General features: G+C 40.4%; 6 protein-coding genes and 1 non-coding gene across 13 annotated transcripts; 2 read left to right on the forward strand and 5 right to left on the reverse strand.

The window, feature by feature from the left end:
* Positions 1-38524: 38524 nt before the first annotated feature.
* RPS29 (ribosomal protein S29) lies at positions 38525-40357 on the reverse strand. Its single transcript, XM_015083309.3, has 3 exons — positions 40197-40357; positions 39863-39962; positions 38525-38660 (listed from the first exon to the last, which is right to left on the reverse strand). The coding sequence occupies exons 1-3, from the start codon at positions 40256-40258 to the stop codon at positions 38652-38654; spliced, it is 171 nt and encodes a 56-aa protein (XP_014938795.1). The 5' UTR covers positions 40259-40357; the 3' UTR covers positions 38525-38651.
* A 7955-nt stretch (positions 40358-48312) lies between these two features.
* LRR1 (leucine rich repeat protein 1) lies at positions 48313-59311 on the forward strand. 3 transcript variants are annotated; one of them, XM_053224439.1, is made up of 4 exons: positions 48313-48948; positions 52261-52362; positions 54791-55512; positions 57269-59309. In XM_053224439.1, the coding sequence occupies exons 1-4, from the start codon at positions 48646-48648 to the stop codon at positions 57507-57509; spliced, it is 1368 nt and encodes a 455-aa protein (XP_053080414.1). In that variant the 5' UTR covers positions 48313-48645; the 3' UTR covers positions 57510-59309. The 3 variants fall into 3 exon arrangements, with proteins under 3 accessions (XP_053080414.1, XP_014938793.2, XP_026921463.1); XM_015083307.3 differs by having other exon boundaries at positions 52264-52362; positions 57269-59305; XM_027065662.2 differs by lacking the exon at positions 52261-52362 and having other exon boundaries at positions 57269-59311.
* Positions 59312-60635: 1324 nt separating this feature from the next.
* RPL36AL (ribosomal protein L36a like) lies at positions 60636-61954 on the reverse strand. The gene is made up of 2 exons (XM_015083302.3): positions 61802-61954; positions 60636-61067 (listed from the first exon to the last, which is right to left on the reverse strand). The coding sequence occupies exon 2, from the start codon at positions 61034-61036 to the stop codon at positions 60716-60718; it is 321 nt and encodes a 106-aa protein (XP_014938788.2). The 5' UTR covers positions 61037-61067; positions 61802-61954; the 3' UTR covers positions 60636-60715.
* A 67-nt stretch (positions 61955-62021) lies between these two features.
* Positions 62022-63943, forward strand: MGAT2 (alpha-1,6-mannosyl-glycoprotein 2-beta-N-acetylglucosaminyltransferase). The gene is made up of 2 exons (XM_027065667.2): positions 62022-62163; positions 62454-63943. Exon 2 carries the CDS (start codon positions 62508-62510, stop codon positions 63846-63848), a length of 1341 nt encoding a protein of 446 aa, XP_026921468.1. The 5' UTR covers positions 62022-62163; positions 62454-62507; the 3' UTR covers positions 63849-63943.
* Positions 63944-66164: 2221 nt separating this feature from the next.
* DNAAF2 (dynein axonemal assembly factor 2) lies at positions 66165-73524 on the reverse strand. Of its 3 annotated transcripts, none has more exons than XM_053224437.1 (3): positions 71335-73524; positions 68249-68392; positions 66165-67009 (listed from the first exon to the last, which is right to left on the reverse strand). In XM_053224437.1, exons 1-3 carry the CDS (start codon positions 73228-73230, stop codon positions 66506-66508), a joined length of 2544 nt encoding a protein of 847 aa, XP_053080412.1. In that variant the 5' UTR covers positions 73231-73524; the 3' UTR covers positions 66165-66505. The 3 variants fall into 3 exon arrangements, with proteins under 3 accessions (XP_053080412.1, XP_026921464.2, XP_053080413.1); XM_027065663.2 differs by having other exon boundaries at positions 71230-73499; XM_053224438.1 differs by having other exon boundaries at positions 72497-72628.
* A 2608-nt stretch (positions 73525-76132) lies between these two features.
* On the reverse strand, positions 76133-109746 carry POLE2 (DNA polymerase epsilon 2, accessory subunit). 3 transcript variants are annotated; one of them, XM_027065664.2, is made up of 19 exons: positions 109607-109746; positions 105701-105801; positions 104718-104793; positions 101791-101868; positions 101569-101662; positions 98006-98080; positions 95052-95135; positions 94396-94452; positions 93686-93734; positions 92982-93054; positions 89868-90040; positions 88914-89003; positions 88684-88738; positions 87838-87894; positions 87673-87750; positions 85774-85882; positions 84544-84720; positions 82774-82841; positions 76133-79027 (listed from the first exon to the last, which is right to left on the reverse strand). In XM_027065664.2, exons 1-19 carry the CDS (start codon positions 109672-109674, stop codon positions 79009-79011), a joined length of 1581 nt encoding a protein of 526 aa, XP_026921465.2. In that variant the 5' UTR covers positions 109675-109746; the 3' UTR covers positions 76133-79008. The 3 variants fall into 3 exon arrangements, with proteins under 3 accessions (XP_026921465.2, XP_014938786.3, XP_026921466.2); XM_015083300.3 differs by having other exon boundaries at positions 87838-87897; XM_027065665.2 differs by lacking the exon at positions 109607-109746 and adding an exon at positions 109107-109247 and having other exon boundaries at positions 87838-87897.
* Positions 81887-82049, reverse strand: LOC113601644 (U1 spliceosomal RNA). The gene has a single exon (XR_003422935.2). It is a non-coding gene; the product is annotated as a U1 spliceosomal RNA (small nuclear RNA).
* Positions 109747-121876: the final 12130 nt, after the last annotated feature.

A 121876-nucleotide genomic window follows, 5' to 3' on the forward strand; every position in this document is an offset into this window, starting at 1 on the left:
CCAAAAGGCCAAATGTCCCATAAAGTTCAAATAAAATGTCAACCGAAACGCGTCTATTGGATTTAACAACTGTGAAATCATTGGTAACCTTTTCAAGATGGGAACAGAAAGCAGATTACTGAGGGTTGAAGAGTAAATGAAGGAGAGGCGGTGTAGACAGCTCTTCATAAGCCTTGACTGTGATGTGAAGGAGAGAGCTGGGGATGGGGAGGGGACTGACTATCTTGAAGAGTTATCTGTTTTTTTGAGTGGGAAAATTTTAAAAGTGTTTTTGTTCTGTGGGGAAGGAGCCAATGGAAAGAAAGAGAAAGCCAACGACAACTAGACATATAGGCTGGTGCTGACATAGACAAATGTGTATAGGGGAGCAATTACTGCTTGTCTTCTTCCTTGGAAATATTAAATAAGATTTTCCACAGAAAGTGAGGAAGCTGGTGTGGAGATGAGAGCCTGGGAAGAATGGGAGAGGGTTGGAGGAAACGTTAAAGGATCACCACACAGAGTTGTTTACTCTGTTGACATGGGGCACCATAAACCTACATCTACACCAGTACATGGCGGAGAACGAGCACCTCTCATGTGAAGAAGATATGATTTAGGGGCTTCCAGGACAGGTGTAGAAGATGGACATGGGGACAAACAAATTAAAGATGCCAACAAGAGAGAGATTGAAGGATGAGTACACCATAAAATGTCATCTGGAACAATAAAGAAATGAAAAGAAGGGACCTGATAGACTCAAGAGAAGAATAAGGGAAAAGAGCCTGGGTGGCTTAGTTAGTTGAGCATCTGACTCTTATCTTCAGCCCAGGTCTTGATCTCGGGGTCATGAGTTCAAGCACTGGGCTCCACACTAGACTCCATGTTAGGAGTGAAGCCTACTTCAAAAAAGAGTGAGAGAGAAGAATAGGGGAGACTGGAGATTAGCACAAAGATGGAAAGTAGGTGGAGATTTCAAATCCATATTAAAGGAAATATCAAAGGGTGGATCTTATGTTTGATAATAATGGGATATTACCAAAGCTATCTCATTGTGATTATCCTACATTGGGACATGAGGAGCTAAGTGTGTTTATTAATTGCAAATATTACTTTTATTTTTTTTAATGTTTATTTATTTTTGAGACAGAGAGAGACAGAGCATGAAGGGGGAGGGGCAGAGAGAGAGGGAGACACAGAACCAGAAGCAGGCTCCATGCTCTGAGCCATCAGCCCAGAGCCTGACGCGGGGCTCCAACTCACGGTCCGTGAGATCGCGACCTGAGCTGAAGTCGGCCGCTTAACCGACTGAGCCACCCAGGCGCCCCGCAAATATTACTTTTAAAAGAAAAAGCAGTCTTCTAGTCATCTAAAATGTCTAACTGTAGAAAATGTGCCAATTATGAGGATTGCTATATAAAAAGCTGGAGGCGATGAAACCAATGGGAAATAAGGTCCTGCTCCTGATGTCACAATCAAGAGAAGACAGATCAATGAAAAGCAAACACCTGTTTCTGACAATAGTTGCAACTAAAATATTCTATACCAAGACTGATCAAGGACCGTGGCTGCAGAAGTGTAAATCTAGCATTTTGGGATAGCAGGTTGAATTCATAATCTCCTAGTGATAGCCAAAGTCATGTTCCAAGAGAAGTGATCTTCACTGCCCAGCCATGAGTGTCATCTACTTTGTGACCCCACACTCTTCCCTTCTTCCCATCTCCTACCTTTGCCTCTCACTGGCTGAACCCAGTGGGAAGCCAGATAGAAAGGCCACTGATGCAGGACATACCAGTCAGCCCCCCAGGACAAAGATTAGGAAAAAGAAGGGTGAATAGTGGATGAGGAGGAAGAAACAACAAATATCCAGCAGAGTTAGCAAGGATTGAGAAAAACTGTGGCAATACCCTAAGATGTATCTTTAGCTCAAAGACACTGGTTTAAAGAAATACATGAGGGGGCGCCTGGGTGGCTCAGTCGGTTAAGCGGCCGACTTCGGTTCAGGTCATGATCTCGCGGTCCGTGAGTTCGAGCCCTGCATCAGGCTCTGTGTTGACAGCTCAGAGCCTAGAGCCTGTTTCAGAATCTGTGTCTCCCTCTCTCTGACCTTCGCCTGTTCATGCTCTGTCTCTCCCTGTCTCAAAAATAAATAAAATGTTAAAAAAAAAAAAAAGAAATACATGAGGCTTAGCATGCAGACTAGGACTAAATGAGAAGCCACAAAACAAATCCACAGGAAACTCAGCATGTAGACATGTAGCATGTAGGTTTTGTTTGATCCATAGAACATATGTGTATATATTTTTTCAAATAAAAGATTGCACATATTTTCAAGTGTTTTCAAATCAGGAGATATCACATGAAAAGATTTCTTACTTTTCTTTAATAATTGGATCATCTAGAAACACCAGATCCATTTCCTATAGGGCAACAACCATCTTGACCTAACTACAGCCCCTTTAGAGAGGATATGCCTTCTCCAACTTTCCTCAGGCCCGACCACCTTCTCTCACATGCCTAACATTGAGGTCAAGGGTCAGTTTTCACCTTGAAGTTGTCAATCAGCATCAGGCTTGCAGGGGTACTTTCTCATAGTAGAAAAGCATTTTTCTATATTTATGTCTCTACCAAAGTGGGAACACAGAAGATAGACCAAGAAGGCAGAATTTTTCCTGAAAAATGGAAGAGGACATTTTCCTTATGGAAGGAAGGGAAGAGTATTCCTAACATGTTTTTAATATGCACACAAAGCATTTATGTATCAAAAGACCATAAATCAAGAGACCATTTGTCTTTTACCTAACCCACTTTAATCAATTATGTTACCTGCATGGAACTCTGTAGGCATTGCAGTTCAAGATCCTGGACTAGAACACCGCAGGTGGAAAGTAGGAAAATCATCCAAATTTCAAGTCACCTAGCCACAATATTCTTTATGCTTTTTGCCATTCCCTACAACTGATTTAAAATCTCCAAATATATCTGAATGAAGCAGCTCCCAACCATCACCTTTGTCCTTTAAGTAACTTGGAGTGTGTAGATCTCAAAGGTTGTAAAGCATTGCCAGATGTGGACATCCTCTGGTCAGGTTGAAAAATGGTACTAGAGAAAAGGATGCATGAGGCAGAGGTAATGGTTGAAGATGTGGGAGTAGATGAGTTCACTTAGTTAAGGGAGTGTGGAGAGAAAAATGCAAAGGGCAAGAACAGAGCTATAGGAGGCACAAGTAAAAATTAAGGAGAGGCAACTCAAGTGGAGGAAATTTAATACAGGAAATTGGTTACCCAAGTGATGAAAGTGCTGAGATGCAAAATGGACAATGGGGCCACACAGGGATTAACAATACCAGGAAGTTTTTGATACTCCTAAGGCTAATGGAACACAAGAAGGAAATGGTGATACCAGAGCCCAGAAATCAGGACTGCTGGTCAGAACCAGAACTAGGGTGGGGACTGCCCATGAGCTGGCACCACAGGAAAAGGTCACAGTCTACAGAAGCTGGAAATGACAGAGGAAACTGAACCACTACAGGAGAAACCATTTGGAGTCTTCTGCTAGTTCCTCCCATTGACCAAACCTACTCAAAAATGTGAGTTTGGTACAGACAGAACAGGGAAAGAGTAGAGAAAGAATCTGGGAGCAACCACAAATAACTGGTTGGAAATCAGATTTTAGAGGATTTAAAAGGAATTGAGGCATAAGAAACAGAAACAATAAAGGGGAGCCTGGATGGCTCAGTCTGTTAAGCACCCGCCTCTTGATCTCAGCTCAGGTCAGGATCTCATGGTTCGTGAGACGGAGGCCGTCATCAAGCTCAGTGCTGAGCATGGAGCCTGCTTGGGATTCTCTCCTTCTCACTCTCTGCCCCTCCCCCACTTGCACTTTCTCTCTCTGTCTCTCTCTCTCAAAGTAAATAAATAAACATTAACCAAGAAAAAACGGAAACAGTAAATGTGCTGTCATTCATGTTGTTTTGGTGTTTCAGTGCAAACTTTGTCCTGTTGGCATTCTTATAGTCCTGAGATTTTGAGGAAGCTAATTCCAAAAAGCTGACTGTTAAAAAGTTCCATTCCATGCTATTTTTCTTCAAATGAAATAGCTTTTTCCCAAGTTATTCCTTTCTCCTTTTCTGCTGAAATTTATAATCTCCTTGCTAACTTATAATTCCTTTTCTCCCAGAATACTGATGAAGATAATAAATAATTGCATGATTCTCCCCAATAATATCCTAAGTTCCTTCCATGTGTAATTTCTTTTTATACAATTTTTAATTCTTATGCAATCAGGAGTTCAGTAGCAGGATGCTACTCTTGTTGTTACTTTGCAATTACAAAGCAGTAAAACCATTCCGTTGACATATAGCCAGGCTGTGATTTAAAATAACATCTAAGTTAAAGTGAGGGCTACTCCCCTACTGACTAGATAAGGTTTTCCACTCCAATCAAAGCTTAAGGTAAAGATACTCTGTACTCTCCAGGTTATATTCTCCTAAATCAGGTGATTAAAACTACTGTTTAATCATATGGTCAGAAAAACAAACTCTGGTTGATTTAAGACAGAAAAGCTTTACAGGGAGAAAGAACAAGACCAGGACCTGGATGAAAGAAAGAGAGAAAGAAAGAATGACAAACTAGATCTGACCTACAATTTCCTCATCTGAAAAAATCAGAATACCTTATAGAGCACTTGGAAGATCATTTTTTTCTTTTTTTTATATGAAATTTATTGGCAAATTGGTTTTCATACAACAGCCAGTGCTCATCCCAACAGGTGCCCTCCTCAATGCCCATCACCCATTTCCCCTCTCCCCCCATCAACCCTCAGTTTATTCTCAGTTTTTGAGGGTCTCTTATGGTTTGCCTCCTTCCCTCTCTGTAACTTTTTTTTTTGGCCCCCTTCATCTCCCCCCTGGTCTTCTGAAAAGTTTCTCAGGATCCACCTATGAGTGAAAACATATGGTATCTGTCTTTCTCTGTATGACTTATTTCACTTTGCATAACAATCTCCAGTTCCATCCAGGTTGCTACAAAAGGCCATATTTCATTCTTTCTCATTGCCAAGTAGTATTCCATTGTATATATAAACCACAATTTCTTTATGCATTCATCAGTTGATGGACATTTAGGCTCTTTCCGTAATTTGACTATTGTTGAAAGTGCTGCTATAAACATTGGGGTACAAGTGCTCCTATGCATCAGCACTCCTGTATCCCTTGGGTAAATTCCTAGCAGTGCTATTGCTGGGTCATAGGGTAGATCTATTTTTAATTTTTTGAGGAACCTCCACACTGTTTTCCAGAGTGCACCAGTTTGCATTCCCACCAACAGTGCAAGAGGGTTCCCATTTCTCCACATCCTTTCTTAATAAAAGCCCTCAAGAGCATTTGGAAGATCAAATGAGACCAGAGCATGGTATATAGTAATTGCTCAGTAAGTCTGAGCAGAAAATGGGCCAGAAAAAATGGTGATATGATAATGTTATAAAACCACTGGCTCACAGTCAGCACATGAGATTGGAAGTTGTCACATCCTAACAACAAATAAAAAGGTAAAAAGGTAAACAAACTGAAAAACCAACAACTCTTCTTATATTTGTGAGAAGCAAGGTCACAGGAAAAACACTGCCCCCAAAGCAGATTCAGAGAATTATCACTTATCACAGCAGAGACCCACAAGCAGAAACCTCTGTGGGAAGCAGTGCTGGGGTAAGAAACTGCAATTGATGAATTGCTATAGGCTTGGTGTGGATAAGTCTGAAAGAAAAAAACTCCAGGGTAACCCAGTCACTAACATGTGTTGGGGTTAGGATGGGGAGAGAAATTTTGTGAGTTTTACACCCAGGAGCTCTACCAGGTTTTCACAATAAACATAAGAGAAAAATGTCCTGGTGCTTTTGGCAGGGAGAGGAAGAAAATAAACCATTTTGAAAAAATGCCAGAGCATTCTGTTCTTCCTGCCCTCACAAAAAATTACTTCACTAGAGCCTAGCCTATTGGGACATTTTCAGAGCCTAAGTGACCTAGAGGAAGAGAAATAACCAACTCCAGCCCCCTCTACCCATCTCGTCCCACCTACGGTCAGGAGGCTCTGAGAAGTACTGGTGAAGTTCACTGTCCCATGCACAGACTCACTGGAAGACTGATATCTCAGGGCACCTGTGTGGCTCCGTCTGTTAAGCATCTGACTCTAAGTTTCAGCTCAGGTCATGATCTCATAGTTTCATGAGTTCAAGCCCTGTGTCAGGCTCTGCACTGGCAGTATGGAGCCTGCTTGGGATTCTCTGTCTTCTTTCTCTCTGCCCCTCCCCAACTTGCACTGTCTCTGTCTTTCTCAAAATAAATACATAAACTTAAAAAAAAAAAAAAGACTGATACCTCATCATAAGACTATAGAACACTCCCCCTCCCTCACACCTTACCACCACATCACCTAAGGATTATTTACTGGAGTTCCTTTCACCCAGTACATCATACCCTCCTTGCAACAAAAAAATTACAAGGCATACTAAAAGGCAAAAACACAGTTTGAAGAGACAGAGCAAGCAACAGAATGAAACTCAAGATATGGCAAAAATGTTGCATTTATCAAACTATGGTTGATAGAGTAAAAGCTTTAATGGAAGAAAGTAGACAGTGTGAAAAAACAAATGGGCAATGTTAACAGAGGGATGGAAAAATCTAAGAAACAGCCAAAAAGAAATACTAGAGATCAAAAACACTAACAGAAATGAAAAATGCCTTTGATGGGGTCATTAGGAGATTGGACACAGCAGAGGAAATACTCTCTGCATTTGAGAGTGTGTCAATAGAAATTTCTAAAACTGAAAAGTAAAGAGAGAAAAAAAAAACTTGAAAAAAAAAAAAAAAAGAACAGAACAGAATATCCAAGAACTAAGGGACAACTACAAAATCCCTGGTTTCCAAGGATGTAGACACGTTTTTTTATTTCAAATAAGGATTTCCATTTTCCTCCAGCCCTGGTGCTCCAGATTGAATGAAAATTGTCAGGCACTGTGTCAGGCTGCCATCTGCCATTAGCAGAGAATTAGAAAAGAGGTGAGTTTCTGAGATTGAGTCTCAGTGGTGCACTCTTGGACAAAAGGGAGTAGAAAGGGCATAGAAGGAAAGAGCTTGGACTCTAGGCTAAAATTATGCAGTCAGGGACCTTATTAAAACCCCAAAGCCAAGCATGGTGTCTGGCACATAGTTGTAACACCATCAACAATTATCTAGTGTGATGGCTTGAAAGATATGTCCACAAATTCTTTAGTATTTCCTCCTTTGAGAAGTAGAACTTAATTTCCCTCTGGATCAGTGTGGGATTGGACTTACTGAATCACATCTATTGAATAGAATAGAACCAAAATTATAGGATGTCACTTCCAAGAGTAGGTTATAAAAAGACTAGGGTTTCTCTCTGGGGAAAACACCACCTTCTCTCTCCTGGATCACTTACTATGGGGGAAGCCCTATGAAAAGGCTCACATGACAAAGAACTGAAGCCTCCTGCCAACAGCCCCATGAGAAAGAGCTTGAAAATGGAGGAGCCCTTCAGATGGCTGCAGCCATCTGGTTAAGTGGTTAAGCACCACTTAACCACAAGCTCATGAGAGACTGAGCCAATGTCTGGATTCCTGATCCACAAAAGCTGTGAGATAATAGACATTTGTTGTTTTAAGCTGCCAAATCTGGGGTAATTTGTTACACAGCAGCAAATAACTAACAATGGGGAAACAATAAAATTCCAGACGTCAGTGGTTTGGTTGAAGAACAAGGGAGAAACACAAAGACCGTGAATGAGAAAGATGAACTGACAGGCAATGGAGTCCCTATGTGTATATGGAGAGTCAAGAGAAAGAAATTGGAGACCATATGGCCAATATGGAAAAAAGCAGAAATAAATATATTTTTTAATTATTTTTTTAAGAGAGAGAGGGCACAAGTGAGGGCAGAGAGAGAGAGAGAGAGGGAGGGAGGGAGAAAGAGAGAGAAGCAGGGCTCACCCAAAGCAGCACTCAAACTCATGAACTGTGAGATCGATCGTGACCTGAGCCGAAGTCAGATGCGTAACGGACTGAGCTACCCAGGTGCCCCCAGAAATAAATAATTAACTACAAGAAGATCAATAGTGAAACTGGACCCTTAAACTGACTGAGGTGGCTCTGTTATTGCCGGGAGCCCTTCCAGGAGGAACTCAGTCACTTTGAACAAATGCAAAATGCTATTATTAAAGAGAGAGAAAAAACAGAAAAGTCTTTTCCCTAGGGAAAAAGAGCAAAGGCAAATCATCCGACTCCTTATTTTTAAATCAAGAATGAATGCTTTACTCTTCTGCTGCTACAACAAGGGGTATTAGATAATTCAAACTCTTTGTATTCAGAGTTGCTTCTTCTGGTCACCTGAATATAAATCAATAAGATGCTCCTGTGAATTCAGTCTTAACTGGAAGGATTTCAAGAAACTTTCCAAAGTCATTATACACTAATAGACTCCCCAGAAATTCCCCAGGGAGTTCATCTTTTCCAAGGCAGCTCTGCAGCCTGTTTCCCAAAGTTTTCATTACTTTGTCGTGACCCTGCATGCCCTCCCGGTGTTTTGATGAGGCCAAAAGCCAGCAGTGCTAACTGTTGAGTCCTGATCTTGGCTTGTCTAACCAGTCAGAGGACATCTAATAAGACCTTTCCCTTTTGAAACATACTTCCGTACTTGTCACACCGTGTTGATAATGACATATTTCACAGCACTGATGGCAACTAGATTATACATGAAAAAGCAGTTGCAAACTGTAAAGTACTGCCCAAATAGAAAAGGGGAATTCCTTTCAGCAGCCATGCTTTTCAAGGAAGACCCCTGTCTTCAAGTACTGTTTTCAAGTTGACTACTGTCAACTCTTCAGTCATTTCAGATCTTTTATTAGTGGGAAATGCTTCTCTCCAACATTTGCTCTGTCTTCACTTACAGCAACAGTATCCCTGGGCTTTGAACGCTCCGCCCACCTCCCTCCTTTCCTCTCCTGTAGTTTGCATTATTATTTCTGCCTTCTCGGGGGCTGCTTTCAGATTTTCCTTTTACTCCCTCTCTGCCTCCCTTTACCTGATATCCCACTCCCACTCTGCCCCACGCCCACATATATGCTCAGCCCCGCCCTTGAGGAAACCACAGTGGAATCATTCTGTTTTCATTTTCCAGAAAAAAAACTACCTGTGATTGAGGGCTCACTCTTCACTGTACCACAGCCCAAAATGTTGGCTCTGAAGTATCAGGGCTAGTGCAGTCCAGGACTCTATATGAATCAGGGATGCTTCAATCCTGAACAACACCTCATTTTCCTACGCCATCAAATTCCCCAGTGTTCTCAATTTCAGGATGCCTTTTCTCCCGCCAACCTGGCCCACACCCTTTTTCCACAGGGACACAATTGGTGGTTAAGAATACAGGCTTCCAAAACAGTCGAGTCACCCTGAGCAAGTGGCTTAACCTCTCTGAACTTTATGTCTCACAAGGATAAGGTTAACTGCCTCCCAAGGTCACTGATAGTCGTTAAATGAGACAATATACACGGAGGGCTTTAAAATGTACCAGACACAGAGAAAGGCTCCATAAATGTAAACTACTAAGCTATCATTACTCCTCACAAAGTTTTAATCCATCTGCCAAGCTACCGTGGCCTTCTGTCCCTATACCACCTTCCTCTTTTCACCCCTATTCCCTTCCTTCCTACTGATCCCTGTAAGTCCCAGCAGACCCTCCTGGCTACATTGGTCTACAATGCTGTCTTCCCCATGAGAGCTCTCCCAGCCCAGTCTCTGCCACTCACTGAGAGGCTGTCCTATGCTTCCTGTGTTATTATCTCTCTGTGTGTGGTATCATTTAGCCCAAGCAGGCTTTATTTGCTGACATTGTGATTTGCTATAATAAGTATTTTACCAACAGACCTACATCCAGGCCCAGTAGTGGGGATGCTGAATTTTAAAATAATGCAAACAGATGCCAATAAAAAATATTGAATAGGAAAATGCTGGCCACAGTTAGGGTCCAGCTAGGGTGAGCCTGATTTTCCTTGCAACTTCTCTTATACATTCTAGAGGTGTCCCTATTACTGAAGAGGATAAAGTTCCAACACAGTTTTATCAGTATAATTATCAGAAATGGAAATAACATAAGAGATACAGCCTTGTGTTCTGGACAGGTGGCAAGAGGAGAGGATTTTACAGTGAAACAGTCATTAGATAACAGTCATTTGCTTCTAATTATGAACTCTTCTGGAACAACTGGCTGGAAATTGCAAAATGTGCACCGGGGAGTCCTGATCTTTAAAAGCAGAGAGAAAGGTTGGGGTAAGGTTTAGCAAAAGTGTAAAAGAGAGCTGGTTATAGACAGCAAGGAGGCATAGCCAAGAGAGAGTGATAGGCCCTGCCACTTAATCAGTGCCAGGGTAGGGTTCCCCAGGATCCCGGAACAAATTTCTATCAGCTCTCACAAACTGGAGCACCCCCAGAGGGGACACACATCCCTTGGCCTCTCTTCCTGGCTCTGTCTGAAGAGACTAAAAAGGGGTATTCTCAAGGCCAATATTAAAAGGAGGTGTAGGGTGACTTCAGGTCTCCTATATGAAGAATTCTCTTCCCACTAGCCTGATGATTCCTGACAAGTCTTTTTTCTGTAATTAGAAATTGAGGCTTAAGATATGAACACAGTTCCATACATTGAGTAAACGATCCAGAAATGCAAACAGGCCTAAGCCATCCTTTCTGGGTTTTATTGGGTAGGAAGGAATAAGAAAGATGACTGAGTATTAAAAATCAAAATGTGAGACCTGAAACTATAAAAATCCTAGAAGAGAACACAGGCAGTAACCTCTGTGACATAGGCCATGGCAACTTTTTTCTAGATAGGTTTCTGAGGCATGGGAGACCAAAGCAAAAATTAACTATTGGGATTCCATCAAAATAAAAACCTTCCGCACAGCAAAGGAAATAATCAACAAAACTAAAAGGCAACCTACGGAACGGGAGATTATATTTGCAAATGACATATCTGATAAAGGGTTAGTAACCAAAACATATAAAGAACGTATAAAGTTCAACACCCAAAAAACAAATAATCTACTTTTAAAATGAGCAGAAGACATGAACAGACATTTCTTCATGAAGACACACAGATGGCCAACAGACACATGAAAAGATGCTCAACATCACCGATCATCAGGGAAATGAAAATCACAACTATAATAAGGTATCACTGCACGCCTGTCAGAATGGCTGAATCAACAACAGAAGAAACAACAGGTGTTGGTGAGGAGGTGGGGAAAGAACTCTCTTACCCTGTTGGTAGGAATGCAAACTTGTGCAGCCACTCTGGAAACAGTATGGAAGTTCCTCAAAAAGTTAAAAATAGAGCTACTCTATGATACAGCAATCACACTACTGAGTATTTACCCAAAGAATACAAAACCACTAATTCAAAGGGATACATGCATCTTTATGTTTATAGCAGTATTATTTACAATAGCCAAGATATGGAAGTAGCCCAAAGGGCCATCGGATGATAAATGGATAAAGAAGAGGTGGTATGTATATACAATGGAACATTATTCAGCCACCAAAAAAAAAGAAAAAGAAAAAGCAATGAAATCTTGCCATTTGTAACAACATGGATGGAGCTAGAAAGCATAATGCTAAGTGAAATAAGTCAGTCAGAGAAAGGCAAATACTATATGATTTCACTCATGTGGACTTTAAGAAACAAAACAAATGATCAACGGAAAGAAAAAAGAGAAAGACAAACCAAGAAACAGACTCTTAACTATAAACAACAAATGGTTACCAGACAGGAGGTACATCAGGGTATGGGTAAAATAGGTGATGGGGATTAAGGAATGCACTTGCGAGGAGCATCTGGCGTTATATGAATTGTTGGATCACTATATTGTACACCTGGAATGTATATGTATATGTATAACATATACATATATGTTAACATATGTATATGTTAACATATATGTTATGTTAACTAACTAGAATTATTATGTTAACCAACATATGTATATGTTAATGTATGTATGTTAACGAACTAGAATTAAAATAATAACTTAAAAAAAAAGATAAGTGAGCAATAAGACCCCAGAAGTGAGCCAACTAACTTTGAACTTCAAACAAAGCCAAAGAGAATTTGTGATCCAGGATAGCTTCCTCCAGCTATGTTAGACTGTCTACAGGTAGTTAGGATACTTTGTGACTCTACTAAAGTTGTGGACCCCTGTGGACCAGTCCTGGAACTACGCCACAGGCAAAGAAGTACAACGTATAGTAGTAAAACTGTTTTTAAAGGGATTTCTTCTGCATTCCTCAATTAATATTAAAGAAGGCTGTTATGAACTGAAGTGTATCCCCTGATCCCAAAAGAAATATGTTGAAGCCCTAATGCTCAGTGTGACTGAATTTGGAGACAGGGCCTTTAAAGACACAATTAAGGTTGAATAAGGTCTTAAAGGTGGGACTCCAATCCAAAAGGACTCATATCCTCATAGGAAGAGGGAGAGCAGGTATGCACGCACAGAGAAGAGGCCATGTGAGGACACAGTAAAAAGGCAGGTGTCTGCAAGCCTGGAAGAGAGACTGCACCCAAGCAGACTGATGTAGGAGTATAATTTAGAGACAGAAAGTGAGAAAGAGAGAGAGACAGAGAAAGAGAACATCTCCCAGTAGAGAGGGGGATAGAGAACTCAGGCTAATTCTTTAGATAGGCTCCAGGCTAAACAGAAGTCCATGAATACCCTCACATTGATAACTTTTATCCCATCCCAACATAGAAATTATAGTAGAAAGAAGATTTCTTCCTAGGGTTTGGTACATACAAGGTCAACAAACACTTATTATGCACCTACTGCACCACACACTAGGAAAGGGGGTACAAAAATGAAGAAGATGTTTGCCTTCAAGGATCTCAAAGCAACCTCACCAACCCCCAGGACTGAGGGCACTGGAACTAGCCGCTCTTTCCTAGTCAACTTCTGCCCCCCGCCCCCACCAGGAGGATATTCACTAGACACCTGAATTCTGGGTGTGCCCTAGTCCTATCGGCCCCCAGCTCTCTGGATGCATTGGGCCTGAGTAGCTCTTCTGTCTCTCCCACCCTGAAGATGTTTTACCCTCCGGGAGTGTTTAGATTTGCCTACATTTCAAAGGGATCCCAAGACTCCTCCTTTGTAGTTGCTTTAATTTTTAGAAAACAAAATGGTGAGACTGAGAAGAGCCCTGAACACGGAATCAGGTCTGGGTCAGTTCCAGGCTCCCCACTTCAAACTGCTGACCCTGTCTGGCCCAGTCACCACTGTAAGTAAAGAAATGGAGACAGTAATGTCTACCTCACAGAATGTCATAAGGATTTAAGGAAGTGTGTGCATTCAAGGGCAAATCTATATAAAGAAAAGGCGGTAGTAATAATAACCACCATGTATGAACTGTTTGCTGCGCACCAGAGACTGTGCTCAATCCTCACAACGACCATCATCGCAAGTCTGGGATGTGGGCACTGTTATAATCTCCATTCTTACCAACAAGAAAAATGAGACTTCAAGAAGCTGTGCAAGTTGGCCAAGATCATAGGAGTGAGGATTTGAAGGTTGGTAACTGCACAGAGTTCTGGGAATCTCTTACTCTATTATCTTCTCCCATGGTAGCATAACCTTTTGACCAACTGTCTTATGTACGTTCAAGTCATTTGAACTTGTTACTTAGCATCATAACTTAAAGAAGTATAATGCACACTTTACAGAAGAGAGTCAGAAGGAGGAGAAAGAAATACAGAGGATAAAAGCTTAACTAACAGGCTAATCATTAAAAGGGCTTGGAAGACTCTCTTCATCCAGGTTTCTGCCAGCTCCTTGCCTCCAATATACCCCCTACCACTCTTTAAAGAACCCCAGTGCATGATGTTGGTTTCAATGATCAAACCTCTGGCATAGGGGAGATTTTCCTGATTTTTTTTAAATCTTTTTTAAGTTTCTGTATTTATTTTTTGAAAGAGAGAACAGGGGATGGAGGAGGGGCAGAGAGAGAGAGGCAGAGAGAGAATCCCAAGCAGGCTCTGCACTGTCAGCACAGAGCCTGATGTGGGGCTTAAACCCACGAACCGTGAGGTCATGACCCAAGCCAAATCAAGAGTCAGATGTTCAACCAACTGAGCCACCCAGGTGCCCCTCCTGACTTTTTTTAACCTTAAAAACTGTTCCTCTTGGAGCGCCTGGGTGACTCAGTCAGTTAAGCAACCAACTTTGTCTCAGGTCATGATCTCATGGTTCGTGAGTTCAAGCCCTGCATCAGGCTCTGTGCTGACAGCCCAAAGCCTGGAGCCTGCTTCAGAATCTGCGATTCCCTCTCTCTCTCTCTCTGCCCCTTCCCTCCTCATGCACTCTCTTTCTCTCTCAAAAAGAAACAAACATTAAAAAAAAATTTTTTTTAACTGTTCCTCTTGGGAACAGAGAGTAGAGTGGCAGATACCAGGGTGTGGGGCAGGGGAGGTGGGAAATGGAGAGATACTGGTCAAAGGGTACATAATATATAATCTTTGTTATAAGATTAACAAATTTTGGGGATCTAATGTAGGGCATGGTGATTATAGTTAATAATACTGTATCATATATTGAATGTTGCTAAGAGAATAGATCTTAAATTGTCTCACCACAAAAAAAGAAATGGTAATTATGTGACGGAATGGAGGTGTTAGCTAATGCTATGCTGATAATCCTTTTGCAATATATGAATGTATCACATCAACCCATTGCAAACCTTAAACACACATGTGTCATATGTTAATTATATCTCAATAAAGCTGGAAAAGAACTTGTTCTTCTGAAACCATTACATTAGATTACCTGTTTTCTACCACCATTCACATAGGTAAGCAGGAATTCATTTTTTTTAATTGAAGACAGGATTTAGCTTCTCTCTGCAACTCCATATAAAGCCTTTTAACTGTGTGTTCACTCTGCCATCTAGCTTCTTAAGCCTATATAACTGTTCATGAGACTCTTCTGAGGTATATTAGGGCTATGCACTGCTTTGGCTTAAAATGCATTGTTTTCAGTCACTTAACAAATGTTCAATGATGCTACACGCACATGCACATGCACACACATGTTTGCTCACACACACCCCCTACAGGAATACCATGAGGCATGATGTCTCCTCCTCAAGGGGAAGAAGTCCTTGTATGACAGGTCAACCTACAATTTTGTGAGAGACCCCTGAGCCAGTTGAGATTTCTGCTTGTTTAAAAAAAAAAAAATCAATGGAGTAGCGTTCATTTTTTTCAAGAATCTGGAATGCAGATTTTAGACTTAAAGTGAGTAAGGTTAACATGAAAGACCAAAAACACTGAGCATCCATCTGTTGTTTGATTAAATGTTATAAATTTAGTTGAAGAGAAAGCTTTTTCTAATAGTCTGTGCATGTTTTGTAACAGCAGTTTCTTTAACCCTGCTGCCCCTCACTCACCAAGAATAGTATTTATTGTAGAAATATTATTGTTCCTAGAAAATGCTGGCCTACACCTGAGGAAATGAGGAGAAATCTGGGACTGAACCCGGGTTTGAGATCATATTAAAACACTGTGCTTTAGTAAAGTCACCAACCTCAGGAAATAAATGTCCTCATTTCCTTCAGGCTAGAGGACCCTGTGGCCAGCAGACTGTGAACACATGAAAACAAGACTATTCTCGCCCAGAATGGGACCTGAATATATTCCTATGAATTTGCTCCTTTGTTATGCATGGATTTGTGCTTGGTTACAATGAAGGTCCTAACGATCTGTGTTTTGCCAGAGTGGCCCTACCACACACACACACACACACACACACACGTGCATTTAAACAAATTTCTCTCTACTAAGGCATTTAGTTCTAAAATGCTTTCAGTTGAGAATGAATACAGGAAAAATAAAAAGTGCGCTTCTCATTCCATAGTTGACTTTTGATGATCAACTATAATTAGAAGAGATAGGTAAGTATAAAGTGATCAGATACGCAATGTGGCCTATCAAGAAAAATTGTGGAAAAACCCTGAAATAGAACAAAAGGATTTCTGGGTGCTTCCAGTGGAAAATATGTGCTGTTTACAGCACTCCTGTTCTGGGTTATCTGACTCTATTGGGTTTATTGTCTTTGATCTATTTATAAATCTGTGAATAACTAATAGCAATATAAGGAATTCTTGTCTACGGACATGCAAATGGATTTTGCCTACAGGAGGTGCACTTGATTTCCTTCCACCCTCAGAAAAAACAGGTATGCATCCATTTGTAAGTTTATTTCATGGCTTATTTTTGCCTCTGTTCTTTGAACTCCCCCTTTGAACTGGTTTCAACATCTTACTTTTCTCTCATTAATTAATTAGTTATATCTGTACAACTACTTGTCAATTATCTTTTTTTAACCCTCTAAGAGAACTTATTTTCTTTCCAGGCAGTTTGGGAGAAGAGTGGAAGTCAGGTAGCAGGGAGAAAAAGAGATATATGTCCCTTTGAATTTCTCTAAAGTCCTCAGTCTATAAGACAAAGAGCAACACAGCTATCCAGCCAGAGTTTCAACCTCAGGCCTGAGCCCCATAGCCTGAGCGTCACTGAAGGGGTCACCTGTAGGCCCAGAGAGCCCTGTGATCTTCCAGTTCCCTGATTAAACCAGCTTGAATGAATCATACTTTTTCCCCCAGTATGGTCAGGAACCATAGATACCATTGTTACGGAACCTGGTCTGGATCACGCGGTGGAAGAACCAAGCAGTGCTTGGAGATCTTAGTGAATTGAAGGTTTATTTTACACCGGCAGGCTCAGAGGAGATATTTCTCCAGAGATCTGAGCCCCGAGCACAAGCATGGGGGACAACTTATCATCTGTTACTTCTGCATTCTGCAATAGTAGTAATTTGGCACCCGTGGCAAGCGGGGCAGGAAGAAGAACTCAGAAAGGGAGTCTTCGGTCTTCGGTCAGAGACTGGAATTTCCCTATCAGTCCTGTCGGCATCTTATAACAGATTTTTCCCTATCATTCCCCCCTCTGATGCCCCTTTAAACAGATCTAAGCTGTATTAGAGGGCATCATCCTCATTTATTATGGGTTGGTTCTTTCCCTTCGTTCCCTGACTTTGGTTGTGACTATTCCTGACTGGTTTACAAGGTAACAGCATTCTTTTCCGAGGAAGATGCAGGTGCCCCCTTTCTCGGCAGTGAGGAGGTTTAGTGCCCGTCTGTTCTGGAGAGCAGCTCCTGCCAGGGAACTTATTTGGCTCTGCAGGGACACTAGGGAGTCGGCCACTCGTTAGTCCCACAGAAGAACCTATGCCTCCTATGCCAGTCCCTGTCCCCGTGGCTATTCCTGCCCCTGGGAGGAATGGGTAGCAACACCGCTCATTTAGCCTGGGCCTTAGGGCTGAAGGTTTACAAATGGGGCCCAGATTAGAGGCAACCAATAACAACAAAACAACCTCCCATATATTAGTTTAAAAGGGGAGAAACCTTGAGTTCCTGGTGTGCAACCGACATGCAGGAGGGCCAGGGGCAACAGGTCCAGCCACAGGTGGTCTGTTTCCTGACAGAACTTGGCTAAGGTTCCCTTGGAGGTGCAATTCATCCACTCTTTCCCCGAGCTTTGAGGCCGGTAAGCAGGCCACTACAAACGCAGTCCCGTTATCTCTGTGGATTGTGGCCGGTAAGCCGAACCGGGGGACAATTTCTTTGAACTCGTGGTGGGGTACGTGGCACAGATAAGGGAGGGAGCTAGGTCTATCTCCTTATTGGCTGCTATCTTGGCCACTTTGTCTGTGAGAGGATTCCCTCGTGCTATAGGGTCATCTCCCTTCTGGCGTCCTTTGCAGTGTAGAACTGCAACCTCTTTTGGAAGCCAGACGTTCTCGAGGAGCTTTAGTATTTCCTCCCTGTTTTGGATGGTCTTCCCTGCCTCAGTGAAGAGACCCCTCTCCTTGTAGATTGAGATCGTTTGCCCTCACTGGTGGTGATGGCCTGCACTAGAACATGTAATTTAGCCCAGTGTGCTGACCATCTATCCCACAGGTAGGACATTGGCCTCTAGGACTTCATCTGTGGTTGTAACTGCATACCCTGCCTTTTGAACACCCTCTGTGATGAAACTGCTACTATCACTGAACAAGGTGAGGTCTGGGTTCTGTAGGGCCTGATCACGCAGATCTGGGCAGCTTGCAAGTACTTTATCAGTCACCTCAGAACAGTCATGATCTGGTTTTCCTTCCTCAGAAGGTAGGAAAGTTGTGGGGTTCAGCATGACCCATGGATTCTTGCAGAGGAGCCCCTGGTATTGAGCTAAGCGAGAGTTGGAGAGGAAGTGTTGTTCCTGAGTGTTCATGAGAGATACAATGGCGTAGGGGACTTTAACATGCAGTTTTTGTCCCAGGGTGAGCTTTTATCTGCCTCTTTAATGAGTAGAATTGTTGTCTCTGATGACCTAAGACATGGCGGCCATCCTGTCACAGCTGGGTCCAGCTTCTTCCACAGGTATGCTACTGGCCATTGCCAAGGGCCAACGGTCTGTGTGAGAACCCTGAGGGTGACCTTTTCCTTCTCATGCACAAAAAGATTAAAAGGCTTTTCTATATTTGGCAGGTCAAGAGCTGGTGCCTGCCCCAAAGTAGCCTTTATCTCTAGGAAGGTGGCTTTGGCCTCCTCTGTCCGACAGAGGGTTCTCAATCCAGCCCTACCAAGAGATTATAGAGGGGCCTTGCTGTTGCCAAGAATCCAGGAATCCAGATTCGGCAGAATACTGCAGCCCAAGGAATTTTCATAACCCCCTATTAGTTTGGGGCTGGGATAGGGAGGTGATGACCTTTCTTCTCTCCGGCCCTAGTGCTCTTTTTCCTTGGGTGAGGAGGAAGCCTAAGTATAGGACTTACTCTTGGCAGATCTGTGTCTTTCTACCCTGAGTCCAACAGGAGTTGGAGGAGGGCCCTTGCACCCTCTGTACTATTCTCTCGGGTATTGCTGGCAAGGAGGAGGTCATCCACATACTGGAGAAGGGTGTATCATGTGGCCTCCCTGGGAAAGCTGGCGAGGTCTCAGCCAGTGCCTCCCCAAAGAGGGCAGGGGAGTTTTTAAACCCCTGTGGGAGGTGCGTGCAAGTCAGTTGCTTCCGACGCCCTGTGTCCAGTTTGGTCCATTCGAAGGCAAACAAAGGTTGGCTCTGGGGAGCCAAGTGGAGGCAGAAGTCTAAGCAGGTAAACCAGCTGGCAGAGCCTGGGATCTGGCTGAGGAGGGCGTACTGGTCCAGGAGCGCAGGAGGCAGTCCTGCAAGGAGGCAGTCACTTTGCAAGGAGGAGACTGCCTACAAGGAGGCAGTCACTTTGTTGATAGCTCGTAGGTCGTGAACTGGTTGGTACCCTCCTCCCAGCTTCTTGACTGGCAAGAGCAGGGTGTTCCAGGGTGATTGGTATTCAACCAGAATGCCTGCTTCTTTGAGTCTGGTCAGGTGTTCTTAGATGCCTGCCCTTGCCTCTTGTGAGTGGGTATTGCCACTGTCTCTGCAGTTGAGCCCCTAGGATTAACTCTACAATGACAGGGACCCAGTTGTGAGCAAGTCCAGAGTGGGGTTGTCCTCATCCCATACAGTGGGGAAGGCAGTCCTGAAATCAGGCAGTCCGCTCAGTTGGGCCTGGGCACAGAATAGCCTCCATTCTTTATCCAATCAGAGGCTGGTGCATCACATTGGATCAAAGGTTATTTGGGCCCCCAGCTTTGAGAGTATATCCCAGTCAAGGAGAGGAATAGGGCACTTAGGTAGGTAGAGGAATTCATGCCATACCGTGTAGCCCCCGAGTTCACATTGACAGGTCTGGCAGAAGGGCTGTTGCATTGCCCGTTTCCCTGTGGCCCTGAGGATGGTTGCAGTCTTTTCGCTAAAGGGGGCCATGGGAAAGGTGACGACAGAATGTTCAGCCCCAGTGCCAACCATAAAAGTCATGGTTTGGCCCCCTACTTTTATTTTGACCATGGGTTCATGGGGGCCAAAAAGAAGTGAGCCCAGTCCCCCTCAATCTGAATCTATTCCTGCTAGGCCTATGAGGTCTTTTCTGCAGGGTTCTTCTGCATATCGGCTGGGTTTCTGGAACTTTCCCCGGGACACTTATTCTTCCAATGTCCTTCTTCCTTGCAGTAGGTGCATTGATCCCTTGCTAAGGTGGTTCTGGGTCTCCCCCTTTTTGGGAGCTGGAACTTCCCCATCCTTTTGTCGTGGCTCTCTTGTGCCTCAGGATCAAACAGGGTGTAAATGCGGTAAGCCTTGCATAGCCTCTCATAATAATCCCGGGGGGATTCCCCTGGCTGCCGGGCAAATTCATGGGCTTCTTAGCCCCTGCTCGGATCCCCCAGAGGAGAGCCTCTTGGTGCTGGCGGATGTGGACCAGCATCTGGAGAGCGCCTGTGCTTGGCCAAGGGCACAATCTGGCCACTGGTCTGGTAGAGAGAGGATCTGCCAAGTCCGGAGGTAGTGGGGAAATCAAAGGTGGCAGAGTATCAGGAACCTGGGGGTTCACATGGCCGGGTCAGACTGGTTCTTCCTCCAGATCACCGGGAGAATTTGTGGAGGTCAGAACTTCTGTTGCCCTTCCTTGGGACGCTGTGTTGAGGCGACTAAGACCCTAGCCTGTCCCTGTTTGTTGCAGGTAAATTGTACCCAAGGGGGAAAGGTTTGGGCAATCTGTAACCAGGAGTCGATATATGAGAACTGATCAGGGTGACCTGGGTCCCCCGTAACAACATGCCAGATGCAGCAGACCATTGGGACATCTAAGGTTCCCTCCAAGGGCCATCCTACACCAAAAGTGGGCCATTCTAGCTCACATAGTGTCCTTAACTTGCGGGGCCGGGGGGGGTCATCTTAATTCCATAGTCTCCCAAAAACCCCTTTTTTGCTCTGTCCTTATCCCATAATGTTCCCATGAGATGGAGTCACAAAGAGAGGTAGGGGTGCCACCTCTAATGAGAGCAGACAGATGCCCGTCTGGCCATGTCCCAAAGGAACTTAGGTGACACTTAGCTGTAGCAGTCTCAGCTTTGTAACTTATGATCAGAAACTATCCCAATGCCGCCGTAGACTATATGCAGTTCAGCATGGAATCGCAGACGGGCCCACTCAGACTCCATGAGCTTTGGGGGACCTTAAGAGTGCCCACCCATGGAGCCACAGAATCGAACTCAGCAGGCAAGCTAGACTGAGTCACACATTCACACCCACATACACACCAGAGGTTATTACATTCCCTCCCACAGAATTCCTACCTGTGAGACTTCTGAGGTCTCCGGGGAATGATCAGGTCCCCCTTCCATCCCTATGGGTGGGCCGGACTGAATTGGGGCCCCATACTTTACTTGTATCCGAGGTCGGGTCCAGGTCCTCACCTTCCAAGTCTCCTCGAGTCCGGCGGGAAAGGCGGAGCAGGGCCAGCCTGAGGCGACCGGGCAGGAGACTGCCGACATTCAGGTAGGTCACACCTTTTCCTTCAGGATTCCTCCTTCATCACCGCCTCGCCATTTTCCCAAACGGGTGGCAACAATGGGCCAGCATGGTTGGGTTCTGGGTCAGGGAATCAAATGTTACGGAATCTGGTCTGGATCAGCCGGTGGAAAACCAAGCGGCGCTTGGAGATCTTGGAAGGCAGGAGGTTTATTTCACACTAGCAGGGTCAGAAGAGATCACCCTCCAGAGGTCTGAGCCCCAAGAGCATAAGCAGAGGGAACGATTTATAGTGTTACTCCCGCATTCCGCATTAATAGTAATTTGGCCTGCGCGGCAAGCAGGGCAGGAAGAAGAACCCGGAAGGAGAGTCTTCGGTCTTCGGTCCGGACTGGAATTTCCCTATCAGTCCTGTTGGCCATCTTATGACAGGTTTTTCCCTTTCACCACATTATAGACAAATTGCTTAGCACAGTGATAACTTCTCTTTTCCTTAAATAAAGATATTCCAAAAACATACTCTTCCATACCATGCAAGTAGAAACTCATACAATCAAACCATACCCAGAGTTTCCCTAAAACTAAGACATCACTGGGAGTGGGAGTGGGGAACACCACGATTTATTTAACATCCCCATGTGCTTAGTCAGCAGGGCAGCATAATTAAGACCTTACACTTTGAAGTCAGACAGCCTGAATTCAAATCCCAGCTCTACTTTTGAGCAATTGACCTGTCTTCTCTGAGCCTCAAATTTGCTCGTGTGTAAAATGAGAATTTAAGTTCTTCCCTCTCAGAGCATTTGTGAAGACTTAAAAGTCTCTGGCAGAGACAGATGGCTACAAAATCCTCAACAAATGATGATGATGATATTATTATTCTAAACTTTTCTTTTATATAAAACATATAACTAGACTATGTCACAATAATAAATAGGGTAGGAATTGAACCTAAAGACTTTATGATCAAAAACAAAAGGAAAACGCTTTTGTTACATTTGAGACCCACCTCTCCCCCATTCCTAAGTTCTCCTCCAAAGTCTAAGCATCACTTCTTATTGTTGATATTCTCAAGAGCACTGCAACCTTATTGTCTCCACAGAAAGAACAAATTAAGAATACCAGTGTTCCAGCTCCATTTCCCACCGACACTGAACTCATGAGGACTACTGGCTCCCAAAGCAACTCTGGAGGAACTCCAAAAGGAAAACATCAAAACACAGATAATATTTTGAGAAACCCTTGGGGAGGGTTTGAACTGAGGATGGGGGGATGGGCAGGAACAGCTTATCCTGAGGCAGGAATTAGTCCCATTCAGCTGAAGGAAGAATAAAGAGAGGAGATGTTGGAGTTTTGTAGGAGAGGGCAAAACAACTCTTCCTTACTCTCCAAGGTTCAGTGGCTGGAGACCGCAAATCAAACTGATAAAGGATGTATAAACAAGAGGAAAAAACAGGGTTCATGACATACGTACACACAGGAGCTCACAAAGAAAAGTGTGGCTCAAGAAATAAACCATCTTCATCCAAACAAAGGAAAGGTGTCTTTTGACTTGAGGAGAAGTTGGGATGAAGAAATGTTGTAGGAAAGTGACAAGGAAATATATTTAACATTAAACAAGGTTTTTTAGTAAGGTTTGTTATGCAGATTTAAGTCAGTGCCTTCTCCATTTGTAGGAGTTATTAAGAGTCTTCCTCTTATGTGGCAAGAGAAATGGAAACTTTTTTACAAATAGAAATTTCCTTTATAAACGTAAACTTCCCTTATGAAAAGGAAACTCATGCTCTCCTTTCACAGCTTCTCAAGTATCTGTTGTTTCTCAAGATAATCAGCTCTAAGCAATCCTTTGCCAAAGACGTATATTCTGGGGTAGCATATTCTAGTCCCCTTTGAGTGCTATTCTTATTTATCTCTCCCCATAGCCTTGGGACATTCCATACCTGCCTCCATGAAATTAAGATTATTTTATGTTAGGGCACAAAACAAGTCTTAATAAATTTAAGAACATTGAAACCATATCAAGTATCTTTTTAACTATAGTGATATGAAATTAGAAATCAATAGGAGGAAAGTTATAAATTTCACAAATATGTGGAAATTAACACACTCTTGAAAAACCAATGCAGGGGCGCCTGGGTGGCTTGGTCGGTTAAGCGTCCGACTTCGGCTCAGGTCATGATCTCACGGTCCGTGAGTTCGAGCCCCGCGTCGGACTCTGTGCTGACAGCTCAGAGCCTGGAGCCTGCTTCAGATTCTGTGTCTCCCTCTCTCTCTGCCCCTCCCCTGTTCATACTCTGTCTCTCTCTGTCTCAAAAATAAACATTTTAAAAAAATTTAAAAAAAAAGAAAAACCAATGCAGCAGATAAGAAATGAAAGAATATCCTGAAATAAACAAAAATGGAAACATAATATACCTAAACCTATGGGATGCTGTAAAAATAGTTCTAAGAGGGAAGTTATTAGTGATAAACACATCAAGAAACAAGAAGGATCTTAAATAAACAGATAAACCTACCTTTATCTGGAATTAGAAAAAAAAAGAAGAATAAACTAACCCAAAGTTAGGAGAAACAAAATAATAAAGATCATACCAGAAAAACAATAGATCAAGAAAACTAAGAGCTGATCTTTTGGAAAGATTTTCTAAAAATTGACCAATCCTTAGCTGAACTAAGAAAAAAAGAGAGAAGACTCAAATACATAAAATCAGAAATGAAAGAGGAGAAATTACAACTAGTACCACAGAATGTATTCTTTTTTAACTTTATTTTTTATTTTTTAAAATTTACATCCAAATTAGTTAGCATACAGTGCAACAATGATTTCAGGAGTAGATTCCTTAGTGCCCCTTACCCATTTAGCCCATCCCCCCTCCCAAAACCCCTCCAGCAACCCTCAGTTTGTTCTCCATATTCATGAGTCTCTTCTGTTTTGTCCCCTCCCTGTTTTTATATTATTTTTGTTTCCCTTCCCTATGTTCATCTGTTTTGTTTCTTCAAGTCCTCAGATGAGTGAAGTCATATGACTTTTGTCTTTCTCTGACTAATTTCACTTAGCATAATACCCTCCAGTTCCATCCAATGGTGCCACAGAATTTAAATACAAAGGATCATGAAAGACTTCTATGAACAATTATATACCAACAAATTGGATAACCATGAAAAAATGGACAAATTCCTAGAAACATATACTTACCAAGACTGAGTCGTAAAGAAATAGAAAATCTGAACAAACCAATAAAAAAGATTTAAGCAGTAATCAAAAACCCCCAATGAAGAAAAGTCCAGGACCAGATGTCTTCCCAGGTAAATTCTACATTTAAAGAAAATTAATGCCAATCCTTTTCAAACTCCTTCAAAAAATTGAGGAGGGAACACTCCCAAACACACTTTGTAAAGCCAGCAATACCCTCACACCAAACTCAAATAAGGACACTACAAGAAAAGAAAATTATAGGCAATATCCATGGTAAACAGAAATGCAAAAATCTTCAACAACATACTAGCAAACCAAATGCAACAGTGCATTAAGAAGATCATACATCATGATCAATGGAGTTTATTCCTGGGTTTCAAGAATGGTTCAACATATGCAAATCAATCAATATGCTACACCACATTGACAGAATGAAGGATAAAAAAATCATAAGATCATCTCAATAGATGCAGAAAAAGCATTTGATAAAATTAAACATTCTTTCATGATTAGAACTCCCAACAAATTAGATATAGAAGGAACATACCTCAACATAATAAAGGCCATGTATGACAAACCCACAGGTCTCATATGCAATGGTAAAAAGCTGAAAACTTTTCTCTAAGACCAAGAGCAAGACAAATGTATACACTCTCTCACTTATGTTCAACATATTGCTGGAAGTCCTAGCTAGAGCAATTAGGCAAGAAAAAGAAATAAAAGGAAGGAATCAGAAAGGAAGAAGTTGTCTGTTTGTAAATAATAGGATATTATATATGGAAAGCCCTAAAGACCACACACGCAAACACACACAAACCTGTTAGAACTAGAACTAATAAATGAATTCAGTAAAGTTGCAGGATACAAAATCAACGTAAAAAGTCACTTGTGTTTCTATACACTAACAACAAATTGAAAAAAATATTAAGTAAACAATCCCATTTGCAATAGCATTGATAAGATAAAACACTTATGTATAGATTTAACCAAGGAGGAAATAGATTATACACTGAAAACTATAAAATATTAGTGGAAGAAATTAGACACAAATAAATGGAATGATATCCCGTATTCATGGAATAGAAGAATTAATATTGTTAAAATGCCTATACTACCCAAAGTGTTCTATAGATCACCACAATCCCTATCAAAATTCCAATAACGTTTTTCATAGAAATAGAACAAACAATCCTAAAATTTGTATGAAACCACAAAAGACCCCAAATAGTGAAAGCAATCCTGCAAAAGAATAAAGCTGGAAACATTACATTTCCTGATTTCAAGCTAAAAAGTGAGAGTAATCAAAACAGTATGGTACTGACATAAAAAGAGACACATAGACCAATGGACCAGAATCAAGAGCACAAAAATAAGCTCCTGCATGTACAGTAAACTGTATATGTTTACTGTATATTTAACAAGGGAGCCAAGAATATTGAATGGGGAAAGGGTAGTTTCTAAAATAAATGGTGCTGGGAAAACTGGATAACTACCTGCAGAGAAATAAAATTGGACCTCTGTCTTACACCACTCACAAAAATTAACTCAAGTGGATTAAAGACAAATATAAGATTTGAAACCATCAAATTCCTGGAAGAAAACACAGAGGAAGAGTTCCTTGATATTGGTATTGGTCTTGGTAATGATTTTTCAGATATGACACCAAAAAAAAAACACAATCAAAGGGTCACCTATGTGGTTCTGGTTAAGCATCTGACTCTTGATTTCAGCTTAGGTCATGATCTCATGGTTCATGAGATCCAGCCCCACGTAAAGCTCTGCGCTGACAGCACAGAGCCTGCTTGAAATTCTCTCTCTCCATCTCTGTCTCTGCCCCCTCCTCTGCTCATGTGTGCATATTCTCTCTCTCTCTCTCTCTCTCTCTCTCTCAAAATAAATAAACTTTAAGAAAAAACACACAATAAATAAAAGCAAAAATCCGCTAGTAGGAGTATATCAAAAAGCTTCACCACAGCAAAAAAAATATCAACAAAATAAAAAGGCAACCTAAAGAATGGGAGAAAATATTTGCAATTCATATATTTGATAAGGAGCAATATCTAAAATATATAAAGAACTCCTACAACTCAATAACAAAACAAAACCCAATTAAAAATGAGAGGATGAACTAAATAGACATTGCTCAAAAAAAGACATAAAATGGCCAGCAAATACATGAAAAGGTGCTCAACATTACTAATCATAAGTGAAAATCAAAACCACAATGAGATATCACCTCACCCCTGTTAAAATGGCTATCATCAAAGACAAGAGGTGACAAGTGTTGGCAAAGATGTGGAAAAAGGGAACCGTTGTGCACTGTTGGTGAGAATGCAAACTAGTGCAGCTGCTATGGCAAGCAGTATGAAGGCTACTCAAAAAATTAAAAATAGAAGTACCCTATGATGCAGACATCCCACTTCTAGATATATATCCAATGGAAGTGAAAAGATATCAGAATAGATCTGCATCCCAATGTTTTGCAGCATTATTCACAATAGCCAGAATATAGAAACAACCTAGGTGAAAATTGAAAAGCCAACCTGATAGAGAATAGAACGGTGGTCACCAGGAGCTAGGGATAGGAGGATTGAGGAGAAGTTGGCCAAAGGGTACAAACTTGCAGTCAGAAGATGAATAAGTTCTGAGGACCTCATGCGCAGCATTGTGATTACAACAGTACTATATTATATATTTCAAAGTTGTTAAGAAACTAGATCATAAATGTTCTCACCACAGAGTGAAATGATAATTATGGGAAATGCTGTAGCTGTTAGCTAATGCTATGGTAATCATATTGTAATATATAAATGTATCAATTAACATGTGGTACACCTTAAGCTTACACAGTATTATATGTCAGTTGTATATCAATTAAAAAAATTTTTTAACACACAGATCAATTAAACAAAATAGAAAGCCCAGAAATAAGCCCACACTTACATGGTCAATTAATCTATGACAAGGGAGGCAAGAATACTCAATGAGAAAATATAGTCTTTTCAGTAAATGGTGCTGGGAAAACTGGACAGCTACATGTACAGGAATGAAACTGAACCACTTTCTTACACTATACGCAAAAATAAACTTCAAATAGATTAAACACCTAAAGCAATACCTGAAGCCATAAAAATTCTAGAAGAAAACACAGGCAGTAATTTCTCTGACATTGGCCATAGCAGCATTCTTCTAGATATATCTCCTGAGGCAAAGAAACAAAAGCAAAAATAAACTATTGTGACTACATCAAAATAAAAGGTTTTCATACAGCAAAGGAAACCATAAAAAAAAAAAAAACAGAGAGGCAACCTAGTGAATGGGAGAAGAAATCTGCAATAATATATCTGCTAAGGGGTTAATATCCAAAATATAGAAAGAATTTAAACAACTCAACACACACACACACACACACACACACACACACACACACACACACCAATCTGCTTTACAAATGGACAGAGGGGGACCTGGGTGGCTCAGTCGGTTAAGCGTCCGACTTCAACTCAGGTCACAATCTCGCGGTCCGTGAGTTCGAGCCCCGCGTCTGGCTCTGGGCTGATGGCTCTGGGCTGATGGCTCTGGGCTGATGGCTCTGGCTGATGGCTCTGGGCTGATGGCTCTGGGCTGATGGCTCGGAGCCTGGAGCCTGCTTCCTGCTTCCGATTCTGTGTCTCCCTCTCTCTCTACCCCTCCCCCGTTCATGCTCTGTCTCTCTCTGTCTCAAAAATAAATAAACGTTAAAAAAAATTTTTTTAAATAAATAAATAAAAATGGACAGAGGACCTGAATAGACATTTACCCAAAGAATACATACAGATGGCCAACAAACACATGAAAATATATTCAACATTATTCACCATCAGGGAAATGAAAATCAAAACCACAGTGAGATATTAACTTACACCTATCAGAATGGCTAGTATCAGAAAGACAAGAAATAGCAAGTGTTGGCGTGGAGAAAAAGGAACTCTCATGCTCTGTTGGTGGGAATGTAAATTGGTGCAGCCACTGTGGAAAACAGTATGGAGGTTCCTCAAAGTATTAAAAATAGAACTATGTATGATACAATAATTCAACTTCTAGGTATTTACCCAAAGAAAGGAAAACACTAAGTTGAAAAGATATATTCACCTCCTATGTTTATTGCAGCTTTATTTACAATAGCCGAGATATGGAAGCAATCTAGTGTCCACTGATAGACAAATGGATAAGGAAGATGCATGCATGTGCGCGCGCGCGTACACACACACACACACACACACACACACACACACACACACTGGAATATTACTCGTCCATAAAAAAGGATGAGATCTTGCCATTTGCGACAACATGGATGGACCTAGAGGGTATTATACTAAGTGAAATAAGTCAGACTGAGATAAATACCATATGATATCACTTGTATATAGAATCTAACAAAAGAAATGAATGAACAAGCAAAAAGCAGAATAAGGCCTGTAAATACAGAGAATAAACTTACGGTTATCAGATAAATGTGAAGTGGGGGAGGGGAGGGATGGAGAAAAATAGGTGAAGGGAAGTAGAAGATACGGGCTTCCAGTTATAAAATAAGTAAGTCACAATAATAAAGTCACAGCATAGAGAATATGGCCAATGATATTGTAAGAGTGCTGTATGGTAACCGATGGTAGCTACCCTGTGGTAAACATAGCACAATGTTTAGAGAAGTTGAATCACTATATTGTACACCTGAAAATAATGTAACATTGTGTGTCAACTATACTCAAAAATTTTTTTTTATCTTAAAGAGACATACCATTTTGAAAAAGTTTAGAATGAATTAAAAGGATAAATGTCAATAAAAGGTAATATGTGACAAACACATACACAAAAGATATTCTTTTTGAGTTTCTCAATGCTGACCCCTTGATAATTTGGTTTTACTCACTTTTTTCCTTCCTCAGTGTGATGTCCTGAGATTCAAAGTTCAGCCATCTCAGTGTTTTTGTCTAAGCAATGCCACAAACCTTTACCTACAGACCCAGCACCTTTGTTTAGATCAAGAGCCTGAATGTTGCAAGGACACTGGAGCAAGGAAAGCAGCAATGAAAATAAGACACTGGTCTCCAGAAAAAGTGAGACCCCTTGGGACGCTCAAGGCATTCATTCCATAATGCTTTGAGATTGCACTTCCTAGAACAGCAGTACCCAGAAGGACCAATACACTCTTCAGGCCCTTGGGGCCATCATCATTCCAAGTCTGGGTTACTATTTGATGGTTAGATGGACCAACAAAAATGAGTGTGTGCTCCTAGTGTGTCCAGCCTCCTCTTGGATCCTCAGATGCCTGAAGGATGATTCTAGCATCAGGTCCCCACCCTTTAAGGCCTTGCACCACCCAAAACCATCCATAGTCAACTATCTGTGCACTTTTACCCATTAACTTATTGGGTACTTGCAACCCTTCAGTGGGTACATAAAATCAATACACTTATTTTATAGATGAAGTTATTCCCTTCTGGAATGACCCACATTTCAATAACATTTGATTAGTAAGACAAATATCCAATTATTGTGTTTAAATCTAAGAGTGGGGATTTTTCATTAGAAGAGTAAGGATTTAGAAAACAGTGTAAATCAATTATTTTCCATGTACATATAAATTAAAGAAAGAGAAGTTTAACCTTGAATACCAAAAAAGGAGAAATTTTGAGGGATATTCTTTTTTTTTTTAGTTTTCTTTTTCTCTTTTTCTTTTTCTTTTTATTTTTTTCTATTTTTTATTTTAATTTTTTAAAATTTACATCCAAATTAGTTAGCATCTAGTGCAACAATGATTTCAGGAGTAGATTCCTTAATGCCCCTTACCCATTTAGCCCATCCCCCCTCCCAAAACCCCTCCAGCAACCCTCAGTTTGTTCTTCATATTCATGAATCTCTTCTGTTTTGTCCCCTCCCTGTTTTTATATTATTTTTGTTTCCCTTCCCTTATGTTCATCTGTTTTGTCTCTTAAAGTCCTCAGATGAGTGAAGTCATATGATTTTTGTCTTTCTCTGGGGCATAATACACTCCAGTTCCATCCACGTAGTTGCAAATGGCAAGATTTCATTCTTTTTGATTGCCAAGTAGTACTCCATTGTGTATATATACCCCATCTTCTTTACCCATTCATCCATTGATGGACATTTGAGCTCTTTCCATACTTTGGCTATTGTTGATAGTGCTGCTATAAACATGGGGGTGCAGGTGTCCCTTCGAAACAGCACACCTGTATCCCTTGGATAAATGCCTAGTAGTGCAATTGCTGGGTCATAGGGTAGTTCTATTTTTAGTTTTTTGAAGAACCTCCATACAGTTTTCCAGAGTGACTGCACCAGCTTGCATTCCCATTGAGGAATATCCTTGCCTGGCGGTTGTCACTGCTAGATTAGATGCTGAGCTATCCTACTTTTTAGGCTCTCAAGAAAACAAGCTTCACAAATTATACCCCCCAACTCCTCCATCTCCATCTCTCTCTCCCTCATTTCCAGGGAGGGTTTAGCTTCAGTCTTGCCCAAAAGGAGAGGAATTACATTACCTACTAACTTTTCTCTTGGCCCAGGTATCCACATGGTACAATCAGGCTTAAATGAAGCCTCAAAACCCACAGATCTGTGCAATTATAGCAAGACAGAGGCTATGAACTTAAAAGCCCATTTCTCTCAAGAAATTTTACATTGTCTCATTTTCCCACTTTAGCATTGCATTGAGAGAGGTAGGAAGTAAACATTACCCTGCAGGTGACCTGAGGACTCCCAAGGTGTGGCTAGTATCTGAAATGAGGGCAGTCTCATTCAGGACCATGCTCTTTAACTTGGGGAATCTGTGCCAGAATTGAATTTCAGTATACCAGTTGGTGTCAGCATACTTTCAAATTGTTATTACTTTTATAAGCTTCCTTTTATTGCTTAATTGGTATACTTTTCTATTTGTGAAAATTACTTGAGTATCTTGTGGTGCAATGGAACACATCATAATTTTTTTCCAATAAAATTAATGGAATTGTAAAAAATCTAACAGCTTTTAACTTAGTGGGAGGGTTTTTAGGAACAAATTAAAGTCATTAACAAGGGATAAGATTATTTAGAAAACCCATAATGAAGGACCCAAATGAGAAGCACTCATTGTCATGATTTGCTCCCTTGGTAATAAAGAAGCTAGAATACTCTGAAATCAGATAACAAACACTCCCGACTATGTAGAAAACTTTCAAGGAAATTGTGTTTAAGGAGATTATCTACAAAAAAAGTTCTGTGTATGAATTCATTTTCACAAACCCTTTCCTGTGGTGATTGGCTGAATACGTATCAGTGCTAGATGTCCACACTTAATCTTCATGAATAGTCATAGAAGTTAATTAGCATCCAAGGAAGAACAGATGCACAATTGTCATCATAAAATGGAATTGTGGGTATGTAAAAAGAGAACACAAGGTAAACCAGACCCAGTCTATGAAATTCAGCTAATGAGATTGCCAAGAAACAGGTTCCATTTCTTATTTTGTGCTTTGATTGATTTGTCTATACCACCATGAATTTTATCACTTTGTCAACTAGTCCTTTGGTGTGTAATTTCTTTATTATTTAGGAAATAAAACAAAGCCTCCTTCAGCATTAATGTAATGAAATCTTATTATTTATAGGTAACTGTTAGGAGTTTTAGTAACCTACATATCTTTGGTTCCCTGGGTGAAGGCTTATTGATTTTTGTAGCGCCTGCTGTTAATGTTTGATGTTTGGTGATGGAGGCTCAGCTAATCTACACAGGGGAGCTGTTTACACGATCAGCGTAATTATTATCGGGTTGTATAATGTGCATGAGGCTACTGGTACTTACATTCTTACAACTTTATTAAACAAAATGGTTCTTTCCTTTCATTGCTACAACATCTGAAACCATAAGCACACCTACAGGGATCCTTTTCTGAAACCCAGATGATACAGAGTAAGAGGTTACAAAGTTAGCTCCTGAATTTGGACCTGTCCTAAACTGTGTTCAGAGAAACCAATGAGGCCCTGTATTACTGGGCCCAGAACCATGGTAATATACAAGCAGAAAGTAGGCATGATTTTTCTAAGATTGTCTGAATTAACAAAGATTTTACAATAAAACAGCTGAGTGGCAACCTGCTGCCTGTCCAAGAGAGCTGATCAAGGATATCAAAAGCACTGGTCAGGAGGAGTCACCCAGAGAGAGATGGGACGGTGAGGGTCTGAGGAAAGGAGTCCAGGGAAGTCACCAATGACATACATCCAAAAGTGAAGGCAATGTTGGTCATTTTGGCCCAGAGCACAGCTTCCTTAAATGTGTCCTTTGAACTCTAGGGCTGGAGTCCACTTGATGTCCACACAAGCCACTTCCAAGGCCAGCGATGTTTTAGTCCTTGCTCCAAGATCAGCGGTTCTCAAACATACAGGCAGGCAGGGATCTCTTTCTAAGTAGATAGAAAGGTGTCCAGAGCAAAGGGCTAGTATCCAAAATCTATAAAGAGCTCACCAAACTCCACACTGAAAAACAAATAACCCAGTGAAGAAATGGGCAGAAAACATGAATAGACACTTCTCTAAAGAAGACATCCGGATGGCCAACAGGCACATGAAAAGATGCTCAACGTCGCTCCTTATCAGGGAAATACAAATTAAAACCACACTCAGATATCACCTCACGCCAGTCAGAGTGGCAAAAATGAACAAATCAGGAGACTATAGATGCTGGAGAGGATGTGGAGAAAAGGGAACCCTCTTGCACTGTTGGTGGGAATGCAAATTGGTGCAGCCACTATGGAAAACAGTGTGGAGGTTCCTCAGAAAATTAAAAATAGACCTACCCTATGACCCAGCAATAGCACTGCTAGGAATTTACCCAAGGGATACAGGAGTACTGATGCATAGGGGCACTTGTACCCCAATGTTTATAGCAGCACTCTCAACAATAGCCAAATTGTGGAAAGAGCCTAAATGTCCATCAACTGATGAATGGATAAAGAAATTGTGGTTTATATACACAATGGAGTACTACATGGCAATGAGAAAGAATGAAATATGGCCCTTTGTAGCAACGTGGATGGAACTGGAGAGTGTGATGCTAAGTGAAATAAGCCGTACAGAGAAAGACACATACCATATGTTTTCACTCTTATGTGGATCCTGAGAAACTTAACAGAAACCCATGGGGGAGGGGAAGGAAAAAAAAAAAAAAAGAGGTTAGAGTAGGAGAGAGCCAAAGCATAAGAGACTCTTAAAAACTGAGAACAAACTGAGGGTTGATGGGGGGGTGGGAGGGAGGGGAGGGTGGGTGATGGGTATTGAGGAGGGTACCTTTTGGGATGAGGACTGGGTGTTGTATGGAAACCAATTTGACAATAAATTTCATATATTGGAAAAAAAAAAAAAAAGGTGTCCAGAGGCTAAGGGGACAATGAGAACAATGGGGGCTGTGAGGGTGGGGGGGGAGTGATGAACAGAAAAGGAGGGCACTGTGGTCCTACAGGCCTTCAATACGTCTGTCAGGGAATCCAGCATTTGTTTATAGGAATCAGAAGGTCCAGTCTGGAAGCAGCTCAAGGGAATGGTCACCATTGACATACATAATGGGCTAAATGTAACAAAGGATTTTCAGTAAACACAAAAGTCAGTCCTGGTTTCTTTAAATTGTTTTCTAATTAACCAAATGACTCTAAATTGAGATACCAAATGATAGTTAGCCCATCTAGATTAAGCTTGTCACTTCCAATCTGAATTCTTTTAAAGCTTTGAAAGACAAAGGACACCTAGCACTAGCACAGGTAATAATCTAGTCCAATCTTTGGCTCCTATATAGCTTTGATTCCCATATACACATATATTCAGTGATATCAACAAACTGAGCCTTTAATTTTCTAAATTAACCCTTGAGAAACACCTAGTAGCTCAGCCTTCTCTTCCTTTTTCCTGTTTTCAACTTCTGTGGATATTAAAGAAATTCAAACACCTTGTTAAGCCCTTCTTAATTATACCACTAGAAGGGTACCTGGGTGGCTCAGTTGGTTGAGTGTACGACTTCAGCTCAGGTCACGGTCTTGTGGTCTATGAGTTCGAGCCCCGTGTTGGGCTCTGGGCTGATGGCTCAGAGCCTGGAGCCTACTTCCGATTCTTTGTCTCCCTCTCTCTCTGCCCCTCCCCTGTTCATGCTCTGTCTCTCTCTGTCTCAAAAATAAATAAATGTTAAAAAAAAATTTAATTATACCACTAGAAGAGCTTTGTTTTGCCCACCTAAAAGTCCAAATCTCTAAGGCGCTAAGGCTTAAGGATAGTTTTCAAAAAGAACTATGTCCTAGGCAGAAGTTATGCAAAGCAGACCATTTTAAAACTGTCAGGGGCATTAGCCATGCACGTAGTTGTCCAAGAATATGGTTTCTGGTCTCTCTGTAATGGTAAAAAAAAAAAAAAAAGCGCCCATAAAAAGTAAAGACACACTGATACCCAACCAAATTACAATCGTTACCAAACCTGCTCATTCACTGAATCATTCAACAAATTTTTACTGCATGCCTGCCCTGTGAAATGTGCCATGTCAGGCACTGTCAGGATCTAGAGGGAGTGCAATTAATTCAGAGAAAACCAGAGATGGCTTAAATCATGTCCTATGAGGGACAGTTGAAATAATCACAAATTAACCTAAAATAAAAAGATTCTGGGAGAACATAAGAGCTCCCATGCTGAACTTTTTTTTTCTTGCAGAAAAGAGATTAGACTTGTTTTGCACAGCACCACATAGAATTAATATCAATGGGTGGAAATCAATGGAACCAATCATAGCAAAGCTAAGAAAGAACTTGCCACCACAGCAATCTAAAAATAGAATGAACTGTTTGGGAAGGGGCAGGAGCCTCACTGGCAATATTGGTACCTGGGGCACTATATACTGCAGTAGTGACTGGATTCTCCCCCCTTAAATAAATCTTAAATCTGAATGCTTCAAATCAAATCACCCAAAGGCAATCACTGCTAATATGCTGGTATGTTTCCTTCCTTTTTTTCTGTGCATTTTTTAACATATTGAAATCGTACCACATATAATTTCCCACTTTGTATTGAAAATTATTTCTCTAGGCTATTTTGTAAACTAAAATTTACCAAAGCTTTTCATAATTGTTGGGACATTTACAATTTAATGATAAGAGCAGTTCTGGAGATACTCTACTTGGTTTGAACCTCACTTACTGACTATACTATCTTGGTAAATTTACTTATTCTTTTTGCCTCAGTTGCCTTATTTGCAAAATAGGGATTATACCTCACATTGTATTAAAGCAGCTAATTCCAATAAAGCACTAAGAACAGAGCCTGGCACAAAACATGAACTTGAAAATTTTACCAATTATAGGTAAAAATCTGTAGAGAAAAACTGTGAAAGATTTTGACATGGACCAAAAGTTTGTTGGGTGTCTTTCAAGGAAATTAAAGCTTTTGTCTAGCACAGTCTTGGAGTGAGGGATTCTGAGCCTTTGTGTTCAAGCTATTCCACAACTTTGAAAGTTGTATATAAATTATACTTGCCCATAGACAAGTTCTAATATTGTTTGATGGATAGTTGACTTCCTCTCATTAAAAAAGCCAGTTTTACATTTTTTTGTAAGTTTATTTCAACACCCACTAGTGATGTTTTGAATTCTTTGAATGTGCTCAAACAGTTTACTGGTTTCAGTAATGAGCTAAGTAAAATCCTTGACAGGTTCTTTGACAGGTCCCATTTAGATCTAAATTAGTAAGTCAAGGGACTCAAACCTAAAAATACATTCTATACGCTCCATTGGTTGTTTGGACCTCTCTCATAGGATCTATATTTTGCCATTGACATTATTGAGCTTTTACTAGGTTATTTCTTCAGTTAAAGACCTACTATTAATATATAAGGCACCTGTTACATGCTGTGGTAAATATGGAAATAGTCCCTGCCTTTCTGTAATGGTCTCTGGGGAAGAGTATGTAGTAGGCATTGAGAGAATTAGCTTTGACATCAAACAGCCTCAAGTTCTAGTCCAGTTCTCATCCCTTTCTTACTTCGGGAGACTTAGGGAAAATTACTTTCCTAAGCCGGCTTCCTCAGCTGTGTAATGGGCACGTGCATGAAAAAGTAGACATTTGAGAAAAATAGCACACATAAGGCACTTCACACGTCTGGCACATACATTTAAATCTTAAAACAGTAAGTTATCCAACCTCTAGCAGAGGAACCAGACTACCTGTTCACACCAAGCCTTCCCACTCACTCCCACCACATACACATGGCCAGGAACGTCTAGGGTATGTTCCCTTAGCCAATGCTACGTACATGAGAATTTACACAGCGCCATCCTACTAGACTGGAGTTTAGTTCACCCAGGAGTCTCATAATCAAACTCTTCTCACCACCTCATTTGCCTAAATCACTAGATGTAGGAGCCTATCTCATCTTCACCTCAAATTTTTACATTTGCTCAGCTAACACAGGTCCTCACCCACCGTCGTTAACACCAGCTCCATTCCATTACCAGAAACTTTCCTACATCTCAAGCTCTTCTCCCAATATTCTACCTCCTTGATGTTTAACATCTGGCTCTTCCCTAGACATTTGATCTGCAGTAACTGCAGTTTAGCTCATACTTCTAGGCCTCAAAGGTTAGGGGTAGAGATGGATTTCCTATAAAGTTCATGAAAGTTAAGCTTCAGTTGTCCCCAGCTTCCATGCCCTACAACAGCATGGCTGTCATATTTTGAAAATCAATTAAGATGCTTTTTCCACTCATTTCTAGTCACATTTCCCCTCCTGTGAGATGATCTGTTAACCAGTTAATCAGAAGCACTTAGCTGATCACTCCCTCCTTGTCTTCTAGTATGCCACTATCTAGGTTCTCCTTCAGTCTGCTTTACTCATCTTCCCACCGGTCCCTAGAGTAACCCAGAACAGTCCTCTTCACTTATTCCCTCGATCTTAGGAATTGATCTTTCACTAAAAAAGATCCCAAAATAGTAGCTATTATTCACACTCTGGGGACAACAGAAGCTGTATTACCAGTCCCAAGTAGTCATGGATTCCAGAGGAATGTGTACAAATAAATGCCTACCTCCTTGGGAGCTCCATATGGATATCTAAGAAGCACTCAACTTACCATGCCCCAAACTTAACTTTCCCAAACTTGTTTTTTCAGTCCTTGCCTAGTAGCAACTATAACCTTCCAGTTGCTCAGGCCGAAGCTCTTGGAGTCATTCTTTATTTTGTATCCCCCACATCCATTCCTTCAACAAATCCTGTCATCTTCCTCTTCAGAGGCCATTTGTTTGTAGACTACCTCGACCACACTCCCTTTTATCCTAGCCATAGCTAAGATCCTTGCCTAAACTATTCCAACAGACAGGCTTCCCTCCTTCCACCCTTGCCCCACTAAAGTATTTTGCTCACAAGACCCATTCGGTGAACTTTTAAACACTGGTCCCTTCCACATACAAATATTTGAGAAATTTACAAACTTTTATCCGTGAAATTACTCCAAAAGCTAAGATTGCCACCTCTCCACCTCCAGGAAATTCCTAGAACAGGGTTTTCCTCAAAAACATATTTCAACACTTTTACTTCTACTGCCCTAGCTCACTATAGCAAATCAATTACTTCTGAGACAGTTGCCCAGGTTACATGTTGAATGCTCCTACATATAGAAGTCGCTTTATGTAACAAAAAGTTTTCTGAAGTGTAAAAACAACACTGGAATTTTTTCCCAGATTTCAGCATGGGTACTTTTACATAACTGAGGGAAATTAAGCCACATATTTTGAAGATGAACACATTGAGATACATTTTAAAATAGGGCATTTTAAATAGCACACTTTAAAAAGACTTCTATAATCAATTGACCATTCCGTTCACATTAAAACACTCATAATTGAAGTATTTTTATTTTATGTACAATGAGTTGGCATTAAGATAGGTTATCTTGGATATCTTCAGTTAAGGTAGGGATCTTGGATGACCCATTCAAGGAAGTTCACTTAATCCAACTGAAAAAAAAAAAAGGAAATTAATTCAAAATGTTTAAGTATCCTATTTTATTCTCGCAAACACCAGCTCATTTTAGAAAAATGAGGTTTAAGCTGGATATGACCCACCCAAACTAGTTACCAAGATCGCAGTATTTACTGAATGCCCACAAGCCGTTCCACAAACCACAACAATTATATATTTTAGACTGTAAACTTCAGTATTGGTATTCTCACTTCTTCCCTCAGTTTCCCACTAGGAAAATACTAATACATAAAATGATCTTTACCAAAACCTCTCGATGGTTATTAAGTAGGGAATTAATTACACAGCTAACGTTTTGGTACTGTGTGCCAGAAACTACTGTAGGAGGCATTCATACACTCATTTAATCTTAACCTGAGAAACTGAGGACACAGAGTTAGCTTCAAGGTCTGAGTCCATTCTCATCAGGGACACACTCACCACCTCCCACTAAGTAAGACATATAAACTTCCACACTGTAACAGCAAGCATATACTTGCTCTTTGGTCAAAATTAAAAGTCTAAGCTTAAGATACTTTGTGTCTGCCAGAGATCACACATTAATGCCAATGACTGTTAACGTATCCCAGAGACAATGAAGTAGTTTTCCCCATGGGAGGGGAGGGGGACACTAGCACGAACAATCAAGACAGCTCCATATAAACATATACAAATTTTGCAACAACCTTGCCGTTTATTTTTCTCAGGGAGACACTGAACTTCATGACCCTGGACCAATGTCATAGGACTATTAAAAAGCAGCCTTCTGTCTGAATCCTAACAAAATTTATCTGGCCCCAATCCTCAAGCTCATTCCAGTACATGATACTATTCAACATTTCAGGGCAGGAGGCAACACATGTATTTTGCTGGGAAAAAATGTCTGGGTAAGACTAAAGAGATCTAAAACTAAAGAGAACTAAAACCACTTTCAGTGGTTTCTGAAAAAGCAAGTAATTTCATCCACTATAATGCATGGCACTGGTCAATCGGAGTCAGACCGTTTATAAAGTCTACATGGTCCTATCCCATTGACCTAACTACTACAACTATTTTAGCAGGGTCATCCGTCACCAAAAAAAGCCCGGCTCACAGCCAAGACAAAGAGGAAAACGGTGTTGATCGCAAGCTCACTGTAAGGAAATATGTGAACGTTCTCCGCTCACAAAACACCAGTATGGCATCCGCGGCCGCGTACCTTAATGAAGCCTATATCCTTCGCGTATTGACGGAAACACTGGCGGCACATGTTGAGGCCGTATTTCCGGATCAGACCGTGCCGGTTTGAGCAGACGCGGCTGTAAGAAAAGAGATGGCGCTACTGGAGGCCACAGAAATAAAAGGATTCCGCACTCTGGGGCCACCACCCGCACAGCCCGTCTTCCCCGACCCGTCAGAGGCCCGTAATGGCGGCAGGCACAGCTCTAGAGTCGCTCTGCCCTCACGCGCCGCCTGCAGGCTCCTCTACATTAGAGTTCTGGCCGCGTGACATGCCAGCGCAACCCTTCCTAACATCACATTCTGTTTCTCACCAAGAACGAGAACCCTGGCCAAATTTCCTCGGATGGCTCCAGTAGAGCTGCTGGTGACCCATCTTACTCTCCCGGACGCAACGAGGCAAAAGGAAAGAGCTCGCAAACGCATGCGCTCTTCAAATGTTTGAGACAGTTTACCCAGAATGCAGTGCTGACAAATGACGCGAATGCTATGCGGCCACGCTGTTAACAGAAAGGTCTTGGAAACAATCCAAGCCGGCACAGCTGATGACGTCACCGCACCGCAACCTCTAGTATCATTTTGCGCTGCCTCTGAGCGCCGGGCGCGGTGGCGCGCGCCTGTAGTCCCAGCTACTCGGGAGGCTGAGGCAGGAGGATCGCTTGAGCCCAGGAGTTCTGGGCTGTAGTGCGCTATGCCGATCGGGTGTCCGCACTAAGTTCGGCATCAATATGGTGACCTCCCGGGAGCGGGGGACCACCAGGTTGCCTAAGGAGGGGTGAACCGGCCCAGGTCGGAAACGGAGCAGGTCAAAACTCCCGTGCTGATCAGTAGTGGGATCGCGCCTGTGAATAGCCACTGCACTCCAGCCTGGGCAACATAGCGAGACCCCGTCTCTTTTGAGGCCCCTGAGGAATGAATTTTAAACTCTTAAAAATGTGGACAGTTTCATAATCTAAACATCTTTTCATCGCCCGAGCCACTTACATCTCTAAAATTAAAATTTTACCCTTGGAAACACGATTTTTGCCTCAACTCAGCACTGACACCTGCTGGGACAAATTAATAAAATAACTTAAAGTCAGCTGTAATAATTAAGAGTCAACAGTAGGAGTTTCTGTTTTGTTGAACAGAATACATTTTCAAAGCGATTTCTTATTTTTTAATTGACACACCCTAGTTTTTTAATGGACACATCTACACCAGCTCAGAAAAATGATGAAAGCCTTGGTGTGTTTGATATTTAAATGTAGTTAAATTTAAAGTGAGAAGTAAATGCACAATGTATGTTACTTTGACCAGATGATTTGGTTACAACTACAAAAAAAAAAAAAATGCCCTCTGAAAATCTACTGGAAGATGTCTAAATTCCACAGGGACATTTATAATGTCTCTAGATAAAACTTAACTGTATATGGCTCTGAAAGCTTTGATTTATAAAATGTACCACAGGGTGAAATAATCTAACAACATTTTACACATGAACTTTTATACTGAAAGTGAAAAATACAATGCTTCTCCAAGGCATGGTATGTCAAGATTCTGGTAGGGCACCCCTCCCAATCATTAAATTAGGTACTTTGGTACATGATGAAGGAAGAGACAAATCCAAAATTTAAAAACCAGATGTGACTTGATTCCTGCCCTTAAAACTTGCAGATGTAGGGAGGAAAACAGGATTATCTCAAAGAGCCCTTCCTTACATTTTCAGATTGTGTGACTCAGTGACCTGCGTACAACTAAGTAAGCAGAACTTTCTGTATCCAATGGTGGGTATGCTTGTGGTGTACAAGAGGAGCAAAGAAGAGAGAAATTAATTCTAGCTTGAGGTATATTTAAGAGGCCTTTGATGTAAGCCTTGAAGAGTGGGATTTATACAGGCAGCACTAGATGGAAGGGAATGCCTAGTGAGAAGAGTTTGAGCCAAAGAATGGAGTTGGGGAAGGTAAACAACTTTGTGTAACTGGAGTTGAGGATGCACAAAAAACCTAGTGATAGGTAACATAGAAAAGGTATTTTGTCATAAAGCCTGATTGAAAAGGGCCCAATGTCAAACTTCTATGATTTTCCTAGAGTTTATATTAATCACTGATGTGTAGTTTCCAAAATCACGGGCTTCTCGAAAATTAATCGAACATTGCCCCAACTATAGCTTTCCCAGACATTTCCTAGCTGGTCTACATAATTTTTAAATGATTAAAATGCCTCAGAGATCAATTCCATAAATATTCAACACTTTGGTATAGAATCCTTTGGGCCTAAGGAAGTGTGAACTCATTTAAAAGCAAAAAGGAAAGGATAAATAAGCAAGAAACAATTAGTTACACTTGAACAGTCTGCTATACTATCTTGATATTCAAGTAGTTCTTAATGTTGAAGCCGGTGCTCACTGGCCACTCCAAAAATCATAGAGCCCTCAAGAATTATGCTAAATCTACCCTGCCTGCGCTCTACAAATGGCATGACAAAGGCTGTATGACAGCACAACAATTTATAACATGGCTTACTGAATATTTTAAGCCCACAATTGAGACCTCTGCTCAGAAAAAAGGATTCCTTTCAAAACATGACTGCTCATTGACAATGCCCCTGTTCATCCAAGAGCTCTGATGGAGATGTACAATGAGATTAATAGTTGTTTTCATGGCTGATAACACAGCATTCATCCTGCAGCCGTGGATCAAGGAATCATTCCAAATTTCAAGTCTTTTTATTTAAGAAATCCATTTTGTAAGGTATGGCTACCATACATAATGATTCCTCCATTGGATCTGGAGAAAGTGAATTGAAACCTCTTGGAAAGGTTCGCCATTCTAGACGCCATTAAGAACATTTGTGATTCATGGGAAGAGGTCAAAATATCAACATGAACAGGAGTTTGGAAGAAGTTGATTCCAACCTTCATGGATGATTTTGAGGGTCCAAGACTTGAGTGGAGGATGTTACTGCAGATGTGCTTGAAATAACAAGAGAGCTAGAATTAGAAGTGGAGCCTGAATATGGGACTGAATTGCTGCAATCTCATGAGAAAACTTGAACAGATGAGGAATTGCTTCTTATAGATGAGCAAAGAAAGTGGTTCCTTAGGATGGAATCTACTCCTATTAGAAATGCTGTGAAGAAACAAAACAAGAGAATATATGGCAAAGGGAGGGGGTAGAGAAGAGAGGGAAATAAACCACAAGAGACTCTTAATGATAGAAAACAAACTATAGATTGATGGAGGGAGGTGGGTGGGAGATGGGCTAGATATGTGTTGGATATTAAGGAGGGCACTTTTGATGAGCACTGGGTGTTGTATGTAAATGATGAGTCACTTAAACCAATATTGCACTATATGTTAAGCAAAATTTAAATTTAAAAAAATTTTTAAAAGATACTGTGAAGATTGTGTAAATTACAACAAAGGATTTAGAATGTTATATAACCTAAGTTAACAAAGCAGCAGGAGGGTTTGAGAGGATTGACTCCAGTTTTGGAAGAAGTTCTACCGTGGGTAAGACTCTATCAAACGGTATCACATGCCACAGAGAAATTTTTCATGAAAAAAAGAATCAAATGATGTGGTAGATTTCACTGTGGTCTTATTTTAAAAAATTGCCACAGTCACCCCAACCTTTAGCAGCCACCAACCATCCTGATCAGTCAGCAACCACCAACACTGAGGTAAAAACTTCTAAAAGCAAGTGTCCCTGAGTGGCTCAGTCTGTTAAGTGCCTGACCTTGGCTTGGGTTATGATCTCACAGTTTGTGGGTTTGAGCCCTGCATCAGGCTCTGTGCTGACAACTTGGAGCCTGCTTTGGAGTCTGTGTCTCCTTCTCTCTCTGCCCCTCCCCCAATTGTGCTCTGTCTGTCAAAAATAAATAAATGTAAAAAAAGAAATTTTTTTAAAAAGGAACTTCCAAAAGCAAAAAGATTACAACTCACTGAAAGCTCAGGTGATGGGTAGCAGTTTTTCTTTGCTATAAAGTATTTTTTTAATTATGTACATTTTTTGGACATAATGCCTTTGCACACTTAATAGACTACAGGATAGTGTAAACATGACTTTTATATGCACTGGGAAACCAAAAAATTCCTTTGACTCTCTTTATTGTGGTATTTGCTTTATGTCAGTGGTCTGGAACTTAACCCTCAATATTAACAAGGAATACCTCTATCTGTTTCCCCACAATCTTCCTACAATGTATATTAGCAAACTTCTTTATGTTTGTCCTTCTGCTAGCCTAAAAATGGTAAGTATTGCTTCAGTCTGAATTTTGATGAGGCAGAGCATGTTTTCCTATGTTTATAAGCCAGTTATGTGTATTTGGGAATTTCTCCTTTGAGCCCACAGGCCACTTTCTTAAAGTATTGCTGATCTGTAGTTTATATATATTAGTAAAGCTTATGCAGAAGAAAATGAGCACTTTGACCTTCGTATTAGTTGCAAAGTTATTTTATATTGACCATAACCCCAGATTCTTAGTAATTACTTTGTTTCTGGTATATCCTTCCATGCAGAACATGTACATTTTATGTATTAAAATTTGTCAACTTGGGGTTATGTGGGTGGCTCAGTCAGTTGAGTGTCTGACTTCGGCTGATGTCATGATTTCGTGGTTTGTGAAAGCCCGCGTCGGGCCCTGTGCTGACAGCTCAGAGCCTGAAGCCGGTTTCAGATTCTGTGTCTCCCTCTCTCTCTGCCCCTCCCCCTTTCACGCTCTCTGAAAAATAAATAAATGTTAAAAAAAACTGTTTTAATTTGTCAACTTGTTACATTACTTTTTTTAGGTAGTGTCAAAATTCTAAAAGACTTCTGTGTTTTCATGTAGCACTTTTACATTTTCAGTGTTTAAGTCTTGGATCCACCTAAAATTTATTTCACTGTTCTCTAGGAGTGAAAGAGAAAGCAAGCTTCCTTCCCTTCCAAATGGCTAGTTCCTTTCTCTAACACAAACAATGGTAATTGAATGCACATTAGTCTGTGAGCTTGCTCTATTTTAGCACAATGCCAGCTCTCATAAATATTTGTTACATGAATAAGTGAATAGCATATATTCATTTACATATTCATTCTTTCTACAAATATGCACTGAGTACTTACTATATGTGAACACTATGCTAGGTCTTGCATGTAACAGTAATGACTCAGAACCCAAGGAGCTTGTAGTCTAGAGGTGAGGATAGGCATTAAATAAGTAATCATATAGCAATATTTTGGACAAGATAATCTAAGATTCTTCTTGAACTGAACACCCAAAAGTGCTAGATGAAATATCATGTATTCCAAAATGCTGAGTTGAGCTTCCAGGAATCCCAAAGAGCTGGTGCTAAGCAGGAACTGAAAACCACAGAAACTGCCCTGGGGAGATTTGTCCAGCTAAGTAATAGGGACTAGATTCCAAAGGGAACAAGAAACAAGCCTTTGCACAACTGTATTTAATTAAATTGCAAAGAGTGGAAATCCATGAAGGTTTGCGGGGAGAATTAAGTACAGGATAGGCGACAAGTCCTAGCACTAACACTCTCTAGAGGTAGTGAGCAAATCCCTTTACTCTTTTCAGCCTCTATTCCTTTTGTGTAAAATAAGAGAATTGAATTAGAATATGTGTAAAGTATGTCTCAGCTGTAAAAGTTTAGGATTCTGTGATAGGAGACCCCCTAAAATAATTTAATTTGGCAGTAGTGTAGATGGTGGATTATTGCATTAGCCTTTCAACTGATCCCTGCCTCTAGGCTTACTCTACCTCCTAAGTAATCTCTTTAGTGACCACAGTAATCTTTTCTAAACGGTGTGAATTTTATCCCCTGTTGAAAATTTTCAAGTTTCCCAGAACCTTCAGGCTAAAGTTCAAAAGTCTTGGTTTAGCAAACAAATTCTTTTCATCATCTGGCTACTTTATACTCCTCTAATGTCTTACATGTATCCAATTGTGGTACAATTGTTGGTTTGCTTGTCTCTCCTAAACACTGTAAAATCATCTCTGCCTTCTAAACATCTAACATAGGTACTGGCATACAGCAAGAACACCATAAATATTAAATAAAGGAATACATTTTGAAGCCAGAAGACCTGGTAAGTTTAGGAATATCTCTGGAGGGAAGTAATGCAGCTTTCAACTGACATGGTACCACTAACAAGGGAAAAATGGGTAGTAATTAGGAAATCATAGTGGAAACACAACTTATAAGATGTAATTACAGAGCATCAACAGGGACAAGGTAGCACTATACAGGTCTAATGCTTAAGTGTATATTTGTTAACTATTTAGCTTTATTTAATTTAGTTGAAGTTTATGGTTAAAAAACCAACTCGAAGATCTGGTCCCAATGTGCCAGCACAGCCAAGTCTACACTGTCCACAGTGACCTCATTGTTTAATAGTATGATACGACTATGATTTACCAGTTTGAACCTAAATGAGCCATAAACCTAAGGGAGTAAAGTTTACTACGGGTACAAATGAAGGGGAAAGTCCGAGATTCAATTAATTAACTGTTGAATGCTTGTTATGCACTGGAAACTCAGTGAAATAAAAGAAATGAAACGTAAGTTTAAGTGCAATTGAATTTTCAGACTCCAAAAAAGGAGAGCAAGATGTTAGAGACAGCCAGTGGAAACTGAACAGGGTTTTGAAAGATTAATAGGGTTAATTAGTATGAACAAAACAAAAAGGAGAGAATGAGTGTAGTATGTAGGCCAGGCAGAAAAGGAATCAATTTCACAGAAGAAAATTGATCTAGATGTTATTTCTCTGATTCCTTTTGTCAAAAACTGTAGCCCACTTTAAAATGCCTTGTATTTCCATGTTCAGTCAGTCTGCAATTCAAACGAGCTTGAGCTAATTAAAGGTAGAGGAGGTCAACAGGCAGATTCTATTTGTATGGTGGTAAAGACAGAAGTGTGGATGGGTAATCAAAGAATCTTTTCTATTTTTTTTAAGACTTTAAGTAATCTCTACACCCAACATAGAGTTCAAACTTACAACGCTGAGATCAAGAGTCACTCGCTCCACGAACCGAGCCGGCCAGGCACCCCTAAAGAATATTTTGCTTGGTAAACAGTCCAAGAAGACCAAAATAAACACCAGATCCGAGTATTTCAGCCATTAAAAATGAGGGAACTAAGGTGAAGATGTTGGGGGGAGGTGGAGGTGGGAGTTAAGATCCCAAAAACTGATATATGTTTATTTTACTTTCAAGCCACTATTATTTTATGTAATCTTATTTAATAAGATAATCTTATTTAAATATTTAGGGAAGCACACGCCATATTTGAGAATCTGGCAATTAGGAAGATACGTTTTTGGCAATACAAACCGTTGTCCTACTTTGAAATCACCTTGGAACTGTTAAGTAACTTTCATATATTTAGATTATTTAACATTTACTGAATTCACTGAATCCGTGTTTCAACAACCCAGGTAACACCAAATAGAGGGTTGAGGCTTTGTTGTTGTAGTCTTGTTTTTTGTACATTTCTATTCTAATCAAAATTACATTGGTTTATACATGTAAGATTTCCCCACCTCCCAACTGTTCTTGGAAGTTCAGAGTATATTTATCGTACGTGTAATGCTTTAGGCTGGCGTTTTATTATTTTCTTCTATCTTATTACCCGCTCAAAGAACAAAAGTGGGTAATTCTTGAAGTCTGTCTTTGAAAACTCTAAGGTGTGTTTGGCTTATTGTATGTTTTCACTGGCCACATGATTAACTGTTGCTAAATGAGGAGCCGTGTTTTCATGCTCTCCATGCAAGAATACTAAATAGAAAAAAAAGAAACGTAATGTTTTATTCATTACTAATTTTTAGGAACCAGTTACGTTTTTCAGAATGAGAATCAACAAATAACACTTCAGGTTCAGCACCTTGTAAACAGGGACTCACAGCTAATTAGGGATAAATCATTATATTGTCATAATTGAATTGAAAATCCGTATTTCTGTAAGCCATTTCACATTTGCAAAAGTACCGCTCAAACAAAATCAATGTTTTATAAAAGACTGGGATTAGGATGAGGCGAGAGAGGCGTCGAGGGCACAAAATTTAAGGAGAAAGGACTGTGCTCTCAGGGAAGCACACGCCATTTTTGAGAGCGCCTCCTTAAATAAGATGTGCGCCCCGGGCGCCTCCCTCCACCAAGAAATGTAGAGCCGGAGGTATTTATAGGGTCTGGATAGTCTCTCCCAGTGTCAGATGTTAAACCAGTCACTCTATCCAACCTAATAGCGGTTACAAAGCGGGAACCTGTTCAACAGAAATTGCCAAGTCAAATATTGTCCTATCAAATTCCGTTCTGACGTGGCAGGTGTTGCCTCCGGGGGGGAGCCACCCAAACCAAAACAAACACCAGCCCATCAGCACCGGGACATGCTGGCCCCGGCTGGCATTGGGCAACTCCCCAGTTCCGAAGCTATATAGGTAAGCGGACTTTCCCTTTTAACACAGGAATACCGGTTTAGCGACCCAACAGGTGCAGGAAACGCGTTAAGTTGAACCGCGGAAAACAGAGCTCCGCCCCCAACAATAACCACCTGTGCCTCCAGCCGCAAGCGTTCCCGGGAAAGGACGTTGCGGCCTCGCCAGTCGCCGGCTCGGGAGATGCGAGCCAAGTCCTCAAGGGGCTGGTATCCGCGCTCCACCGACCCGCAACCACAGTGAGGACTCGGCCCTGCAAGTGAAAGGGGAGGCCGTCCTCCCCGCAGACCCGTAGAGCCACTGTACTGAGAAAACCCGAGCTGTTGGCACTCCGAGCAGGCAGGCATATCCGGGGACAGCCCGCATGCTCGAGGACCCCGGCGGCGGCGCTGCGCGGCGGGAAGGGGGCAATTTCAAAGCCGAGTTGTGGAGCTCTTGCCGCGGCTGGCTCAAAATGAAGCTGCACTGCGAGGTCGAGGTAGTCAGTCGGCACTTGCCGGCTTTGGGAATGAGGAACCGGGGCAAGGGCATCCGGGCGGTGTTGAGCCTCTGTCAGCAGACGCCCGGGAGTCGGCCGCGGCCTCAGGCTGGAGGCGAGCGAGGCGGCCCGCTCCCTACCTGCCTGGTCATCTGCACCCTGAGGGACAAGCGCGGGACCCGCTATGAGGTGCGTGGACCGAACAGGCCCTGCCTCGGGAGTCAGCCCCGAGCTCTTCCCCTTCGAGCCTCGCGCGTTCCAGAGGCTGGAGCCTGTCTGTGGGGTACCAGCGCCCCATCACCACGCCCAGTCCTGGGCGTCTCCCTGTGGACCCGAAAGAGGAAAGCTTTTGAGAGCGCACCTTCTCCTTATTTTTCTTTCCCGTTTCTTTGGCTTCAAATTGACAGCGTTTCTGTTTAGCAGTAGGTGGCATCCCTGCTGTCTTAAAGCCTCTGGAAATTCGGCCTGCATGAAACTAATCTTTAAATGGAATAGCAATCCACTTTGGGGGAACAGTAAAATAATTGCACTTTTGTTCAATAAATTATTTTCTTCCATGGTATATTCGCTAGCTTTTTTTTTTTTTTAAGGCTTTAAGTGATGAAGGATAGTATCCAGGATCGCTAGACCAGATTAGTACAGTAGTAAAGCAGTAGTGCTTTGGGTTGCATCTTGATATTTATACTAATGTTATTGCTCACTGCATCTTTCTTTTCCTTTCCTTTTCCTTCCTTCCTTCAAATGTTTTATTTCCTAAGACTTGACTTTCTAGGACCAGGGCTTTTTCTCATCTGTCTAGCAGTAGTAAACTCTAGAAGCTGTTGAAAGTTGAAATAGAATTTCCAAAGCACAGGTTTTATAAGATCCTTTTTCCCTCATTTCACCAGGTACTATGTTATTTTGTCAGAATGACTGAAATACCCTTGTGTCTACTGTAAATAAAGTCGAGGGGGCAAGTCATCTCCCACCCTTGCATCTGACTCTTCACTGGACTTTATACAGTTTCTAGAATTATTTCCCTTAGTGTTGTATTCCACAGTGTATACTCAGAGGTTGAGGAGAGGGGGCATTACCATCTCATTCAGAGACACTTAACATTTGATATAAGCAGTTGAAAGTGTAATTTCCCCCTCTTCGTGGAATCAACTCCTATAAAATTTTCAACTTGAAAGGACTTTAGCAATTACCCAATATTCTATAGGTTAGAAAACTGTAAGGTGACAAGCAAGCTCATAGCAAGAATTGGGTCTCCCTTTTTTTTTCTTCCATTATCTTCCCCAAACCCTCTTTCATGATCAGTTCAGGTTCTATTTTAAGTCTGTAATGATCGCCCTTAAAACTTCTGCATTAATAATTGCAGGTGGTAACCTTAATCAGAATTTTATTGTGAACAGTGAGTTGAAGACTTGATTTGGTCACTGTCCTTCCAACACTAGAAAGGAAATAGAAACCAGTGCTTACATTACAAGGTGGACTATGTAAGTGCTATAATAAAGGTAGAAGTAGAGCAGAATCAAAAAACGAAATGAATTCTGATTATAGGGGCTTGAGAAAGTTTTGTAGAAGAGGTGGTGCCACAGGGTTTGGGACATAGTAGGTGCCCAATAAACATTTCTTGGATGAATTAAAGTGGTGTTGGTCCTGGGCCTTGAAGACTAGGTATTAGTGCTAAGTGTGGGAAGTACCTTGGGGATCTTTCTTATACCAACTTTTCTGCCCCATGATTCAGCTGCTGCCTATCTCACTGTGATTTGCAAATCTGTATCTTTAGCTAGTCCTCTCCCTTAACTTGCAACTTGAATCTTAGTTGGAAATCTTCACTTGGATGTGTTGTAGCATTTCAAACTCAAAATATCTAAAAGTTAATTTTCTTTGCCACCCCGAAACCTACTTTTCTGATCATGTTCTGCAACTCATTAAATATTCTGCTCTATCCAGAAACCTTAAGGTTTTTGCATCCCCATGTAATATATTTTTGAATCCTTAAAATTCTACCTCCTAGGACCCTTTCAGATTTTCATACCTCCTTCCATCCCAGCTGCAGTCTAAACCACCAGAATCCCTTGTCTGGCTAGTCTCTTAAAAGATGCATCCTCACATGTAATATATTATTGAATCCTTACAATTCTACTTCCTAGGATTCTTTCAGATTTTCATACCTCCTTCCATCCCAGCTGCAGTCGAAACCACCAGAATCCCTTGTCTGGCTAGGTCTCTTAAAAGATATCCCTATGTCTCTACCAACCTCATCCCATTCTCCCCTCTCCCAAAGTTCATTCTTACACTGTGGTTAAAGGGAACTTCCCAAATCCCAGGTCTAGGATGCCTGGGTGGCCCACTAGGTTAAGCATCCAACTCTTGATTTTGGCTCAGGGGATGATCTCATGGTTTGTGAGACCAAGCCCCACCAAGCTGATAGCACAGAGCCAGCTTGGGATTTCCCCCCACCCCTCTCTCTCAAAGTAAATAAAGATTTTTTTTTTTTTTTTAACGTAGGTGTAACTATGTTCCCAGCTTCAAGTCACTCAGTAGATATCATTTTCAGAATAAAATCCAAAATTCTTGACATGGTCTGCAAAATTTTTCACCATGCAATCCCTGTTTGCCTTTCCTGACTCACCTGCCTCTTTTTCCTGGATCCTTCAGCCATACTTCTTTCACCTCCTTGGAGCTGCCAAGCCCTCTTGCCTTGAAGGCTTTGCACACATTTTTCTTTATTGGTATGCTATTCTCTCTCTCTTCTCCCACTATCTTCATTTGCCCACATCTCCTAATCCTTCAGTTCTCATCTTTAAGGTCACTTTCATATTCCTTTGCTACATAAGATCTTAGAGCAGTCTATACTTCCCTTATCTTAATATTTGTTATGCTTGTAACTACCTACTTAATAATTGTCTCTCATTAGACTGACAACTTTATAAACATAATTACTATGTTGGTCTTATTCAAAACTGTTGTTTCAGCCCCCACCATAGTACATGGTACAGAGTGGCTTCTCAATAATACATTGTTGTTGAAGTCTAAAACAGAAACATCAGTCATTAAAAATTTTTGAGCACCTATTATGTGTCAGTCACTGTTGTAGCTCCGTGATTACAATAGTGAACAAAGGAGACATGATTCCTGCTTTCATGGCGTTTATAGTCTTGTGGGAGGTGTGTCCACCTAAGACTAATGGACTGAAGTTAAGAAGGCAAGTAACTACTGACAACTTCTACAGCCACATAGTTAGAATGGGAGAAGAGGAGTATTCTCCCAAATGGGAGTCACAGGAAAGAGTTACTGGACTGATCTAACAGCAGTATCTACCAGAAGCTAGATAAGAAATGTAGCTACCCAAATGCTAAAAAAGCCCACAGAAATAAAAACTAAAACTTAAAGCAACAAAACATGCAGACTTAAGGAGTAAAAGCCTGGGAAAGTGACTGGCATATTCTAATTGTAATAAATATTACTTAATAACAATACCAGATTTTGTCCTTTTTTCTCATTGGTTTTAAGCAGCTAAAGGAGAACATTGAGCAATTCTTCACCAAATTTATGGATGAGGGGAAAGCTACTGTTCGGTTAAAGGAGCCTCCTGTGGATATCTGTTTAAGTAAGGTATGGTATTACAAACACGATTAAAGGGGCAACTGGGCAGCTCAGTTAAGCATCTGACTCTTGATTTCAGTTCAGTCTTGATCTCACAGTTTGTGAGTTTGAGCCCCTGATTGGGCTCTGTGCTGAAAGTGAAGAGGCTACTTGGGATTCTGTCTCCCTCTCTCTCTGTCCCTCCCCTAATTGCTCTCTATCTCTCTCTAAATAAATAAATGTAAATAAGTATAATAATAAATGAAAATAAACTTAAAAGATTGTTTAAAAAACATAGCAATTAGGTTGGTTGGCTGTATTTTCTTTAAAGAAGAGACTATTTGAGGATCCTCAATATCCCACACAACTGAATAGGGATGTACACTTGGCAGGTGTGTTTGAAGAAGCCGTGGCAGGTCTGTGGTGGAATTCAAAAACTCACCAGACACATACACAGTTTCTCTGGTATGCTGGCATGGCTCTAACAGTGTAGAGTCAGCCTGCTAAGGCGACAGGATTAGGAGGAAGGAAAATGGCTTACTTCCGTGCTCCAGATGGACCCTTAGGGTGTTCCTAGAATAGAATTCTATAAAGCCAGTGGCACACGGCTACATTTGCCAGCAAAGTCACCCATTACAGATCAAATTTGGTGTAAAAAAAAAAAATGCAATTAGAACCATTTGAGGGGTATTTTTTTTTTTTAATGTTTATTTATTTTGAGAGAGACAAACAATCTGAAGCAGGCTCTTTGCTGTCAGTGCAGAGCATGAGGTGGGGCTCGAACTCAAAACCATGAGACTGCGACCTGAGCCAGTTAGACGCACAACTGACTAAGCCATTCAGGCCCCTCCATTCTGGGGGTATTTTATTTATTATAATTTTTAAAAATACTTAAACCATTAAAATAAAACTTTACTGTGCCCTATCCCCTTTTCCTCTCCCCACCCCCTCACAGAGAGTAGAAGCAATGTCTTATTCAGCCTTTCATTATCCTTAATCCAAAGCAAAGTGGTTTGTAAACAATAGAGTTTAATGACTATTTAAGGTATTTGTATTGAATGGAAACATTTTGTTCTACTTCTCCTGTTCTTACAGTTTTTCATTTTCTCTTGATATTCAGCTTCTCCTACTAACTTTTCCTTCTACCTAAAAAAAGCTGAGGTCTAACCAATCAAAATAGAATAGACAAATTTCCCAAAGACAAGGTTAAATCCATTGCCTCCACATACTGCCTTTTGACCTTTGTTTTCAGTGGTTTATCAAAACTGTCTCAGAGATCACTGGTCTCCTTCCTTTTTTTCAATCACATTGCCATTATTTTGAGGTCTGTAGATTTCGACACTGATGACCACTCCCTTAATAAAACTTTCCTTTCTTGGCATCTGGCAGGACACTATCCTGGTTACTCTTGGTTTTCTTAGCCACTCCTTTGTTTCCTATCTCTGGTATCTTTTTTTTCTATCCCCAATTAAAGGCTTTATTCTAATCTTCTGCCTATTCTTTACCATACCTGCTTTCCATTCTCGTAACTCAGTCTTTATTTATATAAACTCCCAAATCCTTAAGCTGGTACCCTGTACCAGACCTACTTGACCCAGGTCTCCAGACTTCACTCACACTACTTCACTGTGTATATTGCTGCTGAAATAATATTTAGCTTTTCTCATGTAATTCTCCTGTTCCAAGTTCTTAAAAGATTTCCACAGTCTGATCATTCCATCCTCCTCATCATGGTATCAGGTTCATCTATACCATCTCCACACTGCATTTCTAGTTTTTTACACCTCTACAAAGCTCCCACATTCCAACTAAATAGGATCACGTACTATTCCTCAAACTTGCTGCAAGTTACCAGTCCTTCACATGTAAACTTTAGGAAACTTCTGAAATGTCCTGCAAACATTAGATATTTCTGTTGAGAACTTAGTTCCCATACCACTTTAATAGTGATTTTTCTGTCCAGCTGGAAGCAATCTGTCTTGCTCTTGTTGTTTTCCAGCACTTCTTACAGTGCCATTTGGCCCTGCTTTTGAGAGGACCATTGCTTTTCATAATTCCAAGTCTTTGTGAATGGCAGCCTTGGGTATTTTGCAGTGCACAGCACCATCTCAATCTATGTCAGAGGCACTGGAGATTTGCCTCAGTTCATGATAAACCCAAGTCTTAAGTGGAATCTTTTCATGTATTCCTGTCTTATTTTATACTCTTTTGATTCCCTTTTGAATGGTTTAAATTTAGAGTATGTCTCTCAACATATTTTTTCAAAAGCTTTCAAATTGTTTTGTGTCTATATTGAAATTTATCAAAATAGTAAAAAATTTATTTTTACGGCCATTTTCAAGAAATGAGTCCATCATTTGCATGTATCACTTTATAGAATTTGTTATAGGGTAAATTAGCATGCATGTATTATCTAAAATGGAATTTATAATTGTACAACTTATTTTTATTTATTCAGGCCAATTCCAGCAGCTTAAAGAGTTTCCTGTCAGCTGTGAGACTCGCTCACAGAGGTTGTAATATTGAGGTACCACTTTCAACCTTCACACCAGTGAAGACTTCAGAATTTGAAAAATTTAAAACTAAAATGGTTATCACATCCAAAAAGGACTATCCTCTAAGCAAGAACTTCCCATATTCTCTGGAACATCTTCAGACTTCTTACTGTGGGCTTGTCCGAGTTGATATGCGTATGCTTTGCTTAAAAAACCTTAGGAAATTAGACTTGAGTCACAACCATATAAAAAAGCTTCCAGCTACAGTTGGAGACCTCATCCATCTTCAAGAACTTAACTTGAGTGACAATCACTTGGAATCATTTAGTGTAGCTTTGTGTCAGTCTACACTCCAGAAGTCACTTCGTAGTTTGGATCTCAGCAAGAACAAAATTAAGGCGCTCCCTGTGCAGTTTTGTCAGCTCCGAGAACTTACAGATTTAAAACTTGATGATAATGAATTGATTCGATTTCCTTTCAAGATGGGACAATTGACAAACCTGCGTTTTTTGTCAGCTGCTCGAAATAAGCTTCCATTTTTGCCTAGTGAATTTCAAAATTTATCCCTTGAGTACTTGGATCTTTTTGGAAATACTTTTGAACAACCAAAAGCCCTTCCAGTTATAATGCTGCAAACGCCATTAACTTTATTGGAATCCTCTGCACGAGCCATGTTATATAATAGGTAAGACTTTTTAATAGTCATAAAATGCAGTACCTCTGATAAGAGTCTGGTATTCTCATCATCCTCATTGTAATAGTCATAGGCTTTAACATAGTTTACAGTGCTGTGCACAGTCTGACATCTTGCTCCAGTGGCCTTCTTGCTGCTCCTTAACTCTACTTGGAATGCCTTTCTTCCAGAAAGTTCCATAGCTCACTTTCTCACTTCATTTAGTTCTTTAACCAAGTGACACCCAGAAAGGCCTTTCCTGACCGCCCTATCTAAAGTTTTATCGCCACCCCCTTTCATTGCTTGACTTTTTGGTTATAGGATTTATTATCTGGCATTAATTTTTTTTTAATGTTTATTTTTGAGACAGACAGAGTGTGAGTGCAGGAGGGGCAGAGAGAGGGAGACACAGGATCTGAAACAGGCTGGAGGCTCTGAGTTGTCAGCACAGACAGAGCCTGACATGGGGCTCGAACCCATGAACCGTGAGATCATGACCTGAGCCAAAGTCGAGCACTTAACCGACTGAGCCACCCAGGCGCCCCTTTACTTCTTTCTATCTATCCCGTCACTTGTATTTATCAAGTGTTTTCAGCCCACTTGTTATAAAAAGGATACAGATCCAAAGCTATGAGAATAATGCCTATTATCTAGCCTTTGGTAACTTGTCTTCACTACTGGTTACAAACATAAACTTATGGTCTATTAGAAAAATATGTGGGAATTTAAATTATGTTAGATAGAAAATACAGTTCTTAACAGTATTACACTATTACCTCTTTCCTTAGGGTATAACTAGTAGCTTGAAACAGGTTAATATACACATGTGGTAGACACTTCTTAGTTTTTTAAAAAATTGTTATTTATAGAAGGAACAAACTGGTACATGTGAAAAAAAATGAATTGCCAACAAGACCAGTCCCAAATCCCTATGAAATGCAAACTTTTTAATTTGATATGTATCTTTTCAGACTTTTCCTGATAGGGTTTTGAACTCCAGTTTAAATTATAGAGTAGGTTTTATTTATTTGTTGAAAAAATATGAACACCTATTATGTGCCAGCCTAGGCTAGGGACTAGAGAACAAAGAAAAGACTGGAAGACAGACAAAGTGACTTGGGGCATGGTTGAGTCAGGAGTTGGGCAGTGGGCAGGCAAAACAGTGTCTCGGAGATGAGGGTAAAAGAGTTTGACTTTTTCGGGTTTTTGAGTTTGACTTGATTTTAATAGCAAGTAAGTGATTTAAGCAAGGTGAGGTCAGCACTTGCTCAACCAGTAAAGTAAAAATACCTGAAACAATATATGTTTTAAATCTGTTTCACAGTTTAAAATTCCCTTTTAAACAGTTGATGCCTAGGAGAGTATTTGGATTTATTTAAATAAATGTTTCTTCACAGATAGAACTCAATAATTCTCCCATTGCCATAATGAGAATTGTATACTAGAGCCGTAGCTTTAAATGATCATGTTATACTGATAATACAATGTAGATTTCTTCATACTATTCCATGGGTTATGGTATTAGGTGACAGTGCTAAAAGATACTTTATGGAGTAGTATAGATACTCTTAGGTTTACAATATGCCATATGGTGTTTTCCCCATTCTTAACAGTTTGGAAGAAAGAACAATATACTGAGTCACTTAATAGAGTAATCTTATTTTTCCATGGTTATAATTCAGTATCCGGTAATTCATGACCTAATACATGAAGTTCTGAATCTAGTAACATGCTAAATATTTTTTCAACTTTTTTTTTTTTCTAATAGGATTCCATATGGCTCTCATATCATTCCTTTTCATCTTTGCCAAGATTTGGATACTGCTAAAACCTGTGTCTGTGGAAGATTCTGTCTAAGCTGTTTTATTCAGGGAACTACTACCATGAATCTACACTCTGTTGCTCACACTGTGGTCTTAGTGGATAATATGGGTGGTACTGAAGCACCTATTATCTCTTACTTCTGTTCTCTAGCCTGTTACGTAAATTCCTGTGATATGTTAAAGTAACTGGTGATAACACAAAAACAAATTCCATTTAGTTACAGATCACCTTGGGATTCATTTATGGTTTAATAGTGTCAAATTAGAGAAAGGGAAGCTTTTTGTATACTTACTTGAGGGCAGGAATGTGTTACTCTAACATTTTCAATCATTTGACTGTAAAACCTTAATTTCATTAAAACCTATAATTTTACTGTGAAAGTAGACTTTTTTCAGTTTATTTCACTTGTGTTGATATCAGCCTAGTGTTTCCAGAATGGGTTGTAGGGCTATCTTTTAATGTTAAACAGATATTGATCCCTATCACTCTGGTCATAGAATTTTCTTACCAGTTTCCTTCTTGAATTTCAATTAAAGAAATTGACTTTCTGTATACAGAAAATATATGTTGGAGGACTAATAGAGTCTAAGTTTTAGTGAAAACTTGTTTGCTGTGAAACTTTGTTTTTCAGGTATATTATTCTACATCTGGAATTCTATATTCACCAAGCATAAAGTTGGAGTTGCTTTGGGATAAGCAGGCTTCAGCTTTTATAAGTTTTATAATGTTAATCACATAATCTTTGTTGTGACTTTTGTAACTTTTAGAGTTGGAACAGGATTTTAGGGTTGGGTGGGAAGAACATAAAATTGCTTTTTACTGATTACATCCTATATTTGAGGGTTGTTCGTTTTCTGATTATTATTTTAGTTACTTAATATTTTCAAGTTAAAAAAATATTTTTTTAATGTTTGTTTATTTTTGAGAGAGAGAGAGAGAGAGAGACAGAGCATAAGTGGGGGAGGAACAGAGAGAGAGGGAGGCACAGAATCCAAAGCAGGGTCCAGGATCTGAGCTGTCAGCACAGATGCAGGGCTCGAACCCATAAACCATGAGATTAGGACCTGAGCCGAAGTCAGATGCTTAACCAACTGAGCCACCCAGGTGCCCCAATATTTTCAAGTTTTTACTTTAAAAAGTGGTGGCGATACACCAGCTGAACTATGATCAGAATTTTAACTAGGTTAGAGGAAATATAAAATGTAGCTGCTTGAAAGAGATGTGGAAAATGGAATTAGTAGAACTCCATTCTATACATTTGCACTGCCCTTTTTCAAATCAGCCTCATAACTGGTTTCTGGGAACAAAAGAGGTGAAAGAGTAAAAGTTACTGGAGAAGACCCTCCCTAGTGTTAGCATATCATTTTTGTTCTAGGCCTGCAGTTACAGGTTGAGTCTGTGTAAGACTGTTTCTTATGGCTTTAGGTAACTATTTCCTCTGTCTTCCTAAAATATTTGGAGCATCTTACTTTTTTGAAAATACAAGCATTGAGTAAATACTGTTTTAAATGTTACAATATTTTTAAGGAATTTTTAAAAAATGTTTACCTTTGAGAGAGAGGGGGACACAATCCAAAGCAGCTCCAGGCTCCAAGCTGTCAGCAGAGAGCCTCACACCGGGACCAAACTCATGGACCGTGAGATATGACCTGAGCCAAAGTCAGATCCTTAACTGACTGAGCTACCCAGGCACCCCTAAATATTAGAAGATTTTTATTAAAGCTTTATGTATATGATCTCCAAAATATGGTTTCTTCTCAGAGCAAATGCTTTGGTCCAGAGCCATAATTCTTTGGGTGACCTTAAATTTGTATTGCTTGTGGTCAATTAAATTCTTCCTGCAAAAATTTCTATATTCTGGTTTTTGATTTTAAAAAATCATATATATAATGCAAACATGGCTTACATAAAAAGAGCTGCCATTTAGCAAAGTATTTGTCACAAGTGTTTTACATAATTTTATTTAATCCTCACAAATTACCCTAGGAGGTCAGTATCATAAACCCAGATCAGATTTTAAGTCCAGGCTTTATACTGCCTTCTAAAGTTAATTCACTTTTCCTCTTTAAAACCAAGAATTCTGTAAGTATAAGATCTTAGTTTTTCTGAACAAAATGGCGAGGAATTACCCAGGTTAGGTAACTACTTTAAAATATAGTTCTTTAAAAAATGTATTGTGACATATTTAACTTGTATCTGATTTTTACATGTTCTTGAAGAAAAAGCTCCTTCAATAACAAATGCAGATGTGTCTGTGTTGGGACTAAGTGCTAGCCATCCGTTACTCCTACACCCTAGCCCTTTGTCTTTGCATCTTTACTCATCTAAAAGCCATCCCATGCAACTATCTTGGCCAACTTAAAATTCTTGTACAGAATGCAGAATTTGTCTTCTCATAACCCATACCCTTTGTCAGTTTATTTCTCCTTTTGATACTTTTTTTTTTTTTTTTTTGCTTTTCATGGGTTATAAGGTTCACTTGTTTGAGTTTCAGCCTTCCATTCTATTTTCAGTAGTAACTGCTTGCTTCCTCATACCTCCCAATAACCAAGTTGTAACATTTGAATACCTCCCAGAGTAGCTTCTAAAAGATTCAAAAAGCAGTCCATGCTATTATGGACTCATGGTTCTTCACTAGCTTCAGAACATTTTGCAGTTAGAAGTCAGTTTTTAACTCCTGCCTTACATTCAGGACCAGTCTAAAAACCATGCCATCCAAAAACACCGTAATGGAAATGTTCTGTATCTTTGTTGTCCAATAGAGTAGTCATTCAGCACATGTGGCTATTGAGCACTAAATGTAGCTGCTAGTGTTAACTGAGGAACTGCTTTTTAATTTAAATATCTATATGACTAGTGGTCCTTACTGGACACTAATTTGCAAAAAGTCGACTCTTTTTATCCCTCATCTTTGATACTCTGCCCCACTGAGTCTGCTATACACAGGCTTAATTTACCCTCCTCATTTACTTTTTTTGAAAATCTGATTTGACTTTTCCCAGGAGCTCTTCAATCATGATTATGAATTTGCCTAACATATTTGAAATTGACCAGAAAAGGTAAAGAAGGTCTGAGTTTTTTTCCCTGATAGAGTTCCATAACCTAGTTGTAAAGCTGGATGTGGTACTCCTGTCTTTTTATATGTGTGTGTGTGTGAGAGACACATAAACAATATTCCAATTCTTATGAAACTAAATTTAAATAAATTTGAGAAGAGGATAAATCTTAGTTCAACAAATTTCCTGTTATTTCCTTAATTTTGAATCACATTAAATATGTCATTCTATTTGTATTTCAAAAAACACAGAATATTTGAGCAAAAATATTACTGCATTTATTTTCATACAGATAATGTTGCTACAAGCGTCAACGAAAAGAAGAATCCCAAAGCTTAGAACTGGATCACTTGGCCCTTTCTCTTCTTATCTCCTCCCAGTTCAAAATGCTTGCATCTTTTAATGGCCAGCATCCTCTTGGACCTGCAGTTAGGTTCGACACATTCAAGCCTCAGCACAATCTTCTTTGTGGTTTTAGCCTTCTTCCGGAAAATTGGCTTTGTCTGCCCACCATAGCCACTCTGCTTCCGATCGTAGCGCCTCTTTCCCTGGGCATACAGGGAATCCTTGCCCTTCTTATACTGGGTCACTTTGTGAGGCTGATGCTTTCCACACTTCTTACAGAAAGTCCTTCGGGTTTTCGGAACATTGACCATCTTTGCAGCAGGGCTGTCAGCACGATTCAAACTGGTAAAACATTTAAAATTACAGCGGCAGACGTTAAACATTTTGAATAAAACGTTTTAAAATTTCAGGAAAACATTACAGCATTACATGTATCACTAAGGTATAGACCCACCAAGTACTCATTTCATATAAGAATAAATTACACAGAAAAGTGCACACCTTTTGGAATGCTTAAATTATCAGAGCATGTATAGAATGAGCCTCAATAAAACTTAGCATGCAATGCAGCAGCACAGGGGGCTCAGGAGCCAGTTTCCCCGTACAAAGCGAGTTCCTTTGGAGTTTAATTTACTGTGGCTACCCCAAAAGAAAAGAAGTGGTGTCTATCTAATTTTCTTTCTCAGAGAGGGCCAAAGCTAGAGCCTCCGGCTCTTCCTCGCACCCTCTTCCCCCACGTTCTAGCGCCCGGGCATTCCCGGTTCAGCGCGCGATACAGTGGCTACGGCCCGCCTACGCTCCTTCTCCGGGAACCAAATCAGTCCGGTTTCACTTTTCCTCTCAGAAGCACAGCCACCCGTCAGAGCAGCCCTGAAGGCTGACGTGTCCTTAATATGTGCCTCCCGGCCCACTAGCCGCCATTCCTGAGACCCTTTCCAAAGGGAGAAGCCAGTTCTTTAGCTCTAGCAAACCAGGCAGCGGGTCTCGCCCTCCAGTTCCCACAAGGGCCTTGTCCATCCCCGGGTTCCCAGCACTGGAGGCTCCTGCTGAGACGCTACACTACCGTCTTAGCTCACCGGCAAATTCGGCGTCCGCGACGCTCGCCTCGCCTCGCCTCGCCTCGCCTCGCTCGCGCCTAACAGGAAAGGGAGGAATGAGGCGGAAGCAGGAACTGTGCGTGAGCGACAGTACTAAAGGCCAATAGGCAGCAGGCAGCGGCGGCCTGGCGTCCCCGGACGCGTCCGGGAAGCTCCAACCAGGGGCCCAAGGGGCGGGCCGGAGGGGTGTGGGCCGGAGGGCCGCGGCGCTCCGCGGGCCAGTCGCGGGTTGTCAGAACGGTCGCCGCCGGAGTGGGGCGAGGCTGCGTCGCTCGGTCTTGGCGGTGTAGGGCCCGTGTAAGGATGAGAGCGCAGAGGACGCAGGGCCGCTGGAGGCACAGGTAACCAAACGGGAGTGCGGTGGGGCCGCTGCGGGGCTTCTTCCGGGACCCTTGCTGAATGGAGAGGACCGAGGCGATGCCGAGCCGCGGCTCCTAGCCGCGGGGCCGCTGCCCGAGCTGCAGCTGCCAGGCGAGGATGTGTGGAGCCCGGGCGGCGCGGGGGAGCTGAGACCCTTCGGGCCCCAGGACCCCCGGGGCCCGGGATGAGTTAGCTAGGGCAGCCGCGGGGTCCAGTTCCGACTGCCTCAGGCCAAGGCGACGGCCGCCACCCGCCCGCCCCTTCTGTGCAGAAGCCGCTAGCTCCTTTTCGCGCCCGCCCGCCAGCGCTCCCGGCCCTGGAGACCATGAGGTTCCGCATCTACAAGCGGAAGGTGCTGATCCTGACGCTCGTGGTGGCCGCCTGCGGCTTCGTCCTCTGGAGCAGCAATGGGCGACAAAGGAAAAACGAGGCCCTCGCCCCGCCGCTGCTGGACGCCGAGCCCGCGCGAGGTGCGGGCGGCCGGGGCGGGGACCATTCGGCTGTGTCCGTGGGCATCCGCCGGGTCTCCAACGAGTCGGCGGCTCCGCTGGTCCCCGCGGCCCCGCAGCCCGAGGCGGACAACCTGACGCTGCGGTACAGGTCCCTGGTGTACCAGCTGAACTTCGACCAGACGCTGAGGAATGTAGATAAGGCCGGCTCCTGGACCCCTCGAGAGCTGGTGCTGGTGGTCCAGGTGCATAACCGGCCCGATTACCTCAGACTGCTGCTGGACTCCCTCCGGAAAGCCCAGGGCATCGACAGCGTCCTCGTCATCTTTAGCCATGACTTCTGGTCGACAGAAATCAATCAACTGATCGCTGGGGTGGATTTCTGTCCGGTTCTGCAGGTGTTCTTTCCTTTCAGCATTCAGTTGTACCCCAACGAGTTTCCAGGCAGCGACCCCAGAGATTGCCCCCGAGACCTGGAGAAGAATGCAGCTTTGAAGATGGGATGCATTAATGCTGAGTATCCCGACTCCTTTGGCCATTATAGAGAGGCCAAGTTCTCCCAAACCAAACACCATTGGTGGTGGAAGCTGCATTTTGTATGGGAAAGGGTCAAAGTTCTTCGAGACTATGCTGGCCTCATACTTTTCCTAGAGGAGGATCACTACTTAGCCCCAGACTTTTACCATGTCTTCAAAAAGATGTGGAAGTTAAAGCAGCAAGAGTGTCCTGAGTGTGATGTTCTCTCCCTGGGGACCTATACGGCCAGTCGCAGTTTCCATGGCATTGCTGACAAGGTAGACGTGAAAACTTGGAAATCCACAGAGCACAATATGGGTCTAGCCTTGACCCGGGATGCGTATCAGAAGTTGATTGAGTGCACAGACACTTTCTGTACTTACGATGATTATAACTGGGACTGGACTCTTCAATATTTAACTGTATCCTGTCTTCCAAAATTCTGGAAAGTGCTGGTTCCTCAAGTTCCTAGGATATTTCATGCTGGAGACTGTGGTATGCACCACAAGAAAACCTGTAGACCATCCACCCAGAGTGCCCAAATTGAGTCACTCTTAAATAATAACAAACAGTACTTGTTTCCAGACACTCTAACTATCAGTGAGAAGTTTGTGGCAGCCATTTCCCCACCTAGGAAAAATGGAGGGTGGGGAGATATTAGGGACCATGAACTCTGTAAAAGTTATAGAAGACTGCAGTGAAAAATCACAATTACAAAAGCAAAAGTGACAGTCTTCTATTTTTGATATTTGTCCAAACAGGATAAACAATTGAATAAAAAGGGTTTAGGAACTGGTTTCTGCTTTAATACAAAAAAACAAAAACAAAAAAACAATTCTTGTAAAAGATGTCCAAATACAGTAATCTTTTCCTTCTCTGTCTGACAAAAATTTAAACAGAAGTTTTCATTTCAGGAGTTGGGTTTTAAAGTTCAATCTGTATCAGCTAAAGGTAATCATTGTTAACCGGTAAAAGAAAAGAGAAATTTTATTTAAATTGCATCTCTTAATATTTTTATCTGGAACTTTGTACACTTTTCCACTTTCAAAACTTATTTTAAGTACAGCAAACTTCATTTAAAATTGTCATAACAGTAAAAAGTATTACAATAGAATCATTAGAGTATTAATGGAGCAAGCCCAATTTCACTCGACACGGTTACTAGGAAGGGTTTGCTTCGCTGATTTTATAATTCAAAAGTTATGTTTGTTAAACACCCTATCAGAACAGACATTTTCAGTATTACAGATTCCTGTATTATTGTGTTAAGATTTGCCTGTGCTTTGGAACCTTCATAGAACACACTTTCTTTTGGAATGTATTTGATAAGAAAGTTGAAACACTGTTTTCACCTCAATGTAGAAATACAGTAGGTTTTTTTTTTTCTTTTAGTGCTGCCAAAATAAAATAACTCATTTTTGCATAAAAAAGTTCCTAATCATTTTGTAGAAGAAATTTTGTTTACTCTTTACACCAAAATTAAGTAAAGGCATTCTAGAAGTTTTATAGTTTGCATTATATCTTCGTATGAACCCTTTGTACATCATACAACTGCATTTGAATTAAAGAAAACCCCACTCTTGACAATGCATTCCCTTTGGAAGAAACTGGCTTTCAAATTAGCCAAGCATAGCCAATGAACAATAAAAAACTGCCTTGTAAGTGAAATACAGCCTAAATTGTTTTCGAGAACCAGCAATGATAGAAAGTTCAGTCATGCTACAGTGAAACATGTTCTAGTGCCGGCTTTAACTGAAATCATACTTTTTAAAAAGGCACACACAATAATAGGAAACAGGCTTAAAATTTATTCTATATTTAATGTCGAAGTTTCTCTTAACAGTATATAATTGCATTCAACCAGAAATTACTCAAAGATTAATTTCTGTGTAGATATGACATCATTTCAACCCCAGGGAAATTATGTATTAAATGGACAGTTTTGAAATGATTTCATCAAATTAAGTCATTATGGCGGAAAAATGTGTACGGTCATTTTAGGTGGACCAAATAGTTCTCTTCCTTTATGTGCTACCTTTATATTACCCTCATAGCCCAATCTGGTTCCAGATTTTAGAGGGGTTATAAATATAAATCAGGATGAATTGCCAGGTTTTGTACTACCTTTTGGTGCTCTGATCTGACTTTCCCCAGTTCAAAGGACTAAAGAGATTAGGTAATTTCCAGGACTAAGGTAGGGCCAGACCTTTGAATTAGTATCTTTTTTTGAAACATAGATAAATCAGCTCATGGCCTTGGTGTCAGCAATTAGATCATCAAATCCTTTCTACATTCATGCTGTATTAAAAATTTTTGTGAGAAAAAATTTATTCGGATTTTCTCCTGACCTCCAATAAAAATATTATTCCACAAAACTAATAATTTAAGATACATTATCTGCTACCCTTTTTGAGATATTGCAAGAAAAATTAACTAGAAACCACTGGCTGTTTTGTTTCCATGTAATACAGCAAAGACAGTTTTCCTATGGGAACAAATTCCCAGATTTTTTATTATTCTAGTATTAGTAAATGTAGGCTGGCTGGCTGGCTGCATCAGTTGGAGTATGTGACTCTCAATATCGGGGTTATCAATTCAAGCCCCACGTTTGGGTGTAGGGATTACCTAAAAGCTTTTAAAAATATTCATAAATGTATTCTGTAAGACCAAGAAATGTCTTAATACTGCAATAGTAACTTCCAAAAACACCTTTTAAGAAGTTCAGTTTTCAAAAGTATCACTATATCACCTGTATTTTGTGTGTGACAGACATGAGAAGAGTAAAATACAGACTTGAAGCAAAAATACTAAATTTCATTCAGTGTATTTGTATTGTAATCGTTTGGATCGTTAATATTGGTTGGTAAACTTCTAAGAATCTCTTTTTCAAACATAAATATGTTCTATTTAGTGAAACTTATAAATGCATAGTTTTGAGATTCTATCCCACCACACACATACTGATTAATTTCCAGTTAATTGCATTCTTGAGAATTTTTGTAACAGACACAACTTAGTGAATATTTACTTTAAAACTTTATTAAAATTATGGTAAAGAAAAGAAGCCAAAAACAAACAGAAGCAAATATATACAGGTTGTATTAAAACTATATGTTTAATAACCCTCCATTAGAAAAAGTACACATCTATCAGAGGAATCACAAAAATCACCATAATTAAGGAAACTGTATAAATTATACATGCAAAAAATATGGTCAGTTTCCCCATTAGAATCAAAATTGAAAATTTTAATTTTATACTTTCTTAAGTACTTTGTTTTACAATAATAGTTAACAGAAAAATAATCTAAGTCCAAAAAACTTTACTCTTAACTTTTAAATTCTAAAATTATATAGAATTAATCCAAGTCATACAGCAAAGAATTATGAAAACTGAATGCACATTGAGTCACATGATCTTTAATAAAATGCACACTACCATCCTGCATATTGGTTTCTTTTATGTTGTCAAGACCAGGTAAATTGTGAACTGTTGTTTCGTTTAGTAATGATTGGTGGTCTCCATGTAATTCTTTCTCTTCTGTTATCACTGGTTCTTTTAAATTATCTTTTTCCTCATTTGAGTAAACGGGACTTTCTTCTTTTATAAATTCAGGTTCCATTTTTGACTCAGGTTGCTGAGACTTTCCAAATAGCATGTGAGAAACATCAAGAGACTCTTGTTGCAAGCATACAACTGAACCACAACCGTCTGTTTCTAGTACTTTAACTGCCACAGATGAATCAGAATCAGTTGTTGAGGCGGTAGGATGTTCTAGATTTTCTTTTTCAGTTACAGGACTTCCTTCATTGACTTTTTCTTCCTTTTCATGAAGCTGCTCAGAGTTACTACATTCTTGCAACTAGGTCAAGAGAAACAATAAATTAAGAATTCTTTGAAACAAATAGAAAATTAAATTGTAGTACTCTCTGGGTATAGATTTTTTTTTTTTAATTGTGAGGGAACAACCCTTGCAGAACTGCGGATTTCCAGGCTTCCCCCTCAAAGTCATCTTCCGAATGCTGCCAGTTATTTTTTAATAATGCAGACAATGCAAACCTGGCATTAATTCTTGATTAATTCCTTCCAGTGACTCCTCATCTCCTTCAAGATAAAATAATCCTGGCCTACCAACCCTTTAGTAGTCTTTCTAATAAGGTCATTCTTGAATTTCTTGAGTTTTCTTGAATTTCTGTGATTCTTTAGATCCACTCCCTCCCCACATTCATATATAAATTAACTGTGCTAGTTACTAAATTATCTCTGTGTCCAATATTGATGACTAAAAATAACCAAACTAGGGGTACGTGGGTGGCTCAGTGGGTTAAACGTGGACTCAGGTCATGATTCCACAGCCTAGAGTCATGGGATAAAGCCACACATCAGGCTCCACCCTGAGCAGACGGCCTGCTTAAGATTGTCTCTCCCAGGACAGCTGGGTGGCTCAGTCGGTTGAGCATCCAACTCTTGATTTGGGCTTAGGTCATGATCTCACAGTTCGTGAGATCAAGCCTCCCATTGGGCTCTACACTGACAGTGTGGTGCCTGCTTGGGATTCCGGCTCTTCCTCTCTCTCTCTGCCCCTCCCCCAACTGTGCAGGCATGTGCATGCAATCTCTCTCAAAATAAATAAACTTTAAAAAAAAAAAAAAAGATGCTTTCTCCCTTGCCTCTCTCCCCCATGCTCGCTCTCTCCCTTTCTAAAATATAATTAATTAAATAATTAATTTTACAAAATAACCAAACTTATGGATCAACTAGAAATAATGAACAAACAGAATGACACAGCTCCTTCCCAAGGTTTGAGAGTCAAAAAGACTTGTTTGTCCCTGGACTGGTACTCAAACTTCCTAAATGTTAGTCTCACTCTATTCCTCAATGGAGAGTTACTTTGGGATGAAATGAGATCTGTGTGAAAATAAATCACAAAGTGCATGGCACACAGTAAAATACATACAAAGAGGTCTTTACTCCTAAGTCTTCCCAGATACTATGTACATTTGATTTAAAGTTATGACATCAAGAAATCAAAAATTAAGATATTGGTCAGGCTTTAACCTGGTCCTAAATCACTACTCTACAAAGGCCACCAAATCCTTACCTTTGCGTGAATCTGAATCTTACTATCAGTAACCTGAAGAACTTCAATTAATGGTGGGGTTAAGGACATTGTCTGTTTAAATGGAGAGCTCAGGACCTCTTCAAGTACCTCATTAACATTTTCTTCATTGACAAACAGCTTTTCCTAAAATAAGAGAAAAAAAATTCTGCCTCATAAGTTATTCTTGACACATTTGATCTAAGAACAGCTCGTAAAAGTTCTTAACACAGTTCAGGATTATACTTTTAAATGTTTAATGTTACTCCTATGCTGTTTTGGCAGAAGAAAACAGTATTGAGTAGTTAAGAGTAGCAAGAGTATATACATATAACAGCAAAGGCGCTAAAAGAAAAGTCTTTAAAAAATCCTAGTTCCTTTTCTAAGTCTCTGTTAACACTCTGAGATAATCTTACTTATAAATGATATTTTTATTTTTTTTCTCAATATTGTATAAGAATAACATCACCACTAGGTCTATAAATGCAGTCACAGCTATAAAATGTAATTTAATTTTAGAATACTTCCTAATGAGTCAGCTAAGAAAAATACATGACAGGATTTATTCAAATTTTGTGTGACCAGTTTGTGTTTTAGTTCTTGGCCAGGTAACAGCCAAATATAATATTTTACTTGAGAAGTAGATTCTAATTTTACACATTGAGATAATCCAGTGTGACACTAGCATATAGCTATTTATAAGAATGAAACAGATTTCAAGAGACATAGGAAAGATTGGAAATGCATAAATCACTTTTACCAGACTCTCAAACACAAAGCAGTTTGTGCATATTCATGTGAAATGAATATAGGTATATAGTTAGGGTGTTGAAGGGATAACCATATTTAAAATTCATAAAATCAGTTTATTGTTGCCTGAAATAAAATACTTACATAAAAACAAATTTCCAAATAAACACAGTTCATTATTTGGTCCAAATGGGAGGGCAAAATCAGAAAGAGACAAGTTTCAAGTTCCCTTATTTTATACAGTATCTACATTTGTGAACGCCTACCAAAGTGAACCTTGGGTACAGAAAAATCTTACCCAAAAATTTGGAGTAATTTCATTCCTATTATTTTAAGTTCCAGAATAACTGATGATAGAAACATTCCCTAATTAAAAGCATTTCTAAGGTTCCTGTCTCTGGAAAAACACATTAATTACACAAAAATACACCAAATACTTTAGTCTTTAGTAAACCCAAGGAAAAGTAATATTTATAATGGAAATGGTTATGATTAAAATATAGAGGATTTGCATAAGCTTGCCTTATTCTAATGGCTGATTTTACTCTAATAAAAGATATTCAATTTAGTGGTCCTATATCTCTAGGAAAATTTCCAGTGGATATTTAAGGCTTTTATAAATAATATTGTACTTATGTGTAAAGTAACAATTCTGACCTTCACCATCACAATCCAGTTTCTTTATAATTATTTCCATATAATGCATATAATGTAATCATTATATATTCTATGTCTACCCACCTATTACTCTTGTGATTTTAAAATAATTTCACTTTAATACTTAGAGCCTAGTCCAGTGAAGTGTAAAGAATAATGGAGTATTATGGTTCCATCAGCCTTAGCAAATGTGATGACTAATGAAGTAATTATAAATCTATTTCAGGCATCAAAGATGTAACACACAGTTGCCCTAATCCCATTTTGGTCTAATTTCCTTGCTAAAATAATGTTAGCTTTCTAGAAAATTAGATTATAATATATTCTTTAGTATTCTCTCAACTGCTTATCCATAAAGCCTTCTTCCCAGTTTTATTTTTACATTTATTAAAACAATTACAGGGGCACCTGGCTGGCTCATTCAGAAGGGCATACGACTCATGATCTCAGATTGTGAGTTCAAGGCCCACGTTAGGTGTAGAGATTACTTAAATAAACTTTAAAAATAAGTAAAGAAATAAAACAATTACAGGAAACAACTGCCCTTTCCTAAATGTCCCCCTTCTGATGATATAAACAGATAGTCAATTTCATATTATATTCTCACAAAGTATTTTACCTAGTCCTGGCTTATTTACTATTTTGGGATGGTTTCAAATTAACCACTTCTCCCAGAAGATGCCCCTCATAAAATATAACTTATTAGCAAATATCTAGGAAAATAACAGGAAGAAGTGAAAATTTCTGGCAAGTTAAAGCCCAAGACCAGCAAGTTAATTTTCAATATATACTCTGCAACAAGTTTTATTTCTGGGAATTAGTACTTTGGTACTATTAATTTTTTTAAAAAAACTGTAAAATTTGAAGTTCTAAGGAACTTTTTCAACTCATAAATTAACAACTGGTGGTTTGCATTGAGGTATTCATCTGTTACATGTAATTTTTTTTTAGCTTTTAACAAATTCAAGGGTTAGAATCTGAAATTCAAGAACCTCAATAACCTCAGCCCCAAGTTCTAGAGTACCCGCCCATAAGAGGTGTAGTTGATCTTGATGTTCAGTTTAACAATATTTATTCAGTTAATCCTTCAACAAGGGTGGCGGGGTGGGGGTGTTGGGGCGCCCCCCATCCCACGGTTGAAAACTCCACCTACAACTTTTGACTGCCCTAACGCTTAACTACGAATAGCCTACTGCAGATTGGAAGCCTTACTGATAACATAAACAGTCCATTAACACATATTTTGCATTTATACTATGTCCTTATAATGTAAACTAGAGAAAACAAAATGTTATTAATAAAATCATAAAAGAAAATACATTTAGGGGCACCTGGCTGGCTCAGTCAATGGAGCCTGATGTTGACCTCTGGTGGTGATTTCGAGCCCCAGGTGGGGTATAGAGATCACTTGAAAATAAAATCTTAACAAAATACACTTAAAGCTTTTTCAAAAAAGATCTGCTTGTAAGTAGATCCAGGCAGTTCCAACTTCTGTTGTTCAAGGGCCAGTTTTAATAGTAAATTTTAAAAGTGGGATGGAATATTTCAAATATTAAGAATCTAGAAAGAACTGTTACCTCCAAAGAATCTTTGTTTAAACCATAATACCACTCTCTCCAATGTCCATGGCATTCTGGAGATTTGGCCAGTTCTATCACTGCATTGTTTGAAGAAATACTAACCACAGGTTCTTTGGTATTCAATTTATTCTCTGGAGCGAATTGCAAAAAGAAAGAATAATAAACTAAGTCTTGGGTGGAGAAGCACAATTTGTACCGGAAGGGGCTCACATCCCCTTGAAGGCTTTGCGGTTGGATCCGAGGCACTTGAATTAGCAGAGTCAGGGATTCTTCATCCTGATTACACTGCAAAGGAGGACACAATGGTTCCCTGCTGCCCGTCCCGGGACGACCCATGGCTCGATCAGATGGAACACCTTCCCCGATCACGCGCGTCTCAACACTGAGATCTCCCCGCGCACTCCCTCTTCCTGCAGAAGACCCCCTGTCAAGGTCCCCAGATGAAGTACAAGGGGAGCCTCCTCCACCGTCCCCAGGTGAGCTCCCTGCTACGGAAGGCGGCTCCTCCTCGATGCCCGTTGTCCACACAGCTTGCCCTTCCAAGTCCCGCTCCTCGGGCTGGGAGACAAGCTCCTCCACAGCGGCGGCCGGACTAGTGCTCTGTAAATCCACAGCGCCAGGGAGCCTGGGTTCCGGGCCGCCAATCCCGGCACAACCCCCTGCCGGGCGCACCTCCCCCTCGCGAGCGGAAGGGCACGCCGCGCCGTCAGTTCCGGGTGTGTAGACCGAATCTTCCGGCTCCGCCGTGGGTTTCTGGCGCGCTGGGGGTAGTGCCACGGGAAGCGTGACCACCAGCTGTCGCCGGGCCTTGTTGAACTGCGCCTTGCCGCGGCTGTCGTCCACCGGGTACGGGAGCGAGAGCCGCAGCCGGTAGTCGGGCTTCCTTGAATCAAGGCACAGCCGCTTTCCCGTCACCTCCAGCGCCGCCTGCTCGGCCGAGCGCAACAGCGGCAGCTCGATGGTGACCACCAGCTCCCGGGGCACCGGACTGGGGGCCGAATCCCGGGAACAGCGGTAATCCTGGAGGTCCACGTGGTGGCGCTGCACCACGCTGTAGCGAGGTTCTGTGGGGGCGGGCTGCAGGACCGCCTCCGGAGGGGAGGGCGCCTGGGTCTGGGGGACCACAGAGTTCCCGGCCACCGCCGGGCACCGGTAGGGGTAGGGGAAATCGGGGAGAGGGCTCTCCGGCTCCCCTTCGGGCCGGGCCGGGACACCCCCGGGCAGGGGTGTGCGCAGGACGGCGGCCTCCGGAGTCCCTTTGTACCTGATCTTCAGAGTCTTGGCATTCCTGCGGTCTAACTTCACGCCGAACTGCTTCTCGATGGCCTCTAGGGCCGTGGCGTCCAGCATCTGGCGGAAGCTCTCGTGGCGCCGGGCTAGCGTGAGCGCGTCTGGGTGGAAGACTACGTCGTAGACAGTGTAGCGGGTCCCTCGGCCCCCCGCGTACTCGCGGCCGGGAGCCAGGCTGTAGGGCAGGGACCACTGGCTGCCGGTCGCCGCGCCCCCAGGGCCGGGTCGGCTGCTGGGCGCGCCCACCAGTGCGTTGCTGCACACGTTCACGTAGCAGCGCTGCGCCCCGTCGAGGCTAGTGCGCAGCACGTGGCCAGGTTGCGGGTGTACGAACCGCACATCCACTCCACGTTCACGCTCTAGCGCGGTGATTTCCTCCTCGTAGCGCCGCCGGTTCTCGGGGTCTGTGAGCTCTTCTGCGTACTCGGAGAACATTCGCCGGAACTCCGGGTCCTGGAAGGCGGAGGTGAGCCGCTGGACCTCTTCTCCGCTCAGGTCCAAGTCCTCCAGCGACGAAGAGGCTCCCGCCTTGGCCATCCTGCCCCGTGGCTCCTGGCCTTCGAGCCAGGGGAGATTTACCCGAGACCAGGTGGTCGGGACGCGCGGTGCAGTCGCTGGTCTGCGGAGAGTGGGGTGGTGGCGGAGTTCGGTAACCGCCAGAGAACGGAGCCTACAGCAGCGGCAGCGGCAGCGCGTGGTCGTTGCCATAGTGACACTACCAGCACCCGGGAGGAGGGGCAGAAATTGGAGTGGGATGGTGGAAATGCCGCAAATAGCCTCTTAGTTTCTTCAAATCAATCAATTACTCTACATACTGCATTTTTAGATTCCTGTGCCATGGTGCAATTGCTTATGCAGAATAACTGTCATAATAATTGTTGTAATTTCCAGTATTTATGTAAGTTATTGTTCACAACACTTCAAGGTAGACCTGATCACCATTTCACAAAGACTATGGGACCTGAGAAGTTACCTGACCAAGGTCACTTAGCTAGTATACTGGCAAGCTGTAATTCAGTTTAAGCTTATCTACATTTTTTTAAGTTTATTTATTTATTTTGAGAGATAGAGCAAGTGGGGGAAGTGCAGAAAGGGAGGGAGAGAATCCCAAGCAGGCTCTGTGCTGTCAGCGTGGACCCCACTGGGGGGCTGGAACCCACCAACCCTGAGATCATGATCTGAGCCGAAACCAAGAGTCCCACTATAACAGACTGAGCCACCCAGGTACCCTTAAGCTTATCTACATTTTTTTTTTTTTTTTTACTTTACACCAACATTTCAGATTTCTGGATATGTCACCAGTTTGCCCTATAAACAACTCACATTTGGGGCAAGAGATATGTGCAGGCTATTCGTATATGGCCAATGAGCAATAAACATGCAGGACAGTTTAAGTTGATTGATTGATTGATTGTAATCTCTACACACCCAGGGTGGGGCTGGAACTCACAACCCCAAGATCAAGAGTCACCTGCTCCTCCAGCTGAGCCAGCCAGGTGCCCCAGGACCTTAATAACAAAAATGCAACTGTAAGATCCCATATATCACTGATCAAAATGGCAAAGGCAGTTTTTGCAATTACTGTGTTTCCTTGGGGTGGTATAGAATTTAATAAAACCTTTCTAGAGAGTAGTTTGGTAGCTATATCAAAAGCCTTGAGAAGATACATACTCTTTTCATCTAGCAATTTCAAATCTAAGAGTGTGGTCAAGGCAACATTACCCATAATTGTCGAGGTTTGGGAAGAATCTAAGAATTCCAACAATGAGACTGGGTGAGCAGATTTAGCTACTGCCATACAATGGGATTCTGTGCAGTCATTCACAGTGATGTTTTAGAAGAATATTTACTAAGGTAGTTATTAATTGGTAGTTATTAAATCCAGTGATTGTTAGTTTCTGTTCTCATTTTGTTGAAACTGTCCTCAGCATTTAACTCAGTTAATGTTGGCATGACCTCAGTGGCAACACACTTTCCAAGTCTCTCTCCTACCTCGTGAGACACTTGACTCTGTATCATGTTTTATAAATGTTTGCCTCTGTTCCACTTTGCAGTAGAAATGCCTCTGGGCTGGAACCCTGTCTCTTCTCCATTTACATTCTCTCCTTCACAAATACATTTACACTCACAAATACCAGGCTTATATATCAGGTTCTAAACACCGGACTCCTATATCCGGTTATCTATATGAGGTCTCAATGTGAATGATTTAATGTTTAAGTCCCTCAGGTTTGAAATGACCAAAATCTAACTCCTTTCCCAGCCTCTGCCCCCATCTTACAATCTCTTGGCAGCATTCAAAAACAGTGGACTGCCCCCTCCTTGAAACCTACTTTACTCTTGAAGAACTTCATGCTCTCCCATTTTCCTCCTCTGCTCGTTCTCTCCTGCCCGGTCTCTAACTGTAGGAGTCACCCAAAGTTTGTTCATCAGCCCTGTTATCTAATTGAATTTTTAGGGGACGCCTGGATGGCTCAGTCAGTTAAGTGTCCGACCCTTGGTCTCGGCTCAGGTCATCGTCTCCCAGTTCATGAGATCGATCTCCATGTCAGGCTCTGCACTGACAGCATGGAGCCTGCTTGGGATTCTCTCTGCCTCTCCCTGGCTCATGATCTCCCCGCCCCCCCTCAAAAATAAATAAGCATTAAAAAAAAATTGTATTTCTTTCCAGATGATTTTTTTTTTTTTTTTTTTTTTGAGAGGAAGAGGGCCAGAGAGCGGCAGAAAGAGAGAGAATCCCAATCAGGCTCTGCACTGTCAGCGTGGATCCCGATGCAGGGCTCAAACTCGTGAACTGTGAGATCATGACCTGAACTGAAACCAGGAGTTGGTCACTTAACTGACAGCCATCCAAGTGTCCCTCTTCACAGATGATCTTAATCAAGGCCACAGCTTTAAATGCCATGTAAGTTCAGATTCATTTTTTGAACAGATATTTAGTGCACAGTTGCTGCACCTACTGCTTAGATGGCCTAGGCACTGGAACAAAACAAAATCATTGTGCTCCAAGGATGTGAAGAAACTGACACTCTAGTATGCTGGAAGTATCTTTTGGATTAATCACTTTGGAAAATCTCTGTTGACTGTAATGTATATCTCATGACTAAGAAATTCTCCTTCCATATATATATTCAACAGAAACACATATCTCTATCAAAAGACATACACTAGAATGTGCATATTTATAATAGCAATATTCATAATAGACAAACAGTAGAAACTACCCAAATTCTCATCAGTAGTAGAATGGACAAATAAAATGTGTATATCCACACAATGGACATGAATGAATAATGTGGATAAATGTTATTAACAAGGTCATGTGAAAGAAACCAGATGCAAAATAATACATATCATATGATCCCGTTGTACAATAGGCAAAGCTTGGCAAGATAAATCTTCCTGCTAGAAATCAGGCTAGTGATTGTCCTTTTGGGAGGAGTGGGGTGTTGGCCTGATATCCACTAAAGCAAGTGAGACAGCTCTGACAACATGCCAACTCCTGACTGGCACATGATTGAAACAATAGTATCATGCAACAATACTTAACACCTTAGAATTTTCTATTCTGCTGTGACCTATTTATTTTAACCCACTGATGAGCTCAACCTTCAATTTAAAACATAGCTCTAGATAGATGATCCTGTGTAACTTCTGAAGTGTGGAGTAAAAATTACTGTTTAGTAAGGGAGTAGAAGGGAAACAATACACGATGGAGTGAACTTGTCTCTGACCTTTACCAGCTGTGTGACCTTGGCAACTTATTTAATCTCCCTGTTCCTGTCTGTTCACTTACAAATTAAACGTAATGGTGACCTAACGGAGCCTAAATAGCACAGTAAGCACTTAGCTTAGTGTCTAGCATGGTAAACATTTAACAATGTATTAAAGAATTAGAGTGGCAGTTTCCTACCCCTTTCCAAACCCGACCACCTTTTTTATTCAGGCTTGTCTAAAAATAAAGCCCAAAATATAAGAACAATAAAAACGGAGCTTTACTGGTTGAATATGGTAGGAGGGGGCCTACGCTCCTTGGAAAACACACGAATGTGCACAGGGTCAGAACTGAAACATTCCATTTTCATTTTACCCTGCCTGTGGCCCCCTCACTCTACGAAAACACAGCAGATTCCACAATAGATTTTAGTGATTGAATGATTGGGACCCAACTCATCTTACTTAATAGGTGTATTTTATAGAACACAAGTTACAATTTCTGTGCTTGTAAGGCAGAGAAAGCAATTCACGGGCATAATCCAGTCTGTAATCATGTCGTCTTTGGTGCAAACTTTGGTGATTTCAATTAGTCACCAGTGCTTGAACACTCGGGATGCTTTTCCTGACAGTACGGATTTCTCCAAAATGGCAGACTGGTCTAGGCTTCCCGTGTGGCCATGACTGGCTGATGGCAGAACAACAGCAGGTGCCATCCTTAGGTGGGCCTGCGCGCTCCAGTCTGCACTTCCTGTGGATTCCCCACTCGAGACCAAGTGTTCGCTTTTCTCATAGAAATCTTACCCACTCCCATCTTGTGAACTACCTGGCCCCTGCTCGAAGGCACACACACCTTCCTATGACAGGGCCTCATACCCAGATTTCTGCAGTGAGGTGGGCCACGCTCCAGCTGAGTAAACACCAAGTCGGGGAGCACAACACCCCTCTGATTTGCCCCAAAGCAGCCCAGGATGCCCTTTGAGTGCTCCTCCTCTACTGCTCCATCTTTCAGACTTCTGCTTTACGTTTCTGGACAACACTGATTCCCACCCGGTTCTAGTTACTATCTTGTTGCCTGGTTTTGGCAACTTCTCTGCTCATAGTTAACTACCCTGCGTCATTTCACTTCACCTTGCTAACGCCTAAATGCACCCTGTCTTTCTAGCCGTTAAATGTGAAAAGATCTCAAAAAGTTCATTTTATAGAAACAATTATTTGTTAAATGAAGGAGTTAGTGAATGAGGGAACACGTATCAATTTCCATTTATAACTTTCGACCCATCATCTTTCATAGGTAGCTCTCGTTCTCATAACTGGACCAACAACCTTACAGTGTTTATTTCGCTACCACTTTTAAGGCCCAAATTGTACATTTTCCAAGCAAGATATATATAGCATTTGACCTTATGCCTTGATTTCTTCTTTAACTTTTTCTAGGTTATTCTTTTTTTTTTTTTTTAATGTTTATTTTTTGAGAAATAGAGTGTGGGCAGGGGAGGGGCAGAGAGGGAGACGGGATCTGAAGAGAGTTCTGTGCTGACAGCAAGGAGCCCGATGCCGGGCTGGAACTCAAGGGCCATGGGATCATGACCTGAGCCGAAGTTGGACAGTTAACTGACTGAGCCACCTAGGCACCCCTCTCTAGGTTATTCTTGAAATTAAAGCTAAATCTTGCTCTTCTAACATCAGGCCTCTACTAATGCTCTCCCCAGATTTTCCATCTTCAAACCACTTCTTAAGTTGCCACTTCACTCTTAACTACTAATTCACTTATCACTACGTTCAGATTAAATTTCCTTGAGGAATTTTCCTTTCAGTATGTCATTTTTATTTTTTATCAGTCTCTATTCTCCCAAAAGCTAATTTTCTTTCAAAGAAATGTCTTCCATTCCAGGCTCTTTGTAATATCAAGATACTCTTACATTTGAGAAATTCTTTGTACCTCTAACAACTTCCTGTCATTCAGATTCATTTCTAGGCTATTATTGCAATGCCATAAACTAAAAGGTAAGTGAGGGGACGATATTAAAATAAACACTTGTGTCTTCTAAATGTAAAATCTAGGGGGACTATGTGTTTTTAAATTTCCAGTGCCAGAAGATAATTATGAAATTATCATAGTAATATCCTGACGCAAAGGTTTTCACTATTAGAATAAATTCTGTGACTTGAAATTTAAACAGTTTGAAAATTGCTGAATATACCATTAGGACTCTTATGGTGATAAAAACCTAAGTTAGACTAAAACAAGGGTTCAGAAAATTTTAAATATTTCTACTTTTCTTAAAATGAATATTGGTATATGGCTAGACAATAAATAATTAAACCTTAAAAAAAAATTTTTTTTTAATGTTTATTTTCGAGAGAGAGAGGGAGACACAGAATCTGAAGCAGGCTCCAAGCTTTCAGCACAGAGCCCAAAGCAGGGCCTGAACTCAGGAACTGCGAGATCATGACCTGAGCCGAAGTCAGACGCTCAACCAACTGGGCCACCCAGGTGCCCCAAAACTTCAGTTTTTGACCATAAATGTATAATCAGATTATATCCTCATACATACTTTCACATGTTTCTTAAGACTATGCAGAAAATATTTTTGCTATAAAACCTTGTAAACTGTACCATGTTTATTATAACAATAACAAAATTCCATAAAATACAAATTTAAGAACATTCTAAGTTTATCATAATTTTATTATAACTTATCAAAATTACATAGATACAAAATTAAGCAGAAACTGATGAATTTTCTGTCTTCAGATGGTCTTAGAATCTCAGAAACCTTGAAGTTTGCTGAAAATAGAAACTCATAAAATTAGTTCGGAAACCTAATTTATTATACATTTCTTAATATTTAAATGTAGTTCATTTTAAAAATAGGTCATTACATGCATATTGTTCCAAATTTAGAAGGGGACAGAGTGAAAAATCAGTCAGTCTCACACTCCGTCTCTGCTCCCAGAAGCAATTATTTGTCCTTATAAAGATAATGTAATTATATGTAAGCATGTATTGTGGGGGTATATACTTTAAAAACACATAAGTGGTAGAATACAATAAGCACTATTCTACACCTTTTTTCAATTAGTAACAAGTATATTTATAATTTTTAACCTAATCCCTTCCTTTAAGGCTTTGGAATTTAAATTCAAAAAGTTCTGAAGAAGCACACACATTTAAATGGATACACATTCACACTGTTTGTTTTGCTATTACAAAACCTACAGTAAAGTGCCAGTACCTACTTTTATTTTATTTTTTTAACTTTTTTTTTTTAAACATTTATTTATTTTTGAGACAGAGAGAGACAGAGCATGAGCAGGGGAGGGTCAGAGAGAGAGGGAGACACAGAATCCGAAACAGGCTCCAGGCTCTCAGCTGTCAGCCCAGAGCCCGATGCGGGGCTCGAACTCACGGACCGCAAGATCATGACCTGAGCTGAAGTTGGACGCCCAACCGACTGAGCCACCCAGGCACCCCTTAATGTTTATTTTTGAGAGAGAGAGACAGCATGAGCAGGGGAGGGGAGGAGAGAGAGGGAGACACAGAATCTGAAGCAGCCTCCAGGCTCAGAGCCTGATGTGAGGCTCGAACTCACGAACGGTGAGATCATGACCTGAGCTAAAGTCGGACGCTTAACTGACTGAGCCACCCAGGCACCCCACCAGTACCTACTTTTAAACATAAACCTAAGTATACCTGGAGGATAAATTCCTAAAAATGGAATCGCTGGTATATATAGTCTAGGTGTTAAGAAATCCTGTCAAATTCCCTTCCATAAAAGTTTTTACCACTTTTTATTCTGGCCAACTATGTGTGAAAATGGGTATTTATTTCTGCACTACATCACCAATACTGTGTTTTAAAATAAACAACTGTATTTGAGAGTACATATGGAAACAGGGTTAACCTTATCTACTTTGACTACAGTTTCTGTGATTAAGTCTACAGTATGATTTCACAAATAATTTACTAAACGATTTCTTCTAAGGAGAAACTAAAAATAGCAGGAAGACCAAATTATTCCACTGTATCTTCAAATTGTCTTCTGTTCTCTTGAAAGTAAATGTACATCAACCCGTTTGAGCCAGCACTGAAAAGATTCCTTCAATTATTACTACTAAATTATAGTTTGGAAATCATGTCAAAACTTTCCAGCAGCTGAGTCCATAGAAGATAAAGGAGCCAACTATTTCAACTCAACCAACGGTGAGCGTCAACTGCAAGTCAAAGGCTATGCTAGAAGCTTTTAAGGAAGACGGGTACACACATGACTTCTAACACAATAATGTCAGGAACTGTCAAAGAGTTCTGCAAAAAGTGCTTAGAACGCAAACAATTCTGCATGTCAATCCGGCAACGTTACCAGAAACAGCTGAAGTCTTTGCCATCATAATTAATACATCAGTTCATTTCCTGTTGTGATTTACTTACTTGTATCCTGACTCATTTTTTAAGAAAAGAGTATAAAATGGCTTGCAGAGATGTCATAAAAAGGTAAAAGTAAATGAGGAAATTCAAGGGCAAAATACAGGGGAGAGAAAATGAAGCCAGAGCTGCACCCAAAATTTATGCTAGTAATTCCTCTGCTGCTATCAAAGTGGGCTACACATCTGGTTGTACTTCCTAGCAGCTAAAGCAAAGGGAGCTTCTCAGAAGATACACAGTCTCCCCTAAGATAAACAGTTGCTTGGGACAGACACAGAATTCTCTTGTCCTGAGACCTACTGAAAGTTCCCGGTACTGGTTTTCACAGCAGAGTAAGTTTCATATCAAATGGCAGTTCAGTAAAAGTCATCCTGAAGGTGGACAAAATATGCTCCTGGCAGACACCCCTCAGAGGTCACTTAATCCTGGGATCACAAAGTCAGATGCCTCAGGGGCATCCAGGTGTGACAATAGGGAGCCATGAGACTGGAGACAGGTGCTTCCTCTTACCTAAGGGCATTCCAAATCAGGTGGCGGGGGCAGTTTAGGATTCAGTGTGGGCTAGGTAGAGTCAAACATTTGTTGGGCTTATAGAATAGACTAGAATATCTGCGACCTTAATGAGTATCTGTCTGGCTGTATTCATTCCACAAATTAAGCAGTGTCTGGAATGCTGTAAGAGTCAAATATGTGTCAAGTGAGTGAATCCGAGAATAAAATTTACAGTATCTCAAAGTGAATGGACTTAAATCCTCCATGAGTTATTGAGCAGCAAGAACAATGCATTTTTTTTTTCAAGAAATATGTAAGAAACTGTTAATCACAGTTTTAGGGTTAGGAAGCATATGTATTTTTCCTTTCCAATTTTATACTTTTAAACATCGAAATTTTTATCATGTACTCATGTTTGTTTTTATTTGAGTAAATATGTTAATTGCCCACCAAAAATGAAAGACAACTGGGCTGTGTGTTCAAGATTATATTCTCTGACAAGAACCCAGAAGGCAGTTACTTGCTCACTTGTTCTTATCTGAATGTGGGAGCATTTTCAAAATATGATTAACTGAGAAATCGCATGTTAGGATGCCCGAATCCAAGGGAAATAGGGTCAATAATGCATATTCTTGGGCCCTAAACTAGAGACATTTGATAGGTCTGGAGCAGAATCCTGGAATTTAACAGGACTAAATTCCAGCTTAATCCTGGATTAAGTTCCCGCCTCCAGCAGGGAACACAAAAGCAGTTCCCCACTGCCACAAATTATGCAGCCGGGCTTCCCACATTCAGGGACATCGCAGGGGTTGGCACACCAGGAGTGCAATGGATAAGCCTTGCCCTGGGAAAACCACTTTCATGACCATGGTATCTCCTGGGCCAGGGTAAGAAACTTTTTTGTTTTGTTTTTAAGTGTTAATTTATTTTGGGAGACAGAGAATCCCAATCAGGCTCTGCGATGTCAGCACAGAGCCCAATGCAGGGCTCAAACCCCCGAACCCTCAGATCATGACCTGAGCTGAAATCAAGAATTGGTCACTTAAACCAACTGGGCCACCTATGCTCCGCACCCCAGAAACATAACATTTTTAACAAGGATTCCAGAAGATTTGGATGAGAGTGGTCTATAGATCACCCTTTGAAAACCACTGCCCTCCCAGGTCATTATTCTTTTTTCCCAAGACAGCCTCCCAACCCCAACCCCTCACCATCACCACACACACATCTAGTCCCTGCCCACCGCCCCCCCCCCCTACTTGTTTGCTGCCAATTTAAGGCAGATTACCTAGGTTTTGAGAATCAACCATGTGGAGGGTGGGACTGACCTCTCTGAATAATGATGTCATCAGAAGTCAGCCTATAAAAGAACTAACCCAGCTCCAGAGCTGTTCTGAGATATTCCTCAGAAAACAGTTCTTAATCTGTTTTATCACAAATGTGCCATCAAGTACATACAATTCTACGTCCCACAGCATGACCAGAAATTCAGCCTAGAACATTCCAAAAGACAATTACAGATATTTTTAAAAACCTCAGCACACCTACAGGACTTGTGATTTTCAGCAATACACTACTAAAAGACACCTCCTTCTTGCTGTTTCTGGGGGTACACTTACCTGTCTTCTACTATCTTACTGGATGGATAAAAAACTTTGAATGAAAATCCACTTCTTGGAAAAGATCCCTTTGGGAGAAAAAAATGCCTGTAAGTGAACACTCAACTGTCCTAAAAAGAATTCCTACTTTTAAAATCAAACTCCTTGCTCATGACTTAAAAAGAAAGTTGTAAGATGTGACTATAAAGTAATAAGGCAGATGTTCCCCCCCCCATCTTTGCTGAGAGAAGATATTACTATAAAATGGCTCTACCTGAAGCAAAAGTCTTTCAAGTTGGCTAGACTGTCGTCTACTAACATGTATCTGGAAATGCTTAGGGTGGCTCTACCTAGCCTAAGAAATGCTGTACTGTGCAATGCTACATACACCTATAAGACAAGTAAACATCATGTTGAAGAAAGTTTTCCTGCCCCTCTCTCCCTCCAGTGAAAAATCTAGGTTGATGCCCCTCTCAGGTGCCCCCAAAGCAACTGAGCAGTAATCCCACAATGTGTCCACTACTAAACTCTAGGGCAGAGATGGTCTTTTTGTTTCAGTCTCCGTGTGCCTGCCACCAACTCAGTGTCTGGCCCGTTGCAGGCATCCGTTAGTGGAAGTGTCAAGAAGGGATGGAGCAATGTCAAAGGCAAGTTTGGGGCTTGCCCAAAAGGTATAAATAAGGTAAAAAAGGACAGAATGATGGTGTAGAGAGGGCTGTTTACTGGCCTACTGGATGAGAAAGTGGAAAAATTCAGAAATAAGGTGTTATCAAATAAAGCATTAACTATGAGAACACCCAAAGAGTAAAATTTAAATAAGAAATAGCCTCATTGTGAAATATTGGAAAAGTGAATAAAGGTTCTAAAAAAATCAGGCCACAAATTTCAAACAATGAAACCAAATTGTTGACTGTGCCCCTCCTCAGAGCAGTTCTCAACCACAGAAAATGTGTCCCCCAAGGGGACATTTGGCAAATATCCTGAGGCATTTCCCACTGTTAATAACTGGGGGCTGCTACTGGCATCTAGTGGGGAGAGGTCAAGGTTGCTGCTAAGTACCCTTCTGACGCACAGGACAGTGCTCCCCAAGAAAAAATTCTTTGGTTCAAAATGTCAACAGTTGCATGGTTAAGAAACCCTGTCTTAGAGGAAGCTGGACAGAATAAATGAGTGTTTGAGGAAAGCAGTAAGCAATAGTAAGTCATGATGTTTCTAGAAATGGCCTAGACAAAACAAAAAAGTATTAAAATAGGTCTAACATTCATAAGAATCAATGAAGAATACAAAGTAAAAATCACTACTGAAGATAGTTTGTATCACATCAACAATGTTTATGCGGTAATTCCCCAAATATGAAAAGGCAATTCTACTTCTGTAGAAATTGTGTCCAAGTAAGAATTCCCACATTCATCCAGCTTAGGTTTCTGGGACTTGCACAAATTTCCAAAAGTCAAAATCATCCACAAAGGACATTAAAATATTTAAAGAGAATGAGATACAGGCTCTGAAAGCAATTCCCAGAAAGGAATCCTAAGGTAAGTTACCTTGAAGGGGAAAAATACTCATTTGGATTTATAAGCTTTGGTGTATTCTTTTTTTTAAGTTACATTACTTTACAGTCACATGCTATCCTGAAAGTTGAAGAACTTTCTGTGTGTACCACATTAATTCAATGTTTCCTTAATAGCATATTTTTACTCCTAACAGTGATTTTACTAAATTTTTTAATTTAAAGAAATAACACTCCAATCTTGATGAACTATGCCCATATAAGGTTGATGACATTCTTACCGGGTTCATACAGAGGCATTCTGTATTGGTCACAGTGAAAGGATCGTATTTGTCTGCAATGACCAGGAGATCAGGCACAGGGTACACTCTCAGAGCATAGTCATATGCCCAGTACACTGGGCAGACATAGAGGGGGAGAGGGGTCAGGTGTCCTTGGGATAAGATCGTCTTTACAAACTACAAAAGAATGATATAAAACAAACTTCAGCTCATTTGTAAAAGTTAAAATTGCTAACAAATAACTTTACATTAAATATCAATTACCAGAAGGACTTAGAAAATTTGAGAAACAATTAGGAGAAGTTTAAATCACAGAACTTTGAGAAACACTGATATGAAATGAAATAAGCTATCCTGTATTTTAGGAAAAAATCTGTAAGTTTTCATTTAACACCACTTATCATAAAAGCTACTCCCCCAAAGTAGTCACACTGGAACAGTTGTACTTTTAACTGTATAATAAACTCAGTTATTAATTATGTTCATCTAAAAATAATTCCACAGCTTGAGTAATGCCAAGAATAGATACGTAGCCTACATAAACTTTAAATATTATAAAATAAATACTAAAAATGCTCTGTAAGATGTACCTCCACATTTCCCAAAATGGTATATGGGGATCCATGTACCACTTCAGAGAACCCTGAAGCTACAAGATAAACATTACATACCCTCCCGATATGGACAGATCATATAAAATAATGAACATGATGAGGTAAACATTAAAAAAAAACATTTTTTTTAATGTTTATTTTATTTTTAAGAGACAGAGAAGGAGTGGGGCAGGGTCAGAGAGAGGAGACACAGGCTCCAGGCTCCAGGCTCCAAGCTGTCAGCACAGAGCCCGACGTGGGGCTTGAACTCATGAACCGTGAGATCACGGGCTGAGCCGAAGTCGGACGCTTAACCAACTGAGACACCCAGGTGCCCCGAGGTAAATACTTTTTAAAATAAATACATATATATTTTGAAGTACAACGTAAGATTTATGAGTTTTAAGGCAAAACAGGAAGACTCAAAGAAATTTCTGGTTCATTCTAGGCTTCCCTCTGCCCATTAGGGGATACTTCAGTGACAAAGTTGAGAAACACTGACTTAGTAACAAAAATTAACTTACTGACAAAAGTAGTTTGAACCATAAACATAAAAAGTCAAATTATTAAGTGACTTAACAGTATTTTATATAATGCAACACTTATGATAGCTTAATAAAGAAGACTCTTAACTTACATGATTAGGAATATCCAAATTGCTACTAGGGAAGTGGACACAGTTTCTGCACATTTTATTCACTAAGTCCTCACGGAAGACAATAATTTCTTGTGTACAGTACTGAATTCTGAAATGAAAGCATTAGTTGAATTTGACTTCCTCAGCAAAAAAAAAAAAAAAGGAGATAGTTTAAAAGGCAAAATGTTTTATGATACAAAGCTATTCCCACTGCCCATCGTTTACCACAGCAAAAATTCAGCTGGACTCTATCCTTCCATTCATTCAACAGTAATTTACTGAGCCCTCGTATGTGTCCAGCACTATCGTAGGGATGAGTGAACAAAACAAAAAGATCCCAGCCCTGATGCAGTTTATATTCTAATGGAGGGAGGGCAGTCAGAAAAAATATCAATAAACATGATAATTATATGGGATGTTGGGAGATGACTAAGTGTATGGGAAAAAGAAAAACAGGCTATCAGGGATCATTTGTGAGGTAAGAAGGGCTAGATGGCTGGAGGATTAAACAGGATGATGAAAATAGGTAGGGCTGATAACGGAGTCTGATTTGAGCACAGACGTGAAGGTGAGAGAGTCAAGCAGATATGCAGAGGAAGAACACTGCAGGCAAAGGAGGAACACAGGACAGGCAGAGGGAGCGGCTACAGCAGAGGCCCCGGGACAGAGCATGGCTGGCATGTCTGAGGAACAGCAAGGAGGCTGTGGTGACTGGAATAAATGAGGAAGAGAGGAGCAGGAATAGGAGGCCAGATCATGCTGGGCCCTGACTACCACGGCAAGGATATGGGCTGTTACTGAATGGCACGAGGAGCACCCAAATTTCAGGATCAGTAAGGCGGAGGTGACATGCTTATGTGTCAGAGGATCACTCTAACACAGCGTTAAGAACAGACTACCGAGGGGCAGGGGTAGACGCTCGAGACCAACGAGGAGGCTATTACAGTAATCCAGGCTAGAGCAGATGGTAGAAGGTCACAGAGGCAGTGACAGGGGGCCAGATTCTGCATATATTTTGGTCTTCCTTCACATTTTTGAAGGACTGCCTGAAACACTACATGTGAGAGAAACCCAAAAAGTTTTGGCCCGAGTGACTGGAAGGACTAAGGTGCCATGAACTCTAATGAGGAAGGGTACAGAACAGGTTGGGAGCTGACGGGTGGGAAGTAGATGAGAAGCTCAGTGTGAGATTGTCTGCTAGACATACACGGGGGATGATGAGCAGGCATCTGGATGCATAAGTCTGGAGTTTGGGAGAAAGGTTAAATGTGGGAGTTGTCAATACACAGATGGCACTGAGAGCTTTGGGAGTAGCTAAGGTCACCAAAGGAGTGAATGCAGGCAGAAAAGAGAGAACCAAGGACTGTAACCTCTGACTGTAGTAAGTGGCATGTGCAGTAACACATAATCTGTTTCCCTCTTCCATTGTAGCTTTTCTTAAAGGATGTGTAATGAGAATATCGATTTTTAAATCTCCATCTGTTTTTCAGCTTCTAAATTCATTATCAGTGAATTCAATAGTGATAAAATATTTTTAATTTTATTTTTTTAAGTTTATTTATTTATTTTGAGAGAGAAAGCATGAGTCAGGGAGGGGCAGAGAGAGAAAAGCAAAGAGAATCCCGAGCAGGCTTGTCCCTGACAGCAGAGAGCCCGATGTGGGGCTCGAACCCACAAACCGTGAGATCATGACCTAAGCCAAAGTCAGAAGCTCAACTGACTGAGCCACCCACGTGCCCAGTGATAAAATATTTCTAAAGTTTTGAGAAACCTAAAATAAAGAGAAATTTTCGCTTTATATTTACCTCATAGTAGTCAAAGTTCGGAGACAAAGTTTAAGAAGCAAGTTAGTTTTGAAATGAAACGAAGAAAAGCATAACACAAAATGGTAATATTTACCTGCAAGGATTGGTAGTAAAAATTGAAAATGGTACTCTTTGTCTGAATTCATCAGTGATGCTTTCAGCAAGTGGTGGCCTATAGAAACAATTTATGTGGTGTAGGATATATTTTTAAATTTGACAAAATATTTTTAACTGTTAGAAAAATCTAAACACAACTTACCTTGGTAAGATGGAACCAAATCCAGGATCCTCTGGACCAGGAACAAACACAAAACGACTACTGTAGCAAAATTCAATATAATTCATTAAAAAAAAAATTATTGCAACACTATCCAGTAGTCTAAAGACGAGTTACTGCCTTGAATTAAATAATAATTTTTAATATTTTTTAAATTTCAATGCATTTTAATAAATGAATTAAGTCTCCAGACTACCACTGTCCAGCAGACCTTTCTGCAGTGATGGAAATGTTTCTATATGCACTGTCCAGTTATTGACTGCTTGAACTGTGGCTATTGTGAGTGAATTTTTAATTATATTTAATTTTAAATAATTTAATTTTTTTTGAGAGACAGAGTGAGAGAGTGCTAGAGAGAAAGTGGGGGAGGGGTAGAGGGAAAGAGAAACTTAAGTAGGCTCCACCCCAGCGCAGAGCCACAGGGCTCAATCTCGCAGTGGTGAGATCATGACCTGAGCCGAAATCAAGAGTCTGGACACTTAACTGACTGAGCCACCCAGGAACCTCTAAATAATTTAAAATTTAAAGAGACACATGTGGCTAGTGACCATCATATTGAAGAGTACAGCTCTAGATAAAGTACTGTCACCAAGAAATTAAAAATATAGTTGAAAGTATCACTCTTTCCTTTTCAATATTTTTCACTATAAATCTCTAGTACAGTATAACATACATTATCATGATGTGAGGATAATTTTTTCTTAGCATACTAATTTTCTCAAACTTTTGTTCCATTCATTTCTTAATAATCATGGATATAAAATTTAGAATTCACTTTTTGTTTGTTTTTTAAAAAACTTTTAAAAATATAGCAATAGAAATCATTACCTTTGGTGGATATTTGGATATTCACATATTATGTCTGCCAAAGTTTTTAAGGAATCTAAAATTTTAAAGGGACATTAAATTTAATTTGCATTTAATGCACATAAAAGTCAAATTATATTTGCTTAGCTACAACTCTACATCTTTTAAATGAAATTAAAATATTATAGATCATTTCTTATCAATTTCATTTATCTAAATGTAGAAACATTTATTCAATAGACCTTCAATACCTTTCAAAGCTTGAACTTGATTTTTTCCATATGGTGCAGATGAAAAATTACCACACAGAATAAAGCAGGTTGGAGGTGCTGGTGAATAACCTAAAAATAAGAGAATAAAATGAATATCACTTTTCTAGTCTAGAAATCAGATTAAAAACCCTTTAACCATGAGGTTTTTCTTTTGTTTGTTTTGTTTCCTAAGTAAACTTTGGGCCCAACATGGGACCTGAACTCAAAACCCTGAGATCAAGAGTCACATGCTCCACTGACTGAGCCAGCCAGGAGCCCCTAACCATGAGTTTTTAATAACAAAAACTTACTAGTTTAATAATACCTTATTTTAATAACCAGTATTTTTAAACAATAGTAACAATACTGCCCATTTATTGAACACTTACTATATGCCAGGCCCTGTAATAGCTTGATTCTCACAACATCCCTATAAACTGAGAGAGAGATTAAGTAACCTGCCCAAGGTATCAGGCTGCAATTTAAACCCAGTTCTGAGTGGCTCAATCAGTTGAACATAATGATTCTTGGTTTCAGCTCAGATTATGATCTCCAGGTTCATGAGCTAGAGCCCTGACTTGGGCTCTGCACTGACAGCGTGGAGCCTGCTTGGGATTCTCTACCCCCCATCCTCAAAATAAATAAATAAATAAATAAACATTAAAAAATAAATAAATAAACCCAGTTCTGTCAGACTCCAAACCCAAGCTCTTATCCATTCTTATGCTATACTTAGGACTAATTCTTAGCTCTCATGAACACACATACGCATGCACAATTATTTTTCAAATGTAAAAATTTAAGTTTTTTAAGATGGGCTCATTTAAAATATCTCACTGCTGAATCAACATTTACAGGAAAATAGACTACTCAAAAAGATACATTTGTAACAATTTAGTTTTAAGACATGAACCCTCCTTCGAGTTTAAAAGGGTAGAAAAGAACGGCACCCACCAGAAAACATGGTGTGAAGTTTTCCCAACACTTCTCCTTGGTCTAACCAAACGTCAGATATAAACACAAACATGGCATCTTTATTCTCTTCTTCTAGTTGTTTTAGTTTTGCAGAAGTCTTCACAGATGTATTAGAAGGCCCTCCAAAAAAATTAATATTTCCATAGTATGCCCTAGGTAATTATGACATAATTATTAGCTTCTATCCTATATTCTGTTGGAGATGTTTTTCTTTCTTTCTTTTTCTTAAAGATTTTATTTTTAAGTAATCTCTACACCCAGCATGGAGCTCAAACCCACAACCTCGAGATCAAGAGTCAGGTGCTCTACTGACTGAGCCAGCCCCATGTTGGAGATGTTTGTTTGTTTTTTTTTTAATTTTTTTTTCAACGTTTATTTATTTATTTTTGGGACAGAGAGAGACAGAGCATGACGGGGGAGGGGCAGAGAGAGAGGGAGACACAGAATCGGAAACAGGCTCCAGGCTCCGAGCCATCAGCCCAGAGCCTGACGCGGGGCTCGAACACACGGACCGCGAGATCGTGACCTGGCTGAAGTCGGACGCTTAACCGACTGCGCCACCCAGGCGCCCCTTGGAGATGTTTTTCTAATAATTTTACAAATTCAGTTTCTTTCTACCTAATGAGGTTATTTTCCCATCAGTGTAAATAGTGCCATGAAAATGTACTACTTGTAGCACTTAAAAAGCAAATAAGTTTATTTAAGTGCCCTAAAATAAGAAAAACAGAAGCAGTGAATAAATACTTAATAGGCTGTTTCTGTGTCTTTTAAAACCGACTAAAGCAAACATTAAACTTCCTATGTAATTGAAAGTAGGAGGAATGCACATTTGATTTAAACAATATCTAATAAAAGTGCTCAAAATAAGTACTAACCATTTAACCGAACAATTCCATGTGTAGAAATTTGTTCTAAGGGATTAAGGAGGTCTACAGAGACTAACATACATGGCAGAATTATAAAAATTTGGATGTTACAAAGCAATGTATGTGTCCATTATTAATGTCAAAAAAAAAAGGATATAAACATGCGTAGTCACACATAAAAAGAAACTCTCTCCTTGGATGGATGGATGGATGGATGGATGGATGATGTGGTTCCTAAGTAAATTATGTACATATATAAACATATCTCAGATTACAATCTTAAATCCTTAAAAAACCTCATTTTAGGGGATTTTATTTTCTTTATTTTACAAAAGAGAAAAAAAGGTTCAGGAGGGTTAAGTGATTTGCCTGCGGCCCGTCCCAGTTAACAGATGCAAGTGCTCAGTTTCAGACCCTGTCTGAGAGCCAGGGCCAGAGCTTCATACACTACTCTGCACTGCCCCCTATCGTCTCCACTGCCTGGAAGGCTCTGTATGAGGCTGAAACCGAAGGGTTACTGCTCACGGCCAGCTTCCTTGATTATACCTCTCATTCCAAAGTAGTAATTTTGAAGCCTGTATGGAAATAAAATGTCAAAAGCGACAGAAATTTTGCTCGAAATAATATCCCAAAGAAAACCTACCATGTTGTAAAAAGCCACAAACTGGCACTAAAAGCATTCACTTAAAAGTGAGTTGGTTTGATGAGGGCTTGTGTCCTCATTTGCATGAACGGCACTTTCCCCTAGGTTACCTCAACAGGAAGAGAAGTTGCCCTGACAGTAACTTCCAGCCAGCAAACGTGGCCTGTATACCTTGATTTTGTACAGGTATACTAGGACTAGAATCTTAATTCTTACACTTCTTGAAATCACTTTAACCACAGACAGAATCTCAAGATTAGGAGGCAACTTTAATTCCCCCAAAGGTGGCATACTCAAATGTTCACAGGCTTCAGGAAGGGAACACTGAATAAGGAAGCAGCAACCAGCTGAGGCCTCCTAGGTATGAGCTAGGGTGCACTGACATGTCCTGCCCAAAGTGCCATCACTGCAGTAGAGTGATAGCTGGGGGAGAATTCAGGGACCATGTTGCCAGATCTGGTTGTTCAAGACGACTCAGAAATCTAGACTTTTATGAGAAATCTCTTAATTTTTAAACAACGGAAACAAAAGATACCTCAAAGGGGAATACCTCAAAGGGGAAAAAAAGAAAGAAAGCTCTTCAGACTACATTCAACCCACAGGCCACCAGCTACAACTTTTACACCATCGTTTAGCCTCTGCTCAAAAACCTGAGTGACAGGGGTGCCTGAGTGGCTCAAGTCAGTTAAGCATCCAACTTCAGCTCAGGCCATGATCTCACAGCTCGTGAGTTTGAGCCCCGTATCAGGTTCTGTACTGACAGCTAAGAGCCTGGAGTCCACTTTGGATTCTGTGTCTCCCTCTCTCTCTGCCGCTCCCCTGCTCACACTCTGTCCCGCTCTCCTTCAAAAATAAATAAACATTAAAAAAAAATTAAAAAAAACAAAAAACAAAAACCCCGAGTGACAGGGAACTCTCTCTTCTCAGAGAAGGTCCTTTTGGAATGGCTCTAACATTATGATGCTTTTGCTTACATTAAAGAGCTTTTTCATCTGCCTCTTGTAACCTTTTTTTTTTTTATGTTTATTTATTTTTGAGAGAGACAGAGAGACAGAGTATGAGCGGGGGAGGGGCAGAGAGAGAGGGAGACACAGAATCTGAAGCAGGCTCCAGGCTCTGAGCTGTCAGCAGAACCCAACATGGGGCTCGAACCCACGACTGCGAGATCATAATCTGAGCTGAAATCAGCCACTTAGTTGACTGAACCACCCAGGTGCCCCTGCCTCTTGTAACTTTTAATCATTAGTAGAAAAATAAGGCTTTATATTAACATGAAAATTATATTCTTCTAAGTGTTTTCCTATCTCTTACCTCAATTGAACTTCTAATCAACCCCATAGATAAGCGAGACAGGAAGACTGGAACACGTGCCCATAAAAGCCAAGGTAGGGAGATACGAATACAACTAACCAGGAATCAACGTGCTAGTTTTCAGATGCACATATAACCCAGTCTTCCAACTCTTTCTATTACTCTTTGCATTCTGACACAAAGCCTGAGTAACCGACAAATGATACACACTCTTAAAACCACTACTGCCAGTATTATGAAATTCCTATAGGGCTTCAGCCAAACATTTTATACCTAGTAGTACTAGAGGGTTCAGTGGGTGGAAATCCGAAGGCATTGACATGAAACACCTGATCTTCAAACCAGCCTGAAAAAAGATAAGTAACAAGTCACTTTCATTTGTCCAATTCTTCTTGTCTGAAAGGAAGAAAGTTATGGAAGACAAAGCAGTAATGCTAAGTTGCTGTCTCATCTTCTGTCAACCAACTACAGAGGTTGCCAGTCCCACCTAGCTACAGATCCAAAGGTAGTCTCAGTTCTACATTTTTAAAAAGTCATGAAATAGAAACAGACTCAAAAGTAAAACTTTTCACTTTTTAATTTCACAATACATGTTAGAGTATGGAGACATGAGGTACAAAGATTAGGAAATGTCTCACTTTATGACCCTAAGTAAAATCTGGTTTGTTTGGGGTTTTTTTCAATTTTATTAAGACATCATTCACATATCCTTACACTTCACCCTTTAAGGTATACAATTCAGTGGTTTTTGGTATATTCGCAAGTTGTATAACCATCACCACTAATTTCAGAATATTTTTATCACCCCAAAAAGAAACCCCAGGCCCATCACCAGTCTGAGTTTTTTAATGTTGTCAAAAGTATGCTCTTATAAACAATGTTCTCCCAAATGATATCATGTTAATACATTTTAACCAATGTAGAGATGGTTTTACCGTAGATCGTTGAGGAGGACAGCAAAAGGTATACTGACTTACCTTCTGCTAAGACAAAGCATGACTCTGTGTATAAACCACTATGGAACTGGTATACAGCAGTTGAGGAAAATAATTCTACTTCTATGCTTGAGGTGGTGATAAAGTCAACATAAATTCTGGGCTCAAAGGACTTCTGACTAATAAATTCAAAGACTTCACATTTGAAACTCTGAGTAGATCATAGCTTAAAACATTTTAGGTTTAAATTTCCCCATTTTTTTTTTTTAATTTTTTTTTTCAACGTTTATTTATTTTTGGGACAGAGAGAGACAGAGCATGAACGGGGGAGGGGCATAGAGAGAGGGAGACACAGAATTGGAAACAGGCTCCAGGCTCTGAGCCATCAGCCCAGAGCCTGACGCGGGGCTCGAACTCACGGACCGCGAGATCGTGACCTGGCTGACGTCGGACGCTTAACCGACTGCGCCACCCAGGCGCCCCTAAATTTCCCCATTCTAAGATGTAGCTTGGTAATAATGTCAGTATAGATCATTCTTAGCATGGTATAAACTTCCTCACTGACTTGTTTGGATTCTCCAAATAAGGGAGAATTACAGTTTCTTTTGTCTCTGGCTAGAATTATGTCTCGATTCCTGCATCATCATCATACGTAAGTTACAATAGGAAACCAAATAGGTTAACTTAAGAATGATGTGTAATCAATATCCCCAACTCATATAACATAATTTAAAAAAATATATAAAGGATATAGCTTTACTAATATCCAGTTGTACGGTTCCCGTAGGATCTTCCAGAAAAAATTTTCCCTAAAAAAGTTAAAAGAAATATGTCCACATTTATGTAAAAATGGATACTCTGACAAAATAATTAAAATACTGACAACTTTGACAACAGAGTACAGTAGAGTACAGTAGATTTCTCAGAACTAGCAATTCCTGGCCCACGTGTTTCCATTTGCTAGTCTGGTAGCCTCAGATTAATCACTTGATGGAGACTGAGACTCCTAAGAGGGACATGGAGAATGACCTCTGCAGATCAAGAGACGGCAAGAGGGATGCTTGGTGGTGGCCGTATGGGCCTCACCAGGTGCCTCCACCTAAGAGAGCCAACAGTGTCCTTCTCTGAGGGAGCAGGATGTGGTCTGCAGCCTTGCTTGTTAGAAACTCAGTACTCTCAGAGGTCACTGAGGACTAATTTCAGGCTATGCAAACTGGCGGCCTGTCAAAGACACTCCCTGATGTCTACTCAGGAAACCAAATGCAGATGCAAAGGCTACTTGGTAACTGAGACAGGAGCCTTCAATGAAGAATACATCCCTGTACCCTCTGCAGAAATGCTATACAGAACTGACATTTCATCAGTCCAAAGGCTGAAAACAGTTTGATGCTTATTAAGTTTAACTTACCTCTTTTAACTGGGTTATCATTCCAAGAACAATCACATCTCCAATTTTGGTTGTACTGCCCAATAGGGTTTCTACCGTTTTAAGCTTAAAATGAGACAAAATAAATTCTTAAAGGTTGAAAATTTGTCCTTTGAAGAAACTACTCTTTTTATAAATAAGTGAATTTTTAGTGTGCATTTCAGTATTTTCACCTACTTTAGAGTAGAAAATCAGATAAAACTCAGATATAATTTATCCTATAAAAAGCTAAAATACCAACTCAGGCTCTTAGCAATGAAGTCTCATCTCATATTACAGGAGGTCCCGCCTTATCCAGTTTTGCTTTTCATAATTTCAGTTACCCTCTGTCAACCATGGTCTGGAAGCAGATGGTCTTCCTTCTGATGAATCACCAGAAGGTCAATAGTAGTCTAAAGCTATGTCATGTTTACATCATTCACCTCCCATCTCATCATGTAGCCATTTTATCATCTCACATCATCATAAGAAAGGTGAGTATAGTACAGTAAGATATTTTGACAGAGAGACCACATTCACATAACTTTTATTATAGTACATTGTTATAATTGTTTTATTTTATTATTATTGTTGTTAATCTCTCACTGTGCCTAATTTATAAATTAAGCTTTATCACAGGTATGTACGTAGACGAAAAAACATAGTATATACAGGTTTTGGTACTATCTGTGCTTTGAAGCATCCACTGGGGGTCTTGGAACATATCACCCTTGGATAAAGAGGGACTACTGTATTCTGAATAATGATAAGTACATTTACCTTTAAAATATAGAAAAGAATATAAATTTTATTTATTTGGTCAATACATCTTGCAAATTAGTAGGCTATTTAAAAAGTTATACTAGCATTTCAAAAGGTTGTCATTATTATTTATTTACATCCTCAATCTGACCATTATATTTTTATCTTTAAGTTAAAGGTAGTAACAATTGGGGCACCATTTTAAAAAATCCTTTCTGATGCTTTTCTATACACAATCTTACATATATGTTAATACATATACCATTTCTAAACACATACAGTTTTTGTTTTATTTGCAAAGATTAAACCATATTATTACTAATATTATACAACGTAACTTTTTAAATTTAATATCTCTTAGAAATCGTTTTATTTAACTATGCATAGATATACTTCATTCTTTTTAATGGATATAGATATGTACAGTACATATACAAAAATTTATGTTACCAAGTTCCTATTAAAGGACACATAAGGTGCTCAGTTTTCTGTTGGTAAAAACAGTGCTTAATGTTTCTTGCACCTCTCTTGGCCTAGTGCATGGGTATAACTGTTGCACATACTTCTACAAATTCCAGAAACAGAATTGCTGAATGAAAGGGTGTATAATGTTTCATTCTTATAGGAATTACCAAGTGAAGCTTCTTTTTGTCTGTAAAATTTTTTTTATTACAAATACTGCCTGTTTACTACTCAAAAATTTTAAAAATATAGAGAAGGAAAAATAAAGTCAGATATAATCACATTAACCCATAACATTTTTTTTAATGTCTATTTATTTTTGAGAGAGAGAGAGACAGAGTGTGAGTGAGGGAGGGGCAGAGAGAAAGGGGGACACAGAATCTGAAGCAGGCTCCAGGCTGTAAGCTATCAGGACAGAGCCCGATGCAGGGCTCAAACTCACGAACTGTGAGATCATGACCTGAGCCAAAGTCAGACACTTAACCAACTGAGCCACCCAGGTCTCCCAAATAATTTAGCTAAGTCTTAAAGTTAGTTTGGGAAAAAGGAGAGGAGAAATAATGCTTCTGGGCTGTGGGCAACTAAGTTGCCACAGGAAACCTAGTATATATAAGAAAACATATAGATGGTCTTTGGTAGGGAAATATAAGTAATGTCAATTTCCAAAAGTGAATACAATTTTTTCTCTCATAAAAGTTAAAAGCAGAAACTGTCAAACACTATAAATGTTTTCTCCTATGTTGCTACCATCAAACCTTAATTTGTGCATTGTGTAGTATTATATTTTAGTATCAGACTACTCATCATGACTTCTGATCTGTCATGGCAGAGAATGTAATGAACCTTAAAAGAGGCTGGGCCTCTTCAGAATCTATACGGAACCTCAGAGAACTGGCAGGGCCTAGAAGTAGCAAAGGACTGTCTCCCGGCAGGACTCTGTGTGCTAAGAGAGGAATAAAGCCACAGCCGGGCTGACAGTGACTAGGTGTGTGGCTGGAACAAGTAAACAAAGGGCATAGGAGTACAAAAGTGGAAGGAGCCCATGTGACAGAAAACATTCTCCCTCCCACCTCTTCCTCAGGCCCCAGCAACCCTGTGGCCTGTCTGTGCTGTCTCATTTATCCTATAAATGTTATTTCCTTAGTGCCTTAAGTAAACTTTTTACTCCAACGGACAAAGCACATTTTAGATGAGTAAGTGTGTGGGCTAGACAAGGACCAGGATTTTGGAGTTTGAGTGAGAGCAGGAAGGGTAATGTTGAGAGTTGGTCAGAAAGCCAGTGTCGTATCCAGCAAATGGACCAGAAGGACCAGGGATCTGTGTTGGTGGCCAGTGACGGTCTGGGGGCTACCGTAGTCTCAGGGCCTTCCTTCCCTGCTGCTTTTTTTTTTTTTTTTTTTTTTTAAGTAAGCTTCATACCCAGTGCAGAGCCCAATGCAGGGCCTGAACTCATGACCCTGAGATCAAGACCTGAGCTGAGATCAAGAGTCGAACACTTAACCGACCAAGCCAGCCAGGTGTCTCAGGGCCTGTCCCAAAGAAGGAAGTGGTAGCTTCTATTAGAGATTTGCAGGGCCCAGGACACAGACAATGGTCTTTCTCAACAGTGAGAATGCACAGGTCAATTAGCTAGCTAAACAGTTACCAGCGGTCCATTCTCATTTAAATTTCAATAAGTAAGAATTAAGCAATAAATATTTAACTTGTACACTTACGCCTCCTAAATAACTAACCTGGAATTTGCTTCCGGTTTCATCAGGATGAGAACCTATCACTGGAGGAGTAAATAATTCATGTCTGTGTGTCCTCTATAAAAAAGACAGATTCACATGAATTACTGAATCAGACATTTTAAACTAAAATTCATTAAAACAGTACTCTGACAAAATCTTGTCCTTAAATGAATGTTAATATTGCCTATTCTCAATAAATTTGAAAGCCCACATGTTTTAATATGCAAATACCCAGAAGTGTAATTTGGAAAATAAAAAAATTATTTCAAAGAATTTTTTTTAAAGAAAAAGCTCTATCGTATAGCTGCCAGCAGCACACTCTGGACTGAGTGTCAGTATGAAGTATGTATGAAGACAACAAACCAAGGGTCACCCTCAAAGCCCAGGGGTTTGTGAGACAGGAAAGTGGAGGGCCACCCTACTACGAAGGACCCCAGGCAAAAGGGGGCATTTAACGAGATCCTAAGTGATAAATAAGACTTTGCTAGTGAGAAACCATATGAGGCTGAGACAAGACATTTCAGGCAGAGGACGGGATGTGTCACAAGAAAGACTTACAAGAGTAAAGGAGTGTTTGGGAAGTGACGCAAAGTGTAGTATAGTTGGAATCTGAGGTACACAAAGCAGAATGTCAGACAGGGCAAGAGATTAGCTGGAGCCTCTATTTGGGGAACCATATCCCCTGCCCCACTGTGGTCCATGTGGTTTAGGCAAGGCTGGTGTCTCTTCCCCCTTCTATAAATAGGCCTAGTGAATAAGTACCCCACCTCTTGGCCAGTGAATGGTCCAGGCTCAAGCTAAGAGCCACTAAGAGACCTTTGCTAGAACTACCAGAAGAGAGGAACTTTCTCCAAGTGCAGCTGAGGCTACTAGGGGCCTCTGTCATCTCGTAGGGAGAACCTGTTTGAAAGTAAAATCAATTTTTATAAAATTGCCAAGAGATGGAGACAGGTAGATGCCTCAAGACGTGGGATATCCTGGATCCAGCCATGCTTGAAACTGGTGGACCTCCAGACCTCTCCACAAGTCAATAAATGCCTCTTTCTGTTTTAGTCAGTTTGAATTTCTGTAACCTCCAATAAAAGAGCCCTGACGATACCGACTTTACATGCTAAGTCAGGAAATTTATCTGGTAGACAATAGAAAACAAAGATATTGAAATAGGATAAAAATAACATCAGATTTGCTTATAGGAAGATAACTGTGATAAAATGTGAATGGACGAAAATGCAACGCTTTCATTTCACAGATAAGAAAAAATGAGGCTCAGAAGGATTATGTGACACACCCAAAATAATATGATAGGCTTTAAAATCTAATTTTTAAAAAGAAAGAAAAAAGAAATGTGGTATTTACTTGGGCATCTTCTCTGTGAACAGCATTGTGCCAAGCAAGTGTGGCAGGGGAAATACACAAGGAGCATCTCATAACGGGGATAAGCACCCCGAAGGCAAGGCAGGGCCAACTCCAGTAAATGATGCACAAGACAGACTGACATAGTCAGTGCTTTAAGGCAGAAGGAGATTGCATCCGACTCATCAAGAAGAGTTTCAGAAAAGAGGAGGAATTTGAGAAGGTTAGGAGGGTTTCAATAGCAGAGAAAAGTGGGAAGGGAAGAGCAGCCCAGAGAGTGAAGAATAAAAGCAAAGTTACAGAAGAAGGAGAAGGAATGAACAATAGTTATGTTTCATTTTTGGCTCTAGTATGGTACAATTAGAGGGAAAGTAGAGATTTTGGCCAAAAAGGTGCGATGGAAGATCTCAAACACTACATATATATAGTTTGTATTTAATCCAATAGGCAATAAACCTCCTTGAAAGACTGCAAAATCATGACAATATCAGAGCTACACATCAAGGAAGACTGATCCGGCCACATTACGTAGGTGATGGAAGGAGAGGACAGGCATCCTCAGGGTTCACTTTCTTCATCCTTTTTCAGAGCGTACTCGCGCTGACCATCCTGTCCTTAAAACCTTCTCCCGTATACCACCACCCTGGCCTGGCCCCCACATTCTCCTTTCTTCCCTTCTCTCCCCCCCGCCCCATAGGGTCTCACCCATCCCTGCAGTTCCATCCACTCCTCTGGGCAGATGCCCCCTAAATCTGTCTTCCCACATCTCTTTCTTTAGCTCTATATGTACTTTTCACCTGATTTCCCACTGACAACCTTAATTCAAAAATGTTTAAGACAGTACCTGTGTCATCTGAATCATCTTCCCCAAACATTCCCTTTTTCTTATTTGTTACCATGTTATTCTACTGTCCTACTCTCTGACTCAAAACCTTAATCATCTCTGAGTCTTTACTCTCTGCCTTCCCCTTCACATCCACTCTGTCACCATGAATGATGGCTTCCACTGCTCCAGTGCGGTCCCCTGTCTACAACCATTGCCACTTCCTTCCCCCCAGCTATCATTTATGGCAGGACTAATAACAGACTCCTCTAAGGCTTCTCTTCCATTCTTTGTTGTTGTTTTATTTTTAATGTTTATTTCTTTTTGAGAGAGAGAAACAGAGCATGAGCAAGGGAGGGGCAGAGAGAGAGAAGGAAACACAGGATGTGAAGCAGGCTCCAGGTTCTGAGCTGTCAGCACAGAGCCTGACACACGGCTCAAACTCACGAACTGTGAGATCATGACCCGAGCTGAAGTCGGATGCTTAACCGACTGAGCCACCCAGGCGCCCCTTCTCTCATATTTTTAACCCATCCCCAAATCTGCTGGTAGAGAAGGGCTCAAAAAACCCAGCTGTGATGGAGTCTCTCTGGTATTCCAAGGCTCCTTGTACCAAGAAAACAGAGTCCCAAACGCCAAGAGTGGCATCCACAGCACTCTGACCACCTGGCTCCCGCTTGCCTTTCCAAACCAATCCCATGCTACTCTTCTTCACGAGCCTTCCTCTACACACAAAAATGGACCCACTGCTTATCATTTCCTGCAGAGTTCACTCTTTCCCTTTGCTGTGTCTTTGTTCACACTGTTACCACTACCTTTTCCCCATTTCACAAGATCAAAGCAACCAAGGCCCTGATTTTCCCAATGAATACATTCTGTTTATGTCTCTTTCACAGCACATAAAACTCTACTTTATATCTTGTTTGTGCAAATGTCTTTAACTTCATAGACTGTAAACTGCACAAAGCTAGCATAGTGTAGTAGGTAAAGGCCAGACTCCAGAGTCAGATGAACTGGGTTCAAATCCGGTCTGTACTTACTATATGTGATCTTTGGTAAATTTCCTAAATTTATCTAGGTCTCAGTTTCCTCATCTGTAAAATGAGGATAATAGCTTTTATACCTACACTGATGTTGTGATGATTAAATGAGGTAAGTAATGTCTGTAACATACTGGACACACTGCTCAGCATGTTAAAAACCGGTAATAAATGTTAGCTATTTTTATCATCATAGTTGTTAATTGTTAATTGTATCTTCCATCTGGTCTCAAACACAGGCCAATAACAGTCTATTGAACAAGCTTTGGACCACAAAATTCCATCCTTTAAATTAACTCTGAGTGTTACCTAATCTTAAACAGTCTCATTTTCTACCCTCAGCTTACCTGGTGCAAAATAGTATATCGTTCACGAAACAGCTCTGCTTTATCTCTTGCTGTTCCAAATAAATTTGGTGCAGGGTGGTTGGTCATTAATAGACTAGAAAAAAAAGGAATGATTATTTATAACTATCACAGTACACAAAGGCAGGCCAAAAATGAATCATGGGCTGTAAGCCTTCTGAAAGAAGTGTCCATCTGAAATTAGCTTAAAATCAATATACTTACGGAAGAAATTTTTTTCTTTCTGAACTGTACACAAAGCGTGGAATATCAAATGCTCCTATGATATTGAAAATATGTTCCCTGAAAAACATCCCACAAAAACACAGATCTGATTTACTAACACATACGAATTCTAGGTGAGCACAAAAACTTGTATTACAATCTTATGGCATATAAATTAAATATACTTTCCACAGGTCATATACACAATTTCTTTTTTTTTTTAAGTTTATTTATTAAGTTTGAGAGAGAAAGCGAGTGAGAGAGTGGGGGAGGAGCAGAGAGAGAGGGAGAGAGAGAATCCCAAGCAGGCTCCACAGTGTCAGTGCAGAGCCTGACATGGGGCTCGATCCCACGAACTATGAGATCATGACCTGAGCCGGCACCAAGAGCTGGATGCTCAACCAACTGAGACACCCAGGCACCCCCACAATTTCTTATAGTGTCATAATATGGGGGTAACATTTTTCTTTCAGAGACAAGAAAGCATTGCCAATACTCTCAAAAAAAAAATCAAGCTAACTTTTTTTTTAATTTTGAGAGAGAGCACAAGAGCACACACAAGTGGGGGAGGGATACAGAGGGAGAGTGGGGGAGAGGGGGACAGTGAGTGAGAGAGAGAGAGAAAAAGAGAATATGAATCTTAAGCAGGCTCCAAGCTTAGTGCAGAGCCCCACTCGGGCTCAATTCCACAACCCCAGGACCATGACCTGAGCCAAAATCTAGAGTCAGAATGCTGAACCAACTGAGCTATCCAGGCGCCCCTAATCAAGTTAACTTCTTTTTCTTTCTTTCTTTTTTTTTTTAGTTTTCTTTGATTTCCAAATCTCTTTCTTTTGCTTTCGTTCTTTTTCAAAACATCTTTATTTATTTTTTAATTTACATGCAAGTTAGTTAGCATATGGTAAAATAATGATTTCAGGAGTAGAATCCAGTGATTCATCCCCTATGTATAACACCCAGTGCTCATCCCAACAAGTGTCTTCCTTAGTGCCCCTTACCCATTTAGCCCACCCCCCACCTACAGCCCCTCCAGCAACCCTCAGTTTGTTCTCTATATTTAAGCGTCTCTTATGTTTTGTCCCCCTCCCTGTTTTTACATTATTTTTGCTTCCCTTCCCTCATGTTCATCTATTTTATGTCTTAAATCTCACATATAAATGAAGTCATATATTTGTCTTTCTTTGACTAATTTCACTTAGCATAATACCCTCCAGTTCCATCCACGTTGTTGTAAATGGCTAATCAAGTTAACTTGTAATTAAGAATGTCATCTGTTGAAAAAGAACATGTACGTATAAAATAGTTATGTCTTAAAAGAAGTCTCTCCCCATGGGTACTACTTTTATGAGCTATAATATTAAAGAATATCATTTCCAACAATTTTCTAATCCAAAATTATGCAATGTTATGCAAAAGTGTCCCAGGAACCAGGTATAACATAGAAAAAGACCCCCCCCCCAAATACTGGCATATTGTTGATACAGTGTTAGAGAAGGAAATTCAACAAAATAACTTCCTTTCAGTGTTAATAACATAACCACATTTGAAAGAGGTTTCAAAAAAACTGACAGCACTATTGTAGAAACAGTCCAACCTAAAAAAACCTTCCCTAAAATTTTATGTTAATCTACCAGATTGAATATGGTCAAAAACGTTCTTGCTGCATTGGTGGCAGTACCTAGCGTAGAGCAGCCTAGAACGGGTGGACGTGAAGAAAACCTAGATTCCAGGTACAGTGCTGCTATTTTCTAGCAGATCGATCTTGACAGGTTACTGGACTTGTCACGCCACCTCTTCATCTATAAAGACGAAAGCCTCTCTTCTGTGATAATTAGTAACTTTCTGACAACTGAAATTGCAAAGACTGTTTACCTTTTAGTCCCACTGGACCTCCACATTGGCTAACTGTGGTATATAAAGGGCTAGACAGAAACAACAGTTAACTCAATGCTTATTTTATGATTATAATCCTTACACTTGCATACAGTCATTTTGGATTTCTGTTGATGGCTGTACCCTGGTATCTTAAATAATGAGTTTGCAAAGTTAAAATTAAAATTCTTCAGTTTCTTTGTTCTTAGCAGCTCTACTACGGTAACGACTCCTTTCAATGATCTCCATTGCCCCAAAGAGGAAAAAACTGTTAAAGTTATTACTATGTCCATTTCCCCAGTTGTTTTCCTCCCAGTTAAACCCTGTGAATCTAGAAAGAAGTCATATTCAAAAGAGGAAAGGGAGGGCACGGGCTCGTTTGTGGTCCAGTCAGTTAAGCGACCGACTTTGGCTCTGGTTGTGATCTTGAAGTTCGTGAGTTCGAGCCCCTCATCGGACTCTCTACTGTCAGCACAGAGCCCACTTCAGGAACTCTGTCCCCATCTCTCTTCCCCTCCCCCACTCTCTCTCTCCTTCTCTCTCAATAAACATCAAAAGAGGAAAGGAAAGATGGACGCTTGGAAATAAAACCCAGAAAAATTACTGCCATACATATGAATTTATCAGCTCAATAGCATGACTTAGTGGCAAGAATCAAAAAACTAAGGTTCCACCCTCTTTGCTATTCACCATGTGACCCAACATAAGTCGCTGAACTCTTCTGGATGTAGCACTTTCCTAAGAGCAAAAGCAAAGTATATGTCTAAATATTCAATTCAATCCAGGAGTAGCATGCAGAATATAAAGTCAGATCAGATGGGTAGTGGCAAAAGTTGGTAATGGCATAAACAAGACTCTAATCTCAAATCTTAGGGAAAAAATAGTAAAGATGAGTCATTTAATGAGGTTTATAATGCAAACTATCAGTTAAAAAGAAATACCAAGAAATAACCACTGTACAAATGCTGACCACTAATTATTTCCCCAAGAAAATAATTTAAAACAAGATTCATAGCATCTCCAGCAGGGGGGAAGAGTTCATTTTATCCACATACATAGTTTCATCTACAGACTGACTGCATTCCTGGACTGCTGCTTCCACTACAGATCGTTCAATCATGTTTGATGACACTGAAAAGAGAATTTAAAGTCAAATTTTAGAAACAGACAAAAAAATTACTTATTTCCACAGGTAGCTTTTTTCTTAAAAATAATCTGCAAACACCAACCCTGAGATTCTCATTACCTAGTTCTTATGACAAAAAAAGGGTTAGTTCAGAACAGTAACAAAAGCCATATCTCAAAAACCTTAATCTTCTACACCCAAAGACACTTGTGTTCATCATAATACAAGTCAAACGCCTTACTTTTCTAAATACTGTTTAATAACAAATTCAGTTATGCAAACACTTCTGTAAACTCCTAGGATTAAGAAGGTTACATTAGTATAACTTTCTATCACAATTGCTATGTTTCCATAGGCATGATAGTAACAATTATAACAGCAACTACTTATTAAGCCCTTAGTAAAACGTGACACTATGCTCAGGACTTTACAAGTATTATTTCATTAGATTAGACGTCCTTATGGATAGATTGTTGTTTATATGCTCATTTCTTAAAAGGGGGAATGGGTGCCTGGGTGGCTCAGTTGGTTAAGCGTCCGACTTCAGCTTCAACTCTTTGTTTCCCCCAAACTTTTAGGAGTACTGAATCTAAGTAAGACAAAGTAGAAAGCACACAGAGAGACAAAAGTGACCATGAGGACTAGATCAAAATCAGGAGTCAAGTGCTGGAAAGCTGGCAGTGACACAGCTCCATGAGTGGGAAGAATTTTAACAGCCTGGGGGGGAAATGTCCTGAGTTCCAACAGAACTAGAGGTTACCCCTTGGGAAGAAGTGCCACCTACCATGCATGCGTCTCATAACGCAGGAAAATTTTAATAGGGAATCTTCAGCTTCCACTTAAATCCATAAATCTAACTGAGGACATAGAACTCTAGAAATGATTTAAGAGCTATCAGAAAATGTTACTTACAGGGTTGCTTTTCAACTGCATCAATGATCTTTTCCAGCACATCTTCAAGTTCTATTTCACTGATAGGTGTAAGAGCTTCTGTGAGGTACTTAACAGCTTCACTGAGAAGGAAAGAAAAGATGAGGCATGTCATTGGTAATTGAGGGTACAAGTTTGATGCCAAAAACTGGCACTTATCAATCTAGCACTGAAATTAAGATCTACTCACTCCTCTCTGCAAGCGGTGCTCATCTCTCCTGCCCTTTCTGAACAAATTCTTCCTTCTATCCCCTGCCAACAAAACCATTCTTAAAGCCCCAAATCACATCCTTCTTTTACGAATGCTTCCTAGGCTTGGGGTGCCTGACTGGCTCAGTTGGTTAAGGGTCCAGCTCTTGATTCTGGCTCAGGTCATGATCTCACAGTTTGTGAAACTGACCCCCAGATCAGGCTCTGTGCTGACAGCACGGAGCCTGCTTGGGATTCTCTCTCTCCCTGTCTTTCTGTTCCTCCCCTACTCTCTTTCTCTCTCTCTCAAAAATAAATAAACTTAAAAAAAAAAAAAAAGGCGGCTTCCTAGGCCAGCTCTCTCTGCTGCAATCTCCCCTTCCTTCTGAATTGCTAAAATTCCTATACATCTCAGGTCTGATACACCACATTAGCTTTGTACTATTTATCACCTTACATTTTTTTTATCTCCTTAGATTTAAGGAAGACTTCATTTGCTTCAATGTCCTGAACACAGCAGACACTTAAGCATATATTTATTAACTTGATAATGCATTTGCTTAAATTCTAGTAATTTCATCATTGTTTTCCATTTTAAAATTTAAAAATTAGACTAGAAAAAATTATGATATATGACTAGTCATAGAAGCAATGTTCATATTGAAATCACATGAATCCCCCCCATGACTCCAAAAGAACTCAATAAAGCTGAACTTTAAAAAGAAAAATTCTGCATGAATCCCTGATTTAAATGCCAAGAGGGCTCAGAATGAACACTGTCTAAACAATTAGCTAATTGCATGCCATTCTGTGTTTGTAGCACACAACTTCACACTTCACATCAATGTTATTGTTATAGTTACCCCACTAATTGTTTTTATCTTGGGTTGCTTATTGATTGTTTCATGTGTGGGTATTACCTCTCCAATTTATGATAGATAAATTGGTCCTTGAAAACTGGAACCATGCCATCCTTTGGCAGAATGCCAAACAAATTTGAAGGTGATCCATTAGATATTTAATGACTAAGTCCCTAAAGTCACACACATTTTGGGTGAATTGGGACAGCTCTTAGGATAGCTCAAAGCCTATAGACCTATAGAGGACCTGGCCCCTGCCAAATCTTGTTAGGCTCCCTCAGTGCTCTCCTGCCTCAGAGACTTTAAATGGTCATTTCTCCCCACTCTTTTCTTCACATAGTGAAGTCATCTTGAACAGTCAGCTCAAACCACTTCCTTAATGATGGATTTCTTTAACTCTAGAGTAGTTACCTTGTTGTACATTATCAGAGCGCTACTTTCCTGGGATCTTTTTAAAGTTGAAATTAAATAACTGAATTATTTAATATCCATGGTAGAAAGACTTCTAAGACAACCCCTAATAATCCAGGCCTCCTGGTATTCACATCCATGTGCAACCCTTCCCCGTGAGTACGGGCTGGACCTCGTAACTTGCTTCTAACAACAGAATATGGTAAAAGTAATGGAACATTTTACTGTATTGCAGTTTTAAAAGAAAAAATTTTAAAGCAACAAGACGTCACAAAACTCTCTCTTGCTGGCTTTGATGAAAGCTGCTATACTGGAGAGGACCACATGGCAAAGAACTGAGGGTAGCCTTCGGCCAACAGGCAGCAAGGACTGAGGCCCCAAGTCTAATAGTTCTGGAGGAACTGAATCTTGCCAACCACCGAATGAGCTTGGAAGCAAATCTCACCCAAATGACCTTTGAGATGAGAGACTGAGTGGCTCTGAAGCTGAGGACCCAGCTATGCCTACCTGAATTCCTGACCCACAGAAAACGTGAGTTAGTAAGTGTGTGCTGTTTTATTTTATTTTTTTTTAATTTTTTTTTAATGTTTGTTTATTTTTGAGACAGAGAGAGACAGAGCATGAACGGGGGAGGGGCAGAGAGAGAGGGAGACACAGAATCGGAAGCAGGCTCCAGGCTCTGAGCCATCAGCCCAGAGCCTGACGCAGGGCTCGAACTCACGGACTGCGAGATCGTGACCTAAGCTGAAGTCAGACGCTTAACCGACTGAGCCACCCAGGCGCCCCAGTGTGTGCTGTTTTAAACCTCTAAGTTTTGGGGTAATTTGTCACACAGCAATAAATAACTAATACACTATCTATCCCCCAATTTCCACAGTGTCTTACTCTCTCGTACTCCTTGCTCCAGCACAGTGATCTTATGATAGACTAAAGCCTGTAAAGCTATACAGATCTGGCCCAGATCCTGTATAGATAGCATTTCAGTGTATTTCCGACTAAATTCATTAATGAATGACAGCTTAATATTCTAAGGGAATAAATTCTAAGGAGTCAAATTCTAAGGGAAAAGAGAACAGTTTATTGATCAATTGCTCATATTTTCAAAATGTCAGAGACGAACTGAACAAAATTCATTATTTTCTCTCCACCCTTGCCCTTGTTCACCACTAATCCAAAAGCAAAGTTAAAGTCTCATAAAAGTCGAGGTGTCTGGGTGGCTCGGTCAGTAGCGCATGTGACTCTTATCCTTGGGTCTTGAGTTGAAGTTCCTCCATGTTGGATACAGAGCCCACTTAAAAAAAATTAATTAATTTAAGAAAAAGTCTCATAAGGGGCGCCTGGGTGGTTCAGTAGGTTAAGCGTTGGACTTCGGTCTCAGGTCATGATCTCACCACGGTTTGTGAGTTCAAGCCCCACACTGGGCTCTCTGATACCGCGTGGAGCCTTCTTCGGATCCTCTGTCCCCTTCTCTCTCTGCCCCTCCCCTGCTCTTCCTCTGTCTCTCTTAAAAATGAATAAACATTAAAGAAATTTTTTTAAGTTTCATAAAACTCATTATTCCAAAACCAAAAACTTTCCACATACAGCAAGAGCGATCAAAGCCTGGTACAAAAAAAGTACATTCTATCCAGCAGGTATTTAAATATGTCTGTAAAAAACATTGTATTCTAAAAGACAACAACAACAACAAACAGATTTAGTGAGGAAAATCTTAACAAGAGTGCATTCTGTAGGGACTAGAAAACATGATTATGGCCAGGAAACCTGACTATCCGAGAAGTTCCAAAGGAAATGTTCAAGGGGGTTGGAGGAGGAAGACCTAGGAAAAGATCTAGTAACATGCTTCAAATTTAGCCACTTCTTAACTCTCTAGGAATTGTCACTCAGGAGTAATGCCTAATCCAAAATTTAGAAAGGGGAGGGCTCACAATTTTCTCAAAACTGTAGGTTGATAACTACAGACACGCATGTGGGCTTTCCCAGGTTGCTCAATGACGACTCAGTAACTACGTGTAGTCGCTCTATCATTCCCATTCAGCGGAGGCAGAGACTAGGCGGGACGCGTGGTGGGGGGGGGGGGGGGGGGGTTGGAGAGGGGAGGGAGACGGAACCCGAGAGGCGCTCAAGTCACAATGCCAAAAAACCGCTGCTGCGACACAGCCGCTTCTCCGGCTCATTGTGGCACTTTGCAGGAGGAGACCATGTCCCACCCGGGAGTAACGTTTCGATTCCACGCGAACGTCGGGAAATCGAAGTCCTCGAAGCCTGTAAGACCCTGCCAGATCGATTTCACTCTAGACTTTTTCAAGGGTCTCTGTAATTTAAGGCCAAGCCTACGATCGGCGCGCGGCGCGTCCCTCTGCCCGGCGCGGTCGCCTGACCCGGACCCTCCTGGTCCTTCCCGTAAACTGCCCCCAGGGAGACTCACCCCCGGAGCAGCAAGCCACGCAGCTTGAAGGCGGTTACTGCCCGGTTCCTCAGCCGCTCAGGCGCCATGTTCGCGTTTTGGCGCCACGGCCGCTGGCCCGCCCCTGCCACGCCCCTTCCCGGGATCGCCCCGCCCCCGCGCGGCCGCTGCCCAGGCTTGGGTGCCGCAAGCCCAGCCTGGGCCCCAGCCCCCGAGCCGAGAGCTGGGCGCCCCCGGGTGCCTGGCGCGTCGCAGCCCGTGACCCTGTAGGCTAAAAGAAGAGACGACACCGCACGCTTTTGTTGCCCAGAGACTGAAAGGAGAAGGCGTCCTTTCCTGGTGTCTGGTTGGTAGTGTGCTTCCCTCCGCCACGCGCGGTATTGACCTACCGTCACATCGCTGCCCTCATCGCTGTCATCTTCCGGGACTCCCACCCGGCTCATCCCAGACCCGGGAGCCCTGTGTACTCCTGCTCTCTACTTCACACGGGTTCTGGAAACATTATAGGGTTTTCCCCAACATTCACTCGAAGCTGCTACAAAAATCACCACCATTGCCACCCACCCCGCTTTGTATTAGAGAACTTCCTTTGTTCCATGCAATGTCATAAGCATGAAGTATATAACTGTCGTATTGCTCCTAAACCGAATGAGCTGTGTGCTATTTTTTCAACACCCTTATTTTACAGATAAGAAAACTGAGACGCAAAAATGGGAGATGCTTCCCTCAAGATGAAACCTTCACTAAGTGGTGATGCCAGGATATGAACTTAGTCTGATTCCAGCAAGCGAATTTGCCACACTTTAAAAACACTTGTTTCGGGGCGCCTGGGTGGCTCAGTCGGTTAAGCGGCCGACTTCAGCTCAGGTCACGATCTCACGGTCCGTGAGTTTGAGCCCCGCGTTGGGCCCTGGGCTGATGGCTCGGAGCCTGGAGCCTGCTTCCGATTCTGTGTCTCCCTCTCTCTGCCCCTCCCCTGTTCATGCTCTGTCTCTCTCTGTCTCAAAAATAAATAAACGTTAAAAAAAAATTAAAAAAAAAAAAACACTTGTTTCAGTGAGTTGAACAAAACCATAGAGTGCTTATAAGTGAACACGCAGCCTTATAAAACACGAGAACAATTTCTGAGTACTGATATACAGTGACTTCCAACGTACATGATTTACTTCTTTAAAGGTATGGTAAAGGAGGGGCGCCCGGGTGGCTCAGTCCGTTAAGTGGCCCACTTTGGTTCAGGTCATGATCTCACAGTTTGTGAGCTTGAGCCTCACGTGGAGCTCTGTGCTGACAGCTCAGAGCCTGGAGCCTGTTTCAGATTCTGTGTTTCTCTCTCTCTGACTCTCCCCTATTCACACTCTGTGTGTCTCTCTCTCTCTCAAAAATAAACATTAAAAAAAATTTAAGTATGGTAAAAGGAGAGAAAATAAGAATATATACATGTATATGTATTTACTTGGGTTTGTATTTTAAAACTCTTGAATGTTACACTAGACACTGAAAAAAATGGTTAACTGTAAAGGACAGGAGAGTATAAGGATAGAATGAGACTTTCTTTTTGGTAAGACTTTCAACTGTAGACCCATTTATATGTCTTACATATTTAAAAAAATATAAAGGAAACACGTAAACTTAAAATTGAAAGGACACCCAAATCAATACACTTAACTGTGCATTAAATTGGAAATATAACATCTTGGAGAACACTGGTTATTAAGCACAGTTTCCTGTATATTTTCAATAAAATATATTCTGAAGGCAAAAAAAATTGCAAAGAAAAATTGAGCTCTTATGTAAGAAGGGAGAGGAAATAAAAATAGATAAACATACAGTCTGATTCTCATTATTTGAGGTAGTTATGTTGCATAAAGTCACCACCAACACTGAATTAGCAAATAGTTAATCATTGCTACCAGAGGGAATATAAAGCCTCTGGTCATATTTTCATCAATGGTTAGATACATAACCTTGTTTGATGGATGCTTCCATTTCAAGACACTTTTAATACATATTATTGATGCATTGACATTGAACTCAAGACCAACAGCACTATTATTCATGCCTGAAGGAAACTTATCTAACACATGTATTAGCCGCTCTGGCGCCATGTTGTGCCTGGAAACACCAGAAAGCACTTTAGCACTATGCTTGGAGGCCATTTTAAACAGCAAAATCACCAACAAAAATCACAAAAATGCAGAAAATGTAGCATTAAATATACCTCGAAAAAGACACCTGTTTATATGTGAGAGATGAAAAAAGAAACCAAAGTGTCGTCTTGTTCAGTCTCAGCCACAAACGTGTGTGATGGGCAATGAAAATTTTGCACTGCTCTGTGCATGTCTTCGAATGACTGTGAAAGCCCCCAGTATGATTTAGGAGTTACAAATAAATTTTATCAATTAGGTAAATTCACAAATATGAAATGTACAAATAATGATGACTGTATCTGCTTAACCACTAGATAGATAAACAGAAAACAAATGGTTATCTATGGGTAGTAAAGTGGAGGGAATAGGGATATAAAATGTTAAAAACATCAGATAAGAGTTTTAGGGAACAGATATTTGTGCGGTCCCAAAGTGTTACCCTACAGGTTACTAGCTAATAATACAAAGGATAGAACTTACCTTTTACAATGGATCATTTAGAGGTTACCACTTTAACCAAGTATCACACTTAGCATCATTAATAGTGGGCTACTTTGAAGTTTTGTTATTGTTATAATGCAATATGACATATACAGTGTCACCTATGAAGCATGCTTGCCAAAAAGGTTAAGCTAAATTTAATCAAACCTAGATCTAATTTCTGGCTTAAGGAAATACAGAGAGGGAACTAAGCCAAATTACACCATGAGGACAATCAGACAAATCCAGAATGTGGGACAATCTAAAAGCCAACTGGCCTATTCTGTTAGTGTCAATGGAGGAAAACAGATGAAAGCAACCATTCGGATTGTGGATAGCCCCCCAGTGATTTTTGCTTCTGGGTGTTCATAACTTATATACTTGCCTCCCACACTGAAGAGGACTGACCCATAACACTAAAAGGATATTGTAGAAAGGACAGGTTATAGCTTCCAAAACCAGGTCATAAAAGATACTGCTATTTCCATCTTGCTTTCTCTTGGGTCACTAGCTCTTGGGGAAGCCAACTGCCCTCAAGAACCTTTATGAAAAGTCCACGTGTTAAGATATCAAGGTCTCCTGCCACAGCCAGCACCAACTTGCTAACCATATCTCCTTCACCTGGCTACCTCATAAAGTCCTGATACTTCAGTGAACAACTCTATGCTGATGACTCCAAAATCCGTATTTCTTATTCCTCTCTGCTTTAAAACCAACTCAATATGCCCGCACGTGAACTCACCATTATCCCTTTCAAATCTGTTCCTCTTCTCTTGTTCACCACCCGAATTCATTACCTGTTCATCCACTGACCAAGCTAGAAAACTAGGCAGCATCCTTTCCTCCCTCCTCTGCTTCATCACCCATAAACCAATCAGCCACCAAATCCCTTGAGTTCTACTTTTTTTTTTTTTAAGTAATCTCTACACCCAACATGGGGCTTGAACTCACAGATCTCACTCTGATATCAAGAGTTGTATACTCCACCAACTGAGACAGCCAGGCACCCCAGGTTATACTTTTTAAGTATTTCTCAAACCTGTCCACCTGTATCTCCATGAGGCCTCATTCAGGACACCAGCCTCTCTAGCCAGCAGCGCCTGACCTGCCAACTGGTCTCTTTGTCTCCAATCTTGCCATCAGAATAAACTTTCTAAAAATAATTATTTCACTTCCCAAGTTAAAACACATCAAACTCTTGATGTTAGGATAAAATGAACAGGACATCTTTCTTTCTCCTCTCATGTTCCATCTTCCAGGAACACTTCTCTCCCTCTTCCCCTCCGTTTGCCTGAACAACTTCTGCTCATCCTTCAGCTTCTAGCTTAGACTGTATGTTCTCTCAGGAATCTTCCCTGACTCTCCCAAACCTGAGTTAGTGGCTTTCCTATGCACCTCCAAGGTGCCCTTGACTTTGGCTATCATCACACTTTCTACATAGTATGATAGTTGTCTGTTTGCTGCTCTATAGCCCCCACTGGACTTTAAGGTCCAGAAAGACAAGTGGGACATTTCACAAATACAATATCAATATTACTAGCAATAAGAAAATGATAGAGTGAGGACTTTTAGAAACTTTTTTTTTTTTACGTACATTGCACATATGGGAAGAATGCTATTCAATGAGTTTTGATGAATGCGTAAACCCATGTAACCATGATCCCAACCAAGATATAGAACATCTCCATCACCCCAGAATGTTTCCTTATACTCCTTTTTACAAATCCCCTCTCCGTACCCACAAACACCCACTTTCCTGCTTTCTATTGACATAGATTAGTTTCGTATATCTTAAACTTCATGGAGATGAAATCACATAACATATTTTTTTGTGTCTTGCTTCTTTCTTTCCCTCCAGATTTATGAGGAATTACTGACAAATAAAAACTGTACATATTTAAGGCGTACAACGTGATGTTTTGGTATATGCATACGTTGTGAAATGATCACCACAATCAAGTTAATTAACATATCCATCACCTCACATAGTTACCATTTTATGTGTGTAGTGAGAATGGTTAAGACCTACTCTCTTAGCAGATTTCAAGTATGTATTACATTATTATTATCTTTAGTCACAATGCTGTATATTAGGTCTCCAGAGTCTATTCGTCTAACTGAAAGTTTGTACCCTTGACCAACATCCCCTCTTTTCCCACACCCCTTAGCTACTGGTAACCACATTCTACTCTCTGTCTCTATAAATTAGATATTTTCAGGTTCCACATGTAAGTGAGATTATGCAATACTTGTCTTTCTGTATCTGGCTTATTTAAATTAGCATAACGTTCTCCAGGGTCACCCTTATTGTTACAGTGCAGGATTTCCTTCTTTTTTTTAAAGCTGAAATATATTCCATTGTATATATATTTATATATCACAGTTTTTTTATCCATTCATCCATGACAGACACTTAACACTGTTCACATATCTCAGCTATCGTCTAATACTGCTGCAATGAGTGCAAGAGAGCAGATATAGCTCTTCAAGATAGTGATTTCATTTCCTGTGGGTAGAAGTGAGACTGTTGGATCATAAGGTAGTTCTATTTTTAATTTTCTGAAGCACATACATATACTGTTTTCCATTATAGCTATACCAATTTGCATTCCCAAAAGCAGTGCACAAGGGTTTCCATTTCTCCACATCCTCGTCAGCACTTATCTTTTGATGTTTTGAAAACAGCCAACCTATTAGATATGAGGTGATGTCTCATTGACATTTTGATCTGCATTTCCCTGATTTGTGATATTGAGCACCGTTTCATATACCTGATGGCTATTTGTATGTCTTCTTTGGAAAAACGTTTATTAAGGTCCTTTGCCCATTTGATAATAGGTTTTTTTTGTTTCTTGCTCATTTTTGCTATTGAGTTGTATGAATTCCTCACAGATTTTGCATATTAACCTTTATATTGGGTATATAATTTGCAAATATTTTCTCCTATTCTGTAGGTTGCCTTTTCATCTTGCTGATTGTTTCCTTTAGTGTGTACAATCTTTTTAGTTTGATGCAGACCTCCTTGTTTATTTTTGCTTTTTCTGCCTGTGCTTCTGGTGTCATCTCCAAAAAATCACTGCCAAGACCAATGTCAAAGAGATTTTCCTCTATTTTTTTCCCTAGGTATTTATGGTTCGGGGTTGTGTGTTTAAGTTTAATCCATTTTGAGTTGATTTTTGTATATGGTGTAAGTTATGGGTCTACTTTGATTCTTCTGTATGTGCTGTTCAGTTTTCACAACACTGTTTATTGAAGAGATATACCTTCCCCATTGTATATCCTTGGCTCCTTTGTCATAAATTAATTAGCCATATATGCATGGGTTTATTTCCAACCTCTATTTTGTTCCATTGATCTACATATCTATTTTTATGCTAATACCATATTGTTTTCATTACTATAGCTTTGTAATATAGTTTGAAATCAGGAAGATATACTTTTTTATAGTTATCAGATCGGCAAAAAATTAATAAGGTAGATGATATCAAGGATTAAAAGCAATTGGACTTGTTATCTGCTGCTGATGGGCATATAGACTGTTACAATTACTTTAGAAAGCAAATTAGTATTAACCAATAAAGTTGAAAAAATAGCTACTTTGTTACAAAGAAGGAGTTGAATAGTTCTGACAGATACTTTGCGGTGCACAAACCCTAGAATATTTACTAATAGCCTTGTTGTTATAGTAAAAATGAGGACGAACTTAGGTGACCTTCAACAGTACAAAGGACAAATATATTCTGAAATGTTCATACCATAAAATGTGATAACAATGGAAAAACAGAATTACACCCCTACACGCATGAAGTAGCCTCAGGTGTATGTTGGGTGAATAAAACCAAACCATAGAACAATATATACAGCATGATTCCATTTATACAAAGTTCAAAGAATAATCTATGTGGTAAACTATAAAGAAAAGCTAGGTAATAAGTAATGTGAAATTCAGCCTAGTGATTATGCTGGGGTGGTGGGGGCGAGGGGCTGAGAGGAAGAGACAGCAAAGGGGTTATCTTCTTCTTCTTCTTCTTCTTTTTTCTTTGAAAGAAAGTGGTGAATACAGAGATGCTCATTTTTGTCATTATTTTTTTTTTGCTTTAAAATATTGTTTGCCGTTCTTCATTATTAAATACAAGCCATTAAAAATTGCAACAGCTCTGAAGGGAAGTTGGGTCTTGTTCATGCCTTTTTGTTGTCCAATATTGATGGGGTTAGTTAGACAAGGAAAGATGCTCTTAGACCCAAGTTTGGGAGTTTGGGAGAGGAGTTTGGAAGCCTGAGTTCGTCTAAATAATAGAGAAGAATTTAGCATTCCTTGGGGACAATCTTGGAGGGAAAGAATGTAGAGAGGAGTCAGCAAAAGGTTCTGAGGCTGGGGACTAAGAGAAGGCCAGGGCAAAGGTGATCAAGTCTCTCTTCTTTTTTTTTATTTTTTGAAGGTGGGAGAGGGACAGAGAGAGAGGGAGAGAGACACAGGACTTGACCCACAAACTGTGAAATCATGACCTGAACCAAAATCAAGGGTCAGTCACTTAATTGACTGAGCCACCCAGGCACCCCAATTCTCTCTTTTTCTTTTTCTTTGAAATATTTATTTAAATTATTTTATTTCATAGATAATCACAATACCCCCCCCAAAAAAGCAGCATTACTTTGAAGAGTTACCAAAATTTAGGAAGAAACAAAGTTCTTATTTATTTATTTATTTATTTATTTATTTATTTATTTATTTATATTTTTAAATATATATCCAAGTAGTTAGCATAGTGCAATAATGATTTCAGGAGTAGATTCCAGTGATTTGTCCCATATGTATAACATCCAGTGCTCATCCCAACAAGTGTCTTCTTTAATGTTCCTTACCCATTTAGCTCATCCCCCACCCACAACCCCTCCAGCAACCCTCAGTTTGTTCTCTATATTTAAGCGTCTTTTATGTTTTGTCCCCTTCCCTGTTTTTATATTATTTTTGCTTCCTTTCCCTTATGTTCATCTATTTTATGTCTTAAATTCCATATATGAATGAAGTCATATGATATTTCTCTTTCTCTGACTAATTTCACTTAGGATAATACCCTCTAGTTCCATCCACATAGTTGCAAGTGGCAAGATTTCATTCTTTTTGATTGCCAAATAATACTCCATTGTGTGTGTGTATACATACATATATATATATATATATATATATATACACATACATATATACACATATATAGTATTTATATTGTATATATATGTACAAATTGTATATATACATATATACACAAATACATACATACACACATACATATACATATATATGTATACATATACATACATACATATAGACATACACACACACACAAATATATATATATACCACATATTCTTTATCCATTCATCCATCGATGGACAGTTGGGCTCTTTCCATACTTTGGCTATTGTCAATAGCACTGCTATAAACATTGGGGTGCATGTACCCCTTTGAAACAGCACTCCTGTATCCTTTGGATAAATACCTACTAGTGCAGTTGCTGGGTTGTGAGGTAGTTCTATTTTTAACTTTTTGAGGACCCTCCATACTGTTTTCCAGGGTGGCTGCACCAGTTTGCATTCCCACCAGCAGTGTAAAAGAGATCCTCTTTCTCCGTATCCTTGCCAACATCTGTTGTTGCCTGAGTTGTTCATTTTAGCTATTCTGACAGGTGTGAGGTGATATCTCCCTGTGGTTTTGATTTGCACTTCCCTGATGATGAGTGATATTGAGCATCTTTTCATGTGTCTATTGGCCATCTGGATGTCTTCTTTGGAGAAGTGTCTATTCATGTCTTTGACCATTTCTTCACTGGATTATTTGTTTTTTGGGTGTCGAGTTTGAGAAGCTCTTTATAGATTTTGGATACTAACCCTTTAGCTGATATGTCATTTGTAAATATCTTCTCCCATTCCGTCGGTTGCCTTTTAGTTTTGCTGATTGTTTCCTTCTCTGTGCAGAAGGTTTTTATCTTGATGAGGTCCTAATAGTTCATGTTTGCTTTTGTTTCCCTTGTCTCTGGAGACAGGTCAAGTAAGAAGTTGCTGCGGCGGGGGTCAAAGAGGTTTTTGCCTGCTTTCTCCTCTAGAATTTTGATGGCATCCTGTCATACATTTAGGTCTTTCATCCATTTTGATGTAATCCATTTTATTTTTGTGTATGGTGTAAGAAAGTGGTCCAAATTTGGTTTTCTGCATGTCGCTGTCCAGTTTTGCCAACACCATTTGCTGAAGAGACTGTCTTTATTCCATTGGATACTCTTCCCTCCAAGACCCTCTTCTTGACCAAACTCTAGGCAAGTTCTCCTGAGCACTATTCTCAGCTAAGCTTCAACCTTGGCCGATGGAAACTGCTTACTCTGTGCAGAGATGATTTCATTCCCCACCCCCACATACATACACTTAGAGACTTGAACACTAGCATAGTTTCTAATAGCTCAAGGCCATACCACCTAGAATGACCCCAGGACCCCTTAGAGTGCCTTCTGGGGGTGGGGGGCGGGGATAGCTCAAGGCTGTCAGGAGAATTTTGTTTGTTCCAGCCCCAAAGCTGGTGATAGGCAGACAGATCCCCTCATAAAAGCCCCCTCTTGGAGCAGTTACTTTGGAAAGTTTGTGATTATAAATACTTTCTCTGCCTTTAAGATGCAAACCTACCACCCAAAAAATGTTTCTCTGAAGACCAGAGAGCTGTCTTTTTGAAATGCAAACATTCAGGGAGATAACTGTCCCTCTCAATCCCAGTTCCTGAGTGGGGAAAATAAAGGCTTATCTTTGGTGGGTGTCTTGCTTTAACTTGCACCAAGATAGAAGTTTGTTTCTTCTCTGGGTAGGCTCCAATTAACAAGCCCAGATGGCTTAGTCACATGGCTTAGCACTTAGCACTCCGTGCCTTCCCTTAGCAAACCCCAGTCTTTCAAAAGTCTCCTGCCTTCTGTTTCCACAAGTTGATTTCAGGTCACACTGGACCCTCTTCCTTATTGCAGTAGTTTACTACTAGGGGAAAAATAATCTATCTTCACCTCTTAACTAGTGTCTGACTTCATCTTTGACAAAGGCTGCAATGATGGCGTGGCTAGTGGAGTTTTAGAAACAAGGGTATACAATGTTCCATTTGAAATGATTTCTTTCTATGCTATAAACCCCATCATCTTTTTACTTTTACCTTTTATGTCAGTAAAATTTAGTAGAAATGCAAATGACTTTGTATTGCTCTTGAAATGACTTTTAAGAGTGGGCTTTTATCTTATTTAAGTTTTTTTGAAGGAGATGGGTTTATGCATGTTTTTACTTTTTAAGAGTAGGCTTTTCAAGAAATTAAGGCATGCTTCTGATTTTCATGTCTGGAGTGATGCGTCAGAGAAGAGATGTAGCATGCTCCAGCGATAGAAGATCCATGTATCTGTGAGTGGAATTATTCCAGTAGCAGTAGGAGTTTAAAGCCAGAAGTGACTATGAGATTATAATCCTTGTAAGAATTCACGGAAATCCTCGAGAGGGCTTTGGAATTCCGCTGCCGGTGGAAAGAGGGTTGCTGGGACAAAGACCACCAGTAGGCATGTGGGTAATATGGTAATAACAACAAGCTACTACTGCTAACACCATTTACTGAGGGCCTACTTTACACCAGACCTGTGCTATGTGCCGTCCATCTTTCTGTCTTCAGTCCTGACTTCCCCGTTTGCCCCACAAGCCAAAGTAAATGTTCTAATAATTAAGTTACATTATTTACTCCCTGCTTAGGACCCTTTGGGCCTTAAAGTTGAGACTCCTTAGCATCAGCAAGGCTGTGTGATCGCCTGTCCCATCTTTATCCTTGGCTAGTCTCTACTCTCTAGAAGTATTCTAGTCATCCTCAACTATTTACACAACTTGTAAGAAAATGCAAGTGTCTCTCTTTATGCACTCCCTTCATCAATAGATCGCAAATTTCCTTCCCATTTTTCTGCTGTATTTTGTCCACATTTCTACTATACCACTTCTCCTCCCACACGGCATTCATTTCTTTATGTATCTTTCCCTCTGATTGGATTTTGAAGCCCCTGTGGTAGAACTATGTCTTATTCATCTTAAAATTCACTTTGTCTTTTTGCTCATTTAATCCACAAATATTTATTTAGTACCTACTTGGTATCAGGGTCTGGGGAGTCAGTAATAATAAGATTCCTTCAGAGTTTCCCATCTAATAGAACCTGAGAACGAACTATCTACATTAAGCAGGTACTTAATAAATGTGTACTGAATAAATGAATAAGTGGATGGAACTTGCTCTGAGTAATGGGCATTCACAAGTTCTTCAAGCGCATTTATAGACACTGGTAGAATTATCATCTTCCCTCCTGACTGTAGTTTTGCTTCAGTAGCATCATTTACTAACAAGGGTTAGCCAGCTTTGTCTGTAGGAGGTCAGACAGTAAATATTTTCAGCAGTATGGACTATATGCTCTTTGTTGCAACTGCTCAACTCAGGCTACTCAACCCTGCAATTATGGTATAAAAACAGCCATAGTCAACACTTAAATGAATTAGGGTGCCTGTGTGCCAATAAAACTTTATGTACAAATGATGAAATTTGAATTCTTATCATCTTCACAAGTCACAAAAGGGCATTCTTCTTTTGATTTTTCTCAACCATTTTGTTTGTTTATTTATTTATTTAGAGTGCATGAGAGCGGGGAAGGGACAGAGAGAGAAAGGAAGAGAGAATCCCAAGCAGGCTCCATGCTGTCAATGATGAGCCCAAGGCCAGGCTCAAACTCACCAATTGGGAAGTCATGACGCAAGCCCAAATCAAGTGTCCCAGGCTTAACTGACTGAGCCTCCCAGGCACCCCTTTTTTCCAACCATTTAAAAATGTAAGACCATGGGAATGCAAGCTGGTGCAGCCACTCTGGAAAACAGTATGGAGGGTCCTCAAAAAAACTATAAGTAGAACTACACTAGGACCCAGCAATTGCACTACTAGGTATTCATTCAAGGGATACAGGTGTGCTATTTTGAAGGGACACATGCACCCCCATGTTTATAGCAGCACTATCAACAATAGCCAAAGTATGGAAAGAGCCCAAATGTCCATCGATGGATGAATGGATAAAGGAGATGTGGTATACACACACACACACACACACACACACACACACACACACACACACACAATGGAGTATTACTCGGCAATCAAAAAGAATGAAATCTTGCCATTGCAACTACGTGGATGGAACTGGAGGGTATTTGTAAAATTAGTCAGAGAAAGACAAAAATCATATGACTTCACTCATCTGAGGACTTTAAGAGACAAAACAGATGAACATAAGGGAAGGGAAACAAAAATAATATAAAAACAGGGAGGGGGACAAAACAGAAGAGACTCTTAAATATGGAGAACAAACAGAAGGTTGGTGGCTGGAGGGGTTGTGGGAGGGGGGATGGGCTAAAAGGGTAAGCGGCATTAAGGAATCTACTCCTGAAATCATTGTTGCACTATATGCTAATTTGGATGTAAATTAAAAAATAAAATAAAATAAAATAAATAAAATAACATGAAAAAAATAATAAAAATGTAAAACCATTCTTGGCTGTGGGCTATACAAAAACAGGCGCAGACTTACTTTGGACCCCAGGCGGCAGTTTGCTAGAATGTTTCAGAAAATCCCTA

The sequence above is a fragment of the Acinonyx jubatus genome, chromosome B3 (assembly GCF_027475565.1).
Source record: "Acinonyx jubatus isolate Ajub_Pintada_27869175 chromosome B3, VMU_Ajub_asm_v1.0, whole genome shotgun sequence".
NCBI classification, from domain to species: Eukaryota; Metazoa; Chordata; class Mammalia; order Carnivora; family Felidae; genus Acinonyx; species Acinonyx jubatus.

Coding starts and splice junctions, on each gene's coding strand:
- RPL36AL (XM_015083302.3), bottom strand. CDS start 61,036: ATGGTCAATGTTCCGAAAACCCGAAGGACTTTCTGTAAGAAGTGTGGA.
- RPS29 (XM_015083309.3), bottom strand. CDS start 40,258: ATGGGTCACCAGCAGCTCTACTGGAGCCATCCGAGGAAATTTGGCCAG. Junction 39,963..40,196: donor GGCCAGGGTTCTCGTTCTTG/GTGAGAAACAGA, acceptor CTTTTCTTACAG/CCGCGTCTGCTCAAACCGGC.
- POLE2 (XM_015083300.3), bottom strand. CDS start 109,674: ATGGCGCCTGAGCGGCTGAGGAACCGGGCAGTAACCGCCTTCAAGCTG. Junction 94,453..95,051: donor TGATAACCCAGTTAAAAGAG/GTAAGTTAAACT, acceptor TAACTTTTTTAG/GGAAAATTTTTTCTGGAAGA. Junction 90,041..92,981: donor GAACCCTCTAGTACTACTAG/GTATAAAATGTT, acceptor ATAATTACCTAG/GGCATACTATGGAAATATTA.
- LRR1 (XM_053224439.1), top strand. CDS start 48,646: ATGCTCGAGGACCCCGGCGGCGGCGCTGCGCGGCGGGAAGGGGGCAAT. Junction 48,949..52,260: donor AGCGCGGGACCCGCTATGAG/GTGCGTGGACCG, acceptor ATTGGTTTTAAG/CAGCTAAAGGAGAACATTGA. Junction 55,513..57,268: donor CGAGCCATGTTATATAATAG/GTAAGACTTTTT, acceptor TTTTTCTAATAG/GATTCCATATGGCTCTCATA.
- DNAAF2 (XM_027065663.2), bottom strand. CDS start 73,230: ATGGCAACGACCACGCGCTGCCGCTGCCGCTGCTGTAGGCTCCGTTCT. Junction 68,393..71,229: donor TAAACAAAGATTCTTTGGAG/GTAACAGTTCTT, acceptor CTCTTATTTTAG/GAAAAGCTGTTTGTCAATGA. Junction 67,010..68,248: donor AGATTCAGATTCACGCAAAG/GTAAGGATTTGG, acceptor CTCTTGACCTAG/TTGCAAGAATGTAGTAACTC.
- MGAT2 (XM_027065667.2), top strand. CDS start 62,508: ATGAGGTTCCGCATCTACAAGCGGAAGGTGCTGATCCTGACGCTCGTG.